At 35.8% G+C, this 141,279-nt stretch overlaps 6 protein-coding genes across 14 annotated transcripts; 3 read left to right on the top strand and 3 right to left on the bottom strand.

Moving 5' to 3' along the window:
* The first annotated feature begins 3,734 nt into the window (after positions 1 to 3,734).
* On the top strand, positions 3,735 to 6,987 carry LOC123528847 (ADP-ribosylation factor-like protein 6). Its single transcript, XM_045308873.2, has one exon. The coding sequence runs from the start codon at positions 4,013 to 4,015 to the stop codon at positions 4,586 to 4,588; it is 576 nt and encodes a 191-aa protein (XP_045164808.1). The 5' UTR covers positions 3,735 to 4,012; the 3' UTR covers positions 4,589 to 6,987.
* Positions 6,988 to 16,928: 9,941 nt separating this feature from the next.
* On the bottom strand, positions 16,929 to 62,494 carry LOC123529465 (mitogen-activated protein kinase 14-like). Of its 2 annotated transcripts, none has more exons than XM_045309805.2 (12): positions 62,211 to 62,494; positions 42,849 to 42,978; positions 39,471 to 39,529; positions 38,827 to 38,938; positions 36,198 to 36,227; positions 33,284 to 33,331; positions 31,853 to 31,967; positions 31,375 to 31,446; positions 30,182 to 30,261; positions 22,243 to 22,321; positions 21,249 to 21,422; positions 16,929 to 19,223 (listed from the first exon to the last, which is right to left on the bottom strand). In XM_045309805.2, the coding sequence occupies exons 1-12, from the start codon at positions 62,339 to 62,341 to the stop codon at positions 19,153 to 19,155; spliced, it is 1,101 nt and encodes a 366-aa protein (XP_045165740.1). In that variant the 5' UTR covers positions 62,342 to 62,494; the 3' UTR covers positions 16,929 to 19,152. The 2 variants fall into 2 exon arrangements, with proteins under 2 accessions (XP_045165740.1, XP_045165739.1); XM_045309804.2 differs by lacking the exon at positions 30,182 to 30,261 and adding an exon at positions 24,736 to 24,815 and having other exon boundaries at positions 16,930 to 19,223.
* An 18,846-nt stretch (positions 62,495 to 81,340) lies between these two features.
* On the bottom strand, positions 81,341 to 94,517 carry LOC123528929 (acid phosphatase type 7-like). Of its 2 annotated transcripts, none has more exons than XM_045309007.2 (2): positions 94,398 to 94,517; positions 81,341 to 89,674 (listed from the first exon to the last, which is right to left on the bottom strand). In XM_045309007.2, exon 2 carries the CDS (start codon positions 89,622 to 89,624, stop codon positions 87,978 to 87,980), a length of 1,647 nt encoding a protein of 548 aa, XP_045164942.1. In that variant the 5' UTR covers positions 89,625 to 89,674; positions 94,398 to 94,517; the 3' UTR covers positions 81,341 to 87,977. The 2 variants fall into 2 exon arrangements, with proteins under 2 accessions (XP_045164942.1, XP_045164941.1); XM_045309006.2 differs by having other exon boundaries at positions 94,394 to 94,502.
* A 4,061-nt stretch (positions 94,518 to 98,578) lies between these two features.
* Positions 98,579 to 109,132, top strand: LOC123530094 (uncharacterized). Of its 3 annotated transcripts, none has more exons than XM_045310793.2 (2): positions 98,579 to 99,112; positions 107,561 to 109,132. In XM_045310793.2, exon 2 carries the CDS (start codon positions 107,701 to 107,703, stop codon positions 108,337 to 108,339), a length of 639 nt encoding a protein of 212 aa, XP_045166728.2. In that variant the 5' UTR covers positions 98,579 to 99,112; positions 107,561 to 107,700; the 3' UTR covers positions 108,340 to 109,132. The 3 variants fall into 3 exon arrangements, with proteins under 3 accessions (XP_045166728.2, XP_045166729.2, XP_053378423.1); XM_045310794.2 differs by having other exon boundaries at positions 98,579 to 99,116; XM_053522448.1 differs by lacking the exon at positions 98,579 to 99,112 and adding an exon at positions 103,699 to 103,808.
* A 3,313-nt stretch (positions 109,133 to 112,445) lies between these two features.
* LOC123528571 (uncharacterized) lies at positions 112,446 to 125,831 on the top strand. Of its 5 annotated transcripts, none has more exons than XM_053522445.1 (6): positions 112,544 to 112,702; positions 121,143 to 121,292; positions 121,529 to 121,768; positions 122,695 to 122,899; positions 124,182 to 124,296; positions 124,739 to 125,831. In XM_053522445.1, the coding sequence occupies exons 2-6, from the start codon at positions 121,244 to 121,246 to the stop codon at positions 125,186 to 125,188; spliced, it is 1,059 nt and encodes a 352-aa protein (XP_053378420.1). In that variant the 5' UTR covers positions 112,544 to 112,702; positions 121,143 to 121,243; the 3' UTR covers positions 125,189 to 125,831. The 5 variants fall into 5 exon arrangements, 3 of the variants coding, with proteins under 3 accessions (XP_053378420.1, XP_053378421.1, XP_053378422.1); XM_053522446.1 differs by having other exon boundaries at positions 112,547 to 112,702; positions 121,105 to 121,292; XM_053522447.1 differs by lacking the exon at positions 112,544 to 112,702 and adding an exon at positions 113,941 to 114,302.
* Positions 125,832 to 125,842: 11 nt separating this feature from the next.
* LOC123529451 (uncharacterized) lies at positions 125,843 to 136,510 on the bottom strand. The gene is made up of 3 exons (XM_045309779.2): positions 135,967 to 136,510; positions 129,883 to 129,977; positions 125,843 to 126,487 (listed from the first exon to the last, which is right to left on the bottom strand). Exons 1-3 carry the CDS (start codon positions 135,987 to 135,989, stop codon positions 126,246 to 126,248), a joined length of 360 nt encoding a protein of 119 aa, XP_045165714.2. The 5' UTR covers positions 135,990 to 136,510; the 3' UTR covers positions 125,843 to 126,245.
* Between the last annotated feature and the right edge of the window lie 4,769 nt (positions 136,511 to 141,279).

The raw sequence follows: 141,279 nt of genomic DNA, 5'->3' as shown, positions 1-141,279 counted from the left end.
TACTTTTTAATCATAAGCCCTTACAGGTAAACACGTTGTGTAAGTGTAACATGCAGTATTTAATTAAATACTTTTCTGCACCAATTCTTAATCATAGTTCGGTTTATACTGATCTGCAGTCGTTATGCTATTTTTAACTATTCCAAATCTACTACTTGAAGAATCTAATTTGTGAAAATAAAATTGAAGGGAAAACTGCTATAACATCAGTTACTATTTAATGTTGTACAATCATAAAATGTTTACAATAAACCTGTTAAATATTCCTAAACATAAACTCTCGTTAACCCGAGTTAGATTTAACATAAACTCGGTCTCTTCTGAAAGCATTTGAGAGCACTATATAGCAAATAGCTATAAACTGTTAGTTGAAGTTTTTTAAGACTTTTGATAAAGATGTGGAATCTTATAGAAAAAAATCCTTTCATAGCCTGTATGCATGTAGTATCCATGTGACTTGAACAGTGTTGAATATTTTTATCTAAAACTGGTGGATAGCACTAGTGTTGAGTATTTATTTTTGTAAATAAAATAACTCATACTGTCTTTAATTTTTAACATATTTTTCTCGGTTTGAAACTATACAGACAAAAATAAATTTCGTACATTTTACGCAAGTTTAAGCCCAAGGGTTGATGTATCTGTATAGTTGTCAATTTGATGAAGATAGTTTAATCAACATTATGATTTTCGATTTTTTACAGGGTGCTGTTCAAAGAAGTAATAACGGAGCGCTCGGCACTCTAAGTGCACAAGGAAAAACGAAAAGATAGAAAGCTGAAACCTCAGCGAGAAAAGAAAACAATCAGACAGAATTTGGATATATAATGAGTATGTGTGTTGTTCGTTTTGTCCTGATGTGTAAGCTTTGAGTGCGTGTGTGTGTGTGTGTGGTGCACGCGTTTGCGTGCTGGGGGGTTCGTTTTGAGGAGGCTGCGCTTTTGGTGCGTGGCATTCCCTGTTTGATATTTTTCTTTGTTTTTTTAAAAATACTGACAGTAATTCATTTTAATAGGATTTAATCAGTGACTGAAAAAAAGAAAAATGGCAGATTTTTTTTCAGTTAGATTTATAAAAGGCTGGAGACAATGGTTGATATGTTGTAGTGATTAAATATTCGGTTATATTTCTTCAGGAAACTTGCAAACAAAACTTAAATAGTTACATTTCTTATTGTTAAATGTTAAACAAAATCACAATTATTTGAAAATAAAATGTGTACTAAATAATATTTTACTGAACAGCAAAAGAAACTATTCAGATATATAACTGGTATATTTTGAAATATTTTTCTTTTCTTTTCAAATTCGAATTGTTTCTTCATACCAGAATTACACTTGGAGACATTCACGTGATAATTTTTTAAAAATCAACCAGCACAGAAGTCAGTAGCTCCCACAATATCCGTTTGAAAGGCTATATCTTCTACGCTTCAGTTGCATTGTAACATCCCAGTTGGGCGCTCGTGCTAAATTTTATTCAGTCGTGCGGTGGAACAAACAATATATTTTAAACTTTATGCTGTTTTTCGAGTTAGCCAATTATCAATATTTCCAATGACAATAAAACTTCACAAAGAAAATTGTTAATTACAGGCGCACGTGCATTTCGTGCAAAAAGGCTATTGTGGGACTACTGACTTCACGGTTGATTGATTTTTTAAAATTTTACACGTGAAGTTCGTCAAGTGTAATGTGATATAAAAAACACAAGTGATTTATAAATTAAAGTTTTTAAGTAAAAAATACCCCAGTTATAAAACTGGATAGTTTCTTTTGCTGTTCAGTATAGTTTTAGTGGTTTTTTTTCAAATTCGTAATAGTTGTGATAGCTTTGACATCCTTCTTTTGACCAGCAAAGAAATGGAGTTGGCCCAACGTTGGACCATCCATGATAGACGAAAATATTCTGTTGGTCCAATGGAGTGGGGCCAACGATAAGTGTAAGATACCTTGTGGTTGAGCCAGTTCCTGTCTTTATATATATTTATTTCATTGTGGACCTATGCTCGGGATTTTGGTAGCATTTTCAAGGAGAGTTTTGCATTTATAGAAATGTAAACAAATCTTATTACTCATTTTAGCTGTCAGTTTGAAAGATATTCCATAGTGTTGACATGTCAGACAAAAATTCTCTCTTAGAAGATATACGTATGATCCCTACTTTTTTGGTGTTTTTTATGTGTGTGGTTTAGTGCTGTGTGGCGGCCGTAAAAAGTCGCCCCGACTTCATCTCAGTGTTGTTATATTTTCTGGTCCTTCGGGATCATTGATTTCAACTCATTTAGGTTTGAAGATTGAATACTGCTTAAGCCGGTGCTAGGGAGCGTGAGCAGTGTTGCATTTTCCATTACTGCTCATGAACATACTCAATCAAACCGAGTCTGCTATTTTTACTGTTTGCATTGTTCTCGCTGCTTCTGAGGGATCTACTATTCAGATTATATTTACTTCACAACAGCAGGTGTTAAGTGCTGTGTGGCGGCCGTAAAAAGTCGCCCCGACTTCATCTCAGTGTTGTTATATTTTCTGGTCCTTCGGGATCATTGATTTCAACTCATTTAGATTTGAAGATTGAATACTGCTTAAGCCGGTGCTAGGGGGCGTGAGCAGTGTTGCATTTTCAATTACTGCTCATGATCAGACTCAATCAAACCGAGTCTGCAATTTTTACTGTTTGTATTGTTCTCGGTGCTTCCGGGGGATCTACTTTTCAGATTATACGTCATTTAAGAACATAAGGCTACCACAGTAGATTATAACAAAATTAATTTCATTTTTTCCACGGACTGTTGTGCAATGGAACACACTTCAATCGTATGTAGTCAGCATTGAATCAATCTCCGGATTCAAAAAAAAACAAGGAAGAATATCCAACAGGGAAAACCAAGTCAGCACTGGCTGTATAAATGCTCAAACCATAAATGTATTACACTTGCTTTTATCCTGTTTTTTTTTAACCCTACTAACGTACATCGTCCTTTCTGCACAACATGTATGTATGTAAATTTTTATTCAGATAGGGACTTAAGGTTCTCCTTAGGTTTTGCACATTTTTTTCTAAATAACCAACTGCCCGTGAGTACTAGGTGGATTGTATGTGTGTGTTCGGGTTTAACGTCTTTTTCAACAATTTTTTAGTCATATAAACGATGATGTCTACTTGTAGCAGTGAGAACAATGCCCAACTTTATAGTGCTGCCTCACTGGAATATCACGCCGTAGACACATGGCATGATACCCCACCCTGTCACAATATACTGACATCGGGCTGACCAGTCCTAGCACTATCCCCTTAATGCTGAACGCCAAGCGAGGAAGCTGCTAGTACCTTTTTTACGCCTTTGGTATTGGTATGACGTGGCCAGGGATCGAACCCACGACCTCCCGCACTCAAAGCGGACACTCTACTACTAGGCTACCGAGGCGGTCTAGGTGGATTGAGTAGCCTGGAAAAGCTGGTGGTTCTATCACTTTTTAGGAAGTGGCTATTCTTACAGTCCCGTAGGAATAGCCTCGCAGGCTATTCTTACGGCTCTTCCGTATTGATAGTGAAAACCCATCCCGCCCCACGCATGTTTCATCACTGAACGTTTGCCATTATTATAAAAGAAAGAAGGAAAAGGCTAGTAATGTTACAGCTCCCAGAAGATTTTTATAGAGCATTATAGCAAATTTACTTACTACTGTACAGCCTGTAACAGCCTTGTGAACGGATTGTAACGGGTTTTATCAAAGATCACTGTTATGTTGCATTATGGGAAATATTTCTGTTACCGATGTAAACATAATTTGACAGAAATATTAAGACCAAAAATCGTGTGAATAACTGCACATGTTTTAACAAGTTGAACAATAAATATAAGAAATGATGTTTCCCTAACAAACTGAGCTCTCAGATATGTTTTTGTGTTTCAATTGATATTGATTAAGGGCACAACGTGGCATATTGCAGGAGTTTAAACTTGTTGAGCCAACTCCCTCTAGTTACAAGCATCTGATACAAGTTAAAGATGGGATTTTTCAAAGCTTTTGTGAAGTGGCTTGGTTTTTCACAAGCAGAAGCTAACATTATTGTGATAGGTTTAGATAACAGTGGGAAAACTTCAATATTGAATCATCTGAAAAAGGAAGAACAAAGATCAATAGATATTGTGCCAACAGTTGGATTCAATGTAGAAAAACTGAAAGCAGATTCACTGACTATAACAGCTTTTGATATGTCTGGTCAGGGAAGATACAGAAATCTATGGGAGCAGTATTATAGGGATTGCCAGGGGATTATATTTGTAGTGGATAGCAGTGATAAGCTTCGTATGGTTGTTGCACGTGACGAGCTGGAAAGTGTGCTTCAGCATCCTGACATGGCAAAGAGAAGAGTTCCAGTTTTATTCTTTGCAAACAAGATGGACCTGCGTGATGCAGTGTCTAGCGTGAAGGTATCTTCTCTCATGGGCCTTGACAATTTACGTGAAAAACCATGGCATATTTGTGCAAGCAATGGCCTGACTGGCGAGGGACTTCATGAAGGAATAGACTGGCTTACGTGTGAAATGAAAAATCAGTTAGCGGCACAGAGGAAGAAATAATGATAGCATTTGTTTAGTGACTTAAAATGGTGTGAATCTAACTGAAAAGAACAGATTTGATATTGTGGGACCAATACATATTTCTCTTTAATTTATTACTGTTGTAACTCTTTATGTTAGGGAAATCTTTCTTGGTAGTAGTTACAATACAGAGGAACAGATAAGCTGCGTATTTGCGTAAATACCCAATTAAAATTTGCAAAGTACCCAATAGATTTATTTTTAATGCATATCAAAACTCAAACAAAAAGCCAAAATACCCAATTCTCATCCCAATGCATGCGTATCTTTGAAATACTAAGTCATTTGTCAGCGTGTGTCTACTGTTCGAATAATGTTATATATGCCAGTTGTATCAGTCTCGGGTACTCGATAACAACGATATACAGTCTGAACCAATCCTACTTTTCATCTGTATCAGTAATGCGCTCACAATAAGCGTCTGTTAGCAATTTAATGGCATAAATCAGGGTAGGAAAAAATCCAGATGAATTAAAGCAGTCTAAGTGTAATATTGTAATATAACCAATTTTTTCCTGTTGGTCTCAGATTGGGAGAAGGTTGTTTTACATATATTAAATGATACTATTTCTAGTTGCATAAGTCATTCACCTGTAAATGAAGTAGTGAGTGATCTACTGGACCAACTACTGGACAATTTGATATGCACAGTAAACAAAAAATCTTATATAAGGTTTACACATTCCAGTGTTCATGTCAGTAAAAATGTTGAGAGAATGAAAAATCAAGTATCTATGGCTGCTGATTAAAGGCAAGTCAAATGGAATGAGAATGCATGGAAACCCAATAAAAGTAAACATCATGGGGTAATATGTGTTAGAATACCCTATTGATTTTAGGCAATACCCAATTAAAACCAAAATGGTGGGGTAATACCCAATTCATTCTGAAAGCTTATCTGTTGCTCTGACAATACATGGAATGTATTCAAGGCAGTAAAAACTTAGCCATTTATAAAATTAATTGTCTTTTACTGAATGATCTCACAGTTCTAGGCTTTGTTTTGGATAATCAGCATGATCAGTATAAATTAAGATTACAGTTGTGAGATCAGTTTATGTTAATACCTTTTAAGGATTTTTTTTTTTTTTTAAAGTTTCCTGTGAAGAAAGCTCTTTTTCAGATCCTTTGTGAAATTCCGAGTACAGCTCTTAGATGAATATGAAAATACTATTCAATCAGATCAAACCATAGTTTGAAGATTAAATGCCTCAGTGTTGATGACTGTGAATTTTAGACCTAGTATTTTATTCTAAAAGTTAATTACATTTTTTTATCTTTTCTTTTTTCAAACTATGGTAAGTCACTTCATCCAACATCATTTTTAACAAGTTTAAGAATTGCATTTTTAACCTGTTTAAGAATTGAAATTTTGGTAAAACTATTATGTATAAAGATAATTGATTATTGTGTCTCAGAAATCTGTATGTATAGTATCTATATTGTGAGCATTTGCCTAAAGTTATTATGAACCTGTCCGTCCACTTGTATCATTATTGTATTTGTTAGCATTTTTTTATTTATATTTGACTTAGCCACGGATTAGATATACATCACAAACCTCTGTAAAAGTTTCAAATGGATAACAGCATGGGTTTTTTCATGCATACAGGGAATTTTTGTCAGAATATGGGGATGCTAGCAATTCTGGTAATTGGAGTAAAAGGCATTGTAAACTACAGATTTGGGGGCAAAAAGAAGGAAAAATGGAAACATTTGCAGTATTGCTCATACCTGTGCTTGGGGCAGTAGTTGTGATACTCGAGGGCTTTGACAATGACATGTTGTAGGTCTGGCACGGATACTGCTGATGTTTTTTCTGAAACACTAAGAAAGTAATTTTTGTTAAAAAATCTACATTAAGACCGACAGAATCAGACAGAAACAGATCCCTCTGTCATTTTATGGGCAAGTCATTAAAATATACTGTCATAGATGAATTGTTATTTCTTTCAGTTAACATGTCAGTTTTATAATACATTATTTCAATGTAGTACAAAATAGATGCCCCATTTACCAAGTCAGTTTATGAAGGGAAAAAGTCCCAGGTATACAAGTATGCTGGATGTATTTCTGTTGTTTTTTTTTTATCAGGTTTATAGTTTTGATCTGAATTTGTTAGCTGAACTTTTCGTTGACAATATATAAATTGCTGTACTTTCTTTGTATACGCATATTGAAATCTCATTCTCTGTTAAACATTAATTGGAGTACCTACATATCAAATAAATGAATATCATATCTATACAAGAAACTGTTTTTAATTCACTTATTTAGAAAAGAAGTAAAGTATTACAGTTTACTCGTATTTAAACATTAACTTGGTGTGTCTGAAATACTATTGAAAGTTTTTTATGATAATTAATATCCTTGAACAGTCCATTTTCTTATATCAAAGTGAGTATGCACGTATTATCATTGACTAAACAATCTTCTCAAGTCTCCGAGAATGGATGACCAGTTGCCTACTTTTTGTTTCAGAACCAAGTATTCATTCTATTCACCTGGGTGTTGGCATTGTTATTGGCACCAGACTTTGGTTAAAGTTTTCCAGACTTTGGTTATTATATATAAAGTTTTTCATGCAAGTTAATAAATCAGTAACCATTGCATGCTTTGGATTGAAACTTAACACAAGGCTCCCTTAAAGTCGTAAGAATTACTGAAATTATCAAGTAAGATAACTCTTTAGTGAATTTAATTCAAATTATAGCCCTTGAACTTTAACTGATTTTTCTTAGCCTAAAACGTTTTTAGGCTAAGAAAAATCAGTTAAAGTTTTGCAAGCAACTAGCAAACTATATCTAAGTAACAGTCACCAGTATGTGTATTGGATTGAAACTTAACACATTCAAACAAATTGAAATACTCTAATATGGTAACTCTAGGTTTTTTAGCTTGACTTTTCAAAGAAAAAGTAGACCTGTTGCACTCGCCCCAGCGTCGGCATCGCCGTTGGTTGAAGTTTTTGATAAAGTCAAATATCTCTGTTACTATTAAAGCTATTGACTTGAAACTTAAAGTACTTATTTGCTATCAAATTCTATATCAGGAGAAACAATCCCCATAACTCTGATTGGAATTTTGACAGAATTAGGCCCATTTTTAACTTAGAATTTTTGGTTAAAGTTTTTGATAAAGTCAAATATCTCTATTACTATCAAAGCTTTTGACTTGAAACTTAAAATACTTATTTACCATCAAAGTCTACACCAGGAGAAACAATTTCCATAACTCTGAATTGAATTTTGACAGAATTATGCCCCTTTTTAACTTAGATTTTTTTTGTTAAAAGTCAAATATCTCTGTTACTGTTAAAGCTTTCGACTTGAAACTCAAAATAGTTATTTACTATCAAAGTCTATACCAGGAGACACAATTCCCAGAACTCTGATTTGAATTTTGACAGAGTTATGTCCCTTTTTAACTTAGATTTTTTTTTACTGGCAAAGCTCTAATTCAGAGTCAAGCACTGAGAAAAGTCGAGCGCGCTGTCTTATGGACAGCTCTTCTTACCTTGGCTATTTAAATAGTCAAAGCTATTTTACTTACAAGGGCATCCACTGGTGGAGTCACACCTTGGTAAAGGTTTTGCATATAAGGTTATATCTCAGTAACAATTACAGTCATGTATTGGATTGAAACTTCACACCATGCTTCCTAATCGTCAAACCTACTTAGGCAACACTTGGTTAAATTGAATTCAAATTATGGCCATTTTTCTACATAGTAAATTCAGTTCAAGTTTTGTGAGCAGCTAATTACTCAGCTGTTTCTAAGTAACAACTACATGTACAGTATTAGATTGAAACTTCACACAATTATTTCCAATCATCAGTAACTACGGGAATAACCAAATTAGATAACTTTTTGTTGGACTTGGTGTAATTTACAATCCTTTTTCTACTTAAAAAATTTGGTTACAGTTTTGCGTGCAGCAATCAAGCTTTATCTTAGTAATAGGTATGTACATCCACTATACTGGATAGAAACTTCGCACAAACCATCATTTTCATCAAACATACTCATTTACAAAAGTTGGAGAACTCTTGTATTGGATTAGAAATAAAATCAAATTATTGCCCTTGTCTGACTAAGAAAATTTGGTTGAATTTTTGCGTGCAAGTTACTATTATTGCTGTAACAAAATTAAATTGTAATAAATTAAGTCCTGCCAAGGTATGGCAACAGGCCCTTGTTCAACTTAGAAGCTGTCAAATAGTCAAGCGCACTGTCATACGCACAGCTCTTGTTAATTAAGGCATATAGGAGTAATATAATTTGTGCTATTTGCCAATTTTAGAATGTGTTTCTCTTAGTGGCAGTGATGCTCTGTTTAAAGGTATGCCAGGTATTCATCCCCAACAAACTTCAGAGATTTTGAGTCAGAAGGTAGACAGTACATTTACTCTGTAATTTTAGGCATACGAGTTGATTCTATCTCGTGTGTGTTGACATAAAATACCTTGTTCAACTTAGAAGCTGTCAAATAGTCAAGCGCACTGTAATTACTTGATATATTTGCTTCAAACTGAAGTTATTCCTCACCACTCAAGAGCCATAACTCTCACATCAATATTTTATGAATTATCCTCCTTTCTACTTAGAATTTCAGGTTAAAGTTTTGGTGCAATTTCACTCTATTTCATTTATTATGGAATGAATTTGATTCAAACTTAAAATAGTTGTTCCAAATCATATGACAAAAGTTCCATAACTCTGGCACCAATTTTTCATGAATTATGCCCCCTTTTTACATAAAATTTCATGTTAAAGTTTTGATGCAATTTCACTATATCTGTGGTTACCAAACGGATTTGATTCAAACTTAAAATAGTTGTAATCATCACCCACATCATATGACACAAGGGCCAAAACATTTCAGGAATCAAGCCCCCTTTTTACTATGAATTTCAGGCTTATGTTTTTGGTCTGAAGGTCATCCACTTTACTAGCTGAATTTCTTAATATGAAAAGTCAGGGTTTAAATCCAATTCCATGTTCTAAATTATCTTGTAATCCATATGTGCAGAACTTATACTTTGAATACATGATGCTGATAGAGGGTAGTCTCCAACAGAAAATATTTTACTATAGAACAATGACTTCTCAGATAGGATGTAAGTGCAGTGGTATAAGCAAAGCAAGCACATCTATCATCTGAAACCTGAAGGTAGCAAGTTTGAATCTTACAGCAGACACAATCTCTACATTTACTGGGTACAATGTTCTAAAGCTTAGTTTGGAGAAAAGGCTCAAAATGAAGCGCTGCTAACTGGCCAATTTTAAAATCACCAGTTTTGATCTCTAAGGTGGTAAAACTAATCTTAGAGACCAGTCTTGAAATGTAGCTTTGTCACTGGTCAATTTCAAGATAACACTCGACCAATCAGATGGTGGGAGTTTCAGACTGTCCTTGAAGTCCAGCTTTATAACCTGAAGTCTAGAAATTACCTACCTCAACTTGAGAATGCCATATACATCCAGAAGAAGAAAAGGGGCCACACATATAAATATGAATTAAAGATACAATTTCAACATTTATTACTGCATGATTTTCACATTAAAATGTACAAAAGAATTTGCATAACTTTGAATATTTTCTAAAATATGCTTGATTACAAATCAACTAGCACGTTTAACAAATAATAAACTTATATTCTATACAAACGTTCACACATAATTATGAACTGTAACAGAACAAAAACACCTTATTCTATTTCTGCAAAATTCCTATCAGTAAAAATACTACCTTTATACAGAGTAACATGATATATCAACATATTAAAAAACTAGAAAGTAAATAAAACACACATTTTTCTGTTATGGAGTGACCTGATTTTTACTGTAATTATCGAACTGGTTGCAGTTTTGAAACATAATTAAAAGATACTTTTTGACTGATGCAGCTTTTTATACATATGCCAGTACATGTACATAGGACAGGTAAAGTATAATCTATAGATGGTTTAATTAAGTGAGAAAAATGTGTCGTGTGCAAAATGGTGGAATTTCATGACATGTTTCCAAGAAACATTTAATAAATTTCTTCCTTTATCTTTAATAAAGACTTCCATGGCATAGCAATTTATTTATCTACCACATCTTTTAACCTGTGATATGCATGCACATACGTCTTTAGTGTATTTATTACTTTGAAAAACTATCTGAAAAGTACACAACACTGCTGTTTATTCTTTGAAAATGAAAATACAATAAGGTGTTCTATGCCTCGGCTCTATATTGCATTTATCTAACTCATTTTACACAACAAGAGATCACAGAGTGATCTTGGCGCCCACCAATGTGCCATTTTTGAGTGTTCCAAATTTCAAGACTTATTGACTAGCTCAAGGTCAAATTTCATTTCTGTACACAACACAAATCTATGCATGTGGTCCAAATTTGAAGCCTGTACCTTCAAAAATGTGAAAGTAGGTCACTAGGTCAATATCAAGGTCAAAGTTTGTTTCGGTACACAAAACTATGCATGTGGTCCTAAATTTGAAGCCTGTAGCTACAGAAATGTGAAAGTAGGTCACTAGGTCAATCTTAAGGTCAAAGTTCATTTCGGTACACAAAACTATGCAAGTGGTCCAAATTTGAAGGCTGTAGCTTGAGAAATGTAAAAGTAGGTCACTAGGTCAAAATCCAGGTCAAATTTTACTTCGGAATACAAAACTATGCATGTGGTCCAAATCTGAAGCCTGTACCTTCAAAAATGTGAAAGTAGGTCACTAGGTCAATGTAAAGGTCAAAGTTTGTTTTGGTACACAAAACTATGCATGCAGTCCAAATTTGAAGGCTGTAGCTTGAGAAATGTAAAAGTAGGTCACTAGGTCAAAATCCAGGTCATATTTTATTTCGGAATACAAAACTATGCATGTGGTCCAAATATGAAGCCTGTACCTTAAAAATGTGAAAGTAGGTCACTAGGTCAATGTAAAGGTCAAAGGTCATTTCAGTACACAAAACTATGCAAGTGGTCCAAATTTGAAGGCTGTAGCTTGAGAAATGTAAAAGTAGGTCACTAGGTCAAAATCAAGGTCAAATTTTATTTCATAATACAAAACTATGCATGTGGTCCAAATTTGAAGCCTGTACCTTCAAAAATGTGAAAGTAGGTTACTAGGTCAATGTCAAGGTCAAAGTTTTTTTTTGGTACACAAAACTATGCATGTAGTCCAAATTTGAAGGCTGTAGCTTGAGAAATGTGAAAGTAGGTCACTAGGTCAAAATCGATGTCAAATTTCATTTTGAAACACAAAACTATGCATATGGTCCAAATTTGATGCCTGTACCTTCAAAAATGTGAAAGTAGGTCACTAGGTCAAAATAAAGGTCAAAGTTTTTTCCAGTGCACAAAATTATGCATGTGGTCCAAATTTGAAGGCTGTAGCTACAGAAATGTGAAAGTAGGTCACTAGGTCAAAATCAAGGTCAACTCATGTCAAGGTTCATCTTGCCACTCAAAAATATGCATGTGGTCCAAGTTCGAATGTTGTAGTTACTGACAAGAACATTTTAAAAGCTTTTCCCTATATAAGTCTATATGAACCATGTGACCCCCGGGTGGGGCCATATTTAACCCTAGGAGGATAATTTGAACAAACTTGGTAGAGAACCACTAGATGATGCTACATTACAAGTATCAAAGCCCTAGGCTTTGTGGTTTGGACAAGAAGATTTTCAAAGTTTTTCCCTATATAAGTCTATGTAAACCATATGACCCCCTGGGCGGGGCCATATTTGACCCTAGGGGTATAATTTGAACAATCTTAGTTGAAGACCACTAGATGATGTCACATACAAAATATCAAAGCCTTAGGCCCTGTGGTTTTGGACAAGAGGTTATTCAAAGTTTTTCCCTATATAAGTCTATATAAACCATGTGACCCCCAGGGCGGGGCCATATTTGACCCCAGAGAAATAATTTGAATCATCTTGGTAGATGACCACTAGATGATGCTTCATACCAAATATCAAAGCCCTAGGCTCTGTGGTTTTGGACAAGAAGGTTTTCAAAGTTTTTCCCTATATAAATCTATATAAATTATAGAAATAAACAAAGGGCCATAACTCACTCATAAATTGTTGAACCAGTCTGATTTTCAGGGGGACACAACTAGGGTACCAATACATCATTCTGACAAAGCTTGGTCAAAATCCCCCCAGTAGTTTCTGAGGAGATGCGATAACGAGAGATTGTTAACGGACGGACGGACGGAATGACGGACAGACGGACCACGGACGCAGAGTGATTTTAATAGCCCACCATCTGATGATGGTGGGCTAATGATAAAGCTATGAACATGAACAATTTCTCCAACAACCATCTAACCAAAGGCCGGATATACCGTAGATACCCATGTATAATGCGCAGTTTTTTGACCCCCGGGACCACCCCCGAATCGTGGGTGCGCATAATACACAGGTATAGACAATTTTCCAACTTCAAGACAAGTTTGTTACCGATGTTCGCCATTTTGGTAAAGGGAAACTACTCCCCGCGCTTACTGTCTTCACTAAAATCTAAGATTGCCGTTACGTTCCGTAAAAGATCGAATTGTTTATTTTTCTTTCAAACAAAATTAATTTCATATAAATTTAAAAGTATTTTGACGAAAGAAATGTTTATAAATCACAAAAATTATGTTACTAATTAAAGATCGAGAATTATCTTTAACCGAGATCAAACTGTGAACAACATAATTGACACGAGGTGACACGTTGATTGCCAGTAATTACTGGCTTTATGATCGTGACAAAAAGACTATCACACCTTTTGTTATCAGTTTAAATTGAGAAGCTCATGTCATTTTGAAAGATACCATTCCGAAATATTGAATCAGCTGCTATTTATTTATTCAAAATAGTGAATTAAAAAAGGTAAAACAACAAATATAACAATAATTTACTGGTTTTATTTTCGAGAAAACAAAAATCGATAGTACCGTGAGACCGATGCTGCTCTCCGCCGTGGAGATAAAATTTATTACCGGTGTCGATGTAAACTCTACTTTCGTTTTCCATTCACCTCAAAATTGACCAAAAATTTTTTTTTTTTTTTTTGTTTTTTTTTTTTTTTTTTTTTTTTCCCAGGATTTTGGACTAAGATCGGGGGTGCGCATTATACACGGGTGCGCATTATACACGGGTATCTACGGTATGCATATAAATAGGCAACTGTTCTATAACCCAAACAAAAACACTATAATTCTATAGTTGTTACATGCCCACGTTAGTTAGACTTGACCCCGTATATCCTGACAGTACAAATACAGATAATAAAGGCCGGGTAAATTTCCTGATGGTTGTTTTATCACTAATACTTGTGAACAGTGTAACCCATTAACCTAAACATGTGTTTTAATTTAGTAATATGTCCATTAATGTCAAATCAAGTAAGAGTTACGAATTTTTCAAACAGTATCAAATTGTGAAAATAAAAGCATCCCAAAAATACCCAATTTACAGTAGGTATCAATTACTATACAAAGTAGATAATAACGTGTTTCTCTCAATATATCTCTGAAATATGGAAACCAATTTGGGATCATATTTCTTGTAATTTGGTCTTTACTTGTGCTGCACAAATCTTTACAAAATTGCAACATTGTTGAGAACTTGATTAGACCTGGGTAGAACCATAAACCTTCGGAAAGCCAGATAGATAGCTTACAAGAAAGAAACTGCATCCCAAATGGGGCTTTCAAACCAACAAAGGAGAGAAGAAAGTGATCTGAAGTCACCACATGGCATTAGAGGCCCTTACTTTACACAACAGAATTGGGAATTACATGCTTTTGTATAATAAAATCACTACCTGCACTGTTACCATCAGTTACCAATAAATATACATGTAACATACACAATTATATAGGTAAATGTATTCTTAAATATTAAATGTGTCTACAATAATGTGATAGAATGAAGATTTTTTTTTCAACCTATTCAACAGTCAAATACATGCAGCATGAGAAATGCATGTAGATCATGAATTATATGGATAGTTCATGAAAACAGCAGCGGTCACAATTACAGTTCAGATAATGTCATGATAGATCATTCAGTGTGTAAGATATACTGTACGAGTTATTCATGATTTTGAAGCTGGTACTGTAGGTAATGGACCTATAATGACAAATATTCTCAAGTGCAATTTCAGCTTCTCTGGCTCATCTGGAAAGCCATTTGCTCATGTGATTTATAATGCCAAATAAACTTTATAGAATACAGGAAAACAAAATTCTTAAGGTCACAAGAGGATGCTTGAGTTATCCAAGGGTTTCGAGGGGTCCAAACGTAGAAAACAAAGAAAACTGCTGGCGACTAAAGGAACCATCTGCATTGAAACAAGGGGTGTTTCACTGTATGTCATCACATAAACACTGGTGATTTTCATAAACATTATACGTCCAATACCTTAAATACCCGGATGAATACTGTTGGGATTCCTTTTATTTTTTGCCTACAATTTAAATTAATGTTTGTAAACTATAAATACAATTTGTAGTCTCTGTAATTTTTGAAATACTGATTTCTACTAGATGTATAAAATTTCTGATACATTCATGATTTCCCCCAACAACAAAATAATATTTGCGTGTCAGAAGTTCATGTAAACATGTTATTATGTACTGTCATTATGTTGAATCCCCATATTGTATAATTACTCGGGTGTAATAACGATCATGTTCTGTTCTGTTCTGTTGTAAATGCATGTACTATGCTGACGAATGATTACTTATAATTGCACATGTTCTGTAGTAAGTTAAAAGGGTTCAAAACAATGTCATAACAAGTATCTTAAATAGATGTTAAATAACAACAAACTGAACTTAGTCAATGTGTGACAAACATTTACAGAACAAATACCGCTCTTCAAAGCCAAATATCTTCTATTCCAGTTGACCAGTTTCTAAGTACTCTAACTCTCCAGAAAAACAACCTTTGCATAACAAACAAATACATGTACATTCATGTAACATTTTCCCTAAAATATTTCCTACATTTGCAGTATTTGTACAACACTGGATATAAATTTATATTCAACCTTTGAAAGTTGTGTCTCACTGTTTGCAAATAATAGTGAAAACAGAACAATCACAATATGGTCCAATCCTCAGTATTTAATTGGTCACTCCATCCCTAGAATAACTTTGTAAACTTTTAATTTGATAAAGACATTTCATTTTCAAACTTGCAAAAAAACACTCAACTACCATATAAAGCAGATAGTTATGCATTAGTAGTAAATTTTGAAAGAATAAAATCAACATATAAATATCGAAACAAAACTTATCTTACAGCGAGATGTTAAAAATAATAAATTATGTAAAAAAATGTCAGAAATAATTTATGTCAAAAACAAAATAATAACATGTCAAAAACATGATCTCTTTTGCCAAACTTATTTTTTGTATACAAACATAAGAAATTAAACCCTTTCTAATATTCAAAGCATCACCAGACATGCATAACCGATCAATTATGTTACTCTCAATTCATTCCCTTTGGCTTATTTTGTTCACATTTGCAGAACGTGTTTGATACAGGTATTCATTTAATGAAATCATGGTTAGATGTCTTAAAGGTCCATTACTAAGGGAAAGTGAGTTGGCAATTTTTTTCATAGCCAGTGCATAGACTTCTGCAAGACACTAAATAATGAAGATTGGCAGGTCAAAATTTACAGAAGGTCTTTGGAACTCAAAGAAATGTATGTGTATTATGTTGAAATTTCAATGAATCGACAGAATGACCCCCCCAGGTCTTTTTAACTTTCTTCATACTTCATAGAAAAATAATTGTACATATACTGCGATTTATTTTGAATTTCTACATACCAACTTTCATTTTCCAATAAAATGAAATAGTTTCCGTGCTTTTTAAAAGAAATTAAAATGTTCACTTTCCTTAGTATTGGACCTTTAAGCACTCTTATTCAGTAAAACGACCGAAAGCTCGCCAATTAATCCATGGTTGACAGATGCAGTGGAACGTAAGAAACCAATCTTGGGTATCTGACAATGAATACAAAATGGACTATATCTCAAATGTGTGTGAAACTACAAAATAAGCAAACAGCAAAATCTGTAAGTACATTTTCTTGTGATGTACATGTATATGAGCCGTGCCATGGGAAAACCAACATAGTGGGTGTGCGACCAGCATGGATCCAGACCAGCCTGCGCATCCGCGCAGTCTGGTCAGGATCCATGCTGTTCGCTAACAGTTTCTCCAATTCCAATAGGCTTTAAAAGCGAACAGCATGGAGCCTGACCAGACTGCGTGGATGCGCAGGCTGGTCTGGATCCATGCTGGTCGCACACCCACTATGTTGGTTTTCCCATGGCACGGCTCATATGAACATTATGTTTAGCACACACTGATCAGATAAATTAAAGAATAGCATGTCAATGAGGTAAAAAATGTCAATCATAAAATATATAAAAATAGATTTAACAGAGTTGTAATGCAAAAATGGGGAGTACAAAAAGCTGGTAAATTGAAAGTGGTATGGAAAAGCATTTGCACTGATGTCTCATATTCACCCTGTCTATGTATTGTACTACACATATCACATTCCAAATGTTATTTTGTAGTAGATGCAGACACAGAACCTCAAATAAAGCACAGGAATTGATTTCTAACTCCTTTAAATAACCAAATATTATTTTACAATTTTCAGTTTTATTAATTTTTTGTTTATATCAATAACTGAAATTTTTAGGGATTTTCTTTGCTTGTGTTCACAGAGAATGACAACACTTGTCTCAGGTACATACATGCATAGCTACCTATTAGGTTACTTCCCTTGCACTGTCATAATTGAGTAGAAAATGAAAATAACTTACGACATATCATGATATATGTTTTCACAACAAAAACAAATATGATATATTCATCTGCTTTTGATTTCCATTTGTTTCACAGCTTCATGATTTTGTCAGCTAATTTACTTGAAAAATGAACTTTTAGTAATTTAATACTGGTAAAATAGTGAAATATCACTCCGTATTTTACAGTCCAGCATAATGTCATATTATGAACCGGTATCATAATACATCAAATGCAGGATTAATAAAGTCATAATTATATGGACCTGTATTACATATGCGTAATAGATGTACATTATATTACCATATTCAAAAGATTAAAGCTTCTCATTCAATGGTAGCGTAAAAGTTTTCAAAATATTCAACAACATGAGAAATAACATAAATGATAATCTGATAACTGGAGTCAAATACTCATGAAAAATGTTGATTTTGTTTGATTACAACTGCAAGGCTTTTCAGTCTTTCAAAATACAGATTTTAAATACAAAAATAAAACATGCTTATATATAATTCAATGTTTTCTATACCTTATTCTAGAAATTTCATTTTCTATATTCATCAGTCATGCCTTTTTGACAAAAAAATTCATACAATTAAATGTTGTGCTCAGTTCTTCATTACAGGTTAAACATAAAACAAAACTGTGTATCTTTTTTTATCTAGATGAAAAAATGGGTAAGCCAGCAAAAGCAGAATGAAAAAGCTTCAAAATTACGTTTTCTATAAGAAACTAGCTTGTTTTTGATTATGATATAATGAGGGGTGAATGGAAAACTGTCATAACTCAATGAGTTCAAAGAACAACAAGTTAAAACATTTTTCTGTTCAACTTTCGATAAATGACATTATGCCTTAAAGAAATATGAAGACAAACATGTTCTGCTAAATAAAAAATGAGGTCAAACAGATAAAATGTCAGGGAGTGTGGACAGGGGGTGGGTGTATACCATTCTTAATTCTTAAGACCAGAATCTCACTTAAATGTAATCAAATTGAAATACAAATAATGCTAAAATTATGCCATATACAGATGTATTTTATATTTATGAAATAACTTGTTCGAAGCTTTGGTTTGAAGTGAGGCAAACATTAACACAACAATTTTTGATGCTGAATCAATACAAAAATTACTGTGAAAACATTTCATTTCATTAGTACAAAACTTTGTAGTTCTGCCCAAAACTGCCATTTTGTATGGATATGAATTTGCAGATTTTAAATTATCATGACAAATGAATGGGCACCTAACTTCTTTGCTGGGATTTAATTTTGTGGCTGAACACAACATAGAATCAATGAAATTTATTCCCGCATAAAGATTAATAATTTCACAGTTAACCTAAAGCTTGCATGACCATCTATATAAATTAGAGCCAAACTACAAACTTTCAACAGGAGGAAAGCTTTTCAAGCATAAAAAAGTGTATCACCTTTTACACAGACGTCAGAATAAAAAGAATACTATAACAAGGGAAACAAATAACTGCTTTACATCTGGCAAACTTTCACACTTTTTCTTATATGCTGGCATAAAAAATGTCAGTTTTATAAATGAGTATCCGTACTGCTGCGACAGTCTCCACTGCGGAATGATGATAACTACGCTGATGATAATCATGACGCTGATGGTTTGAATGACAGAAATATAAACACAGTGGGTGGGGTATGCTTTTTTTCAAAGTTTGCTACAGTTGATTATTATTCCATAACTTGCATTGCTTCAGTGTCCTGCCCTGGTTGAAATGACATGACTTCCTCATACACTAACTCTGAAAATGAAATAATTGTTGTATAGTGAAACAAATGTTTAGAAACAAATTCCTTCTTACAAAGTACAGCTGCCATTGTTCAGCATCTCAAAATGTAAATACATAAAAACCTGCTTAAGCAGTCACCTCTATTAAGCAACAAACCTGTCTTAAGCAGCAAGTGTCTCATTTCCCAAAGTGTTCATTCGTTCTATAAATTACCTGCATTAAGCAGCCACTTTTTCCCAATCCCTTGGCTGGCTACTTAAGACAGGTTTTACTGTATATCATAACACATCAATTTCGAAATTACAATTTCTATCTGAAATGTTTTAGATGTTCTGATCACACTGTAATTATGTAAATCACTAGGGTGTTCACTATCCAGTCCAGAGGTTTCAAGTTCTATCCCAGCCAGACTCCACATTTTATGTAAAGTGAGGAGTGCTATAGAGCAGTTTCATATTGTTATCCCCCTTACATGCTCTTCACTAATGAACAACAGGTAAGCAGTTCACATGCAAGTAAAAAGGGCAGGTGGCAATATCCTGTGTCTTAGCAGGTAAAGAAAATTGCTAATGATATATATGACCCGTCAAACAGACCAGTAACACTGGCCAATGAGAAAATGCCTTAGTCTTTACTTCATTATTTTGTTGCTAAGCTGCAAGCTTCTATAAATAAGTAAACTGTATAGTTTTCGATGAAACAGTATTCTTTAAGCCAATCTACACAGCCTGTGCATATGTTGGCAAATAATGGACCTATCATGGCACTCATTTGCTAGCCTGATCTTGACTATTTGATTATGAATAATATAGTAGATGCTAAAGGATTTTTCTATTTTTAACTCTAGGAAGGGTCAAGCAGAGCCACTTCAACAAAATTGAGACAGGACCTGAAAAAAGATGCCACGTTTGGTCAGATGATGCATCAAGATAAATATTTTTAAAGACTTTTTTTCTATTATTGGTAACTACTAAAAGGGGCCATGTAAACCACTACAACACTTGATATAGGCTCTTACAAGGATATGACAGACCAAGTTTCATAAAGATAAATCCTGCAGTTCATAAGAAAAAGATATTTTTTTCTAGTTTTTCTAGTTCTAGGTATGGCGGCCAGTATTAATGGGCCAAGGATTGCCACTTGAACAAATTCAAGAGAGGATTGTTTAAAGGTCCAATACTAAGATAAGTGAACATTTTAATTTCTTTTAAAAAGCATGGAAACTATTTCATTTTATTGGAAAATGAAAGCTGGTATGTAGAAATTCGAAATAAATCGCAGTATATGTACAATTATTTTTCTATGAAGTATGAAGAAAGTTAAAAAGACCTGGGGGGTCATTCTGTCAATTCATTGAAATTTCAACATAAAACACATACATTTCTTTGAGTTCCAAAGACCTTCTGTAAATTTTGACCTGCCAATCTTCATTATTTAGTGTCTTGCAGAAGTCTATGCACTGGCTATGAAAAAAATTGCCTACTCACTTTCCCTTAGTAATGGACCTTTAAGAAAGCTAAGTCTCTGAATAAAATCATAAAATCTCTGTCAAACTTCCAGTCATAACATAAAATAAATCTTACCTATTTTAAACTGTACATTGAACAGGTCCTTCAATTATATCATCATGGTATTTTTCCAGTATGATATCATTGCAATACCTTTATTGCATCAAAAGACATGTCACTACATATGGCATGCATTTATCAAATACATATAGGAAATACTTAAATGCACCTCTGAACAAAAAGGTGACTCCAGGACTAAAAACAGTTACCCGACCTATTTTTTGCTGAAATAAACAACTTTTATTCAAGGCATGCCATTGAGAATACCATGGAGTCAGTCCACTATCTACTGGGACTGGAACTGGGAACCTCCCAATTTAGGGAGTCGGACGCTCTACCTTTACACCACTGCACGATCAAATCAGTGTAACTGTTTTATAAGAAGAAAACAAGAGACCCCAAGAAGGGTAATGTTTTTCTCACAAAAAAATGAGATATGGTAGTATCAATAAAAGATAAAGCTGCATACTTCTCCATTCGGGTATACTATATTCCAAATCTTCAAAAGTTTGATCATATTTGCACGCGGTTGGCTCGTCAGTTGGATCAGCATACTGTTTGAGGTAAGGGTGTGCTAGAGCCTGCTCTGCAGTGATTCGTGTATCAGCATCTAAATCCAACATTCTCTCAAGTAAATCTATTGCTGTAAAACAAACACAATTATATAGTGCAATCTTTTTAACCGTCATCATGCTAAATTTCTATAATGAATTTGTCCATCTTTCAATTTGGACAGTACTATTAACTGTTAAAAGAAGATACTGACTGATCTTGATCATGATCTACACTACACCAGTCGCAAAGGCAGAATCAGTTGTGTCCAACATAATAAGGATTGATATAGTTATGTGGGGGGTGGGGGATTTGTTGCTTTAACTGAAACTGGTATTTCATTGGGATGTAATTTAGAATATAAAGTCTACAAAACAAATATTCATGATTTTTCTGTACTCTTAAGAACTGAATGTTTTTCCTTGTGCATTTACACAGGAACAAATCACACTGGAACTTCTTACAAATCTGTCTGTTTTCAATAAGTAACATAAAATCAAAACAAATGCAAGGATATCAATCTTTTCAACTTCTAAATAGATCAGCCAAAAAGACCCGCCCATGTTCAATTTTTAATCGCCTTCCAATAAAATTTTTAAAGATATAAGTAATCAGTAATTCCGTGAAATCCATGAAATATAGTCCCCAAGAAAAAATAATACAAAACTTTCAAGGAGTCTAGAACTTTCATGAATTTGCAACCTGTAAGGTTCAAATTAAAAAAGCTTAGAAATACAATTAAATTAAAGCTTTGTCCTACTTTGTGTGTGACTTCAGACATTTTGTTTTGTCAAATGGTCATGGAAAACATTAACCATTCTATGGATCAAACTTGTGACCTTTCATAGCAATGTGTTTTACCTGCTGAGATACCTCAATATGCCAGAAAATGAATCAACCAATAAACTTACCATGGGGATTTGCACCTTGGAAAACTGTTCTAAAATCTTTCTTCTCCCATTTTGGTAACTGCTTGATGTAGTTTCTAGCCTAAAATTAAAGCATTAAAATTCAATTACAATAAAATCATCGATGTGTTACTTTTTTGTTGGGTTCATTATCACACAGATCCAGTTATAGGTCATAATGGTGACTTCCCAGCCTCTCATGGTGGAGAAGAACCCCAGGTGCCCCTCTCTGCATTATTTCAGACATCAGCCAGGTTCTGGGTAGAACCACTGACCTTCAGTAAGCCAGCTTTATGACTTCCTCACGTGAAAGAACATACACATACCTTAATATCCACCAATCTATATTTAGACTTCAATTTATCAATGTGTAAGAATATAAGCTTGGTAGCAAATGAAATATGCAACAACTATAAAACTACTTAAAACTGAGCAGTTTGTGTAAATTTGCTAATTGATTTTGTGTACCTTTTTCATTTCAAATTGTCACCAAAATGGTAACAGTATGTCTGTTTCTACACACAAAAAAGGTACAGCGATGACAGATTTAGATCATTAGAAGGCATGTGTCAGTAATGTAACTTTTTGTGAAAAATCTTAATCTAAATACATAGCACAGCAAATAACATCTATATATGATGAAAAATATAAGATGAAAATTTTGTCAAAAATACATTAGACAAACAGAAAACTTAAGACCTACATTACAGTAGATGATAAACAGGAGCTGTTAGAGGGGACAGCATGCTGGACTATTCTAGTGCTGGACAGAGAAACAGCGCAGTAGAGCCATGCCATTAAGTAAATATTTTAGATGTGAATCAATTCCATTCAGTAATGAAGAGTGGAAGAGCATCAAAACTTTACCTAATTTGTAAGTATTAAGGGGCATAATTCATTAAATATTTCTGTCAGTGTTCTGACCCTTATTTCTTATAATGTTGGTAATGGTGTAGAACAGGTATTTCCAGTTTGAAGCAAATCCATTTAATAATAACAAAGACAGCATGAAACTTTACCCTGAATTCTTAGTAAAACAAGAGCTCTCGGAGGACTACAATGCACAACTAATCATAAAGCCTTGTCACTTAAAGTTAAAATAATGAAGATATACACATAAGCAAGAGCAAGTGGACCAAAGAGCTTTCCACTATTACCATGCTTCATAAGATTACAAATTACATGTACATACAAAACAAGAGCTGTCACTAATGGTGACAAATGCCCCCGCAGCACTTTGACCTTTGACCTGGTGACTTTGACCTTTGACCTGGTGACCACAAAGTCAGAAGGGGTGTTGCACTCAGTAAGTACTATCAGCATGTGAAGTTTGAAGGTCCTGGGTGCAGTGGTCCGCGAGTTAAGTGCCTTCATGCAAAAAGTTAATGTTGTGATGAACGAACAAACTAATGAACTAACGAACGAATGGACGGAAAGTTGAAAACTAATATGCCTCCCTTCGGGGGCATAAAAAAAACATTGCCAAGTCAAACAGAAAATATTGCATCATAACAATATAGAGTTACAGGACCTGTATATTGCATGGCATATCATCACTGTGAACAACTGTGTTAAGTTTCAATCCATTCTAACTAGTGGTCATTGAGATACAAGTCCAGAATAGGGCATAATCTCAGTAATAAAACAAAAAGGTTTTTAGAGTTATAGAACCTGGGCACGGCATGTCAGATTTTAAAAGCAATGGCAACGTAAGGTTTTTTGCATGCATCTTTTGTGAGATAACTCAATAATCTATACCACTGAGCATGAAAACAGGATGTGTCTCCTATATATCTGCAATATGTGACCTTGTGTGTCTAGTTTTCAAGTCACATCAACATAAATTTTGAACATCTGGCACTTCCCTGCTTTTTCATGGTAAAGAATTACTGAAGATGCCCCTCTGAACACTATTTTAGGCATGGGCCAGAAATTGGGTAGAACCAATTACCTTCGATCAATCAGCTGGAAGCTACCTCACCTGAAAGTATTCCACATTCCAAAGGAGGTATTGTACCCATAGAGGCGAGAAATAAGTGATTTGAAGTAGGTGACCTTATCAGCTAAGATGCTAAGTCCTCCTCTGGCCTTGACCATACTAACACCTTTAGACATAACTGCTTGTTAAGATTGTGCTTATCAAAATTTAAATCACTGTGAGCAAAACAGCATAGTATTCTGTGAGGTTTTAAATCAGACAGACAATGTTCAGGTTGTATGGTGGGTGACTTTCTAGCATTTGACAGTAGAGGATAACCCCATGTGCCCTTCAAGGCATTATATCAGGCACAGACCAGCACCTTGGTTGAACCACAAGCCTTATCCAAGCCTGCCAGATAACTCACATAACCCAAGGCTGGGCTTGAACCTACTGCGGTGAGGGGGAAATTATTTGCAGAAAGCAACCTTTATCAGTCAGCAAAAAACACCCCTTGCAAAGCAGAACAGAAGCTAAGGCTGTCCAAATAAACACACTGTGCAAATTCTATACAGTACCTCTTCACTACTGATCTTACTGAGCAGTTTCTCACTGGGCGACCCAACTAAGGACAATATTTTGGTTAGCTGATCTATATCTGTTACATGTTAAGGTGAAAACAATGGTTATCACATATAAAGTGAAGTTATAGCAATACATAGTAGACATCCACTGTAAATAATGCAATCTTTATTAGCAGACAACAGTTATGTAATAATTAAATATGGGAGTTTACAATGAAGAAGAATTGCAATATTTTTCCCATTGACCTGAGAATGGGGCCTGGACCTTTATAACCATAAAACATCAAAGTTGGGTATTGTTAAGAATGGTTGAGAATTTTACATTTAAGGAAGAAACTGGTCAGTAATATGTTCAGTCTTTGTGTTTCAAATGCTTCCTTTTTTTAATGGGACTTTTAGTTTTGAAATTGGGGACAAGGATTTACTGTTTACAAATGGGATTGGGGATGAACTTTGGTCCAAATCAATCTGAAAAAAAATAACACTGACTTGCTTACATTGAGAATATTTGTCTTGTTGATAATTATTTCTTTCACATTTAAATTTCCTGAATGAAGACACTGCTCTGTATTAAACACCCTGGGCTGAGAATATTATGAACTTGTAACAATAAGTGAAAACTAATATTTCAATAACCAGTATAGGATTGCTATTTAATAATTAAGTTGTGCATCTGCGATTTTGTTACGGACTTTATTTAGCCAGAGCACAGTTATTACCCTTGACTTACATCAATTGCTATTTTAAACTGGATGGTTTTCACACTAGCTAGTGATCATGTAAACTTACAATTTGTTTTCTTTGTCATCAGGTAAAATAATAATTAAAGCTCTATCTCAACTTTAGAAACAGAAAAACGTTTGAGAAATTTTGTGTCCTAATATTGAAGGATGAAAGAAAAGTATATTCTTACAAATTTTGAGGGTGTCCCAAAACTTAGGATGTCCTAAAACTTTTGCTTTATGTTATTAATATGCTATAATATTACTGGTGATGAAATACAATATACACATTTCATGTAGTATAAATGAATTACACAGTGTCCGACATACAAGGAATACAAATGAATTGTGCATCATACAAGATATATTACAAAGAACTAATTCACAGTGTCTACTGGGCACACTAAAATTGTGATATATCAAATCTATTTTCACAAGATAAGTTTTCATTAATCAGTGTTAGGTATGTTCCTTAAGATTCTCTCAAGTCTCACTTATCTCTATTCTGAAATACGAAATACTAGAATGTATGCCTTTTTAAACTGAAAAAAGGAACTAAGAAAGAAAGATACAACATATATTTAAAAGGTCTAAGAAATTACTGACTACCTATCGAAGAGACTACATGCTATTGTAAGGAAATACTTAGTACAAGCATATTCAAAGCAGTAGTATATTTTTGCTATCAGAAATATTTAGATCAAGACAGAGCCTAACAAGCCCATTCATCTCTGTACGTGAAAGCAGACTACACTGAATAAAACAATATTTCATTATACATGCAATCAAAATTGGTACCTCGAATTACAAGGGACCAAGCCTATTACTCTGACATTGTTGGACTTTGACTGAAAGACTGTGGATTTTAGAGAAATATTTCTTCACTGATTCTTCTTAACAGTCCAAGAAAGTCAAATTTCAAATCTCTGTTATATTTTTTTCAGGTTCTGCAATTTTCCAGTTGCACTGATGTTACAACACTTTGCTATACATGCTAGCTGCCAACTTAGTATTGTTTGATATCAAAAATATAGTTTATTACCTATCAAAAACAGTTTCAAAAACTGAGAGGACATGAGAAACAAGAGGACCATGATGGTCCTGAATCGCTCACCTGTCCCCACATGAACTGGGTATGACGTCGTTTTTTCTATTATTTGACATAGTGACCTAGTTTTAGAGCTCATGTGAACTAGTTCTGAACTTGACCTAGATATCATCAAGATAAAAATTCTGACCAATTTTCGTGAAGATCCATTGAAAAATATGGCCTCTAGAGAGGTCACAAGGTTTTTCTATTATTTGAAATAATGAACTAGTTTTTGAAGGCATATGACCCAGTTTTGTATTTGACCTAGATATCATCAAGGAGAACATTCTCACCAAAGTTCATGAAGATCCATTGAAACATATGGCCTCTATAGAGGTCACAAGGTTTTTCTATGTTTAGACCTAGTGACCTAGTTTTTGACCGCAGTTGACCCAGTTTCAAACTTGACCTAGATATCATCAAGATGAACATTCAGACCAACTTTCATAAAGATCCCATGAAAAATATGGCCTCTAGAGAGGTCACAAGTTTTTTCTATTATTTGACCTACTGACCTAGTTTTTGATAACATGTGACCCAGTTTCAATCTTGACCTAGATATTATCAAGATGAACATTCTCACCAATTTTCATGCAGATCCCATGAAAAATCTGGCCTCTACAGAGGTCACAAGGTTTTTCTATTATCTGACCTACTGACCTAGTTTTTGACTACACGTAACCCAGTTTCGAACTTGACCTAGATATCATCAAGATGAACATTCTGACCAATTTTCATGCAGATCCCATGAAAAATATAACCTCTAGAGAGGTCACAAGGTTTTTCTATTATTTGACCTACTGACCTAGTTTTTGACCGCACGTGACCCAGTTTCAAAACAGACCTAGATATCATCAAGGTGAACATTCTCACCAATTTTCATGAAGATCCATTGAAAAATATGGCCTCTAGGGAGGTCACAAGGATTTTCTATTTTTATACCTACTGACCTAGTTTTGGAACGCAGTTGACCCAGTTTCGAACTTGACCTATATATCATCAAGATGAACATTCTGACCAATTTTCATGCAGATCCCATGAAATATATGGCCTCTACAGAGGTCACAAGGTTTTTCTATTATTTGACCTAGTGACCTAGTTTTTTAAGGCACGTGACCCAGTTTCGAACTTGACCTAGATATCATCAAGATGAACATTCTGACCAATTTTCATGCAGATCCCATGAAAAATATGACCTCTAGAGAGGTAACAAGGATTTTCTATTATTTGACCTACTGACCTAGTTTTTGACCGCAGTCGACCTAGTTTCAAACTTGACCTAGATATCATGAAGATAAACATTCTGACCAATTTTCATGCAGATCCCATGAAAAATACGGCCTCCACAGAGGTCACAAGGTTTTTCTATTATTTGACCTACTGACCTAGTTTTGGACCGGACGTGACCCAGTTTCGAACTTGACCTAGATATCATCAAGATGAACATTCTGACTAATTTTCATGCAGATCCCATGAAAAATATGACCTCTAGAGAGGTCACAAGGATTTTCTATTATTTGACCTACTGACCTAGTTTTTGATCGCAGTTGACCCAGTTTCGAACTTGACCTAGATATCATCAAGATGAACATTCTGATCAATTTTCATGAAGATCCATTGAAAAATCTGGCCTCTAGAGAGGTCACAAGGTTTTTCTATTTTTAGACCTACTGACCTAGATTTTGATCGCACATAACCCAGTTTCGAACTTGACCTAGATATCATCAAGGTGAACATTCTGACCAACTTTCATAAAAATCCCATGAAAAATGTGACCTCTAGAGTGGTCACAAGCAAAAAGTTTACGGACGCACGGACGCACGGACGACGGACGCTGCGCGATCACAAAAGCTCACCTTGTCACTTTGTGACAGGTGAGCTAAAAATGAATAAATACACATTCAACTAACAGTCATACCAATGGAGGCTAACTGCTTTGCTAAATTCTCTCATGTCATATAGTATTTAAGGAATCTTCTCAAGAAACTTGCATTTACAAATCAATTGCTGAAAACAAATATTGCCGTTATGACAGATTAAATATCACAAGCTATTTAGCTGCAACTTTGATAAGGTTACTATGTTTCCAAAATCATGTTACACTAAATTCAGAACATGCATTTAGATTGAAAGGATTTGAAATTTGCTTTGTCATGATCAGAGTTGAGATAATGTCAGGCCTGTCTAGTAAGGAGGCAATTTACATATTCTAGAAGGCTTCAAAGTGTCTTTGAGAAATACAGAATTTAAAGACAAGTGAGTTTGAGATTCTGCGTTCTGATGGTACTTTCATAAACTAACTTAAGCAATATTCTAGCTAAAGAAGCGGTAAGAATATTCTTTCTAAACTACTTTTGCCCCACTAGGCAACTGACTTGACCTTAACTGACGAGAAAAATTTATCCTAAAAGTACATGTGTTCTCTGAAGAAATAAACAAAAGCATGAAAAACTTAATTTGATCTATGTACTACAGACTTATTGTCTTTTTTGTTTATATATAATGTGCTTCTACAGGATCAACATAAGTAAACTGGAAGTGATGTATAAGCAAGAGAGTCATGGTATATATCGCTCACCCAAGTTTCACAGTTCAGAGGAGAAAATGTTTGAAGTTTTCCAGAGAGCCATTTAGAGAAAAAGCGATGTGCTCCTAGCAGTGGGGGTTAATGAAGAATCGGAATAATTTGAATTTTTAACCAAAAGTTCACCAGAGGATCATTTACTTGAAAATATTTTATAACCCGGCAAGTAAATTCTGCGAAGAAAAGTTATGAGGTTTTCTCTATAAACATATGAAAAAGTGACCACACCCTTTGGCGGTCAAGCTTTTTAGACAAATCTTATCACTTTAAATTTCTCTGTACAAAGTTACCCATGGAGCAGGTGTATGATATTATCTTAAAATCGGGCCAACAGTTTCTGACAAGAAGATTTTTTAAGAGTTCCTGATGAACATGTATCGAGAAAATTGGCAGCAATTTTTTTTTTTGATGAATCAGAATAATCTGAACAATCTTAGTGGAGGGTCATCCAAGGATCATTTGAATGAAAATATTTCAAAACTGGGCTAGCATTCATTGACAAGAAGATTTTTAGTGTCAATTACATACTTACAGGAAAAAGTTACCATATCTTCTGACAGACATGTTTTTGACTAACTGGAATAATTTGATCTATCTTAGTAGACAGTCTCCTAAAAATCAATTGTGTGAAATTATTCAGCATCAGTCTAGCAGTTTAGGAACAACTGTTGTTTCAAGATTTTTCTATTTTAGGTAATGGCAGTCCCTATGTGCAACCAAGCAGAATAGTCTGAACATATTTTGGGGAAAACAGTCCCAGGAACATCCCAGCTAAATTTCATCAACATCCACCAAACGGTTTCAGAGGAAATGTTGTTTGAAGGAGTGTGAATGATGGAAGGACAGATGATGGGACAGACGGTGTGTGATCACAATAACTCACCCCAAGCACTTTCTGCTCCAGTCAGCTAGAAATATAGCTACAAGATATCAGGATAAAAAGCAGTTAGGTGGAAATATTCTAAGTTTTAGCATAGTTAGTTTCAGCACATGTTTTTGACAGATCTACAAAAATAGAAACGTGTGTTTAGTTACATGTATTACCTCATTACTACTGATCTTTTCTAAAAGCTGATCAGAGGGTGTACCCACTAGAGACAGAATCCTAGTTAACTGATCTATATCTTGCTATTATTAAGGAAAAGTGCAATTCACACTTTTTAAAATTACTATTCTTGTTATTTTGAAACATGCTTTTTATTCTCATAAAATTTTCCAGCAAGTCCATGGTTACAAAACTATTCCCAAGCATACATTATTTTACATTGCTATTTGTGTAAGGTTGATTACCTATTTTGTGTTTTTAAGTGTGAACAGTAACTTATAGTTGCAATAAAAAACTATCAAACATTTCTATACAAGCAACAGGACATAAGTCATTAACTGTATTTATACCGCATATCTATCAATGTTTATCATTAAGTCTAATCATGGTCAGAAAGTGCTTTGCAAGAGAATTACATTATTTTTTTTAATATCTGACATGGGAGTAGTGTCATTATCTACAGACTAACTTCATTCGCTCGAACTCAGACAGTATCTACAGTCCAACTTTATTCGCTTGAGCGTGAATCGCTCCAACACTACCCTTTGTTTGAACTTTTCATCCAGTCACAGCAGAGTTCCTACAAAATACTTTTAGTTTTTCTTCTGATCACTCGAACACAACTGGCTGGGAATCTTAATACCTCTGCTCATATTTAGTATAATCTAGATCACACCTTTTCACTTGAACACTGTCATAGTCAACATAAAGGAGGGTAACAACTGTCTATATATACATGTAGTATTTGCTAACCAACTTAATTGTTGTATATATTAAAGATCAAATTTGACAATACTGCTACAATCATATTCAATGGCCAATGACTACTGAAACAGTATGTGAAATTCACATCAATTTTGAATAGAAACTGGCATGAGATGCATTATAAAATCAAGAACTGTCATCATGTTTTTCATTTTTTTATAGTAAATTTACATAAAACATTAATGACTGACAATCCTCCCATGAGTTTGATCCAATTAAAAACTGATTAACTATGGACGGCTTCAATTAATGAAATGTCAAATTTCTATTGACTTGTCCAATTTGAGCGATCAGGGTTGGACTGTATGTTAATTGTAGAATATACATCTGCAAAGTCTACATTTTGACAGCAAGCAAGACAAAATTTTCAAAGTTTAAATGTTTGTTTAGGGTATTAAAGCTGAAATGACAAAGTGATAAAGGATACGATCTGTGCCTGGGAATAACGGTCTTCCAGTTAACATTTCTGCCATTATACAGCCCACTGACCATACATCCACTGAAAACATATACATCAACAAAGATGAAAGCAAAAATAATGCAACATTTTTTGTTTACATTATGCACATTAACAAATTAAATCTGATCTGTAGATAAGACTAAATACTTGCTCCACATCACTTTTGTGACTCCATCCATTATTCAATTGTTATACAGTCAAAAGTCGGTTATATTAGGGTTGTCTCAAAAAAAAATGTATCAAAGTTTCAGTTTTGATCTGAAAGTTACTGCAAATAATGAATAAATATATTTTGTTTTCTAAAATGTGGGAGATTAACTTTCAGGACTATGCAAAACATGAATTTTTTTTTTCCCTCTCACGCTCTTTTTTGACATGACAAAAACTTAATACAAATGTAATTTGCTTGATACAAAAATAGACAATTACTGATAATTTGAAATACCTGTTTGATTATAATGCATCCAGTTCAGCATGATTTCTGGAGCTCTGTACCATCTTGTCGCAACATATCCAGTCATCTGGTCATCTGTGTGACGTGCTAAACCAAAGTCCAGAATCTGTCCAAAAAAAAAAAAAATTATGAATACTTGAACTTCTAAAATAATAGCTGCTTTGAGCTACCATCAATACTGGATTTGTATGTATGTTTGTTCTTTTATGAAAATGATAGTCAGGTCAACTGTGAAAGTTTAATCCAATTCTGCTTGATAACAGAACAAGAATTTTATTAGAATAGCACACTGAGCAAAGGCTTTTAACAACATGCAGACATTTTCTGCATTTGAATCTCTTTGTCTCATGTTTCTTCTATCTGCAGTTTAACTAAGCTATACCTTATGTCTAAAACTGGAAAGAGTGTGGGTCTGGTTTCATACAGCAATACCTTATATTCTAACTGGAAATAGTATTATCCAATGCTTATAAATGTCTTAAACTGGGAACAGTGTGCACATGGTATTATACAGCAATGCGTCATGTCTAAAACTAGAAATTGTGTGTGTTTGGTATTATACAAGACTACTTTATGTCTAAAACTGGAAATATGTGTATGTCTCGTTCTATACAGCAATACCTTATGTCTAAAACAGCAATGCAATATGCCTGAAACTGTAGAGTGCCATATTGTACAATGCTGTGTTTACTTGGAAGTTTTTACCTTGTACATAATTTATAACTACGACAGCTAATAATAGTACCCTCCACTACTGTGCAATCATTTAATTTCATGGGCATGTAACGTCATGGTTTTAACCAAAAGGGCTATTTCATGAGAACACAAACTCCTGGATTTTTAGGTAAAAAGAAAGAGAATTTTATCTGTTTGTTGGGTCCCATGGGATATAATTTAGTGGATTAATGCAACTGCCAAATCAATATGACTCCCCAATAACAAACATTAATGATTTCCTAATATCTGAAACCCTTCCACATCATACTTGCTTACATATAAAAACCTTAGCATCTTTTTATAAGTTGAAAACGGGACACAATTTTATAAAGTGTATGCAAAAAAATTATGGAACCTGACTTAGAGTGGTCGCTTCATGATGCCGAAGTTCATAGCCTTATGAAGAGTATAAAAAGCATTCAGTACAAAAGTTCTTGAAAAACCTGCTTATATGCAAAACTTTCTAAATAAATTAGGAAAAATTTTGCTAAAATATAAGTAGATGTTATGAAACCTGCCATGTGAGGCCAAAGATATGTGTTGAGTTTGAAAACATTTGGTCAAGAAATTTCTGAGAAAAATATGTAAGTGCATTGATCAATGTAAGCTCTATTTGAAAAATTTGATACAATTGAGCTAAAACGATGTTCGAAACTCAAGTCAGCTGCAGAAATGCTAGAAACTGCTTAGAACTCTGCTCCTTACCTTTAATTCACAATCTTCATTCACAGCTATATTGCTTGGTTTTAAATCCTGAAAATAACAATGATTATGATTACAAACAGAACAATATGCATGCAAGGTTTATACTTCAATTTCTGAATCAACAAGTTTAAGTACTAATTTAAAAAAAGATATTCCTGTCTAAACTTTTCTAGGAAAAGTTCCAATTATGTGCCATTATTTCTAAAACAAGAGCTGTTGGAGTATAAAAGTTGAAAAAGGGGCATAATTTTGTAAAAATTGCAAAACAGGGTTATGGTTATGGAACTTGTACAATGCATATCAGCTCATGACAATAGACAATTGTGTCAAGTTTCAATCCATTCCCATTAGTAGGTACTGAGATACCAGCTTACATATATAACAACTTAACCAAAAACTGCTAAGTCAAAAAAGGGGCATAATTTTGTAACAAGAGCACCGCCTTGCGGGTGCTGACGCTCATCTGATTTTTTTTTGTGTAATAGAAATATTGTCCTACCCATGATTTTCTATGTCTAAAAAGGGCCATCATTCTTGCAAAAAGCAGGACAGAGTTATGTTTCTTGATGTTCAGTGTCCACTTATGATGGTGAAAAACTGTTGCAAGTTTTAAAGCAATAGCTTTGATAGTTTATGAGAAAAGTTGACTTAAACATAATACTCAACCAAGAAAATGATTTTCTAAGTCCAAAAGGGGCAATAATTATTGCAAAAAGCAGGATGGAGTTATGTTGCTTGCTGTACAGGGTCAGCTTATGATGGTGAACAAGTGTTGCAAGTTTCAAAGCAATAGCTTTGATAGTTTAAGAGAAAAAGTTGACCTAAACATAAAACTTAACCAAGAAATCTGATATTTTCTAAGTCCAAATAGGGCCATAAATCTTGCAAAAAGCAGGATGGAGTTATGTCTCTTGCTGTACAGGGTCAACTTATGATGGTGAACAAGTGTTGCAAGTTTTAAAGCAATAGCTTTGACAGTTTAGGAGAAAAGCTGACCTAAACATAAAACTTAACCAAGAAAACTGATTTTCTAAGTCCAAAAGGGGCAATAATTCTTGCAAAAAGCAAGATGGAGTTATGTTTCTTGATGTACAGGGTCTGCTTATGATGGTGAACAAGTATTCCAAGTTTCAAAGCAATAGCTTTGATAGTTTAGGAGAAAAGTTGACCTAAACATAAAACTTAACCAAGAAATCTGATATTTTCTAAGTACAAAAGGGGCCATAAATCTTGCAAAAATCAAGATGGAGTTATGTTTCTTGCTATACAGGGTCAGCTTATGATGGTGAACAAGTATTCCAAGTTTCAAAGCAATAGCTTAGATAGTTTAGGAGAAAAGCTGACCTAAACATAAAACTTAACCAGGCAACGCCGACGCAGACGCCGATGCCGACACCGACGCCGACGCCGACGCCGACAACCGCTCAAGTGATGACAATAACTCATCATTTTTTTTCAAAAAATCAGATGAGCTAAAAATGCAAAGTAGAGTTATGGAACCTGTGCACTGCAGGTCAGATCATGACAGTGAACAAATGTGTGAAATTTCAACTCATTCCCATTAGTGGGTACTGAGATACCAGCTTACATACAAAAACTTAACCAAAAACTGCTAAGTCAAAAAAGGGGCATAATTTTGTAAAAATGCAAAAGAGAGTTATGTAAGTCAGTTTATCACAGTGAATAAGTATATGAAGTTTCAATCCATTGCCACAAGTGGTTACTGAAATAGCAGCTTACATACAAACACTTAACCAAATTGGGATGCTGATGCTGACACGGATGCCAAAGCATTGGTGAGTCCATTAGCTCTACCTATTCTTTGAATAGTCAAGCTAAAAAGGAGCAGAACATATCTTGATGAATTCTGAAAACCATGTGATGCAAAAAGCACTTGCCAAGTCGGTCGAGTATAAAGGAAGTTTCACTCGTCCTAGCCTGATTTTAATTCCCCAATGCAAGTGAGCGATTGGAATTCTACACCCCTGTTATCTAGGTATACTTGTCATGAATTAACTTTATTATATTTCATAACACTGGTATCAAGATGGTCTTTTTTCTCACAATCACTTTTAATTTAAAGCCGACAGCTAAGGAAATAATTACAAATTACAATACTAAAACAAGAGCTGTCTCCATAGGATGACACATGCCCCCGATGGCACTTTGAATGAATAGTTATAGCCGATGTTAGAGTTTAGGACCTTTGACCTACAGACCTGGGTCTTGCGCGCGACACGTTGTCTTACTGTGGTACACATTCATGCCCAATAATTTTAAAATCCATGCTTGAATGACAAAGATATGGACTGGACACGCCCATCAATGCACTATCATGAAATATGACCTTTAACGTCTAACTGTGACCTTGACCTTTGAGCTACGGACCTGGGTCTTGTGCGCGACACGTCGTCTTACTGTGGTACACATTCATGCCAAGTTATTTGAAAATCCGTCCATGGATGACAAAGATATGGACCGGACACAAATGCACTATCATGAAAAATGACCTTTAACGTCTAAGTGTGACCTTGACCTTTGAGCTACGGACCTGGGTCTTGCGTGCGACACATCGTCTTACTGTGGTACACATTCATGCCAAGTTTTTTGAAAATCCATCCATCGATGACAAAGATATGGACCGGACACGAATGCAGTATCATGAAAAATGACCTTTAACGTCTAAGTGTGACCTTGACCTTTGAGCTACGGACCTTGGTCTTGCGCGCGACACGTCGTCTTACTGTGGTACACATTCATGCCAAGTTATTTGAAAATCCATCCATCGACGACAAAGATATGGACCGGACACGAAAATTGCGGACAGACAGACTGACAGACAGTTCAAAAACTATATGCCTCCCTTCGGGGGCATAATAATAAACATTATGTATGAGCAAATCAATTCACTTACCCTATGTATAATGCCCGCTGAGTGAATATACTGTAAAAAAGAAGAGATGTACATTAATTACAAGAGGACCATGATGGTCCTGAATCGCTCACCTGTCCCCACATGAACTGAGTGTGACGTCGTTTTTTTCTATTATTTGATATAGTGACCTAGTTTTGAGCTCATGTGACCTAGTTCTGAACTTGACCTAGATATCATCAAGATAAAAATTCTGACCAATTTTTATGAAGATCCATTGAAGAATATGGCCTCTAGAGAGGTCACAAGGTTTTGCTATTATTTTACATAATGACCTAGTTTTTAAAGGCATGTGACCCAGTTTTGTACTTGACCTAGATATCATCAAGGTGAACATTCTCACTAATTTTCATGAAGATCTCATGAAAAATATGGCCTCCAGAGAGGTCACAAGGTTTTTCTAATTTTAGACCTACTGACCTAGTTTTTGACCGCACGTGACCTAGTTTTGAAACTGACCTAGATATCATCAAGGTGAACATTCTCACCAAATTTCAAGAAGATCCATTGAAAAATATGGCCTCTAGAGAGGTCAAAAGGTTTTTCTATGTTTAGACCTAGTGACCTAGTTTTTGACAGCAGTTGACCCGGTTTTGAACTTGACCTAGATATTATCAAGATGAACATTCTGACCAATTTTCATGCAGATCCCATGAAAATTATGACCTTTAGAGAGGTCACAAGGTTTTTCTATTTGACCTACTGACCTAGTTTTGGACCGGACGTGACCCAGTTTTGTATTTGACCTAGATATCATCAAGATAAACATTCTGACCAATTTTCATGCAGATCCCATGAAAAAAATATGACTTCTAGAGAGGTCACAAGGATTTTCTTTTATTTGACCTACTGACCTAGTTTTTGACCGCAGTTGACCCAGTTTTGAACTTGACCTAGATATCATCAAGATGAACATTCTTATCAATTGTCATGCAGATCCCATGAAAAATACGGCCTCTACAGAGGTCACAAGGTTTTTCTATTATTTGACCTACTGACCTAGTTTTGGACCGGACGTGACCCAGTTTCGAACTTGACCTAGATATCATCAAGATGAACATTCTGACCAATTTTCATGCAGATCCCATGAAAAATATGACCTCTAGAGAGGTCACAAGGCTTTTCTATTATTTGACCTAGTGACCTAGTTTTGGACCAGACGTAACCCAGTTTCGAACTTGACCTAGATATCATCAAGATGAACATTCTGACCAATTTTCATGCAGATCCCATGAAAAATATGACCTCTAGAGAGGTCACAAGGATTTTCTTTTATTTGACCTACTGACCTAGTTTTTGACCGCAATTGACCCAGTTTCAAACCTGACCTAGATATCATCAAGATGAACAAGCTGATCAATTGTCATGCAGATCCCATGAAAAATACGGCCTCTACAGAGGTCACAAGGTTTTTCTATTATTTGACCTACTGACCTAGTTTTGGACCGGACGTAACTCAGTTTCGAACTTGACCTAGATATCATCAAGATGAACATTCTGACCAATTTTCATGCAGATCCCATGAAAAACATGACCTCTAGAGAGGTCACAAGGATTTTCTATTATTTGACCTACTGACCTAGTTTTTGACCGCAGTTGACCCAGTTTCGAACTTGACCTAGATATCATCAAGGTGAACATTCTCACCAATTTTCATGAAGATCCTTTGAAAAATATGGCCTCTAGAGTGGTCACAAGGTTTTTCTATTTTTAGACCTACTGACCTGGTTTTTGACCGCACGTAACCCAGTTTCAAACTTGACCTAGATATCATCAAGGTGAACAATCTGACCAACTTTCATAAAGATCCCATGAAAAATGTTACCTCTAGAGTGGTCACAAGCAAAAGTTTACGCACGCACGCACGCACTGACGCACGGACGACGGACGCTGTGCGATCACAAAAGCTCACCTTGTCACTATGTGACAGGTGAGCAAATAACCAGTCATATAAACTTCATTAATGGATGGTCTCCCTGGAAACATTTCTGTGGAATTACTTGAAAATCAGACCTGTGGTTTAGGACGAGATGTCATTTGAAGATTTACTCCTTTTTTTTTTAGCTCTAACACACGTCTTCTGGAAAAATCAGAGTAGTTTGAATACAGTCTTAGTAAAATTCTCTTTTCCCAAATAAGCAATTATCACGTATGAACTGCCCAATTTAAAAGGCCAGGGCCTCATTCCAATTTCCTGATGAAAATCCCTGCAGTAAATTACAAACCTAACAATATGAGAAAAGAATATGTTTCTCAACATAACAACATAATTATATTACAGCTAATAAATACCATTTCATATAGCATTCCTATAAAGGTTATCATTATGCAAGGAGAGGACTACATAAATTATATATTTTTTCTACAACCCAGTTCAAATTGAAAACTGTCACTACGCAAAGACGCACATGACACTGACGTCATATACAAAATATGAAATTTGAACACCAGTATTGCAAAGTCTGACCTTTAAATTTCCACTGTAACTTAATTAGTTTAAAAATGAGTATGTCATATAAACTGCTACAGTTATAGTGTTATTAAAACAGCTAAAACTGAAGTGCTATCATAAAAAGCATATGGAAAAAGTATGATTATAACTGAGAAGTACCTTCATGGCACGTAGAACTTGATATATTAGGAACTGCACGTGATCGTCGCTGAGTCTTTGTGTTTTTATAATGTTGTTCATATCTGCTCCCATTAAAGCTGTTGACATGTATCTAGAAAATTACAGTCATTTACAATATATCATATCAGCTCCCATTAACACTGTCAACGTAATTTACAAAATAAGTTCTGTTTATCACATACTGTGGAATCAATTAACTTACTGGGCACAGAATGTTGTGGTTTTGACATGAACAACTATTATGTGAGGACATGAAATTATGGAACTCAAATGTTAATGGTAAAATGAATGGATAATTTGTTTATATGTCTGGATTCATGTAAAAACAAAATTCATGAAAGTTATTGACAGAAAGTTATTCACAGTATCAGGTTATATCAATATATCTTTACTTAATACATTTGTAATATTATAAATATACATAAAAATCTGCTGTGTCTGTTCCAATAATATTTCCACACCTTCAGGTAGATACAGAGGAAGAAGGATTTTTTTTCTTGTCCCAATGCTATAGAAATAATTTCTGCCTTGACCATGTATCTAACTCACAAACTATGAACTACTATTTTCAATGCTTTCCATACTGAGCTACCAGAGAGAGCTTTAGAAAATACGGCACTTACACTTCTTCAAAGTCTTCAAATGTTTCTGTTGGTGTGAACACATCAAGAAGTCCAATAACCTGTAACAGAATAACATTTGAACATAGCTTGAGAGAAATCCAATAACCATTAACAGAATCACATTTTAACATAACTTGGGAGACATTCAATAACCATTAACAGAATAATAATTCAACACTAGAGCTGCTTTTGAGAAAAGCGAATGTCTCCCACAACTGCCTAATCATCTAAATAGCAAGTCAGTCTTTATATACTGTTTACTCACTACAATTCAAGGGCTAGAACTCCAAAATGCCTGGACCGATTTGGCTCATTATCGTATTGTCTGAGGTCTTATGGTGAAACACATTTTGTTCAAATTTGGTGAAGATCGGATGAGAAATGTTCGACTTAGAGTGCGGGCAAGCTTTTGACAGACAGACAAGTGCGGACAAGAGTAAACAGGCTGATTTTTCGGTAATTCAAGGGCCGTAACTCCAAAATGCCTGAACCGATTTGGCTAGTTATCGAACTTGGCCAAGGTCTTATGGTAAAACACATTTTGTTAAAGTTTGGTGAAGATCGGATGAGAAATGTTCAACTTAGAGTGTGGACAAGAGTAACAAGAGCTGTCGGAGGACAGCAACGCTCAACTATTCAACAGCCTTGTCAATTGAATGAATACAAAAGTTGAAAAAGGGGCATACTTTTGTAAAATGCAAAGTAGAGTAATTGAACCTCTGCACTGCATGTCATATCATGACAGTGAACAAGTGTGTAAAGTTTCAATCCTTTCCCATTAGTGGATACTGAGATACCAGCTTACATACAAAAACTTAACCAGAAACTGCTGTCGAAAAAGGGGCATAATTTTGTAAAAATGCAAAGTAGAGTTATGGGACCTTAACAGTGCATGTAAGATCATGACAGTGAACGACTGTGTGAAGTTTCAATCCATTCTTATTAGTGGATACTGAGATATTAGATTACATACAAAAACTTAACCAAAAACTGCTAAGTCGAAAAAGGGGCATAATTTTGAAAAAAAAAGAGTAGAGTTATGGGACTTGCTTAGTGCATGTCAGATCATGACAGTGAACAAGTATGTGAAGTTTCAATCCATTCCCATTAGTAAGTACTGAGATACCAGCTTACATTATAAAACCTTAACCAAAAATTTCTAAGGCAAAAAAGGGGCATAATTTTGTAAAAAAGCTAAATTGAGTTACGGAACCTGTGCAATGTATGTCAGTTTATCACAGTGAATAAATGTGTGAAGTTTCAATCCATTCCCTAAAGTGGTTACTGAGATACTAGCTTACATACAAAACCTTAACCAAAAATTTCTAAGTCGAAAAAGGTGCATAATTTTGTAAAAAAGCAAAATAGAGTTATGGAACCTGTGCAATGTAAGTCAGTTTATCGCAGTGAATAAGTGTGTGAAGTTTCAATCCATTCCCACAAGTGGTTACTGAGATACCAGCTTACATACAAAACCTTAACCAAATCGGGACACGGACGCATGGGCGAGTCCAATAGCTCGACTATTCTATGAATAGTCGAGCTAAAAAGGCTGATTTTTCAGTAATTCAAGGGCCATAACCCCAAAATGCCTGGACCGATTTGGGTAGTTATCGAACTCGGCTGAGGTCTCATAGTCAAACACATTTTGTTCAAGTTTGGTGAAGATTGGATGAGAAATGTTCGACTTAGAGTGCGGACAAGCTTTTGACAGACAGATACACGGACATTTAGACTGGAGTAAATCAATATACCTCCCACATCACTGTGTGGTGGGAGACATAATAACTTGAGAGAAATCCAATAACCTGTAACAGAATGATATTTGAACATATCCAATAACCATTAACAGAATAACAGTTCAACATAACTTGAGGGAAATCCAATAACCATTAACAGAATAAGATTTCAACATAACTTGAGAGACGTCCAATAACCTGTAACAGAATAACATTTGAACATAACTTGAGAGACGTCCAATAACCTGTAACAGAGTAACATTTGAACATAGCTTGAGAGACGTCCAATAACCTGTAACAGAATAACATCTGAACATAACTTGAGAGATGTCCAATAACCTGTAACAGAATAACATCTGAACATAACTTGAGAGACGTCCAATAACCTGTAACAGAATAACATCTGAACATAGCTTGAGAGACGTCCAATAACCTGTAACGGAATAGGATTTCAACATAACTTGAGAGACGTTCAATAACCTATAACAGAATAATATTGAACATAGCTTGAGAGACGTCCAATAACCTGTAACAGAATAACATTTGAACATAGCTTGAGAGACGTCCAATAACCTGTAACAGAATAATATCTGAACATAACTTGAGAGACGTCCAATAACCTGTCACAGAATAACATCTGAACATAGCTTGAGAGACGTCCAATATCCTGTAACAGAATAAGATTTCAACATAACTTGAGAGACATCCAATAATCTGTAACAGAATAACATCTGAACATACCGGTAACTTGAGAGATGTCCAATAACCTGTAACAGAAGAACATTTGAACATAGCTTGAGAGACATCCGTTAACCGTTAACAGATTAATACCTGAACATAGCTTGAAAGATGTCCAATAACCATTAACAGTATAACATTTCAACATGACTTGAGAGAAATCAAATAACCATTAACAGAATAATATTTCAACATAACTTGAGGGACCATTAACAGAATAACATTTCAACATAGCTTGAGGGAAATCCATTAACCTGTAACAGATAAACATTTAAGACATGACTTGAGAGATGTCCAATAACCTGTAACAGAACAACATTTGAACATAACTTAAGAGAAATCCAATAACCATATCAGAATAGCTTGAGCAGATCATAACATGCAACAGAATAATATCTGAACACAACTTGAGGGAAGCCCTTGATAACCTATAACATGAAGACATCTGAACATAGTTATTTGAACATAACTTGAGAAGTCCAATTACTTGTATAAGAATTGCATCTGAACATAACTTGAAGGTTATTGATCACATGATTATTGATACAACACTGAACCTTGAGCAAAAGAAATGGTTTAAAACAGTAGAACATAAATATCTACGAAGTAAGACTTATCTCATCTTGTCGTATATTAAAACTTCAATACCTGGAATAAACTGATTTGCCTTATTTTGCTAAATGTCACATATTCCATTCAGTAACTGTATCTCAACAATAATTTGGCGCAATTCTAATTGTTGTCTCCCTAATTGTGTTTATGTTACCTAGGCTAGCAACAATCAAATCTTGATAAAATAAAATGGTAAAAGAAAATTTACATTGTAAATAAAGTTTCTAAGAAGGCCTGTATTTTACCTTATATACAGACTGTTTAAAAGACAACTTGCAAGAATACCTACATTTTCATGCTGCATATGTTTTAACATGCGTAGTTCCCTGTAAGTTCGTTTTGCATGTATGGCTGACTGAAATGGTCTTGACAGCTTCTTTATTGCCACTTTATGGTTGGTCTTTTTGTCCACAGCAGAACTGCAAAAATGTTTTAATATTTAATAAAACTGCATTGTATATATCAAAATCATTAACCATGCGTTTGGTGTGATGAACAATGATGAAGTGATTAAGGCAATGGACCCGTAATGACAATCGGCCATTTCTGGGCAATTACGTATACTCCGTATATGACCAGCGATTCTCCAGCTTTATGAAAAATATTTTTCCGTTATTTTCCGAGGAATGCCGAAATCGTAAACGGATGATATATATTCGCACGGAAATTGGTGTCCAATATCTTAAAGGTGATTTTCATGTTTTAAAGCTAAGGTATAAAAAGAAGACTTTTAATGTTATCAATTTTTTCCGAACTTTCTGCTGCCAGTGCAAACCTTGGCTATCATGGCATGCGACCTCTTATACAGTTGTCCAAAGAAAAAATTTTGATGACTATTCCCAAGTCTACGTAATGGTTAAGTGAAACACTGACAAACTATATTTCATTTAAAAATGGAGTGGTGAACTTGTGCTAGATTCTCAGCAGATTTTCAAATCTATCTCATTTGTTCTATCTATTATTTACTGGTCACCTCCTTATCTTTAAATTCTGATTTTAACAGGCAGATATCTGGACCAGATGAGAGCATGCAAAATTTCTATATTCCAGTTCTTAAAACATTTGTCCATATTATGCTGCATTGCAAAAGGCCATACACGAACAACACCAGGTAATGCAGCTCTTTACCAGGCATACTTCTGATTTCTAAGGCACAACTGCCAGTCAAACACCACCCTCAAAATAGTTATTATACCATCTGACACATGATATCAATATGTCAAGATGATAACACTGGTGGTAACTTATTCTTAATGGTTGTTGTTGTCTAGAACGAAGCCCCTTGCTTCTGGACAGAAACACTTATCGTGGATTTTTTCGGGTCTTTGCCTGATCATCCTGTGCAATTGCAGCACTGCAATTGTCGTGTGATTGATGTACTCTTCATTTTGCATTATTATATATTATCATTAATTATTTACTGACTTCTCTGTGAATTACTACTTTCTAAGGTATGTTTTTATGGACTCTGCTGAAAAATGCTTATATTTGTAAATCAATTAAATTGATAAATTAACAAAATATTGATCTTGATATTCAAAATAAACAGGTGCTATGAACTTCACATGATGTCATCAGTTTCCCAAGAGTGTCAGTGCGCAGATGTTGCTGGTTAGGTAAACAAATGTGGTTACGCTATAACTTTATGGACATGACCATCAGAAAATAAAATAGCATTGGCTAAGCAGGGTTTTTTTCCCCTTTATAATAGGAGCTGTTTATAGGCCCCTTCCCCTCAGAAAATTTCTTTAAAATCATGCAGTTTTCCCCAAAAATTGACTTTACATCAGGTTTTTTATTCCCCTTTGCCCAAATACCGAGTTGTTTTTTTCCCCAAATCAGAGGCCTGGGCCCCTTCCCCTCCTGGTAAAAAAAAAACCCCTGCTAAGTAATGGTAGCCCAAACAAAAAACGGCTCTAACACTCGTATTTTAAATGGGAAAGCCAAAGGTTTTTCAGACTGTCTAAAGTTAATGTAAATCTAAATATGTATATGTGTGTATGTGAAAGTAAACATACATGCCATTCAAATTCAATGTGAATATTTTCTACTCAAGCACCATCTTGTTTTCAGGATGGTATTCAAAGAAATAAAACTTCTTAGGTCTACTGTTCAAAAATCAATCAAGACTGGTTACCTATAAATTGCAATGCTCATAATTATTCTCTTTAAAAAGATGTATGTTTTGAAAGAACATTCCAAGTTTGCTAAAAACGCATGAAAACTGTCATGTCTTGAAGTTGTTGACATAATTTTTGCTATTCTATTTGAGAAAAACATGTTTAATCACATGTTTAAATTTTTATGAGAACTATTTAAGGGGTATATAAAGTAGCCTTTATTATGTTTATTAGTTATGTCTTATTATAATATATTATGTATAAGACAGTGTAATATTTGACGTACGAATGACGGGACGTCATTTCTCAGACAGGGGAAGTGTGTGGCAGGCTTGATTTTAAGGCTTTGGATTAAGTAGTTGTTTAAGATAAGTTATCTCCCTTTGACCATAGTTGTAGTTTGTGTACAGTCAGGTGTATTGACCTTAGGTCAATTTGTTCCCTCTAAAAGACTGTGTTCTGATTGGTTTAGGCATCAGTGATCAATATCTCACTACCTGGAAAGCTTTGATACTGTATACATGTATTTAGTAGAAGTTATTTTAAATCATTAATATATTAGTTTTAAATGGATGGAATTATTAGTCAGAGGTTAGTTTACCAACCAATAAATTGATAAAGGTACTTAAGAGCTTGTTTCCTACACATGGCCTCCAGATGGACCTACTCCTCAACCCCCACTAGCAGTTATACTTCCTTATAAAGTACAAAGGGACTATAAGTAAAACTAGCCAAGTGACAAATGGCGCCCAACGTGATATTGTGTATACAAGCCATACACTAGTGAAGAACATCAGCCAGCAACACTAGATTAGTAGATATACACATGAACGCTCATTTAAAAACAGTGATTCACGTGAAAAATTTATATGGATTTTTATTGGTGTAAATACGGTAATCAGATTTTTCATTCTGATACTTCTACAGAACTGGATGTAAAAGTTATGTTCTACTTCAGAACATTTTTGTAATTTAAATACAAATCCGAGGACAACTAGTATTTACAGTGACGGTGAAAAGAGAGTTAAATTTGAACAGTTAATTTATGAACAGTGACAGTGGATTTATTTATAACAGTGTTGAACAGTGAATTTAATTTTTGGATTTTAAGTGAAAAGTATTTATCACTTTTCATATTGATGACGGGAAGAAAGTACAGTGGAGAACAGTGATTTAGTTCCTAACACCAGGAGCTAAGTGTTATTTTCAAAGCAAACAGTTTAAGACAGTGACAGTGTTGTGTGTATAAGTGGCATAATAGGACATTATCCATTTTTACAAGAATTTTACAGTAGAACAGTTTTAAAGTACAGAACAGTTATCAACTGTTGGTGAGTTAAATGAATTTTCTATACTTAAATTGCAGTTAGTCTGTAATTGCTAAAGTCAGTGTTGCCATTTCAACACATTTTCATATTTTACACAGCTATATTGTCTGTGGTTTTTCATGAATAACTGCAGTTTTTGTATATGTACATTATGAAGTGCTTAGTGTAAGTGAGAGAGTTGTCACATTGCGTATATAACTTAACTTTCTTGGTAGAGGTACTCTTAATTTAATAATTCTTCTCTCCTAGTCTACTATTTCTAGTATTCTTGTAACAGTCTAACTAATTATCGTAATTAATTTTAAAACTGCCATTTAGAGACATTTCTGAAAAAAATATCCAAATTCAGTAATGTAAACACTTTTGAGACCGGTTGAACTAAATTTTGACCTTAGTTGACATTGTGTAGTGGAATTTATTTGTTATTTAAATTAGTTAGGATTTTGATAGCTGACAAGGTTGTACTGTCAAGGTTGAGCAGTTTTCTATAGATAAGCTGTAGTTTAGTGATTGAGTAGAGGTCAGCAGAACCTGTTTTGCTGTGACAGGGCACTACTTGTTGTTTACAATCCATATATAGATCATGTGACCTCTTTGACCTGTCATATTTGGTTTGACCCAGATGGTTACATTTTTCATTGGTCCAGTTGTTTTACATTTGTGACATCACAGACCACATGACCCTAATCTGACATAGCAGACTACTATTATTAGATATAGTCATATATAGTAAAAGGCTACTCAATGAATATATAGGTCAGTGGGTACATAAAAATAAATAGTTGGTTATTATTTTTAGTGAAGATATTTTTTTGCTGAAAAGTAAACAGTATTGATACTTTGTGTGTTATACATGTATATTGTGTCCTAACTAGTATAACTATAAGGAAATATTGACTTAGACTGTCAATTTAATTGAATAGTTGAAAAAGTTTGAGATTAAATTTAATTTCTGCCTTTTTCAATTGAAGTATACAGTTTCTGAGATTGATTTAATAGAAATTAAATTAATAACAGAAAACTAAACTTGAGCTCAAGTATAAAATAAAGTGTACTTGTTTGGTATATAAGCATAAATTGCTACCATATAAAGTTGTCATAATATACATTGTTTATTAATCAAAGCCAGAGGCTGGTATAAAGATACACATTGAGTATTGAGTATATTTGATAGTGGTAAAAGGTTTATTGGTTTAGACACATGTTTTAGTGTGCAATAAAGTGGAAAATAGGTGATTGAAATATTTATTGTTGAAATATTGGTATTGATATTTTATATTGATGAAATGGGTTATTGATTTTTTGGTTGAATGAACAACAGGTATTGAAGGGATTACTGATTGTATAGATTACTGATATAGATAGATAAGATTGAGGTGATAAAAGATAATTGATGAGTTTACTTATACAAGGGTGTTAAGTTATTGTGTATGATATAATGATATTTTGAAAGTGAAAGTGAAAGTAGAGATTTAGTTGAAAGTGAAAGTAGACTTTGAAAGCTTACACTGAAATTCTTTATATTTAAGCAGTAGTTACTGCATAAGAGTACTAAGTGACCATTACTGTTAATGCGAAAGGAAGTTAATTGAATGAAGGGTTAGTGTTGAAAGGTTGTATAAAGCAAATAGTCTTTGAGTTGACTTTGATTATTAAGCAACACTGAATGCTATAAAGACTTAAGTGAAATTGAAGCTTAGTGCTATAAGAAGCTGTTTGATTGAGATTAGAAGTTGAATTGGAGTTTCACTGAAAGGTGTTGTAACAGAATTGAATTGAATTTAGAACTACAGTGAGTTGTTTAGTTGTATTGAGATTGAAAAAGACTTAGTATTGAAATAGATGAAGTGAATTTGAAGTGATGCGCATACTGAATTACTGAGTTGGTGTTTCAATATATTGAAGAAGAAATGTGAATTTATTGAAAAGTGAAGGTGAATTTATTGAAAAGTGAAGTAGAATTAAGTGAATTTGAAGGTGAATTTAGTGAATAGAGAAAGTGAATTGAATGAATTTGAAAGTGAATTAAAGCGATAGAAACTCTACGTAAACTTAGTTTTAAGTCATACTTAGCTAAGTAAACTGATTGATGAGAAGCATATTGAATGAAGTGAAACAATAGTAAAAAAAAAAAAAAGTGACTTAGGTGAAATTTTGCAGAGGACCACATTGAACTGAATTGAATAGAAAGTGATCCCAGTTGAGTATTACAGTATACTAAGATATAGTATAACTAAACTGCATGAAATATTGAATTAGAGCTAGAAGAAGCTAGCTTAAGTGAATAGTACAGTGCAGTACTGAATTAAGAAATACTTAAATATTAATAGAATATTAACACGAACTGAAAGACACTGATTATATAGTGCGAATAGGTGTTACATATTGAATAGTGAATGCATAACTGAATTACATAGAGAAAAGACTTATATAAGAAGGAGGCTGAGTGTTTGAAATATTATTGAAGAAAATTAGGCTTAACAGAGATTTAACAGAAGAATTGTCAAGATGAGTGATAAAGAAGAAGGTGCAACAGGTGGAACAGCAGTTACAGAGGAAGATTTAAAGATTCTTGAAGCATTTCATGCTATGAAAATGAAACCACCAAAGATTGAGAAACCAGAGGACTTGATGTCCTATATGAAACATTTAGGAGATGAACTTAGAAAGGATACAGTATCTGCAGCATCTGAAACAAAATCTGGTGAGGATCTAGGAGCCAGACCAAAGACAGGTAGTCATCACTACCCTAAACTGTCAACATTTTATGGTGAGGAGAATAAAGGAGAAGTAAGCTGGCCTACTTTTAAGTTTGAATTGGAGGCACTTTTAGAAGAAAAAGTATTTAGTAAAGAACAGATACTACTTGGACTTAGGAGAGCGTGAAAGGAAATGCGAGTGACATTATAAGACGATTAGGTACTGGCGTCAATATTCATGAAGTGATGAGGAAGCTAGAAGGGACATTGGTAATGTAGAAACACAAGAGAGCATTATGGAGAAATTTTACTCTAGTCACCAGAAAGTTAATGAATCAATAACAAGCTATGCATCTAGACTAGAAGAAACATTTACACAGGCCGTTTCACTGGGAGGTCTAAGTAAGTCAGATGAAGAAAATTGAAGAGTGTGTTATACAGAGGACTCCGGCCAGAAATCAAACAGCTATCGGGATATAAATATGACACCGTCGCAGATTACGACCGATTTAAGATAGAACTTAGGAAGATAGAGGCTAATATGAAGGAAGAACAACCTGAAAGTAAGAAATGTCATGCTGCAGTCAACATAGACAAGAACACAAATGAGGAGTTATTGAAGAAACTGAATAAGACAGAAGAGTTACTACTAAAGCTGAATGCAAGGATAGACAAATTAGAAGAAAAGAAAGAAACACCAGATAGACAGTTCAGTCAGAACTTTAACAGAGGATATAGAGGCTCATACAGAGGAAACAGTGGTGGAAGAAGGAATTACAGAGGGAGATTCTACGATGGAGCAAGAGGCAGAGGAGATTACAGGCCACAACGACCAACTGGAACAGGAACATTCCAACCTACTTGCTTTAACTGCAATGAAAAAGGTCATATTGCCAGGAACTGCCCAAAAGAATAAGTGCCTCTGTTGTTGGGTCAAACAAAGGCACCAATCAGAAACAAGACCCCAAATTAATAGGTGAAACCAATGAAGTAAATATCATCATAGGAAATTTAGAAACAACAGCACTCTTAGACAGTGGAAGCTGCATTAGTGCAATTTCACATTCATACTGGAAAGACAATTTATCTGAGATAGCTCCACTTCAACCATTACAAGATATTGTGAATTTGAGAATAGAATGTGCTGATGGACAGAAACTTCCCTACATAGGATACATTGAAACAGAATTGAAAATCACAAATGGTTTACCAAAGGCTTCACCTCAGCAGTGTTTATTTTTGATAACGCCAGATACAAACTACTCTTTTCGAACCCCAGTTATCATTGGCACCAACATACTATCAGAACTTCTACAAGAATGCAAACAGAACTTTGGTCCTCAGTTCATACAGAAAGCAGGTTTACACACTCCTTGGTTTCTAGCATTCAGATGCATTACTTTCAGAGAAAAAGAGTTGAAGAGAAATAAAAATAAGGTAGCCATAGTCAGATGTGCAGAGCAATCCAAAATCATTCTAGGTCCAAATGAGTCGAGAGATATTTTAGGAGAAACGGACAAGGAATTAGAATACGGCCAGACAACAGCCATCATCCATGAAACAGAAGATAGTGTTTTACCAGATTTCATAGACATTACACCAGGAATTGTGAACTATGACTACAAGAAAAACAGACAAATAGTGGTTACAGTTTCTAATCTCACAACAAACAGTGTAGTGATTTCACCTAGGTCCATCATATGTGAGTTACAACCTGTTAAAATAGAAGATAAATTGTTAAGTGAGGCAGATGAAGACAGTTCAAATCAAGATATCATGGATAAAGTTACCATAGATACAGATAACAACCTTACAGAAGAACAAAATAAACGCATCAAAGGCCTGCTGCAGAAACACATAGATATTTTCTCGAAAGACGACACAGATATTGGAAACTGCACAAGAATTAAACATCGCATAGATTTAATAGATGAAGTACCTTTCAAACAACGACATAGGAGAATACCACCGAATATGATAGAAGAAGTCAGAAACCACCTTGAACGCTTGTTATCTGCAGGAATTATACAAAAGTCAAAGTCACCATGGGCATCTAACATTGTTTTAGTAAGGAAGAAAAACAATTCTCTCAGAATTTGTGTTGATTACAGGCAGCTCAATATTAAATCAGTGAAAGACTCATACGCTCTGCCACGTATTGAAGAGGTTTTCGATGTTCTACATGGATCCAAGTATTTTTCAACTTTGGACATGAAATCAGGGTATCATCAGGTAGAAGTAGAAGAAACACACCGAGAACGCACTGCATTTACTGTAGGACCACTTGGTTTTTTTGAATGGGTTAAAATGCCATTTGGTCTAGCCAACTCTCCAGCCACTTATCAACGACTTATGGAGGAATGCCTTGGTGATTACAACATGACTATATGCGTTATATACTTAGATGACCTGATAATCTTCGCGAACACTTTCGAAGAACACCTAGAACGACTCGACAAAGTATTAACACGTCTTAAAGAATGCGAACTTAAACTATCTCCTGAAAAATGCTACTTCATACAAGAAAAAGTGAAATTCTTAGGACACGTCATAAGCAAACATGGTATAGAGACAGATCCTTCTAAGATAGAGAAGATAAGAACATGGCCAACTCCAAGAAATGCTGATGAATTGAAATCCTTTGTTTCCTTCGCAGGATATTATCGCAGATTTATACGTGACTTCTCCAAAATTACAAAACCTCTTACAGACCTGATACCTGGAACTTCAACAAAGAAACGCTCAAAGAAAGAACAGAAAGAATGGATATGGACCAGTACTGAACAACAAACATTTGAAGACTTGAAAAAGATACTAACATCACCACCTATATTAGCTTTTCCTGACTTCACGAAAGAATTCGAGTTACACACAGACGCGTCTGCTAAAGCCTTGGGAGCCGTCTTATATCAGGACAAACAAGTGATCGCGTATGCTAGTCGATCTCTTACAAAATCAGAGCGCAACTACTCGGCATACAAATTGGAATTTTTGGCGCTAAAGTGGGCTGTTACTGAGAAATTCGCAGACTACCTAGCATTGAACCATTTCACAGTATTGACCGATAACAATCCGCTAACTTACATATTAACAACCGCAAAGTTAGACGCAACCGGACAACGATGGGCTTCCGCATTAGGCGAATACAATTTTGATATTCTGTATAGACCAGGCTTACGCAACATAGATGCCGATGCGATGTCAAGATACCCGTACGAAAGACTGAATACTGGAGTTGAAACCATGATGAAGATAGACGACAGCACAGTGAAAACTATATGTAGCAGTATCATATCACCACCTTATATAGAAGTCATACCAACAGCCAGTATAAATATACTAGAGGCAACAGAGACACCAGGTGTACCTATGGCACAACTTGAAGTTAGAGAAATCCGACAGAGTCAACGACAAGACAGATTGATAGAAAGATGGCGAAGAGCTGTGATAGATCAGTATTTACCAGATAGAAATCAGTGCAAGACAAAAGAGGACTTATTTATGAGGAAAAATTTTCACAGTTTAAAGATAGTGAGAGGGATTTTGTATAGAGAAGTAAAAGGAGAGAATACAATCAACCAACTAGTCATGCCAGAATGCTACAGAAAAATGGTATTACAAGGCCTACACAGTGATATTGGACACCCCGGACGAGATAGAACTTTATCACTACTTCGAGAGAGATACTTTTGGCCAGGCATGACATCGGATGTAGAGAACTGGGTTTCGAACTGCGAAAGGTGCATAAGAAGAAAGTCATCAACAAACATTAAATCAGAACTAGTGAACATTGTCACAACTTATCCTCTTGAATTAGTATCAATGGACTACCTTACACTAGAACCATCAAGAGGACATGGTAACATTCTTGTGATAACTGACCACTTCACCAAATATGCTCTGGCAATACCAACCAAGAATCAGACAGCCAAAACTACTGCAGATGCTTTCTACAACCACTTCATTGTCAACTATGGAATTCCAACTAAATTACATACAGATCAAGGTGCCAACTTTGAGTCAGACTTGATCAAAGAATTATGCCATATCACAGGAATGAGAAAAACAAGAACGACATCATACCACGCAATGGGAAATGGCTGCACCGAACGCTGGAACAGAACATTACTAGATATGTTAGGCACATTAGAACCATCAAAGAAGCCTGATTGGAAGAATTACATCCCATCATTAGTATACGCTTACAATTGCACCAAACATGAAAGTACGAAAACAACACCATTCGAACTTATGTTCGGAAGAAAGCCCAAGTTACCTATTGACGCAGTGTTCGAAACTTCAGACATTGAACAGTCAACATCTAAAACAACAAAAGACTACATTCAGAACTTGAAGAAAAGAATGCAGACTACACAAGAAATAGCAAAGAAGTACACGGACAAAGCCAGAGAGAAACAAAAGAAACAATACGACAAGAAAGCTACGGCATCCAGAATTTCAGTAGGAGATAAAGTCCTCATTAAAATCCTTGCATTTGATGGAAAGCACAAGATAGCAGATAAGTTTGAAGAAGAGGTGTATGAAGTAGTAGAACAGCCTAGATTAGAAATACCAGTGTTCAGATTAAGATCTAAAATGGGAATTGAAAAAGTACTTCACAGAAATCATCTGTTACCTATACAGACTACAGAAAGTGAGGAGGAAATTAAGATAATGAGACCTGTTCCCAAACCGAGGAAATTAAAGAAACAGAAGGATGAAATTGTGGAGAAAAGTGAACCAAAGGTTACACTTCCAGAGATAAATAGAATAGAAAGAAGTGACGTCACAAGTGATTCAGAGTCAAGTGATTCAGGTGATGAATATGTGCCTAACACATACAAAAGTGGGGACGCCCACATTCCTGAAATTACAGAGAAAGTAAATAAAGTAGACAGAAAGAAAGAAAGCAGAACTGAAGAATTAGAAAGAGAAATGCATGTAAAAGAAGTGGATGAAACGAGAAAACATACAGGAGATGAAATACATGGGAGTCAAATTGACAACATGGGAATTCACACTGAAGATGATAACATGAGAATTCATACTGGAGAGGATGATATGAGAATTCATACTGAAGAGAAGAACATGAGAATCCACACTGGTGATGACAACTTGGGAACACACACTGAAGATAACATGGGCATTCATACTGAATATGAAAACCTGAGAATACATACTGAAGATCCAGTAGATATAGGAACAGATAGTGAAGTTACAGATAAGAATAGTTCAGTTAGTGAAGTTACAGATAAGAATAGTTCAGTTAGTGGAGTAACAGATAAGGATAGACAGAAAGAACATTCTGAAATTGAAATGATTAATGAGGCTGAAAATAGAAAAGGAGAGATAAATTCTACAGAAACTGTGTTAGAAAGAGAGAGAGGAATTAGAGAAGGTGCCATAAGAAAAGTACCAAATATACAGAAACGTGTAATGATATCAGAGGAACCAAAAATAGAAACACTTGAAACAAGAGAATCAAATATAGATAGAAAAAGGAAAGGACAAAAGCCTTTACCTAAAAAAACTACAACTATGGTCAAAGGGAGATAACTTATCTTAAACAACTACTTAATCCAAAGCCTTAAAATCAAGCCTGCCACACTGACATCATCAAAATGCATTGATGTCATGAGATTTAAATGTGACATTACGATGGCTTAATGTGTAAGACATGAAATAAGTTAGAGAAGCTTTGCAGCTCAGGATCAAGAAATTTTCATTAGGGATACAAATTGACAGCAAATGTGTGATCACAGAGGCATGTGACATTTAAATAAAACACAATCTGAAAGATTTGCCTTTATTTCTAATTTCACAATGTGAGCAAAAACATCACACTTACTGAAAATAGAAAAGAACAATTAATAAGACAATAATGAAAATTACTGTGTGCCTGAGTGCCTCTTTCTCATAACTCTGAGCCTTCTCATTAATCCGAACCATTGGAAAATTTATACTTGCGAGCATTTTCATGTTTCTAAATTTGTATGCACATTATCATTTGTTATGGCAACCCTGTAACAGCTGAAAATGAGTAAAAAGAAAATAGTATTATTCACATTAAAAGCAAAAAGCTCATCTGAAAATTTTGGCATAAAATATGCTTATTTAAAATCTCTGGGGGTAATATATTACCTGCTTAGAGGAAATAGTATTCACTAATTATACAATTTATTTGTTTGCTAACACATTAATGTAACTGTTCTTCATCTCAATACTTTTTCAAAAAAGGTCTTAGTTTTCGAGAGCTATAATGTCTCAAGTAGTTTAGGATCAAAACTGCGGTGGAAATCGACGCCATTTAAACTTCATAATTTATAGTTTTACATACACATCAAAAATAAACCGATCCATACACGCACAGCTTTACATGACTGAGGAAGAAATTTTAAGGTGTAAGTAGGAAAACACGCTGACATACATCAGGGCTCAAATTTAACTTTTTTCACCACTTGCAAATTTTAGCAATTAGCTTTTTTTCTTACTTGCTAAATCTGAAAATCTACTTGCGAATTTAGACTTTCAAATTAAAAATGTTACAATATCCTTAAAAATCGTGTTAGAACATTAATATTGTTGGTAGGGTTTTTCTTCTTGCAAGTTTTAGCACACTTGATTTTCAAAATGACCCTCAAAATAATTCTGAACGCGTCAACTTAACTACCGGTCAAAATTACGGCGACGCGAATTTTCGTACCCAATATTGTAAGTACCGTTTTGCGCTTGGTACGAAGTAGTAAGGTAGACTGCGTTCTAGATTTAATTATCGGTTAGACCTCTTCGTCTCATTATACAGTAAACCATTCAACAAAAATGGCTCACCAACAGAAGATGACATGTTTTCGTCACGCGAGGAAAACCCTGTCACTGCCTCGTTCTCAAATAAAACCGAAACGGAATCTGCAAACATTAACAAAGATCGCAGCAATTTTGACTGTTATTTGTACTCACCAAAAAATTCGTGTGACATTTTTATCTACTCGCATTCTGTGAAATCTACTCGCATTTAGCGAGTTAGCCAGTGCAAAATTTGAGCCCTGATACATAGAGTTTAAAAGTGTTTTGCCTACAAAATGGAAGTCTTCTTATTTGTTAGGACATATGATATAATGATTGTATTTAGAATGAGCTTTCCAGACATGTATGTAATGTTTAGTGTGAAAAATTGGGTTCAAATATGTATAAGAAGCCTCCAAAGTTAGCTACGCGATTTGCATCACTGGTTAGGTATATACACACAGAGGCAAACTTTCCGCATTGTTTTGAATGGTAAGTGTAAAGTGAGTTGTAAAACAGACTTCCGGAAAGTCGTCAGTCCCATGGACATGGACTGTTTCTTAATCCGGATGTGGTCCGACTGACCAGCATTTATCGTACCCTGAAAACTGCAACATCACAGACAACACATCAAACTGGTGTCACTAACATATTATGCCGTGGCAGAACCAGGAAAGAAACGTAAACTAGAAAATGCTTTTGTAAAAAAGCGCATGTCTCCCCCAATGCAAAGTCCTATAGGCAAGAAGTCAATAGGGGTCAGGAGCGTAAGTCAAGGAGACACTGATGGTTGGCTGCAATAGGGATCATCTACTTTGCATGTCCAATCATCCTGCTAAATTTCAACACTCTTGGCCTAGTGGTTCTCAAGTCACTGTTCAGGCTTCTGTGACCTTGACCTTTGATCAAGTGACCTCAAAATAAATAGGGGTCATCTACTCTGCATGTCCAATCATCCTATTAAGTTTCAACATTGTAGGTCAAGGGGTTCTCAAGTTATTTCCAAAAAATGATTTTACATGAACAGGCCACTGTGACCTTGACCTTTAATAGACTGACCCCAAAATCAATAGGGGTCATCTACTCTGCATGTTCAATCATCCTATGAAGTTTCAACATTCTGGGTCAAGTGGTTCTCAAGTTACTGATCGGAACTGGTTATCAATGTTCAGGCCCCTGTGACCTTGACCTTTAAGTGAGTGACCCCAAAAACAATAGGGGTCATTTACTCTGCATGAACAATCATCCTATAAAGTTTCAACATTCTGGGTAGAGAGGTTCTCAAGTTATTGACTGGAAATTGTTTTCCATGTTCAGGCCCCTGTGGCCTTGACCTTTAACAAAGTGACCCTAAAATCGTTAGGGGTCATCTACTCTGCGTGACCAATCATCCTATGAAGTTTCATCATTCTGGGTCAAGTGGTTCTCAAGTTACTGACCGGAAATGGTTTTCAATGTTCAGGCCCCTGTGACCTTGACCTTTCACAGAGTGACCCCAAAATCGTTAGGGGTCATCTACTTTGCATGTACAATCATCCTAGTATGAAGTTTCAACATTCTGGGTCAAGTGGTTCTCAAGTTACTGACCGGAAATGGTTTTCAATGTTCAGGCTCCTGTGACCTTGACCTTTAATGGAGTGACCCCAAAATCGATAGGGGTCATCTACTTTGCATGTTCAATCATCCTATGAAGTTTCAACATTCTGGGTCAAGTGGTTCTCTAGTTATTGATCGGAAATGGCTTTCCATGTTCAGGCCCCTGTGACCTTGACCTCTGATAGAGTGACCCCAAAATCAATAGGGGTCATCTACTCTTCATGACCAATCATCCTATGAAGTTTCAACATTCTGGGTCAAGTGGTTCTCTAGTTATTGATCGGAAATGGCTTTCCATGTTCAGGCCCCTGTGACCTTGACCTTTGATGGAGTGACCCCAAAATCAATAGGGGTCATCTACTCTTTATGACCAATTATCCTACGAAGTTTCAACATTCTGGGTCAAGTGGTTCTCTAGTTATTGATCGGAAATGGTTTTCAATGTTCGGGCCCCTGTGACCTTGACCTTTGACGGAGTGACCCCAAAAACAATAGGGGTCGTCTACTCCAGCAGCCCTACAACCCTATGAAGTTTGAAGGTTTTAGGTCAAATGGTTCTCCAGTTATTGCTCGGAAATGAAGTGTGACGTACGGACGGACAGGTCAAAAACAATATGTCTCCTGGGGGAGACATAATTAACGCTAGACAATTGTAATGAAAAGAAAATGTACAAAATAAAAGGGTTAACCAAACATTTAATGAGAAATGGACTAAAAATGGCACCTGGTTCGTATAATGATGGAGAAAAGCAACAAATGTGGTGCACTGACATTTTTTACGGTCAGGCAGATTTTTAGGCATCGCTGGACCTAATGTCCGGCCATTTTTTCCAACTTTCCTGAAGTCTGTATGTGGAGGATAGCCTTACTCATTCGGCTTATCGGGATGACTTATTTTATGATCTGACATTTTACAGTTGTCATCCCTCTAAGCCTTACCCGTATCTGCATTTTACTGTTTACTAACAAAGACTTTCAAAAATAAATACTTTGTACATGCTAGTACAAGAAAATGTTCCCAACAGATTTTAATTGAAGATTTCCTAACAGAAATATGCAGAATAAGTTTGGACGTGACGGACACAGCAAAAGTCAAAAAGTTAGCACGCTGTCCCGAAACATCCTATTATTTGGACTACGTGGAGGAGAAATATTGAATCTTGGACGTTTCGACCCCAAGACATTTCAACCCCAATATTTAATTTTCTTGGACAATTCGACCCCAAAGACATTTCGACCCCTCAGAAATAGTTGTATGTCTTCATTTTATATTTGTTCCATTTTGCATATTTTAGAAAATATGAATATATAGATCTACATAAATATTCTATTTTTAAATGAATCATACACAAAATACATGTCAGTGAATAAACCGCGCTGACCGGAAATTCATGGTTTGTGTTTAATTTGATAATTTAAGAAGAAAATATATTATGAAAAATCAGTTTTTTAAAAGAATTATATCATGTTTATATATGAACATAAAAACGTTTACTGCATTTATTGCCGAAGCACAATTAATGTCCTTTGAATATATTCGGCGTAACAAACACGTGCCTCTGATTAGTCCTGATAGAGTTTGATTGGATTATCACACCTATTGATTATATCAATTAATCAGTATGTTTGTAAGCACACACAAGTGACATGTGACAAATAATGTCTAACAAGGTAAGTGCAGTTAAATATGATAAGCTTTTATTTAATTTAAAAGCTAACAAAATTATGGCGAGTGCGCAAATTTCCCGTGCGCTCAACAAATTTTCAACTTCGTATAAAAACGTTTTGCGCATTTTATTTTCCTTTTGGAAATTAATTATTTATTTGAGATATGATTGAATTCTATCATAAACCCTAAAAATACGATTTATTAAAGAAATACTTGTGTACATTAGAGAATTTTAGGACATGGAAATTCCGAATACACAAATTTCAGTGCGCACGCCGATTTTCAATCATGTACAAGACGTAACGCGCAAAAGTATTTTAATTTCCTTTTGATAAACAATAATTTATGATATATATGTTTGAATTCAGTCATAAATCACTTCAAAAATACCATTTGTTGAAGAAATACGGGTGTATTTTGGTTATGGCAATTTCCTTCGTGGTCGCCGAATTTCTTATAAAATCGTTTTGCGTTAAAGATTTTATTTATCCTTCGGAAATTTCTTATTTATATTATACACGAATGATTTCTGCAATAAACCCTACAAAACTACCATTTATTAATAAAATAAGGGTGTATTTCGGTAATGAAAATTTCCCGCGCGGTCGCCGAATTTTAGTTTAGTATAAAGTCATTTTGCGTGAATGTTTTTTATTTTCCTTTCGTATTTTATTCATTTATGATATATATAACTGAATTATTTCAAAAAACCTTTCAAGAATACCTTTAACTTACAAAATACAGGTATATTCCGGTTATGGAAAATGTATTCCGGTGTATCCCGTTTTTTTTAGGTGGATTCCGGCTTAATGTGTGACCGAAATTGCTTGAAGTTGTTAAAATCATACTTTAAATCACGTGTATTTTATAAAATATTTAATATAGAAAAAAGTAATACGGCTGCCACATTTTCCTTACAGATATGAAATATGATATTTTTTCCCCGTTTTTAACAGAACAGTACTCACATATTCTTATATTTTGCAGTAACGGGGATTTTGTGTTTGATATTTTACAACTGGAAGGAATGTCGTTCATAGAAAAGAAAAGAGCAGTTTGTAAATTCTGTATTTTATAAAGCAAATACTTTATCATGTGTGTGTGTCAAAATCGCTTACGAAAATAACATTAAATGCAAAAATAAGTATATGTTGTTTAATTTCCTATTGTTTTCTTTACATTTTGGCCCAAATTAAAGATAATTTTGACACATGTTTATAAATATCTGATGTCACAACAATCGCTTAATTGATTGTTAATTGCAATGCGCACTTCAGATAAATATACATGTGCTGTATATCAACAAACAATTAATCAAGGTGTGATAATCCAATTTTCTGATTATGATTTTCAATATCAATATAATGAAGATGGTGACATCTTAAACTTCTTTGAGTTACATTATAATTATTTATATTTGGTTGAATCCCATAGAAATGAGACGCATATATCTTTCACAAAAAAAAATAAAATAAATAAATAAAGAGGTATTAAAGATGTGACTTAATTAAAGTTATTGTCATAATTAAAATCAGCGAAATCAGCCCATGATTCAAAAATCTTTTTTTTTTTAATATAGCTGTGTACTAAAATAGTCTTGAAGATGATTTAAATTGAAAATATGTTATATGATGGTTATTTAAAGATAGATAATCAGAACGATTTGTTCATAAATTATTTACGTAATTAACGCGGCTGATACATAAATCCCGTTATTTTCCCGTTAATAAAAAAATAATTTATAAATGATGATTATTTCGTTGTTGTGAGATAAAAATCACTCATTTTTATATGAAGGCATGTACTAATAAAGTCTTTAAGAAATTAAAACAAAAAAAGAATTTTAGAAAATAAAGAAATTTAGACAAATATGGCTCATTTTCGTAAAAAAAACTTATTTTTGCGAAAATAACCGTATCTTAACATTTTAATTGGTAATTAAGCGTTATTACATTTTGAAAATGCTCAATTATCTATTGATTAAAGCTTAATTATAATAATGACGGCATTCTTAGATGTTTTCAGGCATATCAATGAATGGGGGTCGAAATGTCCAAGGAGTTGGGGTTGAAATGTCTTGGGGTCGAATTGTCTCATGGGGTTGAAATGTCTTCATAGGCGTAGGAGCAGGGGGGGGCCAGGCCCCCCGAAAGCTAGGAGAGGGGGGGGGGCCAAACTATAGTTTGCCCCCCCCACCAACCCTCCCCAATATTTTGGAAAAGAGATATAACTTGCAGTCTAATATAACATTTACTTAGCATCATATAATTCTTTTCAACCTGATTTCTGATTTGCATTTGGCCTTCCCTTGTATTCTGACTTGTCTCTTTCCGTAGTGTGAGTACTGAAATCTGTACGCGCCACGCCAAGGATTATGAAGGATTGTTTGATTACATTTATAAAAATAATATCATTGAGCGCAATCACTACAGTTCCGGTTTGAGCGTCTGCAAAATCTATGTAGGCCTAACTATTAAGCCTGTAAACGTTATGTTTTTTTTTTTTTCATTGTCCATTCAAAGAGCTATAAAAATAAATAGATTGGCAACTTGACAGGCATAAAGAGCAAGTCTCGCCAACCTCCCGTGACAAAAAAACGAGATCTCGTTTACCGAAAGTGGCGCTTTCTCCACGCGCCATTTTGTATGCGAAAGCAATTATTCATCGGTAAAATAATTATCACCGTATGACCACGCTTCTTTCGATGGCAAAAAAACGTGTACTTCGTGTCTTAAGACCATTTCACATTAAACTAATTTTGTTTTAGAAGCTAACATGTATTTTAACTGTAGTTTTAAAGGTACAAATTGTAACTCAATGCTCGCCGATGTTTGTTTTTAGTAAGATAACGCCGAATCACGCTCTGACACGAGCTCACGCGAGATTACAGCCAGTTGCCATTCTGTGTATTTTATACTTCTTTGGTCCATTCAAGGGAAATGATATTTCCATAACTTTATATCACAATTAGACAAATGCAGCGCTAATTGATTGTATGTCCAGGGCTTCAACAGAAGAATGTAAAAAAAAATGGCACACTTAATTAGAACAATACATAATATGACTGATTAAGAAAGTTCAGTGCCTAGTCTTATGTGTATCATCAGAATAACTGGATGATTGCTAAAACATAGAGGCTTGAGGGGACCTATGGCCCATTTGGCCCTTGTACAAGGCTTTGAGGCTTTGTCATGAATAATGCACCGAGGATACCTTGCCGCTAACTCTCCCCCCCCTAACAAAGCGCCGGTCGAAAAGGTTTGCCCTCCCCCCCCCCCCCAAAGTTAAACTCGCTCCTACGCCCATGGTCTTGGGGTCGAAATGTCTTGCTAGCGAAATATTGACCTGTGCAAAAATTATCACAAATCGCAACTCACGTACAATTTGATGGGCTAACCTGAGAGTTGTCACACCAAAACTATAATTTTAGAATAAAAAATCGGCTATTAAACCTACCATACTTGTCCGTATGCACCTGATCCAACCGGCGTAAGAATCTGGTAACGAATTGGAACCTCCCAAACAGTTTTGTTCAGTTCTACACGGTAAAAACCGTCTTTCAAATTCAAAAGTTGCTTATTCGACATTTAGACATAAATTGTGGACGCACACTTAAATGAATAATAGAATTTCAATGCAAACAATGAAAAATTTGCTTTCTTTCTCAAAATAATTTTGTTTCGACTTTCCTAGAAACTTCCGGATTTTGTTTCAAGACTGAGCAAGACTGCACTTAGATGTTTTATTAAGAAATCACCATACGCTGGTCTAAATTATTTAACCAGTCTAAATGTGTTTTTTGATTTGCCCGAATTCACAGGCAATACACAAAAGTCAGCCAAGTGGGTACATAGATTTACCCAAAGACGCACAAATAACATAAACTGCCCATTCGCTTACTCTGCGGCAGGAATTGTTCGTCAGTATTTTTAAAAACACTATTTTAATTCGCAGCAAGTGGCCGACTTTTGACTTTAAACAAATGTAAGATGTTTTATACTTGATAAAATTTAATGTATGTATTTGTATCTGTATAATGAAATATACAGCAAATGTTGACTGTGCTGAGAAAAAGATAATCCTTTCTCAAATGTTCACACCTTAATTATAACTGGTGATTAATGGGTTTATGACACCTGGTACTAGTACATATGTTTTGTTTATGTTTATGTTATACTGCTTAACAATCGTTATCGATTATAACTAGCAGGCGCTTTGTCAGGGATAGCTGTTAAAAATATAAGAATTCAGAGATTATGCGCATCTCAAAGATAAAGTAAAAGAACTATTTTACGGGTCAGGTTAAAAAGTAAAAGCAGGAAGTTGAATTAGAACTGATAGAAGGGTGGTAGCTACCCAACAAATACTTCTAAGTTGGGACTAGCTTGCAAAGACACAGGGAGACTGTTCCACAGACGTATGCTTCTGGGAAAAAAGGAGTTTGCATGGTAATGTGTCTTTGAATACGGTATCAAGTAGTTCAAGTTTCTAGTAGGGTTAAGGTGACTGTGGTCAACAAAAACAAGGTGTTATTGGATCTTGTATAACATAGTAACTGAGCTGATCTTACGGCGTTGTTCTAGGGTTTGCCAGTTTAGTTCATTTATCATTTTGGAGACACTACTGGTGTAATTGTAGTCATTGTAGACATATCTTGCTGCGGATCTTTGAACTTGCTCAATTCAAAGAGCTATAAAAATAAAAGTATTTTATATTTCTTTGCTCAATTTTATGGGTTAGGTATTTTTGCCATGGATGCCATATGGTGGAACAGTACTCTAACTGGGGTCTTACATAGGTTTTATATGCAACCTTTTTAACTCTTTTATTTGGGGTTTTGACATTACATTTGAGGAATCTTAGGGAATTTTTTGCTTTTGATGTTACATTATTGATATGATTGGTCCATGATAGGTCTTTACTAATGGTTACGCCTAAATATTTGGCAGAATCAGCCGATTTTAACTCGATGTCATGCAGCTTATAAGGGAATATTACAGGGTTTCTTTTGCGACTGATTTATAGGACTTCGCACTTATCTGGATTGAATTCCATGGACCAATCAGACTCCCAGGTTTCGAGACTGAAAAGGTCTTGCTGTAGGGCTTGGGCATCACTGTTTGATTTAGCCGTAACATAGACTATTGTATCATCTGCGAACAGCCTCACCTTGCCTTTAACACTATCAGGCAGATCATTTATGTACGAGAGGAAGAGGCAAGGTCCGAGGACCGAGCCTTGTGGGACACCAGAGAGGACGGGGAGATTGTCTGAATTGTGACCTTCGACGACAACCTGCTGAGTGCGACCCTGAAGGAAGGACTTGACCCAAAAAGTGACCTGTGGATTAACACCTAGTCTTTGTAACTTGTGGACTAGTTTGTGATGATCTACCTTATCGAAAGCTTTGCTGAAGTCCATGGCTATGATATCTGTTTGTTGACCTTGTTCTAAGCTGTCACTGACTTCTTGGGAAAAACTTATTAGCTGGGTTTCACAGCTGTGTTTTGACCTGAAACCATTTTGGTAGGGACTGAGAATGTTAAACTGATCATAGAAGGACATGATGTTGGAAACAAGAATGTGTTCCATTAACTTTGAGGCAATACATGTGAGGGATATGGGGCGATAATTAGAGGGTTTACACTTAGGGCCTTTTTTATATGCAGGGGCAATGACTGCATGCTTCCAGTCATTGGGGACAATACCAGTATTGAGGGAGATTTGGAATATGTAGGTAAGGACAGGGGCTATTTCTAAGTACAGTTCCTTCAATAACCTAGGTGGCAGTTCATCTGGGCCAGAGGCTTTATTTGGATCCAGGCTTCGTGGCATTCCCTGATTGATATTTGTCTTTGTTTTTAAGGAGCTTTTCTACACCTTCCTGGGATATGTTGACCTTGGGCATGACTGGTTTATTTACAGGGGTTAGCAGTTGTTTACATGACTGGGCGAGGCTTAGGGGCTGAGGCCGTGAGAAAACTGACTCAAATTGCCGATTGAGAATGTTTGCTTTTGCTGTCGGATCGACAAATGTTTGACCTTCACTTTTAAGAGGGGCAACACCACTATTTTCTGTCCTATTCGATTTGACAAATGAGTAAAACAATGCTTTAATATACAGCTCAATTAATGCACATCTCTGAACATGTATAGTGTAAAGCTGTTGATAAAATCAATTTAGGTGTTAATAAATAAAATTGATTTTTGAGTAATATTTCATTGAAAAATATTTAATAGAAAAGATTTAAAAAATAGAACTGAAGTAAAAGTTAAAACATATATGAGCCGTGCCATGGGAAAACCAACATAGTGGGTGTGCGACCAGCATGGATCCAGACCAGCCTGCGCATCCGCGCAGTCTGGTCAGGATCCATGCTGTTCGCTAACAGTTTCTCCAATTCCAATAGGCTTTAAAAGTGAACAGCATGGAGCCTGAACAGACTGCGCGGATGCGCAGGCTGGTCTGGATCCATGCTGGTCACACCCCCACTATGTTGGTTTTCCCATGGCACGGTATAATTTTTATATAAAACAAAATAGGGGGTGTTTTGACCAAATTCTGAACCAAATGAGGGACGTTTTGGCCAAAATGGGGGATGTTTTAACTAGGGGACGTTTTGACTTGATACCCATAGATATGGACCCATATTTTTCCTTAAGAAAATGGTTAGCTTACTGTCCATGCAAATGTACGAGTTATAAAATCAAAATATTTTTTCATTGGCAACAAATTTACAAGTTGGCATTTTTTAGTTTGAAAATACGTCCTGAAAATATAAGGATAATACATGTGTTTTGTGTTATATAACACCTCCCGAATCCCGAGGGATTGGTTGGTACTCGATGGCACCAACATATACATTGGCGCGGACTCACTTAATAGTGACAAGAAGAAATCAAGTGACAAGAAGCGACATTAAGCATCAAGAAGGATTATCTTTATTATTTAATTACTTTTTCACTTATAAAGAAATAATATGATTTAAGACTGTTTATTTTTAAACATCATACCGTTGAAAATCAAATTTAATACGTTTACAGTTTAATTGCTATGGATCGTGCATATATAAAACAAGTTTCCAAAAATAACGTTCACTGTTCTTCTTGGCATTATCATCGCCTTCAAAATCATAAACAGTTACGAAGAACAAGATTATCTGCCAGGAACATTCTGTGCTCATTGTGTGAATCGTACCATGAGAGTGTTTCACCCGCACTAAACCTGATACTCCAACTTCAGAAGTCCAACAGTACTCACTGCAATTTTGCTCCTAGCTGGTGATATAGAACAAAACCCAGGCCCAAGTAAAAAAAAAAAATGTATGGCCCTGTGCACTATGTGATATGCCTGTTACATGGTCCCAAGAGGGTATTGCGTGTAACGATTGCAGTATCTGGTACCATCACACTTGTTTATCGATGTGTAGCAATGAATACAAAGAGCTAGAAAGATCAAGCGTTGTTTGGAAACGTTGCAAATGTGACAGTTTAAATTGTGACAGCTTCACGTTCAAAAGTTATGAGCTACAACTATCAAATACATATGAAATTCTATCCTTCGTAGACGGATCAATTGACTCACTCAGAACAGAAGAGTATTTGACCCACTGCACACAAGCAGTCCATTAGGTCCACTACAAACAGATCTTTACTGATCTCAAATTTCTCCCGGATATCAAGACCAATGTCCAGTAAATCCTCCGTGAATGAATGCCCATACCAGATTCCGAATAAACAGAATCTCAGAACACTGAACCTGAACTGTAGAAGCATTCGTGATAAGACATCTGAATTAAAAGCTGCACTTTCATACATCAAACCTGAAATAATGTGTGACACTGAATCTTGGCTACGAGGAATTAAACCAGGAAAAACTCCTCCAAATGCTATAATAAACTCTGAAATATTTCCTGAAGAATACACTGTTTATAGAAATGATAGAGACAAACATGGCGGTGGTGTATTTGTGGCAATCCTCTCAAATATCATTTCTGTTGAATGTGTGGACTTTATCACAGAATGTGAACTAGAAATAGTGAAAGTAACACTAAAAGGTGGTAAAATCTTATATGTTGGATCATTTTATATGCCAAAAAGAAACATGGAACATTTCGACAAATTACAACTTGCTCTTGAAAAACTAAACGCTAATAAACCGAAAGAACTCATTCTCTGTGGCGATTTCAACTGTCAAGATATTGACTGGGAAACATTGACAGTCAACTCAAACGATCCACAAGACAAAGCAGTGAAACAAAGGCTAATCGATATCTCCATTGACTTCAACTTAACGCAAATCCAAAGTGAACCAACACGACAAGGAAATGTTCTCGATTTAACATTCACAACAAACCATTCTGTGATAAAAGCAACGTCAAATGTTCCGGGAATCTCAGACCACGACATGATCGTTATTGACTCAGATATCAAGCTGAACTATACTAATACAAAACCACGGAAAGTACATAAATTTAATAAAGCAAACTGGGAAAATATCAAAGAGGACTGTGTTCGCATCTCTGAGCATATCCAATAAAATCTGGAAAGTAGATCCCTCGGAAGCACCGAGAACAAGACAAACAGTGAAAATTGCAGACTCGGTTTGATTGAGTCTGTTCATGAGCAGTAATGGAAAATGCAACACTGCCCACGCCCCCTAGCACCGGCTTAAGCAGTATTCAATCTTCAAATCTAAATGAGTTGAAATCAATGATCCCGAAGGACCAGAAAATATAACAACACTAAGATGAAGTCGGGGCGACTTTTTACGGCCGCCACACAGCACTTAACACCCGCTGTTGTGAAGTAAATAAAATCTGGAAAGTAGATCCCTCGGAAGCACCGAGAACAAGACAAACAGTGAAAATTGCAGACTCGGTTTGATTGAGTCTGTTCATGAGCAGTAATGGAAAATGCAACACTGCCCACAAGACAGGCTTGGTGGGTTATCGGAGAGTGAACGTGTCCACACCTCTGAGCCTCGGTTATCGGAGGGTGAACGTGTCCACACCTCTGAGCCTCGGTTATCGGAGGGTGACACAGACTCAAACTCAACAGTCATAGAAGAAATAGAAGAAATATGGTCAATCTTCAAAAAAGGCATTGAAAAAACAGTTGATCGAAATGTACCATCAAAATTGCATAAATACAAGAAAAATTTACCATGGTTGAATAGAAAACTAAAGAAAAATCTGAAAGTGAAAGCTAGACACTATAAACAGGCCAAAAAAGACAGGAAGCTGGGGGAAAATTCAGACAGTATCAGAAAGAATGTAAGAGAGACATGCGAAGGGCTGAATGGGATCATGTAAACAAAGTCAATGAAGAAGGCATGAGCAAAAAAATTCAAAACCATTCTGGAACTATATTAAATCCAAAAAGCAAGACAGTATATTGCATAGCACCACTCAAAAAGAAAGGAAATTTGTGTTCAAGTGCAAAAGAAAAAGCTAATATCCTTATAGACCAGTTTCAGTCAGTATTTACTAAAGATAAACCTTCAGAAATGCCAAAAAGCAGTAAACAAAAATACTCTTCTGTCCCTTCACTCACCATCCAGCAAGAAGGAGTCTTGAAACTATTGAAAAAATTAGACACCACCAAAGCTAAAGGACCTGATAACATCCCAAACATTATTTTGAAAAATTGTGCTAACGAACTTTCTGCCGGCTTGAGTAAAATATTCCAATTCTCAATAGATACTGGTGAACTTCCTGAAGACTGGAGAAATGCGAACGTGACACCGGTTTTTAAGAAAGGTGACAAACATCTGGCTGAAAACTACAGACCTGTCAGTCTTACAAGCGTAACATCGAAAATTCTAGAACATATTATATGCACTCACCTTATGAAACACTTCGATCAGCATAAAATATTGACAACATTAAACCACGGATTTAGATCAGGTTACTCAACAGAAACACAACTACTTGTAACAATGCATGATCTCCTATCAAAATTTGACAAAAAAGAACAAGTTGACGTAGCCATACTGGATTTTAGCCAAAAAACAAAGACAAATATCAAACAGGGAATGCCACGTACCAAACACGCAGCAATGCGTTCGATACAGTGCCACACGATCGCTTACTCCACAAAATATCGAACTATGGTATCAGAGGAAATCTTCATAAATTGATGTCTTCATTCTTGAAAACACGGTCTATGAATGTAGTTGTGGAAGGTGAAAACTCTAAGAGTGTCAGAGTAGAGTTCCTCTGCCATATAAATGATCTACCACTGAGTGTGAAGTCTTCTGTTCGCCTCTTCGCCGATGATTGTTTGCTTTATAGAGTGATAAAGAATAACAATGATCACCTTGCACTCCAAAAAGATCTGGAAGAACTTGAAAAATGGGCAAAAACGTGGGGCATGAAATTTAATGCTTAAAAGTGCTACATTCTGAGTATTAAAAGTAAATCAACCACTTTTATGAACTAGACAAAACAATTCTAAAACAAGTGGACTCAAACCATTACCTTGGAATTTTAATCTCACAAGATCTGAACTGACCTAGTCACATCTCAAACATTTGCAAAAAGGCGAACACATCACTTGGCTTCCTGCGCAGAAATCTTAAAAACTGCCCAACACAATGTCGAAAAACAGCTTTCATTGCCTTGGTTCGATCACAACTTGAATATGGATCAATAGTTTGGGACCCACACTTAAAAAAAGACATTGATAAGATCGAAAGAATTCAGAGACAAGGAGCAAGATTCATTCTAAACGACTATCGAAGCAGAGAGGAAGGGTCGGTTACAAACATGCTAAAGACTCTAAAATTGGATACACTGCAAGACCGCCGTACCTACAGCAGGCTGGTGATGCTCTACAACATAGCAGGGGGTATGGTGCCGGCAATGGATCCCGCGGAATACCTGACAATAAAACGGAAAGGAAGAGCTGTGAGAACAAAAGCTTATGAAAACTACGTAACAAACAATATATTAGAAAGAAGGTCAACATTGAACTCTAGACCATTCAAGGTCCCTTTTGCTCATTCAGATCAATATAAAAACTCATTTTTTGTGAAATCCGTGGTAGATTGGAACCATCTGGAAGACAGCGCAGTGCTAGCACATACAGCCGAAAGCTTCAAGGCAGCTCTCCCTCAGTGCTACTAAACTCTCCCCCGTAGGGTTATACCAGAATTGGTCCTCCTACGTAACTGAACAGATACAGCTAAAAAGATACGTTAATTTAGAACACGTGAGCGCGTGTATCTCTATGTTAAGACAAGTTTACTTTTCTACCACCGCCCCTGATATTCTGAAAGATAAAAAGGTTCAAACAATCTTGCACACATTATATTAAGACATTTAGAATGCCCTATAACTAACACAAGGTGCAAAGTTTTAACGGAATTAACGAAACGTTGGCCGAGTGTTTAAGGTATCTGACTTCAAATCACTTGCCCCCTCACTGATGTAGGGTCAAGCTTTAATCGGGGCGTTGAATTCTTCATGTGAGAGATCCATCTAGCTGGCTTAGGCGTAAAAATATTGTTTGTTTCCGGTATCCCGACCTACCCTAAATTTTTGGCCCGACCCTAAATGTTTTTATGGCCTTGGAGAATATTTTTTTCAACTTTTTAACAAAAAGTTGCAAAACTGCACTTTTTATGCTTTAAACATGGCCAGTGATGTTTGAAATCAACTTACTGATGCTCTAAAGGCATAACCCCCTTATTTGTATACATGTTTTTGACACTTAAATAATTCCAGAAAAGTCCCACTTAATAAAAAAAAAAATCTGACCTACCTACCCTAATATTTTTAGCATGTTACCGGAAACAATGATTTTTTAGGCCTTACGGAAGGTCGGAGGATCCACACAGGTGCCCGTCCATGATGAAATAATGCACGGAGGGGCACCTGGGGTCTTCCTCCACCATTAAAGCTGGAAAATCGCCATATGACCTAAACTGGCCAACAAAACGAAAAGTACATACAATTTTACCACATAACAAAAAACAAAAGGGTCGGGCTACGAGTTATTTCAACATCAGCATACAGCCTTTCCCATAGACAAAAATGTTATACTGTAATAAACAGATTCAATGTGAACAAATTACTTGAAAAAACCCAAAAAAAAAACAAATACGAAAAAGCATAACAAAGAATACAACTGTCTACATCTCTATACTAGTACCACTAGACCTTTATCACGGACACGGACATGGAAATGTAAATGTAAACTTACTCTGTACAGCGATCAAATTTGAGGGGTTTTCTCAAACTCAAACACATTATTGGAATCATGGTAACTTATTGTACTTATTGTACTTAGTGTGTATCGAGAATATGTATAATTATAATTACAGCGCATTGTCTTTTAAAATGTGTAGAGGTAAAGTTGAATCCTGTAAATTTGCATGCTGTACATACTTACAAAAACAGTGATCTGTGACGTATTTGTAACTGTTTGGGAAAGGATGGGGTGCTCTAAAACAACTAAAAGATACACAAGGAATTAAAAAAGAAAGGAATAAGAATAAAAATTACAAAGATAACTGACGGTCGGTGTAGGAGTGTAACTGGATGGTTTAAGGATCTGGGTGTTTGGGACAATACTTAAAAATTAGAACAACATAAAACTTATTTGTTTGTTGTCTCATGTTTTGGTAGTCAGGGTGTAAGAATCAGAGGGATGGAGGAAAATAGATATTTAGAAACAATATCAGCTATAATACAGCCTGTAAACACTGGATCCACATATTTTTGTTGGCTAGTAAAGTAAGTGGAGGAAAGGGCTAATGATACTTCCGAGGAGGCTCTAAGTAGCAAAACAAAAAGACTACTTTCTGTAACAATTTGGAACCTTATTTCAGTTAAACGCGCAATATAGTTCTAATCACAAACGACTGTAACTGACATTTATGAAGATCGATTATCAGAGATTACCTGTTTTACGTCAGCACTTTCGAGAGTCGTGATATAGAGCCTGTTCAAAACGAAAGTTAAGTTTTGCAATATATTCCGCTCCGGTTGGTAAAACATTAGTATTTCACAGAAATAGTACCTATATATATTTATTTGAGAAGCTTACTTTATTACAAAATAAATAATGTGGTTTACTGTTTGTTCTTACTTGCCTATTTGCACTTTTGAGATACGAGATGAAGCTATTGCCAGTTGTACAGGCGTAAGGAGTTGGAGCATGTGAGAAATTTATCCTTTAATAAGATCAGTCCTTAAGAAATGTTGCTTTTTTATTATAGTGATTGTAGTAAGAAGGCACTGAGAAGGTTGACTTAAACATTGAACCAACACTATTACAAAATATGAGGTTTAATGATTATAGGGGCGGTTACTAGAAATATTAAGAAGGTGGCCAACTTTGACCCGAGCGCAAAGAGCAAAACCGACACAGACGTCTGTGTAAAGTACATATTATAGAAATCCTTATTCGCTTAAATTTATTGAGCTTAATTACAGTAAATGACAACGAGATGTTATGACAAAACTTTGTTTATAGGTAGCTTTCTAATATAGAAAGGCTTGGGTATAAATGGGGTAGCTGCTTATTTGTTACTGAAAATAGAAAAATCGTTTTCGGTCAAGAGTTTATCACCATACATGAGAAAGAACATAGTTAAAAAAAAACACCAGCTTGCAATTGCATTAGAGCTGTTCGGATCAAAGTCGCTGTATCTAAGTTAATAGATAATGTTCTGCCATAAACTATACTTATTTGAGTGAAAAGACCTAGCAATGGTCTATTTGAGTTGAGGTCAGAATTGTTTTACCTAGACTGTCAAAATAATTCTCAAAAATTTCAAAAGTAAAAAATAGTATTTTATCAAATGACAATATATAAAATTACAGGTATGTGACGTTTGATTAAACTGAACATGGTATTTTTTCATCTGATGTATATGTAGATATAAAGTGTTCGTCTGTGTTCTCCTTGAGGACAAGATTTATTCGCAGCAGACGAGAGCACTGCCAAGAATTATAAAGATATATGTTGTGCCTTGATAATTATAATTACGCGAAAACCTTTATTATATTAATATCTTAAAAAAACGAAATCCTGTGGTTACAATTTTTGTGTTTTGAGAAAATCCCCAGATATTGACCATAGTACATAGTACGATTACATTGTCCGTGTCCGTTATAAAGGTCTACTAGTACTTCTACATGATCATTAATTTGGTCTGATGGTCGACCTAAGTTGTATTTTCAAAATCCCATTAAAGCTCTTTGAGCCCGGACCTAATTTATTCGAGATTGCTTTTACATTTCGGGGTTGCTTAGAAAAATTGATATAGTGTTAAAGCAATGATAAAATGAACGCAAAATTATATCTATAAACTGCATCTACATAATAAAGCTATTGTCATCGAAGAGAGAACTTCGATTCAAACCTCACGAAACAACAGATTTAGTTGTTGTCTCACAATAAGCTCTCAGCAGAAACCGAGATAAGTAACTGACTTCAAATCAATTCTAAATCTACACCTACATATATATGTTATACTGTCAAACTTCATATCCATGTGGCATTGTGCAGTATAAAGAAAAGACAGAAAATGATAATTAAAGACAGCAGAAAACACAGCCAGGTTGACGCGCAAAACAGAAGACATTCTAGCATAAATCTGTTTTCTTGTAACTTTTCGGGAGTGTTTTAACAGGAGAATAAATTTCTCGCGCTAACGCGCTGTTAACACACCCTTTTATATATGCGACTTCCATGGCAAAGCGAAAACGTATTACGGCACCACGGGGGATAATTCAAAAGCAAATGACGTCAAAGTGATAAAACAACGCTGTCATTCCCGCGCATTTCACGGAAATTTAATTACGTTGATGGACAGTGTATTCATTGTTTAAGAAATAATATATCTCATTTAGTGATTTGTCGCTGAATTTTCATAAATCATTGTTTGGAGTTCAGATGCGAAGGAATTATAACACGAGGGCGCACTGTAAAGTACATCTTTGACGGCATTCATTAAATATTTGCCCGTTTCAATCGGTTTCTTTTCCAGCGCGCCGCTATGCCGTTTGACGCCATGACGTAATGACGTAATGATTGTGACGTCAGAACAGTGAATTGTTGTATAATAATTCACTGTTTTCAGCCTTCTTTGTCAAATGTTACCTTTCTAGTCATTAGGGTAAATATAAGTATTTGTATCTATTGCAAAACTTACTTATTCCAATTATGAATTTTATAACAACCAACTATATGCATTCCACACTGATGTTTTATTTGTTATGTTATACTGTTACAGTCTCATGCATGTAATATGCCATGACTAAATGAATAAACTTAAACTTGTTTAATAGGAAAATTAATCGAATCGTGTTAGAATTATTTTTTTACACGTTTATACTAGAACAGCGCTAGGGTATGTTCACTCCGTGATAAAACATCTGCAGAATCCTTATGGATAGGTTGGTACCCTCGCCCTACCGGACTCGGGCACCAACCGCTCGTTAGGGATTCGGCAATGTTATAACACGAACAAAAACATGCGTTATAACGAAATGATCCCATTTACTTTCCAGTCATAAGAGCAAGATCAGCTCAGCTACCGTGGCGGTGCCAGAGTGCGAGTCCCCATTGACATAGCTCAGTCCCCTCAATTTGCTTTACTTGTAACTGCTGTATAGGGTTCCCGTTAGAAGGAAGTTAGATAGCCGCACTTAAAGGATGCCAAAGAATGAGCATCAACAACGGCTGCTGGTAGGTTGTTCCATAGTGGGATACATCTCAGAAAAAAAGCTATACTTGTAGATGTATGTAGATGTGGAGTACGGCAAGAATCTGGTACTCTGTGAAGACTGTGGCATGGCTTTTGCTGATTTAAGGTACGGTGAATACTCTATTTCTCCTAGGCGATAGACGATTTTGTGGAGCATCGTGACTTGAAGTTTTTGGCGGCGGACCTCTAGAGTTTCTGCATTCAGTGAGCTGAGCACACACCTCTTGCATTGTGTAGCAGTAACTGGTTATTTACGAATCTAATTTGTAGGGAATGCAGTCATCTGCGAAGTGGCGGGTCTTTGAGCAGATCCTCGATAACAATTAGGAAAAGGGGAGGTCCTAGGATAGGTTCTTAACGGACATTTCTAACAATTGGGGTGGAACTATACATTTTGTGTTATGCCGTACAAAAAGGAAGAAATCAATTATAAGCTCTGTCCTCGTATACCATAGTAGTGAGCTATTTTAAGTAATCGCCCGTGCGGGACACGATCAAAAGCCATGTCAGAGTCAAGAATGATCATGTATGTGTAGGTCCTCTTGTCAAGTGTCGATGCCTACTCATGTACCAAGGTCAGCAACGGATATTCGCAACTCTTCTTCGCCCTGAAGCCATACGACATGCTTGAGCAGTTTACAACAAAGAGTTGTGAGGAATGCATGCTTGTTGTTAGACGGATCTTGTTCTGCTTCCTTCTTGTAGATTGCTGGGACATTGGCGAACCTTCAATTTGTTTGCGCTAATCAAGTGAATGCTCAATTATTATGTTCAAGACTGGAGTCAAGTTCGCAGCGCTGTCCTTCAGTATCCTGACTAATGTGTTATCAGGACATCGAGCTTTCCTATATTGTGTAAGAGCGTAAGCATGCCCTACTCTTGACCTCTATCTTATCCATTACAGGATATGGAGTTCCTTGTGGGTTGAGGATATCGCCTCTGATTCGTGTGTGAAGACAGACATATCGTAGGTTTAGAATATCCGCCTTATCTCGTGCTGAATTAAGTCTTCCTTTGTCTTTGAGCGGTGATAAAACTTGAAGGATTTGATAGAACTCCAAAACTTTTTCTCTGCTTGGACTGTTTTTCTTGGTTCGAGTCATTAATTTCTATCAGATTATTTATGAGTTGTAAGCTTTTTAGTTTTTGTGTTTTTTATATTTGCTGATGTCGGAGTCCTTGTTTGCGCATAATACTGGGGACATAGTAACTGAAGGTTGAGGCGGAGTAAGGCGGTTATTAAGTGAAGACCCTCCATGTCATGGGATGGGGGTTCGGTAGATCGGACACAGAACATATTTGCTAAAAACAAGAGCTGTGCACAACTTTAAACAGACCCATCGCTTGTTACTTCACGGTTTTATTATGCTCAGATGCTCTAGTACTATTACATAAAATTTAAATTCTGATCTAGTTTAACAGGAGTTATGGTCCCTTGATATGGATTCTCGTGTGTCGGACTGACTTCTCATACACTATTTAAAGGATTTCTTTAAGACTTACACGACCGTTTTGATGAAAATATATGCATAAAGAATAATTTTGATCATGAAATTTTGCAGTAGTTATCTATTGCCCCTTAGTGTTTTCTTACTATTTCTTTTGTGAATAATTTACTTTTAAGAAGATCCAAAAGGCAGATACAGGAAGGGCGGACCCGAACCTCATCCCTTAACAATAAGGTAAGAGCCCATAATTGAGACCTCAGTCATATCTATGAGAAATTTTAGGACAATTTTTCTCGCAAAACATTGGAGGGACCGGATGACAGCCAAAATTTATGGAAAGCAAACAATTTGGATAAAAGTACTACTTTTATATAACATACAAATTTACAAAATAACATTGCGCCAAATATATTTGCTCAAATATTAGCCAGGCTGTACTATTAAAGGTATACTTGCCAAAACCTGTCCCAGATGGACATGAACCCTAACATTCCCCTCACCTCTAATGAGAGTCCAATCTCCCTAAACCAAATTCCTGGATCCGCAAAAGATTTCTTTCAGACTTACTCAAATGATCAATTAATGCTCTTTGACTAAGTACTGTGAATGGGTTCTTATGTAGAATTTATTTTGATTTAGACTTTTACAGACGATCCATAAATAGGATAGGGATAAACGTAGAAATATATCATTAAAAACCACAGCTGATGACAAACATGAAAACGCCGACTGTGAATAATATGAATCAAACCAGTTTGAAAAATTACAAAATTGATGTACTTGTGATATAACAGGTGTAATGTTTATATGTCTATTTATTGTTCCTGGATACACTGGTTAAATCTTAAGTATTTGAAATGTTTATTCTTTAACAATTAAAACAGAACACTTCAGTTTCAATAGACTTGCGCTGGAAAACTGATACATGTAGTACAGGATCCATACAAAAATAAAACTCTTAACTTTTTAATCTGCCACTCAGTTCCGATAAAGCCACAACTGTCACTGTTTCTTATGTATGTTTTACATGGATTGCCGGTCGATGTTCATAATAATTATAGAAATGTGAACACATGAAACAGGGTTTCTAGATCTGCCAAATTAAACATCTGCTGAACAAGAGAGCCATGAAAGTCCTGTATCGCTCATCTGACCAAGCTAGTTCTTACCCAAGATGACCTAACACAATATGACACAGATTTCATTAAAACACACATTCTGACCATGCTTAATATAAATCAAGAAAAACGTGTTAACCAAGTTTTTTCTATATTTTGATGATCTTGTGACCTAGTTTTTGACCCCAGACGACCAAGTTTCAAACTTTACTTTGCTTTTTTAAGACAAACATTGTAACAAGGTTTCGTATAGACGAAACATAAAAAGTGGCTATAACCTCAGATCCCCTTCCTAAATTCCAGTTTGTTTAGTTCTGCCCATTGTTTTCTCGTTGGGGGCAAACCCTTTACTTTATCTGGGGACCAAACGCCGCTCTTCATGGAATTACACGCCTCAACACGTGTATCATTGAAGGTTCCATGTTCACCGCCGTTTGAATACATCTGCGGATGTCTCTAAATTGCTTTTTGTACTTTAGCATGTGTAAATGTTGAGTTCTGCTCAACCCGGGGCTAGAGGGCGTGGACGGTAGCATGCATTTCCACTACCGTCCATGAACAGGCTGAATCAAACCGAGCCTACAACATTTTCGTTTTTGTCGTGTTGAGCGACCTGTGAAGTTTCCACTTTTCTCTATTCTAGTATGCAAACATTTCGCTTCGACCTGGTAACGTAGTTCACCGTACCTCAACTCCATTTCTTAAGACAAAATGTGTGACAAAACTTCAAGAAGATCATGTAGAAAATGTGGCTTCTACAGTGATAACAAATTGTTTATGGTTTGAGCTAGTGACCTAGTTTATGACCCATAATGATCGTTTTGAACTGGATTTAGATTTCACAAAGGCAAACTTTAACCAGGTTTCTTGTACATAATGTAAACTATAAGCAGGGGTTTCCTTCGATCTAACCCAGTGGCCTAGATTCCCCAGATGATCGAGTTTCAAATTTGACCTAGAATTTCAGACATTCTAAACATGTTTCATACATACCACGTACAAAATATGGCATCTAAACCTAGTTTTTTATCCAGGATGATTTTGTTGAGGCAAACATTCTGACACATTTTGACTAAGTAAACAAGAGGGCCATCATGACCCTATATCGCTCATCTGACTCAAATGGTTACCTGGTAGGGGACCACTACACATTGCTACATGCCAAATATCTAAACTCTAAGACTCTAAAGGGTTTTCTGATGTTAACTCTATGTAAAACAAATGACACCCTCGATAGGAGGTACAAATTTGACCTTGGGGATGTGTATCATTTGATCGAACTTGGCACCAGAACGCTAGGCGATGATACATACCAAATACTTACGCTCAGCCTTGCAGCTTGAGAAAAGATTAATTTTTCTTATAGAAGTCTATGTAAAACAAGTGACTTCTGAGAATGACCACTTTTAACCAAAGAAGCATGATCTTAACAAGCTTGGTAGAGGTCACTACACAATGCTCCTAGCCAAATATCAAAAGCCCAAGGACTGGAGGTTTTAGACAAGAAGTTTTTTTTTATATAAGCTAGCTTCAGACAAGATTTTTTTACAAGCTTTTCCTATAATCTTAAGTATATGTAGAATATGTGAACCCCATGCATAACTAATTTTGACCCTAGAGGTATCATTTGCAAAAACAAGAGCTGTCTCCGTAGGATGACACATGCCCCCGATGGCACTTTGAATGAATAGTTATGGCCGATGTTAGAGTTTAGGACCTTTGACCTACGGAGCTGGGTCTTGCGCGCGACACATTGTCTTACTGTGCCACAAATTCATGCATAGTTATTTTAAAATCCATGCATGAATGACAAAGATATGGACCGGACATGCCCATCAATGCACTATCATGAAAAATGATCTTTAACGTCTAAGTGTGACCTTCACCTTTGAGCTACGGACCTGGGTCTTGCGTGCGACACGTCGTCTTACTGTGGTACACATTCATGCCAAGTTATTTGAAAATCCATCCATCGATGACAAAGATATGGACCGGACATGCCCATCAATGCACTATCCTTTAACGTCTAAGTGTGACCTTGACCTTTGAGCTACGGACCTGGGTCTTGCGCACTGCACGTCGTCTTACTGTGGTACACATTCATGCCAAGTTATTTGAAAATCCATCCATCGATGACAAAGATATGGACCGGACACGCCCATCAATGCACTATCCTTTAACGTCTAAGTGTGACCTTGACCTTTGAGCTACGGACCTGGGTCTTGCGCACTGCACGTCGTCTTACTGTGGTACACATTCATGCCAAGTTATTTGAAAATCCATCCATCGATGACAAAGATATGGACCGGACACGCCCATCAATGCACTATCCTTTAACGTCTAAGTGTGACCTTGACCTTTGAGCTACGGACCTGGGTCTTGCGCACTGCACGTCATCTTACTGTGGTACACATTCATGCCAAGTTATTTGAAAATCCATCCATCGATGACAAAGATATGGACCGGACACGAAAATTGCGGACAGACCGACAGACTGACAGACCGACAGACAGACAGACGGTTCAAAAACTATATGCCTCCCTTCGGGGGCATAAAAAACACCAAAACTGATAGAGAATCAAAACAAAGCACTACATGCAAATATCTAAGCTACAAGGCTTCAGGTTGTAGACACTTCTTTTTAAAGTTCTGTAAAGCAGGTGAACCATAGGGTAGGCCCAAATATGACCCCAGGGGCATGACTTTAACAAACTTAGTGGAGAGAACCCTGTGAATCTTTGTCCATTATTGCAGTTGACAGTCATTTTGTGGCCACACATGATATAAATTTCATGATTTATAAAAAAGACAATACAATGTTCAGCTTTTATTTATTACAAGAATAGAAATATCTTGAATAAGCAAGAAAATGTAACAGACATAACAATCAACATACTGGTAATTGCAATATTAACAGACGTGTTCACTTGAAAACTGCGAACTGTGTAATTTTCTGTTTTACTTTGTTGTGTACATATCACTGCCCACTATGCTTCACCTTATTATTTCTTTTATATTGATGACCCATTGTTTACAGTAAAGACTGTTATGTATTTAATCTAAACTCTTATTTCACAGTTTGAAAAACAACAGTTTACATATATTCACAATATTTTAGTAAAGAATGTGCACTTCGTAGATACTGTAAAATCATACATATTTTTGAAACACTTACATTTTTGTTGGGTTTAACATCACAACACTACAATTATAGGTCATATGGTGACAATCCAGCTTCTGATGGTGGAAGAAGACCCCAGGTGCCCATCTGGAAATTATTTCATCACTGTATAAGGCAGACACCCTGGGTAGAACCACTGACCTTCCATATACGATGCTTAAGTTAGCAGTTCTTTAAAGAATTACTTTGCAAGATAAAAATCTTCACATAGCATTGCCAACTTGTGAAATAAATAAGTCTATTTATTTAAACAGCACTTTCAGGAATATATATTTTCGATAATAGGGACAGTTAGCAAATTCAAAGTTGTCATATAACTTTTTTGTGTTTTGAAAGTGTTTTGAACTTGTGCATCACTCTGTTATAGAAACTGATTTGGCAAGAATAAAACACAATGCTTATTACCAAATATACAACATTTTATATCCCACACATCCATAATATAACTTTAATATACATGTATGTAAGGATATCCCTTAAAATTTCCTTCCCGTTATATAAACAAGAGGGCCATGATGGCTCTATATCGCTCACCTGAATGAAAGAGAACATATTCAATACTTAATCAGATCTGTGTTAATGCTAATAATAACTGTGCTCAGTGATAATCCAGAGGGTGACTGTTCATAACCAGCAGGAAATCATTTCTATGGCAAGCAAAATTTTAAACATTGCAGACCTTTTCGACTCAAATATTACAAACTTTATCGGCAAAGGAATGAAAAAAAAATTGTCTGTGTGTGTGGGGGGTGGGGGGAGAATGGGTGGTGACCCGGTGAGGGTACAAAACTTTACATGTTGATAATAAACAAGAGGGTCATAAAGGCCCTGTAACGCTCACCTGACCTATTGACCTAAAGTTCATCAAGATCAACATTCTGACCAAGTTTCATTAAGATATGATCATAAATGTAGCCTCTAAAGTGTTAACTAGCTTTTCCTTTGATTTGAACTGGTGACCTAGTTTTTGACCCCACATGACCCAGATTCAAACTTGACCTAAAGATCATCAAGATTAACATTCTGATTAAGTTTCATGAAGATACAGTCATAAATGTGGCCTCTAGAGTGTTAACAAGCTTTTCCTTTGATTTGACCTAGTGACCTAGTTTTTGACCCCCACCTGACCCAGATTTAAACTTGACCTACAGATCATCAAGATTAACATTCTGACCAAGTTTCATTAAGATATGGTCATAAATGTGGCCACTACAGTGTTAACAAGCTTTTCCTTTGATTTGACCTGGTGACCTAGTTTTTGACCCCAGATGACCCAATATCAAATTCGTCCAAGATTTAATGAGGGTAACATTCTGACCAAGTTTCATAAAGATTGGGCAAAAATTGTGACCTCTAGAGTGTTAAGAAGCGTTTCCTTTGATTTAACCTGGTGACATAGTTTTTATCCCACCTGACCCAGATTTCAACTTTACCTATGGATCATCAAGATTAAAATTCCGACCAAGTTTCATTTAGATATGGTCATAAATGTGGCCTCTAGTGTTAACTAGCTTTTCCTTAGATTTGACCTAGTGACCTAGTTTTTGACCCTACATGACCCAGATACAAACCAGACCTTGAGATCATCATGATTAACATTCTGACCAAGTTTCATGAAGATATAGTCATAAATGTGACCTCTACAGTGTTAACAAGCTTTTCCTTTGATTTGACCTAGTGACCTAGTTTTTGATCCTACATGACCCACATACAAATCGGACCTTGAGATCATCATGATTAACATTCTGACCAAGTTTCATGAAGATATAGTCATAAATGTGACCTCTACAGTGTTAACAAGCTTTTCCTTTGATTTGACCTGGTGACCTAGTTTTTGACCCCAGATGATCCAATATCGAACTCGTCCAAGATTTTATTGAGGCAACATGCTGACCAAGTTTCATTAAGATTGGGCCAAAATTGTGACCTCTCCAGTGTTAACAAACTTTTCCTTTGATTTAACCTGGTGACCTAGTTTTTGACCCCACCTGACCCAGATTTGAACTTGACCTATGGATTATCAAGATTAACATTCTGACCAAGTTTCATTAAGATATGGTCATAAATGTGGCCTCTAGAGTGTAAACTAGCTTTTCCTTTGATCTGACCAAGTGACCTAGTTTTTGACCTACATGACCCAGATTCAAACTGGACCTTTAGATCATCAAGATTAACACTCTGACCAAGTTTCATGAAGATATAGTCGTAAATGTGACCTCTACATTGTTAACAAGCTTTTCCTTTGATCTGACCTGGTGACCTAGTTTTTGACCCCAGATTACCCAATATCGAACTCGTCCAAGGTTTTATTGAGGGTAACAATCTGACCAAGTTTCATTAAGATTGGCCTAAAATTGTGACCTCTAGAGTGTTAACAAGCTTTTCCTTTGATTTGACCTGGTGACCTAGTTTTTGACCCCAGATGACCCAATATCGAACTCGTCCAAGATTTTATTGAGGGTAACATTCTGACCAAGTTTCATTAAGATTAGGTCAAAATTTTGCCATCCAGAGTGTTAACAGTCAAATTGTTGACGACGGACGAACAGACGACGACGGACACAGGGTGACCACAAAAGCTCACCTTAGCACTTTGTGGCTAGGCGAGCTAAAAATAAAAATTGATCCAAATAATAAAAAAATTGTTGTTGGCAGTGGGGGGTGGGGGGGGGGGGGGGGAATCCCTAGAGATCCCAAGGGTGTCGGCCAAATTTGAGCCTGGGGGATAATTTTAAAAATCTTGGTAGAGGACCACTAGATGATACTACATACTAAACATCAAAGCCCTAGGCCCTGTGGTTTATGACAAGAAGATTTTCCATATATAAGTCTACATGTATATAAACCATGTGACCCCCAGTGCGGGGCCATATTTGACCCTAAGGAGATGTTTGAATATTCTTTGTAGAGGACCACTAGATGATGCTACATACCAAATATCAAAGCCCTTAGCCCTGTGGTTTTGGACAAGAAGATTTTCAAAGTTTTTCCCTATATAAGTCTATATAAACCATGTGACCCCCCCCCAGGGTGGGGCCATATTTGACCCTAAGGGGATAATTTGAACATTCTTGGTAGAAGACCACTAGATGATGCTACAAATCAAATATCAAAGCCCTAGGACCTGTGGTTTTGGACAAGAAGATCTTCAAAGTTTTTCCCTATTATAAAGTCTATATAAAGCATGTGATCCCAAGGGTGTCGGCCAAATTTGAGCCTAGGGGGATAATTTTAAAAATCTTGGTAGAGGACCGCTAGATGATACTACATACTAAACATCAAAGCCCTAGGCCCTGTGGTTTATGACAAGAAGATTTTCCGTATATAAGTCTACATGTATATAAACCATGTGACCCCCAGGGCGGGGCCATATTTGACCCTAAGGAGATGTTTGAATATTCTTTGTAGAGGACCACTAGATGATGCTACATACCAAATATCAAAGCCCTTAGCCCTGTGGTTTTGGACAAGAAGATTTTCAAAGTTTTTCCCTATATAAGTCTATATAAACCATGTGACCCCCGGAGCGGGGCCATATTTGACCTTAGGGGGATAATTTGAACAGTCTTGGTAGAGGACCACTAGAGGATGCTACATACCAAATATCAAAGCCCTATGACCTGTGGGTTTGGACAAGAAGATTTTTTAAAGATTTTCCTTTCGGTTCCCATGGCAACCAGGGTTCTGCATGGAATTAAATTCTTTGAATATTTTTTAAAGAAGACCATCCAAGGAACATCCCTGTGAAGTTTCATCAAATTTAGCCAGATGGTTAAGGAGGTGTTATTTAAAGGGAAGTATGGCCGGACGCCGGACGGTGAGCAATCACAATAGCTCACTCTGAGCCTTTGGCTCAGGTGAGCTAAAAACTAGGTACTATGTTTTGTAAATTATAAAATTGAAATTTTTGGTGTGCATATTGGTATAATGTGGTCTGACATATTTCTTTCTTCCATTTTTCACTTTTTATCAATATAATTACTTCTTTAAGATGATTTTTTCCTCAGTGTTTCCAAAATTAACAAGAGCTGTCCGTAAGACATGCTGACAACTGTTCGAACTGTTGTCCCAGAAGAAGGAATATTACCCTGAATGTTAAAATATCTATAGAGTTTCAATCCAGTATCTGCATTAATTTTAGAGAAATCAGAAGTTTTTAAGTTCAAAAGGGGACATAAATCTGCAAACTACATGCCTCAGTTGATGCTAAGACCTAGTTTTATAAACCCAAAGAAACGTGTGAATTTGCATTAGTTTTTGAGATAGTAACTTGTATGCAAAACTTTAACAGGCTTTTTTAAGTTCAAAAGGGGACATAATTTGCCCAAAATACATGTCAGAGTTATGGGACTTGATCCTGTGACCTAGAAAAAGAAAAAAAATATTTCAAAGCTATTAAAATGCCTTAAAATGATAGCTATAAAAATGTACGTGTGCATGCAAAACTTTCACCAAGGTGTGATGCCGACACCGATACCAGGGTGAGTAGAATAGCTCAGACTATTCTTTGAATAGTTGAGCTAAAAATACTTAATCACTTCCAGTTTGAGTTACTGGTCTTAAACAACTAAACACAAGCATGCCTTTATAATCTATCACATAAAAATTTCACCATTGTGAAAGGTCTAAATTTCACTTTATTTCCTAATTTGTAATAATCCTTTCAAAATTGTTTTTAACTTTTTCGTATTTTATAAAATAAATAATTTACTAGATGAATGTATCATGTTATATGTCATTTGAAGTCATAACACAAAAATATACTAAGGCATTCATTCCTGTGTAGACAAGTATGTAAACTGCCAACTAAACAATGTTACATCTTTAATAGCAAACACAATGTATCCCAGTACAAGGATATAGTTAAAGAACAAGTTAGAGAAGATACATGACTGCATACTTGTGTCATCAGAAATTCCTAAACATTGAAAACAGACTAACTGCATGTGTAAAATATTTGCGAGACTTTAATGTAATGAATAAGTTTGCTGTCATGAATAATTGAACAAATATATCCCATGAAAAAAATCACGTTTTTTATCTTTATCAAAAAGATACAACAGAATGGTTTTACACTTACTTTACATGCTCTGATTCTATACTGAACAACAAAAGAAACTATCCAGATGCATAAGTGGGATATCTTTTAATAAAAAACTTAAATCTTTAAATTTGACTTGTTCCTTTGTACCGCATTACACATGAAGAAATTCACGTGTTAAATTTAAACAAGAGGGTCATGATGACCCTGGATCGCTCACTTGAGTAATATGAGCTACATGTTTCAAATGTCAAACAGATGATAAAATATTAAGAAAGTCAGTAGGTCACATTCATGGTCAAAGAAATTCAGTTTCACGATTTGTGTGCAAACTGTGTATGTCATCAAAATTTCAAGGCTGTATGTTAAAAAACAAGAAAGTAGGTCAGTTGGTCAAGGTCACAGTCAAGTGACATCATATTACTTGGGGTCAACAGGTAATTATAATTAAACAGTCTTGGAAATAGGATCGAATGATTTTTTATGTATTTTTCCTATATAACTCACATAATAACTAAGTGACCCCAGGGTGGAGCCTCTTTTAACCCCAGGGGCATAATTTGAACAATTTTGGTAGAGGACTACTAGACAATGCATCATACCAAATATCAAAAGCCTAGGTCAGACAAGAAGATTTTTAAAGCTTTTTCCTATATAAGTCTATATAAAACTTGGGACCCCCAGGGCAGGGCCTCTTTTCATCCCAGGGGTACAATTTGAACAATTTTGGCTGAGGACCATAAGACAATGCTACAAACCAAATATCAAAGGTCTAAGTGTTGTGGTTTCAGACAAGAAGACTTTAAAACTTTTTTTCCTATGTAAGTCTATGTGAAACTTGGGACCCCCGGGCGGGTCCACATTTGACCCTAGGGGGATAATTTGAACAATCTTGGTAAAGGACCACTAGATGATGCTACATACCAAATATCAAAGCCCTAGGCCATGTGGTTTTGTACAAGAAGATTTTCAAAGTTTTCCCTATATAAGTCTATATAAACCATGTGACCCCTGGGGCAGGGCCATATTTGACCCTAGGGGGATAATTTGAACAATCTTGGTAGAGGACCACTAGATGATGCTACATACCAAATATCAAAGCCCTAGGCCATGTGGTTTTGTGCAAGAAGATTTTCAAAGTTTTCCCTATATAAGTCTATATAAACCAAGTGACCCCCGGGGCGGGGCCATATTTGACCCTAGGGGGATAATTTGAACAATTTTGGTAGAGGACCACTAGATGATGCTACACACCAGATACCAAAGCCCTAGGCCCTGTGGTTTTGGACAAGAAGATTTTTAAAGTTTTTCCTTTCGGTTCCCATGGCAACCAGAGTTCTGCATGGAATTCAATTCTTTGAACAATTTTGAAAGGGGACCACCCAAGGATTATTCCTGTGAAGTTTGATGTAATTCTGCCCAGTGGTTTTCAAAAAGAAGATTTTTTTACAAATTGTTGACGGACGCACGACGGACGACTAACGACGGACATTGAGCGGTCACAAAAGCTTCTGGCTCAGGTAAGCTAAAAATCAATCAACCGTGAAGTCAGTAGTCCAACAATAGCCATTTAAAAGGTTATTATCTTCTGCACGTCTGTTGCATTGTAATATCCCAATTGCGCGCTCGCGCTGAATTTGATTCAGTCATGCGATGCAACCAACAATATTTTTTTAACTTTATGCTGTTTTTCAAGTGAGCCAATCATCAGTGTTTCCAATGACAATAAAATTTCACAAAGAAATCATTAATTACACACGCACATGAATTTTGAGCAAAACGGCTATTGTGGGACTACTGACTTCACAGTTGATTAATTTTTTAAATTTAACACGTGATGTTCTTCAAGTGTAATGACAGTTACTAATGTGGAATGAAGAGAACAAGTGAAATTTATAGATTTAAGTTTTTTATCAAAAAATACCCCAGTTATACATCTGAATAGTTTCTTTTGCTGTTCAGTATAGTATTACTATTAGGTACACAGAATAATTCATACTCCTAGGTGATTCTGCGAGACCTGTAATCTCTTGACTGTTTTTTAATATTACAGTCCTGTTGACCTTCTGTGTAATACAAATGTGCCAGGGGATAGTGCCTGCTTTTTTCATTCACTTTTTTACATAATAGGGATTTAAGAATCCTTTAAGATATATAGCAGAACCATGTTTTAATATATCTAAACACTGAATCAGTTTTATACCACATAAAACAATTCACTCACTGGCGGAATATTTCCGCAGGTGCATTATCACTTTACCATGTTTAAATATATTAAAACACAGTTCTGATTTAGTCTATTAACTATTTCTTAATAAGAATGTCTACATATTTTCTATATACTAGAAGAAACACAATTTCTTTGGGTGAACTATTGAGTATGTCAAGGCTCAGATTACATCGCAGCACTGCATGACTTTGACTGAGCAAGTATTTCTCATTTGCAAACATTTCAATATCACAAAATTATGCACTTACACAGTAATTAATATCACACCTAACATTACACTACCATATTATAACTAGTATCATGATTATGTGTTCATACTTCAATAATCATACAGAAAATAATAATATGCCCCTACATCCAGAACATTGAATAAATTAACAGGAAACTGTAAACACAAATACTTAGTGCATACCCATAATGCTCCACACTGCATAATCTGTAACAAGAACCAGGCTGCTAGCCACTTATTACCAGTATATTTTTTCTACACATTAGCTCCTACGTTATTATGCACTACGGCCTTTAGTTTATTACAGGGTTCTTGTTTCAAACAACACAGTCGGATAAATCCCAGCACTTTTTTACGTAGCATTAAACCAAGCAAACAAATCACAAACACACAAACAAGCACTGTGAGTTTTGTTTGATAGTCATCACCATAGTGTGACCCACTTAATCCAAGGAATGATTCAAGTCCGAATGAATTTTCATTCTGCAACCACTTGTCACCCATTTCTCCCAGAGGGTTTGGAATGAACACTCTCGGTAGATTGAAAGGTCTATGATAAGGCTGGATGATCCAAATTTGATCAACAAGTTTATTATTTGCACATTCTCGCACTTCCCAGTGAAGATGTGTTGCATTGAAAACTTTTAAGCGTCCAAACGACTCCTTCCCTGTTTCTGATAAGACAAAGGCTGACCACTGTCCGCCAACATTTGTACTTTTGTCTGACTCGTATACCGAACCAAGCGTTCCTATGGTGATATGTACTGGTGCTGCAGGCTCCCTGTAATTATACTGTATAGCTCTCTTGTTATATACCGGCCAAGTTCGTTCATAGTAGTGTTCATGACCAGAGATGACCAAATCAACACCTTCAGCATAAAACAAATCTTCTAACGATGTCCTGACTAATGAGTTATCACGTTTACAATCCTCATCATTTTTATCAATAGAGCAATACATTGGTCTGTGACCCATAGCTATTATCCATGGTCTTGCTGATCGCTGGGTGTTTGCCTTATCTAAATCGGTTTTTAACCACTGAAGCATTTCCTCAATATTAACTTCATCATAAAAGAACACTTCTGTTGAATACAACACAAAATGAATAGGTCCAATATCAATGCTGTACCACAAATTGTCTGATGGCATTGGCCAAGGCAAATTTGGCATTGAAAATCTGTAACGGTAGTGCAGGAATTCATCATTTCTCTCGTGATCCCCTGGCACTGTCATGTATGGCGTTCTGGCAGCAACTTTTTCTATCTTTTGCAAAAACTTATCACCAATTTGTCCCTGTCCTTTATTCAAGTCATATGCAATATCCCCCACATGGAACACGGCCTCATATTTTTCATTTAGAGCCTCTTGTAACAGGAACTGCATATCATGAGTTTCAGTACCTAGATCACCATACACCATAAAAGAATGTGTATTTCCAGCAAGAACCGGTGGCATCGTGAAACTAAATTGATCACTTAAAGTATCCATACTCTCTCCATGAACATTGTAGAAATATTTTGTCTGCGGTTGAAGACCATGCAGACAAACTCTATGCAAGTATTTTGCTCCATCTTCATTGGTAGTGTCCAGTTTTATTGTCTCCCCTTCAACTTTAATGGCTTTCTGCCTATCACCAGTATGATACTCCACGACAGAAATGTCATGGACTCTAGTTGCCCACATTATAGTCATGTCTGTTGCAGTGTCTCCAAGACTAATATGTACCTGTTGCGGTTTAAGACTGGCCGGGGACACTTTCAAATTCTCACGATTTGCTTGCAGCACTACCTTTGGTCCTGTATCTGCAGCTGTATCTGCAGCTGAGGTATACAGACATCCAACAGATAATACGAAGGCAAGACATATGTAACCATGGCAACTATAGATGTTGCTTAAAACCATCTTTTCCAGCAGTTTCTTCGTTTTTGTCCAGTAGATTCAGTGTCTGTTCACTGAAAGAAAGAATAGTGAATATAATGTTTCCCCTATTAAGAAATACAAAACTATCATAAAGTCTTTTCAATGGGACATACATTTAAACGGCATGTCTCAAGTTTAAACCCTGCAAGGGTAATGACAAGATAAAATGCTGAGAACAAGGGTGGCAATAAAAATCAGGTTTTATCATAATGCCCTGCCCAGTAAGTAATACTGGGAAAATGCCATTTATGTTAGAACAGCACTGATATTAATGACAAAAATAACCTTATATAAGTGCGAAAATAAACCAAATGTGTTTTATTTGTTTATTTTCTTAAACTTATGAAAATAAAACTTTACGTCATATAGTGTTGAAAAAAAAAACCCATGTCATTTATGTTTTCACAGCATCAAAATTATTGCTGAAGTAAGCCATAATTATATCTTTTAAAATTATTTTTAACACCCTTCAATAACCACATGAGGAGGAAAATAAATGATTTTCCCTTTGTTAACAAGAGCTGTTTGTAAAACACATATGTCTCCCCATGATAGCTTGTCCCATTTTCAGTTCCATGATCACTACGAGCTTGACCTTTAACCTACTAACCCAAACAAGAGGACCAAATGGTCCTAAGTCGCTCACCTGAGAACAGCTTGATCAAATTTAATGAACATCCTGCTTAAAATGCGACGCCTTTTGCATAGTCAAGGTATTTCTTAGATTTGACCAGGTTACCTAGTTTTTGACCCAATATGACCCATATCTTAACCTGACCTAGATTTCATCCAGACAAACATTCTGATCAAATTTCATGAAGATCCAGTGTAAAATGCAGTCCCTATTGCATACACAAGGTTTTTCTTTGATTTGACCTAGCTACCTAGTTTTTTACCCCAGATTATCCATATTCGAACTTAACCTAGATTTCATCAAGGCAACCATTCTGACTAAAATTTTATGAATATCCAGTGTAAAATGCAGCCCCTTTTGCGTACACATGGTTTTTCTTTGATTTGACCGGGTGACCTAGAGTTTGATCCCAGATGACCCATATTAAAACTTGATATAGATTTCATCCAGACAAAGGGTTAGGGTTAGGGTTAGATTTCATGAAGATCCAGTGTAAAATGCAATCCCTACTGCATACACAAGGTTTTTCTTTTATTTGTCCTAGTGACCCAGTTTTTGACCCCAGATGACCCGTTTTCCAACTGAACTAAATTTTATCCAGACAAACATGGTGATCAAATTTCATGAAGATCCAGTGTAATATGCAGTCTCTCTTGCATACACAAGGTTTTTCTTTTATTTGACCTAACGACCTAGTTTTTGACCCCAGATGACCCATTTTTGAACTTGACCTAGATTTCATCAAGGCAATCATTCTGACCAAATTTAATGAGGATCAATTGAAAAATACAGCCTCTATTGCATACACATGCTAAATGTTGACAGACAATGGACATCGAGCTATCACAATAATTCACCTTCAGGAGCACTGCTCAGGTGAGCTAAAACACTAGGGGTCTTTAACCTCATAAGCCATATCATGAAATCAGTTTGAAGATATTGGGTCAAGTTGTTCTCAAGTTACTGGATGGAAACTATTTTCTAGGTTCAGGCACTGCTACCTTGACCTTTGACTTAATGGCCCCTAAAATAATAGGGATCTTCTATTTTGATTTTGAACATTAAACCCAATCATGCTATCAAATTTGAAGGTTCTTGATGAAATGATTCTCAAGTTACCGTGCAGAAATAGTTTTCAATGATCAGGTCCATGTGACCTTTACCTTTCACCCAAAAACAAGAGGACGCAAGAGGTCCTAGTTCGCTTAACACTGGAATAATCTTGCTGAAAGTGTGACTAAAGAAACTATTCTCAATTTTTTTCTGTATTTTTTAAAGTAAGAAACAGACAGGATGACCTACATTCAAACTTGACCTAGATTTCATCAAGACAAACAATCTGATCAAATTTCATGAATATCCAGTGAAAAATGCAACCCCTAATGCATGCACAAGGTTTTTCTTTGAATTGACTGGGTGACCTTGTTTTTTGACCCCAGATGAATACTAATCAAACCTGACCTAGACTTCATCAAAGCAATCATTCTGATTAAATTTCATAAATATCCAGTGAAAAATGCAGCCCCTGAGATGACTCTGGTCCTATATTAAAATCTGACCTAGATTTTCCTCAAGACAAACATTCTGATCAAATTTCATGAAGATCCAGTGAAAAATGCAGCCCCTATTGCATACACAAAGTTTTTCTTTGATTTGACCGAGTGACCTAGTTTTTGACCCTAGATGACCAATATTCAAACTTGACCTAGAGTTCATCAAGACAAACATTTTGATCAAATTCCATGAACATCCAGTGAAAAAGGCAGCCCCTATTGCATACACAAGATTTCATCAAGGCAATAATTCTGAGCAAATTTCATGAAAATCAAGTAAAAAATGCAGCCTCTTTTGCATACACAAGCTAAGTGTGAACAGACGACCGACATCAAGCGATCACAATAACTCACCCGAGCATTGAGAAATATTAGGATATGGCCGATGCGAATGTAGACTTTTTGTATTTCTGAAATAAAACATGTTAAAATTGACATACTGATTGAACTGAATAGCAATTTATCGGTGATTTGCCAATAAAAAATCAGAGATATCTAATTCCGTATGCCTCGGGTCAGTCTTCATGTTGCGATTTACACACCAAATTAGTCCAAATAACAGGACATTTCGGGACAGCGTGATATTAAACTTGAAGAAGTAAGGCTAACACCAAATATTTTCACTATCAGCACAAAATTTCATCCCAACCCGCTTCATTATCACACCTACTGCCCCATCCACTGCTATTAGTTACACTGCACCAATTTCTTTTTCCCTAAATCTTTAATTTACGACACATTTTCCCCATTTTACTGGAACTGGTGCCATCCCCTGGGTTTTCCCTTAGAAATTTTGACAGTGGGTCATAATGACCCCTTCATGTTTACTTTGTTTTACGAAAACACTATGTTTTTATTAGTCAACTTGCCCTGTATAGAACAAAAAGAAATACACGTACATCTACACTTTTTCGTAAATCAAACTGCAGTTTTAACACTCTGAGTGCATCTGAGTGACTGGTGGAACTTTGATGACATTTGAAGTAAGTGTAGTGTTGCGAAAATTTTCGCAGCTCGATACAAATGGATTGCTTTGGTGTGTATTAACACAAGGCGAGCATTTCATCTTGCTGTTTTCGAAAAACAACCAGTCGTATTTTGACAACTATTTTTTTCAAAACCCTCATGGTGTGCAAACTTTTGTGTTAATGTTTGCAGACTCCATTTCGGTTTTGTTTGAGGACGAGGCAGTGAAACGTGCAGAAGACAGAAAACACATCATCTTTGTTGGTGAGCCAATTTTATTGAATGGTTTACCATATAAAGCAAAGAAGAGGTTTATCCGATAATTTGGTCAAATGCATACACATGTCATAGTTATGGGACTTGATGCTATCCTCTAGTTTTATAACCCCAAAGACACATGTGAAGTTTCAATATCTGCATTAGTTTTGGAGATAGTAACTTGCATGCAAAACTTTAACAGGATTTTCTAAGTTTAACCAGGGAACAGGGAATATAATTTGGAAAAAATACATGTATGTCAGAGTTACTGGACTTGACACAGTGAAGTTGGTAATTGACGTAGAAAAAAAAAATTAAGTTTTAAAGCTATATACCTTTAAATGATAGATACACATATTTGCATGCAAATTTTTAACTAAGACTTGACGCCGACACCAGGGTGAGTAGAATAGCTCAGAATATTCTTTGAATACTTCAGCTAAAATTCGATGAAATGGACACAAGACATGATAAAAGGAGGTCAGTACCCCGAGATAGTCAAAATAAATCGACGTTCAGTTTTATATTTGTGACGGGGCAATCTAAACGTCAACACTTTGAAGGACCAAAATGATGGAGGATAAATCACAGTACATGATCGTGTAAAGTTATTGGTTTTATCACTTGCGCATATTGAAGGAGGTCAGTTCCCCGAGACAGTCAAAATAATTCGACGCTCAGATTGTTTTATACTTGTGACGGGGCAATCTAAACGTCAACACTTTGAAGGACCAAAATAATGGAGGATAAATCACAGTACACGGTCGTGTAAAGTTATTGGTTTTATCCCTTGCGCATATTGGCATACTGTACACGGTAAAGGTTAATCCTGTACAGTATATACATAGGTTTAAATCAGCAGAAAATTCGTAATTTTGGATGTCATTTGATAATTTTTACATAAATCAATGAGTAATTGAATCCCCTTTCCACACATGCAAGTTTTATCTGAATTTATGGCCAATTTATGAAATAACTGGCATTTAATTAAACCTATATCATGTAAAGCGTCAGCAGCGATGAAAATTTCATCGGAAGTTGCTTCAACTATTTTGGTCTTTCGAGTGTTTGACGCGAGTGGGGATATTGCCCATATGAAAAAATTTTCTCAATATTCCTAGGATCGCGTCAAATTAGTTGGAATATACCCTGAGACAACCCTTAACTGGTTTGTCTAGAGGTACAGATTTGTACTTCTAGAATCAGATTCTAGCGGTACGGATCCGTACCACTACTGGCACTATCCGTATTTGATGTCCGATTACTATACCACTTTCTAACATGCCCGTATTCAAATTCAGTGACACCAGAAGAATTTAAAGGAAGAATATTGAAATTACTTGCTTATATTCTGTCAAATCAATTGTGAAATGTCTTGCTTTCTGTTTTCATCTTGGAGAAAATCGTCTTTATCCACAACTACGACTGACGGAAGTATTCGCGTCAGCCATATTTATAAGGTATAAACGATTGAATTAATATGTTCGTCGCCGTCTCCAACAATTGCCAGATAGTACATCTACATCTACATCTACGGGGATACTCCCAACAATCAATTTCTGATCATAACTGGGAGGTCGGGGCAGTTATTAAAAACATGTTGCTATGTTACATGATACATGATATGCATGTGTTAAGAGAGTAAGAGCAGTAATATGTACAGCTTTGTTAAAAATAAAAACAGGATGATGACATTCGAGTACATATGCGAGTCTAGGTCAGATGTGAAGCACTGAAGGTTCACACTGTCCTTGATGTTATAAGGCAAGGCGTTCCAGTATCTGATCGTGCGGGGGAAAAAGGAGTTCATATGATATTGTGTTCTTGAAGATGGAATGATAAAGTTTAAATTTCTAGAGGCTGTCAGGTGGTTATGATCTACAGAGACGAGGTTGTGTGATATTTTATACAACATAATTAAAGATGCATGTATTCTTCTCTGTTTTAATGTCTGCCATTTAAGAATTTCAAGCATTGATGTTACGCTGCTTTGGTATGAGTAATCATTCATAACATATCTGGCTGCAGCTCTTTGCACCTTCTCTATCTCATATGCTAAGTTTTTCTGCCATGGATGCCATATGGTGTTACAGTATTCTAATTGTGGGCGGACGTATGTTTTATAGGCAGTTTCTTTGATATTACGGTTATTACATTGTACATTTCTTTTTATGAATCAGAGAGTGTTATTAGCTTTTGAAGATATAGTTTCAATATGTTTTTTCCAACTAAAGTCATCACTAATAGTAATCCCAAGATATTTAGCATTTTCTGTGGTTTTTAGTTCTTGATTATGTAGTTTATATGGAAAAATGATATTTTTTCTTTTTTGGAGATTCTTATGATTTCGCATTTATCAGGATTGAATTCCATAGACCATTTACGTTCCCATTCTTCTAATTTTGTCAAATCATCTTGAAGTTTGTTAGAGTCTACTAATGAGTAGTAGTATTTAATTATTATCCAAATTCTTGTAATGTAAACCATGCTTTTCGAATTAATGCCTTTTAATGACTTTTTCTCTGATATTCATCAAACTTGATTTATAGCATCATTAACCTTAACCAAGGAGCTGATGCTAAAAAATAATTAATCTTTAAACAATTTCTTCTCATGAACTTCTTGATGAATCTTCATCAAACTTGGTCTTGAGATCATTATAAGCTAGGTCCTCTCAGAATCTTCAATAACTTCTAGAAATTGAGGCGAATATATACCTCTCTCTGTCTCTCTGTCTCTCTCTGCCGCACTGCGAGTGTACGTGCGTGCGTACGTGCGTGTGTTTAAGCTTATACATATTTGCCACTGGTTATCCATATGGGCGACCAGTACGTAGACTGTCAATTAATTATCTATCTATCTATCTATCTATCTATCTATCTATCTATACTGCAGCGCTCCTCTCTGCGAGTATTATGTGCAGCTGCGCGCCTGTACAAGAAGTTAAAAGTAGATTGGATAGGAGGATAAAAGTAATACACGGTGTGTATTGCAGTATAAATACAGTTGATAGTGTTAAAAACAAGGATGATTTACAGATAAAAGCAGTTTAAAAACAGGTCTATCATGTTAAGCATTGTGTACAAGTTTGGTCACATCCTGTTTAAACTGAGATAATATATTTATAATTAATATAAGTTAGGATTTTATGAGATGAAGAGGGCGCTCCAATTCCAGAAGCCTCCCTGGTTGTTTAACGTGTCAGGTGGGGAAAAAACAGACACGGGACTCTGGTTTTGTAATCAAACACTATTACCACTGGACCACTGCGTCCGCTATGAAAACTCGTATACCTTTTGCAATTCATGAATTTAGGTTTAATGTTTTGCACCTTCAGGTTTTTCTGGGTTGACCGCGTAGCTTAGGAGGCCCTTGTCGCGCACTGACCATATCTTTATCGGCACAGGGGGTTCCGGCGTGGTTCTGATGATGTATTTTGGTTTAAACATATTTTATTAGCGAAATGGTTTACAAAATACATATACAATCAACAAAATTCGCAAAAACGCTTAGGATAGGATCGAAAGCCTAAGGCTTATATAGATCTTTTCCTGTATGAAACAGTTACACATTCAGGGTAGTATATGAGATTACTAATAGTCATTTTTTCATAAATGTCATAAAGTAATAATAATTATTATAACTGTAGAAAAGTGAAAATAATAAGTGTGAGACACAAAGACTTGACGAGAATGGGCAGATGGTTAATTTCAAGTATTATTCAAAACGTTTAGAAGACTCAATGAACCTATAGACTAATTTAAATATTGTAGTATTTGTATCATCTGTAATGTAAGAATTGCCATAGAGTAATAAATCAGTAGTAATATCGATATCCGAAGCAACTGAATTTACACCATCCAGTAGAAGATTTCTTTCATCAATGTAAAACGGACAAGAGAGAAAGTAATGAAAATTCGATTCCTCACTTCCGCATTGGCACTGAGGTGAATCCACAATATTCCTGGCAAATAGATGCGCATTCAATACGCTACATTCGGTACGCAAGCGGGTATGGAGAATTTGAAGTTTTCTTGGACCGAGAAAGAAGTAAGAGGGGACTTGTGGTGGCTTATTTGTATTACTTAGAAGGTTCTTGAATATATTCAAGGACGGGGCATTTCTTAATTGATCAGGTAATAAGTTCCAGGCTCTAATTGTAGACGGAAAGAAGGAGTTGTAAAACAAAGACGTTTTACTTGCTATGGAGGGGATACATTCTGGATTACGTAAGTTATATCAGGGTTCACTAATTCTCGTAGGGATAAGAGAGTTTAGGTAGCCAGGGACAAGAGAATACTGAATTTTGTAAAACAATATGAGTTTATGAATATAACGTCTATTTTCAAGCGTTTGCCAGCCTGTTTCACGATAAAGTTTTTCAAGTGATACTAATCTGGTTGTACCTGTCACGATTCTTGCCGCTTCCGTCTGAATTTTGTCGAATTCTTGTTTTTCATATAAATAACAGTTATCAAACACAACATCACTGTATTCCAAAAGAGGTCTTATAAAAGAAAAGTAAATTGTTTCTAATGACTTTCTATCAAGTTTGAATTTGAGTGACCTAATAACATTTACTCTACCCCAAGCTTTGTCCAGGATATAATTAAAATGTGCACGCCATGTACAATCATTAGAAAGAAATAGTCCTAAATGTTTATGTTCAGTTACTTCAACAATATTCTGATCTTTCATGACTATTGGTGGATGAAATGGTTTGTTATTTTTTCTAGATATTATCATAGAATTTGTCTTTTGGGCATTAAAAGTAACTAGCCATGTTTTAGCCCACAATTCTATTTTCTGTAAATCACTATTAAGGATATTTGCTGCATGAATAGGATCGTCCACTAATATCGACAGGCTGGTATCATCAGCAAAAAGTCTTATATTTGCTTGAATATCGCGCACAATGTCATTAATATAGATTAAAAATAGTAGGGGACCTAAAATAGAACCCTGGGGAACTCCTGCTTCAATTTTGACCGACCTTGACGATTTACCATTAAGTTGTATTTGCTGATATCTATTCGACAAATAATTTTCAAACCAAGAAAGAACTTTATTTGACAGTCCAATTGCCTTTAGTTTTAAAAGTAGTCCCTTGTGCCATACTTTATCAAAAGCTTTGCTGATGTCACAAAATACAACGCGCAATTCTTTACCAGAGTCCACAGCTTCACAAAATTTGTGATATAAATATGTCAACTGGTTAGTTGTAGAATCGCGAGGTAAGAATCCAGACTGGTACTCTGTAAGAATATTATTATCTACTAGATGGTTAAAAATATGTTTGTACATAGCACGCTCAAAAACTTTACTCATGGTAGAAAGAAGAGAAATTGGTTTATAATTTGAAACCAGTGATGGGTCGTCCTTTTTATATACAGGACATACATTTGCTAATTTCCACTGAGTAGGAAATATTCCTTCCTCGAGAGACTTATTAATATGAATTAAGGCACCGCCTAGCATTGGGGATTTATCTTTTATATATCCGCTTAGAAAGAAATATTAAACGCTCAAGAAAGTGAAACTTTACTCTAAACTGTAGTTTACATTTAGTGTCATCATACCTCTTACAGCGAATATCATACTTTGCAAAATTTACGGAAGCCATGCCGGTGACGTCATTCAGCGTTCTCGCACTAGCTTTTAGAATTTTGTTTTGTTTGTTTGCACTCCACGCAGAAACTTGACGGTCTTTACACTTCCTTACTGTTTTAAAAGTGTTTTTCAGTTGCATGTTCAGTTTTCATTACGAAAAAGAAGTAAAATAATCATGTTAGCGCGGTTTACGAGTTTATATGGCTGATTCGGGGTGCTCGGATGTTCATAAAGACAACCAGTCAGCGGATTTTACATAAACTGGAACCGGAAAACATCGAAAAATTGCCTCAGTATATGCAAACAGCAAAGACGAATATCTATATACGGACGTTACCGTCTCGGGGATTTTCATCCCCTAAAAATACAGCTTAAAGGAACACTCAATGATAAAGTATTTTACATAGAACGAGTGGATAGATATGCAGGATAGGTGACAAAAAATACGGGTTTGTTAGTATTTAATTTCAATGAGTTTTTACTATTTATACACAGAAGTAAATGAAACAATTAATGGATGGATCAGGAGCACAGAATAGTTTGTTTCTTTTTGATCCGGCTGAGAAAGGAAACAAGTCACTGTTCTGACGTCACAATTATTACGTCATGGCGTCAAACGGCAAAGCGGCGCGCTGGAAAAGAAACCGATTGAAAACGGGCAAATATTTAATGAATGTCGTGAAGGATGTACTTGAAAATCATTGGTAACGTGTTAGAATCGAAATAATATATCTCATTCAGTGATTTGCTCTTGAATAAATCATTTGTAGTGCTCGCGTACGGTCCGGTACGGCCTACGGGGCGGTAGCCTGAACCCGGAACACAGCAAGAGTGATTTCCCTTGGCGCGGGCAGCACGAAAAGACATTGCTGGTGTTGCTAGTCAATATTATTTGGCTATTGTCCCGAACAGCATAAAGTACAGACTGATTCCACCTGGTAAGTTTCCCACAGTTACAATATTGGTGGCAGCGGTGGGATGAAGTCAGCTGCCGGACTGGAGTTGCCTTACCCATGTATTTCCCAGGCCAAATCTCGGGACGAGATTTCTCGGAGGGGAAAGTAATGTAACGATTACTGAATGCATAAAGGGAAGTAATTCCATTAATATGCAAATTTGTAAACCTGTCAATTGTCATTGGAGTAAGATGACAGTATATATGCACATTAAATCACCTTTGGTGATGAGCTAGCTTTTCACTGACGGGATTTGTGTGGCACTGAAACGTTACAAATGGTGGCAGCGGTTCATTTTGAGCCCATATTTTGCCGACCAATAAATCGCTACCGAACTTCTATTTTTAGGCTTGGCCAACTTGCCAGTCTAAAAACAGTTGTGACTTGTGTTGGAAAAGGGACCGGGTGAGGCGTAATTGAATTTAGTCGATTACGTTCTTTGTCTAAAACACTTATTTAAGTGTTATAGGTTGAATAATTGAAAAATTATTCGACATTTCCAGACAGTTTGTTGGGACTTATACCATCGGAAATCCCTATAGTTGGCATTGTAGTTTACCTTTGTTGAAGCTTTAGGATCCTTCAAAGAATTTTTTTGGATCATTCTGGAATTGAAATAATTAAATTTATTTCTGATTTTGTTGTTGTTATTTTGATTTTTATCAAAGATGTCGCAACAAAAGAGTCCAGAAGGTAAGTCAGTTACATCTGGTATTAGTGCACAAGTGGTTTCAATTAATTTTGCTACCCTTGAGCAATTGAGAATGGTACCTGGAATTAATACAAAAATTGCCAGTGCAATTTTGTCGGTGCGTGAGGCGACGGGGAACATAACCCCGGAAGTCTTGTCCGTGTTGTGTCGTAAGAAATTTACAGAGTCTGAGCTGGGTCGAATTGATTTTACCCAGAATAAACTATGGCCACTACAAGACAGTGATAAGGAGCCTGAGGCTAGAAAAGAGCCCAGTGCTTGGTCACAAATTAAGACCGGAAATACTCTAGCTAGGCCTGGGGACTTGATCACCCCTAGACCGAGAATGCATGCTGTATCTTCTGGTATGCACAGGCCATTTTTGAAAACTCCGGCTGAATTCCTTGGGACACCAGCATCGGGCAGGAATAAGGTATCGTTACCAGAAACGAAACTGAATTCCAACCTTGGTGAAGGTAGCACTCCTTTTGGTGATGATGGTAATGCCAATGCAAGTAGACCATCATCAGATGGGGGAGTGGGAGCCGACTATAGTCAGCTGGCAAAGAAATTAAGTTCTTTGCAAAAGCATTTGGCATTTGATGGTAAGGGCAGCTGGGAAGCTTTTGATTTAAAGTTTTCCAGATATGCTGAGGCATGCGGATGGTCAGATGCTGAGAAATTTGAGGGCTTGTGCTGGTGTCTTACTGGCAAAGCTATGGACTATTATGTACTGATACATGATAGTGGTGAGGTGAACTCTTACCAGGGTTTACATAGTAAGCTTGAGGCGCGGTTTGGAGAGCACGAGTTGCCAGCTGCGGCTCAATTGCAATTTCAACAGGCTTGCCAGGAAGAGGTCGAGTCGTTAGATGATTTTGCAGACCGGCTTTTGACACTTGCGGCAAGAGCATTCAGAGGCCTGCCAGATTCGTTTGTGACTAATCAAGTCATAAGTCGTTTCTGTCAGGGCCTGTTAGATAAGGATGCAGGCCACCATGTGTTTATGCTTGATCCTACGAGTATCCAACAGGCCAAGCAGGTAATCCGTAAATACCAACAGGCACACATGGCTATATTTGGTATGTCAAAGCACCAGCCTAAGTTGTTCGAAGAGGAGGAATGGTGCGAAGAGGAGGAACATGTTTTTGCAGTTGGAGAAATGGCCGGTAGCACACAAGGGGCACCAGATAATAGGACTGTCATTGAGGCACTTAAGCAGTTAGAGCTTAAATTTGAAGAAGTCATGACAGTCAGATCCAGTAGAGGTGAATCTGGTGAACTACCATAGAGGCTTTATAAAAGCAAAATCTGTTTTTTGCTTTGACAGGCAAACTTCGGTTTGTGTGGCGGGGAGAGTGGGTCAGAGCTTTTGAAGTTTTGATAAGAGGCTCTGATGCAACCGCCTGGGTTAGCCTTGCTGATGAGGATGGATGAGTTTATGCTTTACACCAATGCATGGAATAAATAGATCAGTGCATGGGTACCATAGGTCCAGGTCGGCAAGGAGAAGGTCATTGCATATGGTAGTTATGGTAGTTATGTTCTTATTTATACTGTATTGTACGGAATGACCACTCAAGTTTAAGGTGATTCATGGGGTTCCAAGAGCCTCAAGGTCAACTGGTGAGACAGTGGCCGGAGGAGCTGTCTCGGTTGAATATTGTGCTGCAGCACGGGGTAGGTCGTGAGCATGATAAAGCTAAGGCAATGTCTTGAATGCCGGTTGGAGGCATTGCAATGAGTATCATGCTTGGACACGACTGGAGCAGTTACCTTGTGGCAGGTGTAATTACTGTTAAGAAGACAACGAAAGTTGGGGTCCTTTAACCTTGTAGACGACGCAGTGCCGTTGGTCAAAGGGGACACCGAAGCTTCCATCATAGAGCGTTTGAGGGACCTAGGACCAACAAGGGCATGGGTACGACTGTCTACGGGTTTCTTGATGTAGACGACGCAGTGCAGTTGGTAAAGGGGTTACCTGGAGGTTACATCACAGAGCATCCGGGGAACCTGAGACCAACACTGGCATGGGTACGACTGTCTACGGGTATCACGAGGGAACCACAGATGACACTGAGGGTAAGAGTGGCAAGTCAGTCCTTGCAATAGTAGTCTCAGATGCGGGATGACCCTTCTGAGAAAAGTAGCCTACCAGATGCTGGTATGGATCATACTGTTGTAAACATGAACATGGTGACCACAAGGAGGGTTGTGACTGAGGCTGTTAAGGGCCTCGGTAATCGGTAATACAGTCACGTCTGGACAGTCAGTTCAGTGCCTACTGTAGGACAACCAAGTTCACAGTCTGAGGTCCTATCCCCGGAAAGGACAAACAAAAGACTTGCCGTGCTTAAGGGTGCGACAGGTACCTCTGATTCTACAAAGGGTCTGGGGTCTAGCCTTCAGAATTCCATCTCGGTACCGGATCTAGGAGCTCTGAGGGATAAAACTGGACTGTATAGTTGGTGGTTCTCAGTGGAGCTGAGTAAAGTGTTGAAACAGGATTAGAGATTGCTGTTTGTTTTGGATTGGCAACGAAGTAGGACAGATCCGGCATGGTCCGATCTGTTTCGTGCCAGTCCAGTAGCTGAGTCAAATCGGTAAAACAGGGAACAATTTCTTCTGTTAGATTGTGTTTTATGTTAGTGTGACTAAGGTCAGGTCAAGATGGCATTCATCTTGGTATGCTGAAAAGTCTGAAGGAGGAAGCTATTGAACTCAGTCATGGCTTAACTCCTTTGGGACATCGGATTAAGAAACAGATTAGTCCGGTGAAGCCTTGTCCTAGAGACCCTTGACGAGGAACGTATGGCCTCACACAGTTTTACTAGGATAGGGCAGGCACCGCAAGGCCCTGTCACAGAGGAGACTTGAGCTCTGCTTGGACTAGCAGTAAGTTTACCTAGGCCCCCACTGTTAGGCAAAGCTCAGGTAGAGGCAGCTGTGTGAGGTTAGGGTCAGCCGTCTGTTTGACTAAAGGTTGTTTATTAGTAAGTGTTCGGCTGCTGACCATTCTTGGAGTAGGAACAGTTCTTATGATAGCATTGACTATCTATAGAAGAACTGAGTCTGTTTAAGCCATAGGGGCTGATCCCGGTGCACTATGGATGCAGAGATCCATGGTCGCCGGTAGCGATGGTATTGTGGCTAAAGTGACACAATACTAGTACTGGTTAAACCCAGGAACATCTCATATTTATGAGCAAGAGACCATGGTATACTTCCATGGTCTAAGGGACCATGGTATACCTCCATGGTCTAAGACACCATGGTCTACTTCCATGGTGTAGGGACTACCTCCTTTCAATAGGACGGGGAGGAGTGTAGTGCTCGCGTACGGTCCGGTACGGCCTACGGGGCGATAGCCTGAACCCGGAACACAGCAAGAGTGATTTCCCTTGGCGCGGGCAGCACGAAAAGACATTGCTGGTGTTGCTAGTCAATATTATTTGGCTATTGTCCCGAACAGCATAAAATACAGACTGATTCCAACTGGTAAGTTTCCCACAGTTACAATACATTGTTTGTCGTTCAGATGCGTATTATTATATCACTCGGGCTGCGCCCTCGTGATATAATTCCTTCGCATCTGAACTCCAAACAATGATTTATTCAACGACAAATCACTGGTTGAGATATATTATTTCTTAAATAATTCACTGTTTTCAGCCTTCTTTGTTTAATAGGAAAATGAATCGGACCGTGTTAGAATTTCATTTTTATAACTTCTCATGCATGATCATGCACAACAAGTTCGTTATTGTTGAAGTTGAATAATTAAAGGCCTAGATTTTGGCAGTGGGCCAAGGAATTTTTGTCTTCACCAGCACAGTTGGGGGTTAATGACCATCACAGCATGGCTTCAATAAACAAGGGTCATTGTTTATTGCAGAGTCAGTCTACCTTACAAGTGTATCTATTAGTGAGAAGGGGAAACGATGTAATTTATTTTAAATTAATGAATAATTGATAACTTTTAAAGTTATACTAGTTTTTTTGCATTTCTATGAAAAGAAAAATATTTGTTGATCAAACACAATAATAAAATAATCAAAAACTTATTTTCACAATAATGAAATAATGAGAAACTTACTTAAAGAAACATGCAAATTTTTATTTTTTTCAAATTCTGTCTAAAGAATTGTGATATTTCTGAAAAATGTGACTTTCACTCATCTAAAGCTTGCAGAATAAGTTGTATAAATAACATTTTTCTAAATTGAAAACAGAATGTGAATTTCAAAGTTACAAAGCAAAGCATGAAAAAAAAGTCCCTTTTTGCAACATACTGAAAATGAAAATTGAGTATAGATGGAACACAATAATTTTATATTCAAGTAATGTTGATTACATGAATACATGAAAATCAATTTCCAAATCGAAAAAATATTGTTTGTCCGCACAAAGAACTCAGGAAGTTTTCACTATACTTGTGTTTTATTATCATTATTATTTTCAATATTATTACTGTATCTTTTATCATCCTATATGTAATATAAAAATAATAATAATAATGATGATAATAATCATAATTATTATTATGATTATTTTTATTATTATTATTATTTTTATTATTATAACATTAAAGTAATGGTTATTATCATATCTATAATATCAAAATAATCTGGCTAAGATGGGTAATAAACTTAATATAATTATCCTATTTAGCTCTATGACTGAATTTAATGTATGAAAATTGGATTTTAAAATACCTCATATTTCTGCCAACATTCTGTCATGTACGGGTACCGGGTGAGTTTGATTAAGAAATAATATATCTCATTTAGTGATTTGTCGCTGAATAAATAATTGTTTGGAGTTCAGATGCGAAGGAATTATATCACGAGGGCAGAGCCCGAGTGATATAATAATACGCATCTGAACGACAATGATTTTATTCACTGAGACCAAATCGCTAAATGAGATAGCTCTATATTATTTCTATATTGATTCTAACACGTTACCAAGGACTTTTAAGTAGCTACAATAACATCCTTGACGGCATTCATTAAAATTTAATATTTGCCCATTTTCAATCGGTTTCTTTTCCAGCGCGCCGTTATGCCGTTTGATGCTATGACGTAATAATTGTGACGTCAGAACAGTAAATTGTTGAATGATAATTCACTGTTTTCAGATAATTCACTGTTTTCAGCCTTCTTTGTTTAATAGGAAAATGAATCGGATCGTGTTAGAATCGCAAATAAGTAGGAACACTTCTGTTTTCAGACATCTTTATTAACATATAAAAACGTTGGAGATCTGAATATATAGATCTAGTTAGGCCTATAAGAAAGATTGAACAAATACATTTTACTTAACCAGTCGTATACATATAGATCTAATAGTGTGTATGATATCATATATAATATCCTCTTATTATTTCAGTATTCATTGAAAAAGTTTACTACTGTCCGTACTTCTAGCTCAGTTGGCAATTTGATTTAAAACAATATGTCGGAGGTATCTTTTTCGTCACCAATCAACTCATATTGGGAAGTTCTGACAAGCCATTGTTACAGAATGACCTGAAATGCTGCCATGAAAATTGCGTTATTAACCCATATTAGTCAAACAAACATACTGTTTCAGACAAACTAGTTATGGACAGATGCACGTATATATTGTGAAACTCTGACTTTTGTAGTTCAGACTTAGCATCCTAGGATTTTCTCAATAGAGTGAAAAAGAGTACTGTTCTGGAAATGTTTAGGTTCTAAGTGAAAGCTGATTCAGACAGAACAGTCACTTATTAAATACTTGCGACAATGGAAAGCAGGTCCAGGTTCGTATCCACTATCAAGGGTGGTTATCAGAGCAGAACCTTGCTCTGACATAATTGGAAGACTACTCTAGAACTTTTATAGCACTGTTCCGAGTAGTCAAAGTGTTATGATCCTGTTAGCTTAAACAGCATGTCCATATCGAATAGATGACGGTAAGGGTTTGGACTAAAGGTCCGACAATTAAGGCTAGAAGTTTGCCTGATATAAAAATATGAATAATACCCATTTGAGATCGTGTAAACCATTCAATGTCCTTTGCATTAAAGGGTTCCTCTAAAGCCAGTGCTAGGGGATGTGAAGGGTGTTGAACTTTCTATTACCTATCATGAGTGGACTCAATCATACCGGGTCTGCTATTGTTTTGCTTGGTTGCCTTTCATACTACCATTTACTATGCTTCTAGATTTAAGCGTGTGTACCCAAAACAACTTGAAAGATGGCCAATCACATTTCAGCAACATATTGAGACATTTATCATTATTCATTTATTTTTATAAATGTGTTTAAAGAACAGACTGAGTTAGATCTGTATTAGAAATGTAAGTTTTATCATTTTTTTATGAAAATTTGTAATTACTCCCCTTTAATACAAATGTATTAAAAAGCTGACTTCTGATTTTAATTTCAATATAATTTTTAATTTTACACTTGCATTTGATAGATATTGGGATATTCCAACAATCTGAAACAAAAGGCAAATTTTAAATAACGTGTTGCTTCGGGACTCCTATAATTTCAATCTATTCTGCTTGCGCAATCAAGATTTGTAAAGGGAGGTAATAATATTTTTTTTTACAAACTTGCATTTCTAATGGATTTCGGCTAAATGTATATTTTTCAATATAAATATATGAAAAATATTATATAATAGTTCTTATATTCATATGATTTCTTAAATTAATACATATGTTAAAATATGAGTGACTATATTTTGGTTGAGCATTCAAGACAGAAAAATAAAATTTCGAAAATACGTTCAGTGAAGTTCTAACATGTATAAAGCAATTGACTAGTGAACCTAAATATGTGTAAATGATCATTTGCTAAACATTCTACCAATTTCATTACTTTGTCAAAATCTGAATAACCACTTTAAACAGTGGAATACGACCCACCACCCTAAGACTTCTTCGCGGATAATACTCAAGACCTAAGCTAACCAACAGCGAAGAATGCATGCAACTAATTCATCTCTATTTAAAACGCACGAAGACACCTCATCGTAAAAGCAGGGTCAATAGTTGCATTTGGCGAACATTTTAACACCTCAAATAAGTAATCGGTTTTGCCTTAAACATGGATCGTAATTACTTTCTTAGACGAATAATGTTCTATAAAAAAGACAGAGACACGCACATGCACATATTAAGTTTCACTGTGTCAAAACCTATCTTATCAGTCCGCGAGACAAAAGATTTTTGGTTTCGTTTGCACGTCATGTCTTTCAATTTTTTTTTGCAGATTCTTCAGTTTTGGAACCATATATAAGGAGTAGTAACACGTTTGTCACGGCACTGTAATTGTTTGCTTACTCGTCGAGAAGTTGGTGTTTGCCAGCGTTTTAAAAGTGTTAGAGGTTGCGAACAGAAATCAGTTTAGTTATGGATGCTAAAGTTCCACTTAACCCATTTGTTGAAACTAAGGTCCGAATGTGGTACCGCTTGCATAACAAGAAAAGGAACGGCTTTATGAACAGGGCGGACTTTATTGAAATGACTGACTCTTTTATCAAAGAGTTCAAACTCGACGCCGAGATGGCTGAAGAGATTCGCTCATGGCTTGTGAATGGATGGACAGCTTTGATTAAATTCATGAAGAATTCAGCAGACGACCCTAAGACAAGTATACCGCTTGATAAAATTCCTACGGTATCGATGGTGGCTGAAAAATTATCAAAAGATGGAACAATAACGGAGGATGAGTATGTCAAGGCATATGCAGAATCTTTGCAAATAGACCCAAGTCCATTTCCAGCTTGTTTTTCTGAAATGGTATCATTCTTTTTCAAGGTTTTTGACACCGATAAAGATGGCTATTTGATCGAGAAGGACATGGTGCGCGGATGGAGATGTTTCGGTATCGACAATGCAAAAGCAGTCAAGGCAGTCTTTGCCGATCTAGACCCTACCGGAAGCGGAAAGGTTGACCGGGATACATATGTTGGCGCGTGGATGGAATATATGACGGGAATGAACAAAAGCGCACCAATCGCCAAACATTTTACACCGGACATACTGTGAGATTACGACGTTCTGAGACCATAGAGAATACGCGCAAAGCATCTGCAGACACTTTTATGACTATTGTTGTGCACCAGTCACGTGGCTAAAACGACGACCGTATGCTTATTAGTGGACAATGTTGTGCTTTAGAATTGGTACCGACAGAACATTTGCTCATCATGTTCTATACATTATTAAACTCACGACGCAATTCTTTGTTAAACATTTTCAAAGGGGATCGATTATGGACTATATTTCAATTGTTGTCGATTTGATCTTTTAGTCTTGAGGTAATTTTTTCTCAAAGAGACAATAATGAAAACATCTTAATTTTTCTAAAATTTTAGTTATAATGGATAGGTCTTTGTGCATGCGGTGTATTTGTTGTATTGTATACTATGATAGTATTTTCCTTTTATTTGGTTGGCTTGAATAAATAAAGTCATAACAAAACTTACGTCTGAGAATTATCAATTCTACACACGCGAGGTTCCTGGTTAAAGAGGCCTGGATACATGATATATATTTTCAGATGTATTTCCATACATTTTTTAAATAACTCCTAAAGGTATTTGCTTTAGTTTGTTTCACAAACATACATTTCAACACCGTTTCTGTCATTATTTGCTGAAAGGGATATCACCTACATGAATGACCATATTGATGTTAAGAAATAATGTGTGGTGCTTTAGTTCTAAAAGGCATTGCCTTAAGTGAATGTGTACAAGCCTGTCTTTTTATGGTTTAATAATTATATATATGTATAGGATAATTTTACACGAATATCTTTTCATACGGGTTGAATAAAATAATAAAATGGAACGCACAAATTCAATTTGGAAATATTCTTTATAGTTTTTTCTGCTCCTTCTTTACCAGTGTGATACCAAAATATGGCATGTCTTTATTTTACGCCACAACATCAAACGTGTGATAAAATTTAATTGGATACACATAAACATACTTTATGTTTTGTATTCTGTAGAGATTACTGTTCCTAAAGAAACTTGCCTATTCAACTGAAAACATTCTACCTTTGCCGAGTAGTATGTAGACTCCAGAGGTGTTGCTAAAATGATATCAGATGTTTTACTGTTTACTGTCCTTCATATTCACACAAATAGTACTAAAACGGATTCGGTAGGTGAAAAATAATCCTTGGCAGACTTGCCCACACCTCCCTGAAGATCTGATTATATAGCTACATATAAGCCGGTCGATCAGTAGACCGGCAGTTTCCTATTTATATTTGGAAAACTGTAACCATATCATACTTACTAGTCCCTGTTGTTTAAGAGGTCAATTTATTCGGAAATTGCGCTGGTAAAAGATCACGGTAAAAGTTATCCATGAAAAAAAAGCAAAAATAACAGCACTGCATACATCATATATATCCCTTAGAGGAATATTGTTTAGGTATGGAGTCTACAGAATTTGAAAACTGATATATTAATGCATCGTATGATCGAAAATGTCTAAATGCACCAACAAAAAAAAAAGTCATAGAATGACGCACAACAGTTCATCCCCCATAACAACCACAATTACTCTAGACATAACATGGTGAAGGCCTCGTTGGTATAAAGAAAGATCAGTCGCCGAGGTTGTAGACCAATCTTAGATTAAAACATTTCCATATGAGAAAATGCTTGTATCGGGCGGATATCAAATTTCGTAAGGCGAGTTGATTAACGTTACACGTTGTCCGTCCGTTGGTCTGTCATTCGGTTGTTCCATCACTGCTTTGGTCTACTATCATCAGTGCTTTGGTCTACTGTATTCAAACTTCATATCCTGTTTCAAAAAGTCGCATTGCCTTTGAAATTGACATTAGTATTCGGCCAAAATCTTGAGAGTTTATTAAAATTCCTTATGAACTTTGTCTGTGTTCAGCTGTACACCACTTTTGATAAAGGCAGTTTATTGTTCAAAGTCAAGGACACATTTAGTTCACATACTTATGCCATGCATTTGGTCCTGAAACTTTCCACATAAGAATTGACAGTCGTAAAATTACCAATCGATCCGCCCTACAGATCACCTAGTCTTGAAATGCAACTCCTTCGACAAACTTCAAAATGATGAACGAGGTGAAACTGAACGATTTCTTTGATGATTCTGGAACTAGTATTTTCTTCCCTACAAAACATCAATACTGTAGCTGACTATATTATGAGCGTTACTCTTCCAGCATGGATGTGAGGAATCCATTTTTAACGAGATATTTGATTGACAAACTCAGTGAATAAATATAGTATTAATAATTTAACGTACTGAATGATACTTAAAAAATGGATAGAAGAAAAGCACTGGTTTTACTGGACGGAAAAAATAGTTTTCGATACAAACGCACTACATTTGGCATAATTCATGTTTGGCTGATATTACTGAAATAAGAAACAAATAAAAAAAAATAATTTCGTACGTCCATTGATGTCAAAGAAGAACACGACTCATGTGGATTGAGGCAAGGCTGTGTCCTTTAACCTCTATCGTTTAATTTATATATTAACATCTGAAATAGTTTAATACTGGAATATCTGTTGATGAAATTTCATTTATGCATATTCGTCCTATTAGCTGAAAATGATCTTAATGTGTGGTATAAATGATATGACTATAAATACAGATAAAAAATAATGCGATGCAATTTCTCCGAAAATCACATATCAGAACTGAATTTGTGTTTCTCTGTGGTGTAAAATCCGCTTTAGATATCGTTAATACTAAACATTTCTTGTGTTTAATGAACATCCAGACTGTAATAATTGTGCAAAAGCTGTAGACCAGAGTCAAATTCGTGACATTTGTCTTTTTACGGACAAATGTGATGAAAAGTAATTGATTTAAGAATTGCTTTCAATATGTTAAATCATGTATAGTTAGTGTAGGCAAAGGTAAAAGTATTCAAACACACATTTCTCATTTATAACAGTTAAAGAGGGGTATATGATTATTAATGCTAACGAGGGGATTTTAAACCGAACAAGATATATAGCATCAAAGGAAGTGGTGGAGTTCTAAGTTGGCATAGAACAATATTATAAAATTGTACTCCCTGTAAGTAAATTCCACTATGGTATGGTAACATTCAGTATAAAACAGGACTTTATGAAGATATAGATATTGAAAACAGAAAATTATATTTTTGTAATTGACTCTTGAAAACAGAAAATGGTATTTTTATAAATGAATCAAGATGAAAGCCACAGATGTTGAAAACAGAAAATGAATTTTTGTAATTGACTAAAGATGAAAGCCATCTACTTTTGTATTGTCACGTCTACAGTGAATATAGATTTGACTTTACCCAGTTATATTGTGACTAACAAGATCAGCTAAGCGCATTATTTCCCAACCGTTAGTCATCATTGGTTTACATTACTAGTAAGTGTTAGAACTTGTCGAAATATTTTAAATCAAAGATCTTTTAAACTATGTCGGTAATATATCATCATCTTTTTCTCTTTGTTTACTTGGTATGATATTATTGTGATAATCCTAGAATGCTACTGCTAATCAATTTCTCCATGATCTGGTCTTAAGGTGAAGATCTTCGCCGAGTGGTTAAGATCGCTTACTTCGAACCGATGCGGGTTCGGTTGGGTGAGGTGGGTTTGAAACCTGGCTGGGGGTGTAGAATTCTTCATTTGAGGAATCCATTCAGCTGATTTATGGAAATCCGTTGAAAATGAAAGAATAATTAAATATGATACGCTAAGTGGCACCTGCTTTTCCTCCACCTTCAAAAACTTGAAAGGTTGCCATTTTACCTAAAATGTCATACGCAACAAAAATTGTTGGAGGTTTTATTTGAAAATCTAATGCTACTTTTAAATTCATGTCTCATTCTAAAAAATAGTGCAGTATTTAAATATTGAATTAGCAAGAACAATCTACTTTTAGGGTGTAGGTGTGGTTGAAATAAATTGAGACTGCTGTTTACACCCAGAACGTTTTTTCCCCCGATTTTTAAGTCTCATATAGGCAATGTACTTTGGTTATACTTGTATTTCAAGAACAACACGTTTTAATATTTGAACAAGTAATAATTCTGAATGCTATATTATATATTGATAAGATTATAATAAACAATAAAGGGGTTTCCCCAACAATTTTAAAACGTAAATCTTTTGTTATATTTTACGTATCTTATTTCATTATTTTCATCGAAATCCATTTTCTTCGTGTGGCTAATTTTATCACCGTCTTTCAAATTAAATCATGCATTACGAGTACCTGCCACCCAACATAACATCATTAAAACTGACTCATTTCAGGACTTAAGAAAATATTTAGAAGTGTTTTAATACATTTTAATACGTTTAGGACTTCTAGCTAGTTAACATAACGAATTTGGGATAATAAATATTTAAAATTAGTAAGTACTTTTGTTTCTATGCGAGTATTTAGATGTATTGGGAAGAAGACTTCTTCATGTTGGCTTTTTTACATGTTACTAGCCATCGTATTTTGAAATATTATACCATATTTAGTCTTGTCAAAACTTAAACATTGCCACACAAAATAATGCGTGATAGTTTATACATATTTTTTTCCATATAGACACGTGTGGTACCTTTCACTGTCTGTTATCAGTGTATCAATTTAAATGGAACGTAACAATGTTGCAGCTGATAGTACTTTCTGGACTTAAAAATGAAATTTTGATTTGTTTGTTGTGCGGTTGTCAAAGAAAATGTTTTTTTTTTATTAAATGTGCATTGACTTGCCTGTTTTAAAATGTCAGAGTGGTTATTTTTTTTTTAATACAAATTTGTTTATGATCACTACAGTGTTACGGACTTTGCATGTTGTTTTGCGAAATGCTCCACGGAGGATACACCGCCACTATTTTCTGTGGACATAACGTACGTGCTGACTACGGATGCTCCGCGACTCAAATAACAGATGTACATGTTTAACTAAGAGTGCATATAACATGATGCGACCTCTCGACGAGAAAGTTATATTATATAGATTCCTATGTTTCCGTCCATGACAAACACAGGCTCTGAACTTAGATAACCAGCTTATAATCTTAACAACGTGTATATCTATCATGTCCACAGGGACTTGAAGGACACTGGGTTTTGGGTTTCTACTCACATTGAGTACTACCAGTCCAAACAAAGAAAACTTTTTCCCAGATTAACATAAACATAAACCTGTCACGTCGTTTTAAACTTAGAGGGAAAGAAGAAATATGATACAAATAAGATGGTTTCGATTTTCACGTAAGTGTTTACTACGTATATTGAATCAACAAATATAAACCTGGTGATGGCATCGATGATAATTAAACGAAACATATTCATACTGGTAAGCAGGTTTCTTTTACGAATGCACACGAGCAGTGCACAGGTGAACCGGTGATTCGGCGAGTTCAGATGTAGGAATAAAATAAAATCTGAGTATGCGTTATTAACGCAGTGAAAAGTATGTTATACAGTTTAGAAAATGTAGATTGATATTTACCTTTACTTTATATTTTAAAATATCAGAAAAAAATATCACTGATTTACGATTATGTTTATTTTTCATAAATTACATCTTGAAACATTCCCCCGTGCTTCCGGTATGGACCGTATTTCTCCTTCTTCTTCCGGTATAGTACAGGGTCACGCACTAGTGTAATGTCGAAATGTTCAACGTACAAACCCCTGCGACAATCTGTTTCAAAATCATGACGCAGGGTTACCCAGGTTGTCTTAATTCTGGCTCTTTTTGCATTTTCACGGTTGCTGTATAGCAAAAAAGGAATTGGATTAATTTATTAGATTTCAGTGTTCTGACACGCCCATATTTTGCGTGTGTTATATCTTTTAGTTATTAATGTCATCTGAAAAGAAAATTAATTTATCAAAATTTTGCCCATGTTGACATAAAACGGGCTTATACACGCGAACATTTTGAGTAATGGCAGCCTGAGACTTGCCTGTCATTTGATAAAAAGTAGTGGGATTTTATCCAATTAACAAGTAAGCATATCATATTTTTATTACAGTGTATAAAGTATCACAGTTAATAAATTAATATCATTAACTGCAAACATATAGTCCTTTAAGCACTGCTTAAGGTAGACCTAAGTATGTATTTTGCAGTAACAAGCTCCCTCCACCCGCTAATAAAACGGTTTCAAAATTACATGCTCTACATTAAAGGTCATTGTGGAACATATTTTTTGAAGTCTTTACAAAATGTGTTTTTCAGATTCACGAGTATACGTTGTTTATTTCAACTGGAATGGATTGAAAAAAGAATCAACAGAAATTAACAGTTGTATATATCCCATCTCAAATACGGACTTCTTTTTTAAGTGTGACCATAGATTTTACTGTTGACCTTTTTGACGAACTGTTTTGCGAGGCATCTTAAAGCAAAATATCATGTTCTTTAACATGGTTATTATGCGTGAATCGTTTTATATTAAAGCATCTTAACTAAACCAGTTGCATAGAGACTGTAGAACATGTCCATAATGGCATTATATGAAAATATTATTGCATGTATAAAAAGTCAGTAAAATCATTGTGCCGGTATAAAATAAAAAAAGTTCAATTTCCCTGAGGGGAAAACAGCAGTAGACTTCAGAGATTTTTTTTATTTGCAAGCGCTCAATGTTCAATTGTACATATCTTCAGGCAGTTACATTTTAAAATAGTGCAATGGTGCATCGTCATAACAAAAAACACGGGAAAATTGCGGCAAACTTCACGAAAAATAATGTAAAATGCACTTCAAGAATACCCCTGTGCACACGCACAAAACTTTTGAAGCAGATAGAAACAGATACCGTACCATTTAAAAAGGGAGATAATAACAGTTATTTAAACACATTTTGCATGTATATATATTTAGTCCAACCCGGCAAACTGGCATATAGGGCCAATATCGGCCAACCGATATATCTGTCCATCATATTGGCCTGACAGACATCAATTACCAACCGCTATCTGTCTGAAATAATATTGGGCCGCTAAAATGTCTGCTTTGCAAAACTGCATGATATCGAGTTAGCTAGGCTAGGGGAGGATACTCGCCCGATTACATTAAGTCTGGCTAAGGCGTAGTTAGTACTTTGACTCCTAACAGTAGAGATTTTCAACTTACTTCGACGCGGACTGCGGACAGCGGACTGCGTACTTACAGTAGGGGTTTTCTCAAAATACTTAAAGGTTCGCAAGAAAGAAGGGGGCCTCCGTGGCCGAGTGGTTAAGGTCGCCGACTTCAAATCACTTGCCTTTCATCGATGTGGGTTCGAGCCTCACTCGGGGCGTTGAGTTCTTCATGTGAGGAAGCCAACCAGCTGGCTTACAGAAGGTCGGTGGTTCTACCCATGTGCCCGCTCGTGAGGAAATAATGGACGGAGGGGCAACTGGAGTCTTCCTCCACCATCAATGCTGGAAAGTCGCCATTTATGACCTATAATTGTGTCGGTGCAACGTTAAATCCAACAAATAAAATAAATGATATTTCGAGACATTTCTGGCGTTAGTTATCGTCCGCACGACTCAAACGACACGACATGTGAAGTTTCGAACCATATGTACTACTATATACGATAATACTTTACATTAATATGTTCATACATTAAACAAATACAACTTGAAACATGGATTTGAAGATATAGGCAATTTCTGGTTTTAATTTGTGTCCCTCCATACGGATTCCTAAAATTGTTTTTTCCTAGCACAAAATAAGAAACAAACGCAGTACAGAGTACAAAATAATATTGTAAAAAAATAACTAAACATTCTGAATAAAATGAACGTTCCGTTTAATTTTTGTTGCATAGTATATGTACTGTATTCTCGTAGACTTCTATACGAAAATGGTCATTGTTTTTCATTAATTCTGATGATTGTATCTAAGTTTTCATAAAATAGACGTTTTAATGAAATATCTTAAATAATTTAGTTCAACACTGTCTGAGCATACAGGAAGTTACCTTTCATCTCCGTCGAAGCGATATCCGATAAATTACCATAATTTAGCGAAAACATCCTGAATTATTTATGTATCAGCATGTTTGAAAATAAAAAAAAGGAAATAGCCACTTCGTATTTTCATAATCTAATATCAGAATTGCATGTTAAAATTTAAGTTTTAAATTCATGCCTATTTTCTAGAGACTATTCAGTATGGACTGTCAGTCTCAGCTAGAATTTAATTTTTATGTACCATTAAAACTAGCTGTCAAAATTTCAATCTAAAACCCAGCGGAGACCGAAAATTGTTTTGTGAACATGGGGCCTGGGAAGCGTCCAAGGTCAAAATTCCAATCATATCCCAAAAATGTTTTATGGCCAGTACATGCATAGAATTGTCAACGAAATTATATTTTTGACTAAGCCAACTCCAATGACACCATTTGAGCAATAGTGTGGTCATTTGATACATCCAGCTTAGTAGTCAAGACTAGCCTTTTAACATAATTGACCGAAAGCTTTTTTTTAACACATGCATATATGGTTTGTGTAGATACTTTGCTTCAGGAAAAAACAGTAGTCGAAACATTTGAATAAATACATTAATCAAAAAAGGGTATAAAAGGTAAAAGGATATTTAAAAAAAATATACCCACGCTGTTAAGAATGCTTGTAAGGCCAAATATATCGGAATTCATACATACAATAAAACGGAAATTAATAAATCTTATCACTGTATTTTCTCAGATATTTTAAATGGAAACAGTATTACGGCATTAGAACCGGATGCTAAATATGTCACTGTTCAGTTATGCGTGAATAACTTATATACAGTTTGAGAAAACCCCTAAAGTAAGTCCGCAGTCCGTGGTCCGCAGTACGCGTCGATGTAAGCTGAAAATCTCTACTAGGATGTCGTGTGGCCGAGTCTCGGGGAGACTTAACTGTGTATTTGAGACCTAATATGGATACACTGTTGAAAGCTCAATACGTCTAAACATTTTACTTGATTCAGTTTCAGTGATATAAGAAGTTTTCTGAAGATGCTTCAGATAATAATTAGAATAAAATGCGTTTATAAAATAATCCATCGCATCGTGCAGCGAATATACGCATATTTCTTGTTTCATATAAATATTTCTCTTCATCACACGATCTCCGCATTTTGAAAAGAAAATTGTTGTCGCGTATCATCTAACCGTGGTGTTGAATTACATAATAAGCTCTAGCTTGAATAGGTTTCCTAGGTAACTGAAATACTAGTATTTCATTTACATTGACAGTTAATGAAGTCGTTTTGGGTAATGTCATGTTGAAAATTTCGATACAAAATAGCTCTAGAATGACATTATTGTGTAGTTGCATAGTCAAAAAGCATCAAGAAACCTTTTTTTAAAGAGATGCTGGATACAAATCACTTACCTGTTAAACATGCGCATGTACATGTTCTTCAGTTTTAAGGATAAGTTATGCCAGTTATTAGTAAATTTTGATAAAATGTCAGATAGCTCTAAATAGCAGTCATTACACGATCACTTTATGTTTTTGTCAGCATATTGTACTGAATACTGATCGTTGCACTCTTTACAGAGTCTGTTGTACTTGAGCTATACATTGAATACTATATGTACCTTATATTGACCACTGCACGTACAGTATAGTGACTACTTTTAGCTGTATACTGACTACAGTATACGGAGCATTAGCCAAAACGACTTTTATGAATTGTATACCGATCTCTATGTACTTAATATCGACCTCTATGTCTTGTATATTGACCATTATGTACTGTATATTGACCTCTATGTGTTGTATATTGACCATTATGTAGTGTATATTGACCATTATGTACTGTATATCGATCTCTATGTACTGTATATTAACCATTATGTACTGTATATTGACCTCTACGTGCTGTATCTTGACCATTATGTACTGTATATTGACCATTATGTACTGTATATTGACCTCTATGTACTGTTTATTGACCTCTGTGTGCTGTATATTAACCATTATATACAGTATATTGATCATTATGTACTGTATATTTACCTCTATGTACTGTATATCGATCTCTGTGTACTGTATATTAACCATTATATACTGTATATTGACCATTATGTACTGTATCTTGACCATTATCTACTGTATATTGACCATTATGTACATTGACCATTATGTACAGTATATTGACCATTATGTACTGTATATTGACCTCTATGTACTGTACATAGACCTCTATGTGCTGTATATTAACCATTATGTACTTTACCTCAATGTACTGTATATCGACCGGTATGTACTGTATATTAACCATTATGTATTGTATATTGACATCTATGTACTGTATGTTGACCTCTATATTAGCGACCATTATGTTTGTTTATTGACAATAGTGTACTGTATATCGATCCCTATGTATTGTTATTTCGACTCTATGAGCTGTATATTTACTATATACTGTATATCGATATCTGTGAACTGTTTATCTGTGTATTGCATATCGATATCTGTGTACTGTTTATCTTTGTATTGTATATCGATATATGTGTATTGTTTATCGACCACTATGTACTACATATCAATATCTATGTACGGTTTATCGACCACTATGTACTGTATATCGATATATATGTATTGTATACCAACCACTACATACTGTATATCGATATCGGTATACTATTATCGACCACGATGTACTGTATATCGATATCTGTGTACTGTTACAGACCACTATGTACTGCATCAATATTTGTGTACTGTTTACCGACCACCATGTACTGCATATCGATATCTGTGTACTGTTACAGGCCACTATGTACTGTATAGATATCTGTGTACTGTTTATCGAACACTGTGTATTGGATATCGATATCTATGTAGCGTTTATCGACCAGTATGTATTGCACATCGACATATATGTACAGTTTATTGACCAGTATGTACTGCATATCGATATCTATGTACTGTATATTGACCACTATGTTCTGTGTATTGACCTCTATGTACTATCTGTATCGCATACTTTGTATTGTATATAATGTCTGCTATATACTGTATTTCTATATTGAATGCTGTCTGCTTTGTATCATATATTGCGCAGCATGTATTTATACTCTCTACAATGTAAAACATAATGCTGTCATATAGCCTACCGTAAACTGTTTGCCATGCGCTCTTATGTCATGTACTTCATGCACTGCTTACTGTGTACCATATATTGTTCTTGTCTGCCACATACTACAAATACTGTATGTCATGTGCTATAAATCGCTTGTCAAGTAGTGTACTGCAATAGTGTACTGCAAGTGCTGTATGAACTGATGAACTATATACTTTCTGACGTAACTACATATTATACTGTCTGCCAGGTGCTATGTCATGTTCTGTATACTGACTGCAATGTACTGTTTACTGACTGCCATGTACTTTTGCTGTCTTCCGTGTACTGTTGCTGTCTGTTGTATATTGTATGCGTTGGTCTCTTTGTATTGTAAAGGCCCTACTACTCACAATTGCTGTGTATGAACCTTTACGATGCATCTTGAGTATATACATTTCATATTTTGTCGTCATTGCTGTAAACTGTTGAACTGGTCGCCATGCTAATGCCTTACGTATTGACATCCTACACAAAAAGTTTCCATTACGCTTTACGGTTGCTTTTTATTGATCAAGCCTATAATTATAAACTGCGTAATGTTGAAGCTATGTGGAATTTCACTTTCCCAACTTTTAAAGGATAGTAAGCAAATGGTAAGTCAATCGTTTAATCAGCGTGGACTAGGAAGTTGTCAAATAATGCAAATATATCAGCCAGATTTCTTGTATCGTGATCGCTATTAGTGTATTTCGTGAATAAATTAAGAGGATTATAGGCGGATGTTAATACTATTCATTTATGATATAAATGAATAAAATATGGAATAACATCCTGTCTTAAGGATGGTGCAGCAGTCAAAGTGGTGTAGTAAATGACCTGTAGATATTTCCACTGTCGTTACTGAAGTAAAACGTCAAAAATGCAGGGGTCAGTACTTAATTTCGAGACCATTCACATAACTGAAATAGCTGATAGGCTGATTCGGCTTTGAAACTGACCAATGACAATGTTGCATTCTGAAACTGGACCTCCACACTCAGTTCATCATTTCAGAGCCAGGAAATATCCAGTTGCAAGCGTAACTAACTTATAAACGATCTTTAAAAGAAAAATACTAAAAACACACGAGTGTTTAAGTTTCAAATTTGCTGCCCAACAGGACAATATTCATAGTAGGAAAATGCTTGGGTATCATGATTCATCTGGATGCCAAACCTCAAAACTGTTGTTTATGAATTTGCATTTTACCGCAGTGTTACAAGGGTCATGCATTTGTAACTGGTATCATTTCGAAATTATTTCCTTTATCTCGTAAAACTAGATAACATTCAACCTTTTTGTAGCGAAACTTGGAAACGAGACACCCTCTTGTTCATGTCATTATTATATATGATTTCATTTGAGAAACAGGGACCAGTCATTATTTGAAAAACCACAATAATTAAGTAGGCTAGCATATAGGCCCATCGGAAATAGCGGAGGCAGCAGGAGTGGGCAGAAACATAGAAACATTCACAGAAATACTGCACCTTTCTAGTTCTTAACTTAACGTGTGTAAACTTTTGCAAGTTTCTATTTTTTGACATATTTTTTATTACAAACATGGTAACGGGAAAACTATTTTGATGATTTTTGTTTATTTAGTGAAAGCGAACCATCATTCTACGAAACATGTTGTCAGTGTCTTCGAAAGGACTGTCCTCGTTTTTATTCGGCGACTTGCGTACTTATTCACCGACTTTCTTTCAGAAATGTCGAGTCATCTCCAATATGATTTAAAATTACAGAATGATGGTGTACAGATGAGACGGTTGTCTATTGACGTTATATAGAACGCTTGAAGTACCTTGTTTGTATCACAACAGATAGGCAACTGATGTCTTAGGGGATGGTGAAGTGGACGTTAAATATGGCAGACGACGAGTTACTGTTTAAGGGTAAGGATAAATAAAAATAACGAAGAAAAAATACACTTTGTTAATATAAATTCATTCACTTATTTAGCTTTTTTCACCTTACACAGATTAAGTTGCTTAGGCTCCGATGAATAGATATTTTGACTTAAAGATTGTTTTGCTTTCCAAACAAGTATCTATAAAAAGCGACGTTTGAAAAGAATCCGATTGTTCATTTTTACATTACGACTTACAAATATATGCTTGTCCTGTTCCAGGGACTTGTGAAGTTTTTGAATTGAAGAGGTGCAATGATGTGGAAGTTCTTGGGACACAGTTCATAGACCCATGTAGTTGTCGTAGTTATTATCAGTGTTCAAATTATCAAATGTTGCACCAGACATGCGCAGAAGGGACAGCATGGGATTATGAAACCAAAGGCTGCAAACATTATCAAGATGTATTATTTCAACAAAACTGTACAGAAGACAATGTATGGACAAGATGTAACGTTACAGGTAATAGTATATATATATATATATATATACTATACGCGTGTATATGTGAAAAATGAGCTATCTGAACTACTACACATTCGAAAATATATATTTGTAGACACTTTCGAATCTCTGTTATCATATTTCGCAAAGTGAGCACAGACACTTTCGTCGTTTTTTTTTCAACTTATTGGGACCAAATAAACCAAAATAAAGGAACGCAATCACATCCGTTCTGTAAAAATTACTTCCCCTTAGAAAGGGGTTTTTGAACAGAATATCGTGTATTGATGAACTTGGCTCCAATACAAAAGGAGCTTGAACCAGTTCCAATAGCTATAGCCAAATCCATTACCGACATGGCTTGAAGAGATATTTGCTTCAACGCTTGCCTATTATTACACATATTATAAAATATACCGTATACCGAAGTTGTACACACTTCTTATAAAGAAACCTGGCTTAGAACCCAAATGCTAATTAATTGTAGCAGATCTGTGTCTCCACTGGCTACCGAGAATTCTGCCCCACACCTAGTCCGCATGAACAATCCCCTGGCCTATACTGTGTCTGTATAAATAGAGGATAATTTGGCGTCTTGCGCTATGTGAAGCGCCTTTGAACGTGCTTTAATATCATGAAAAGGGTGCTAATCTAGTATAATAAACAAGGATAGTCTCTAGGTAAGTTTTCATTTTAATGCGGTAAAGATTAGTAGGTTTTAACACACTATTTAAAGAAGTCATTGTATTGGATTTTTTCTCGGCGCTTGCAGTACATACTAAATATCATCTTGCGCCTACACAAGGGATTGTCGCTCTTAAGATCATAGTCCTTCACAGTCATTTATTATGATGTGACCGTGCACATACCAGCACATTTTTCATGGAATGATGATAAAGAAATGGGACATATTATAACTAAATGTCATTTTGTTTCAATTTCAGAGTCGCGTTTAGCTGAATTAAAACTCTTCTGCACAAATGAAACATCCACCGTTCCAACAACACGGCCGACGACAGCTTCAGCTGCACCCACTTCGAGCAACATAAACCCCGGGGTAATTGTCGGTTCAATTATCGGCGGGGCAGTTATCGCTGTCATAGTACTTATTGTGGCATTCTGTCTTTACAGAAGAAATAAGAGGGACAGGTATTTTACATTTATCATCATTTACATGGCGGATTAGGAAGGCATAGTAGCGGTTCTCGATCTTTTCTCATAGGATTCGAAAGCATGTAATCAAAGGTCCATAATGCCTTATTTTTCTATCTTAAAAACAGATAAATAGATGAAACTATTTTCCAAAAGGATATTATTTGTACTTACATGGTTAGAAAAGCACAACTTTTAATATTGCACACGAACTGTTATCATGAATTAGATGCAGAGTAGCCTACTGAAATAGGCACCACCCGCCATGCCAAATTGTTAAAACAAAATGGTAATGGCCAGACCAATCTCTGCTTACGGCCAGACCGATCTTGGCTAACGGCCAGACCGATGTCCGCTAATTGCCAGATAGATCTCAACTTATGGACATTGATGCGCCCCAAACAATTACATAGACTGTTTTCAGCGATTTTATTAGTGTTTAACTTAAGGGGTAATCATACATCTATAGTATACCCATAACGTAGAATAAAGCCTGGACTTGGTATGCGGAAATGAAAATCATTTTATGAATTAATGGCAACCCAAAAGTAAACTCTTTAAAACGACAACGTTGCTATACTTTTAAGATAAAATATGATATTGTTAAAACATTCCACACGTTAAATAATTCCAAATACTATTCTAAAATCTGTTTGATATGTGCAGATCTCGTTGATAAAAGCAAATATTTCAAAAATAAGCAAAATTACCTATTCATTTTATTTCATCATATTATATATCATATGTTCATTTACAAAACTGAGATGTTTCATTAAAATCTACATTGTACAAAAAATTTCTATACGCGAAATTGTTATCAAAATTGTGATGTTTTCAGTTCCAAAATTTTCAAATCAGTCTAGCAAGAAAGCAAACACACAGCCCTGTCTTTTTTATTTGCCGAATTTCCTAAGTATATTCTGAAGTTGCGAAAAATGAAGGTTAAATAAAATTCTACATTGTTGAGTTTTTTTGAGCCGAACAGTACTTTAAGCCTTCATGTATACTACTGAAGACCATTAGTGCCAGGCATGTTTTATATACTCGAAATTTCGAGATACTAACTAGAAACTCGAAATTTTGACTTGGTAACTCGAAATTTTTTTTTTATATAACCTACCTTACCACACGTATGTGCTACGTTTGTTTGTTACTATATACATATATACACTCTAACATCAATTGTTTTTTATTTTGTGGCATTTAATTTATTTTCGTATCACTTTTAATACTTGCAATATTTATTTAAACCAATTTATTTATTTAATTTTATTTAAAGAATAAATAAGAAAAGAAGTGGAACCATTGCCCACAACCCAGAATATTTTGAAGGCGGCCAACCAGATGACCCGTATGCAGTTATTGACGATCACGTTATCCGCGACGTTGGGATGGTCAGTACATCTAGTATTTCGTTTCAGATTTAATCCACGTCAGCGCAATAACTCCCTAGTTTTAATAGTAAAGAGAGACTCCAGATACACCTAAATTATTCTAGACACAAACTTTTACTTTGACAGAAACACAGACCTTCATTATGCCAGCTGGGAATAATTTACTTTAATTTGTACCAAGAAAATGGTTCTGAAATTAAAACGTAATTACAGAAGTAAAGGTTGGAATGTGATTGAATGTAAGTTCGATCTGATGGTAAAATGGTTTGTCCAAGAATATCTTTTTTTTTTTTAAATCTAATACCTTGTATCAGTTCGTGTTTTTTTTTTCAGAATTAGATAAAATGATACGAAATTCAGCGCTTAAAACGCTTTTATCCAAATATGTTATATATTTGTTCCACAATTTATTTTATCTAGATCTAAATACATTTTTCCACAGAATGACCCCACGTACAATGGATCGACACTCGGAGGAACAATGAGTCAGCAAAACGGAACGTTTACGAACTCTGGATTTGATGACACTGGAGAAGATGCTGTGTACGACAATTCCGGGGCACTAATTGTTGGCCCTGGCTATACAAGTACAATACGCCGTTCTGTCCGCGAATATGAAACGCCCACAGGAGCGCATTCAAGTCGCGAAAATTTACAGTCTAGCGGAACCGGAAGTCACTTGGCGGCGGCAGGCCAGTCTGACGGACAAAGGGGAGGTAACTTATACGTGGATTTAAACGGAAACAATAACAAGAGTTCTGAAAATTCAGAACATGTCGGAAATGAAATTCCATCATCGGTGCTGGAGAGTGGTTCAGAATATGCAAAAGGTCATAACGATGAAAATTCTCCTGATTATTTTGTGTTAGAGAAGAGCGAAGATCACTTGTAGAACTTCGAATGTCTACAAATCTCTCTACGTAAATTGTGCAATGTTTTTGTGTGTGGATAATGTAAACAATGAAAATTCTCCTGGTTATTTTGTATTAGAGAAAACAGACGATCAGTTGTAGAACTTTGGATGACTACAAACCCCTCTGAGTAAATTGTGCAATGTTTCTGCGGATAATGTAGATATTGTGTTCTAAAGTTCACAGTATCTATATATGTACAATTGTAAGTGCTAAAGTGACTTTTCAAGACATTTCTCATTGCAAGTATGATAGGACGTATAACAAAATACAGTGATAGAAGATTTGGTGCAGTTAAACAGTTTATATGTTATGTCATAATAGTTTTGTATTTGTACAATGTATTTTAATGTAAAGGCATAAAGGGGAACGTGAGAGAACGTTGCATGAATATGCTAGGGGAGAAAGTTTGTTTAAGGCATGTGCAATCAAAAATGCTTACCTATCTAAAGTGTAAATTGGCGCATACTCCTTTGAATTGTTAAAAACAGTTGCTTCCCAATACACATAATTCCTAGCATAATGTTTTATGTCTCTGTGGAAGTTATTTTCGTTGTAACGTATTTTTGTTGTGATATCTTAGAATGAGATTAATATAAAATTGTAATAAAAATTCGCTTTTTATTTACTTTACTCTTATATATGATATAATAATGAGTTGACACTTGTAATTGTTGTAGCAAATTTGATTTTCAAGATATAAGTGTAGGTAAAGTATTTAAAAAATCGCTAAAATGGCAGTAAAATTGTGGAATCTAAGAACGAGACACGATCAAAGTTTTCAAAATTAAAAAGAGATACAGTGCCTTGTGTAAGGGAGACAATCCAGTCAGAATAAATTTCTTTAACAACCGACAATAGAGGATGAACACATCATATTTTCCCGAGTTTAAAAGCTGAACATGAGAGACTACTTAACAAGCTTTATCAAGATAATGCTCCAATGGAAGTCATCTGTGGTATTCCCGGACGAGGAAAAGACAGAACGCCGCCTTTACCGGTTTCCTTATCACAATGTCCACTTCTACTGGACGCTGGCTATATATTAGATGGTTCTGACCTCGGGGAGACAAGAATCTTTGTAACAGGTTCTGATTTCTGAGCCTGAAGGACATTTCCCCAAGACCGTTGCTTTCTTATGACCCTGTGCACGTGTTCCGTTCTACGTACAACGGTTGGTTCTTCGCAGTCACTGACAGATGTACGAGTTTCCGATGTGACAGTGTGTACCTCCTCGTGGTGAACCGTCGTTTCAAGCAGTTCTTCATTTTCTGCAGACACTGCAAAATATTTAGAAATATTGTTTACTGAAAAGTTGGAGTATTTTGAATGCTAACTCTTTGGTTATCATTATCGAGACTAGTGCACGAGTTCTACAGCGGAAATAATGCGCGACTTTTGGGCCGCAGTATTATTCTGCGAAAGAACGAATACATATTTCTCGATGCAAAACTCATAACATCTTTATAACATATACGCATCTGCTCTTGTAAATGTTATATAGATAGGGATGGGAACGAATATTCGAATATTCGAATATTCGAAAATCGGCCGAATATTCGAATATGAAAATCGGATTCGAATATTCGTAAATTAGTGTATAGTTTTTTCAAAATAGTTATCATTGACTTTAAGCAATATAAGCATGCTAATTATGCAGAATGAGACCGTTTGTTCTGTTTTGTTTGTTTATCGCGTGTCAAACATTGTCCAATTAACAAGAAAATTGCAATGCATAATTGGCAGGGGTCAGTGGTACGGATTAACAGTTTGCAACATGCGTAAATGTGATGTCTTTTAATCTTTTGTTCACTTTAATTGGCGCCCGTTTTATGTAACAAATTTTAAAAATTGTTTGTCTCACAATGTTCCAGGAGTAACGTCATGTCTTATGAAATCAAACAACCAATCACGCTTATAACTCTAATAATACAACTCTTTCGTTGTCCAATCATTCTGAATAACTCAAATGTTTTCTTCTAATAAATATGTTTGAAAATATATTTAACAACTTTATTTCAAGTTTGATCTTCGCTTAAAAATACTGACTTACGTTCTAACAATTAACATGCCTCCTTCGCGTGTTTGGACTTATTTCACGCGGTCTGCTGATAGAACACAAGCAACGTGTAATCTATGCAATCAGCAATTCGTATTCAAAGGAACAACTTCAAATTTGTTGAACCATCTAAATGGACAGCATCCATCTACTCCCAAGAAAGGTAATTAAATATAGATGATACACCTTTATTCTTTAGCCTGAGTAAAGGGAACGTTATCGCCGTTAAGTTACAAATGACGTCACACACACTGCACCCAGTATGAACTTTGGACGTCAATGTATATACCGCCACGGTAGCTTAGTGCGGGGTAGCTTCCTCGTTTGGCGCTCATCATTAAGTGGATAGTTCTAGGACTGGACATCCCGGTGTCAGTATAATGTGACTGGTTGGGTATCATGTCACGTGTCTGTAGCAAGATATTCCAATGAGGTAGCACTATAAAGTAAGGAATTATGCTAACTTCAACAAGAGAGCGGACGCAGTGGTCCAGTGGTAACACTCTCACTGCGAAATCAGGGGTCGTGAGTTCGAGTCCCAGCTCCTCCAACTAAAAAATACTAACATTGGGATAAGAGCCCCGTGTATGGATGCATTACAACTGGTACGCTAAAGAACTAGGGAAGCTCCTGGAATTGGAGCGTCTTCTGTATCTTGCAATACCCTCCCACTAACATTAGGAGGAGTGGCCCATATGGGTTACCGGTGGCGACTATAAATAAACTTATATTCAAACAAACAAACTGCAACAAGAAGATACCGTCGTATATATGATAGAAAAATTAGCGAGAAAGACTAAGCCTGGACCCACACACATTGGATGTCAATAAATATTGAAGTCTTAAATTACATTGTAAGAACGTGGAGATTGAAAATACGCATGTAAGATTTGATGAAAAATGGGGGACGCAAAAACTGTTTCGTCCGTCGTCTATAACTGTCATCCCTCAATCGGTTTTAAAATTACTTTGTAGAAATATTTCATATTATGAGACAACGTGCCGAGCACAAGACCCAAATCTCGAGTTCCAAAGTCAAGGGCACACTTGAAAGTCAATGGATTATACTGTGTGTTTGGTGTCTAGTTCATTACTCTGCTTTTCATCTAGGGATTTCAAAATTTTGCCCATAATGAGACGACGTGTCGCGCGCAAGACTCAAAGCCCTATTAGAGAGGTAAATTTCACATATAAAGTTCGAAGATTTTAGATCATGTTTATTGTCAGGTCAGTTATTTTACTTGGCACAAAGTGTCAGTATAGCTAAAACATGTCGCATGCAAGACCCATAGGACCAGCAGCTGAAAGGTTTAAAATCTATAACTTCTTTTATGCATGGATGGATATTCAAATACCTGGCCATCAATCATAACCATTACAAGTCGATATGTCGATTGCAAAACCCAGATCCCTTGCTCAAAGGTCAATTGCACGGGCACAAGTCGGTATGTGCAATGACCCCTTGGGCATGATAAGGTACAATTCTTGACTGTGTTATTTCAGTTTCCCCCACTAATTTAAGAATAAAATGATATCTAAAGCACAATTAGTAGTATCGATAAACATAAAAAACAATTAACAATTGTAGGTTTTCAGAATGCAGAATTAGGCATCAGTTATGTGTTACTGTATTGTATAGTTAAATATGACATTAAAATATGGCATAAAATACATTATTAGAGCTGTTGGAGTCACACCAATAATCTCATTGATCTCATTGTCGGACAAACCCATAACTAAATTGAAATTGAAAAGAGAGGTAGCGTTTATAATGATTATAGTACACGTACATTACTTATGCTAAAGTAAAGGTACGCAATGTAAATCTATGCACTGAATTGCGCTGGTAATAACATGATGCATCAGCACGATAACACAATGCGACAACACGACAGTACGATGCGACAGCACGACCACAGGATGCGACAGCACAGCCACAGTATGCGACAGCACGACAGTACGATGCGACACAACGACCACAGTATGCGACAGCACGACAGTACGATGCGACAGCACAGCCACAGTATGCGACAGGACGACAATACGATGCGACAGCATGACCACAGTATGCGACTGGACGACAATACAATGCGACAGCATGACAACACAATGCGACTGGACGACAATACAATGCGACAGCACAACGACAATACAATGCGACAGCATGACAACACAATGTGACAGCATGACTACAGCATGCGATTGGACGACAATACAATGCGACAGCATGACAACAAAATGCGACAGCACGTCAACACAATGCGACAGCACCATAATACGATGTGATAACGTGATATTAATTAACGTGTTGCTTTTGCATTGTGTTGGCGCATTACCGCATCGTGTTATCTATATCGTAGTATCGCACTTACCTTTGTATTGGTCGGCAGTATGGTGGCTCTATCGGAACACAGTACCTTGCTGATTTACGATTTAAAAAATTGCTATACATTTTTTTTACTTGTTATTACAACGAGAACATGTTATATTTTTGTGATTATTAAAACGTTTTAACATGTTGTGACGGAAACGCTGTATGCAGTATGTAAAGTGTTTTCTTTCAAGGATCTATAGAAAAAAAAACATACTTGCTGGCAGAGAAACGAAAATACTTACAGCAAAATTTAGGATTCCTGGAGAAACAAATGAAGTAGACAAGAAGAATAGTAACAACACAGAGCAGCGATAGTCCTCCGAGTATACCCCAAAATCTGAAAATAATCAAATAGAAAATGTACCCGACATTGTCTCATTGTAACGTAATCATATGGTCATTTAAGTTCATCTGAGCACGAAATAGGTCGTCGGATATCCGTCCTGCGTCCAAAATTTCTTTAAAGAATGTCTCTTCTAACCCGCTATAACTATGTTAACCAAATTTCACAGGACTGTTCTTGTGTGGTTTCATTTGAGATTTCTTCAAATCAAGGTCACCCTAAAGGACAAATGATAAAAATCTTCTCCTCAGTTATCGTTTGCCAGAGTTTGAAAAATAAATCACAAAAATGTTCCACCAAATTCCTTCAAATACTTGTTTGGTTAAAAATAGCAACAACAACAACAACAACAACATTTATTAGCATAATCGACATATATATGCCTTTGGCTAATGAACAGTATACAGTTCTTTCAAATCATGCGTATAAATAATTTGTAATCAAGATTTCAAACCCTTAACAAATAAATTTCCTTCAAATATTTACATATATTCCATTGGACTTTTTTCTTAGCAGATGACAACAAATTGTCAAACATTTTCAGATTTGGCCACGATGTTTTTGGCAAATATTTTGAACGTAAGTTTTTATATTTAGGACAAGTCAATAACACATGATACTCAGATTCTATAACATTTAAATTACAATTTTGACATATTCTTTGATCCCTAGCTATACCACTATACCTTCCAGTTTCAATAGCTAAGCAATGTGAAGACATTCTAAAACAACTGAGTAATTTTCTTAAGTAATCATTATCAACATTTGTGAGATATGGTTCAAACATAAACAGCGTTTTTAATCTTGAATAATATTCTAGTTTTGGCATGTTTGTAATACTACCATGCCATTCCTGTATAAACTGATCTCTTAACCGTTTTTGTAGCATTGGAAAATAGTTAATATTTGGCGCTATATGGTTCCATAAATATCCATATCCTAATTGTTCTAAAAGAGTTTTAACATATTTGGGCCAGTTTGTACATCGGGGAGAATTGACATTGTTACATTGGTCTCTAAAAATATCAGTCATGATAGAATCTGGATTATTTACAAGCTTTAACCAATATTTTAGAACTCTCTCTTTACACAGTATTTAGAGAGGATACCTTCCAAGTTCCCCCAACACTGCCATATTTGGGGTTTGCATTTCTACACCGAGTATCCTTTTACAAAATTTCATATGAATTCTATCTAAGCAACTTGTATCGTATACGCCCCATAAAAATCGCATGACCGCCAGGGATGGATCTAATAATCCCAATAATTCTTTATGGTAAATTTTGAAAACCTTAATCTCTGAAAATGCTGACCCGATTTCAAAATTACTTCACAATGGAAGATTTTGTAAACTTTCTCGAAACTACTGGCTCGATTTGAAAATAGATCCATACAAATGATTCTTGAGTGACCCTCTAGTAAATTCCTTCAGACCATTTTTTCGTTAAAAACATGGCCACCAAGTGGCGGAGCTAGATTTCCCATTATGACAATTTATCTGGAAATGAAACTCTGCTCCTTTGAAACTGCTTGTCATATTTTAAATGAATTTACAGCACTGTTCGTTGTTTTACCCTCTATCAAATTCCTTAAAGTCACTTTGATGTTGATTTGTTAAAAAGGTGGGACTATTTTCCTCTATATAGCTATATGGAAAACTTATCGTCTGAAACTGCTGGCCCAATCTAATAATAGCTTCTCAGTATTGTTCCTTAGATGACCTGTACCAAAATCCTTCGAATCATTCCGTTTACTTAAAAACATAGCTAAGGGTGAGGGGTGGTTTGTGTGTAGTTTTCCCTATAAAGCTATATGGAAAAATCTGAAAACCTTCAAAATACTTTGAAGGCAATGTTCCTTTGGTGACTCTGTAACAAAATCCTTCAGTCTGTTTTGATTTGTTAAAAAGCCATTGCTGCCCTGACATGTGGCTAGTTTTCTCTTTATGGTCATATGGAAAACACTGGAAATATTCTCCTCTAGCTTCCGATCCAAATTCAAAATATTTTCACACGTCGACAGTAAGCCCGACCTGACATTTTTTATTCATTTTTGTTAAACCTTTAGTGTATTGTCTTTCTTTGTATTGATTTCTAGTAAAATACGTTATTCATCATCCACGTCCCTAAATGTTTTACTATTTCTGATATTTCTCGTGGCATCCTAATTAAGTTACCTTTCCCCGACCACTTAACACCGCCCCCCCCCCCCCCCCCCCCCCCCCCCCCCCACTAGCCCTATCTCAAAACCATTTCGAAAGATTTTAACTTGCGTGACCACCTACTACAACTATTCAAAACTAGGTTTATGGTAAAAACAACCTGTGGATTATAATCTATACGTTATAAAGTGAACAGAAACGCACTTCGAAATAAAAACCATTGCGTTTTCAAAGAAAATTTCCGTCTTATTACAAAGAATGTTTATACAATATGTATACACGGTTATGCGATCTTATCTTTTGAAATAAGTCGATATGGAATTAAAATCCTTCCACAAGTGCATGTTGCTAACCGACGTCCAAAGAGTACCGTAAACCTAGAAACGATTTGAGCAAAATTTGCGAGGACAGTAGCCTACATTTCCCTCAAAACTTGTCGCTAGCTAAATTTAATGCTATTATTATATATAGTATTATATCATCGAGTCACTAACACTATGTTTACAGTAACAATGAAAACGTGTCTGATTCTTGAAGGGATAACGCATGTCACAGTTTTTTTCATGTTATGATATCTGCAGAGCCCCAAGAGATTAGTAGGGGCCCGAGACCGGTAGGGCTAGGTTTCCAACGTATCCTGAAGGATCCTGCGGATATTATAACAGGCGCTCACGTTATTCTAGTATAAAACGTGAACAAATCTCAAAACTGAATATACTGTCCATTCAATGCAATATGTCTATGAAATGTGCAAGAATGTCAGCGTTGTTTATCACGTTGACGTCCTTTAATTTCAAATTATCCGTTATGCGGCCGTAATATGTTTACGCTTTGCAGTGGAACACGGTGGGGAAACCAAGAATGCAACGTCATCAAAACCCTGCGCAAATGAGCTGGCCACACACAAATTTACGTCGATTCAGGTAAGAAAAGTCTTGTAACTTTTTTATTACTGCAGCTTTCGACTCGAGATAAAGAGCACCGTACCCGGCCTGGAGTATACTATTCTGCGGTAGTGTTCCATGTTGTACGTATAGCTTGGTTTTGCTTGAAAACGCGAACAGTTGGCAAAGAGGGTATGAGCTGTACCACACTTTTGTCTAAGAAAGTGAGTTTTGATCGTATTTTCGTGAAATGAGGACAGATTTGACGCTCATTTAATATCCGTGACGAGCATAATAGTCAACCACTGTTTTATTTTGCTATTTACAAGGATATCTGACGATATTTTATTCAAAACAAACAACATTATTAAAATGAGAACATCCACACTGACGACTTTGTTGGAGAAAATCCACACTCTTAATTACCATTATTGCAGTTATCATGAGTTATTCTTCCTAAAAGCTATGTCTTAGGCAGTCAAGCTACGTTGTTCAACAACCAGTGTCGTCTATACATACAATCAGCAGTTCTAACCATTTACCTCGAGTCTAGACCAGTTAAAATAGATCTGCCTTATCATATGGCAATGGCTGAGCACATGTTAGGCTAACATTAATCTCTGTGTATAGTGTGGCATAAGGACACGGTGTTCAGATTGGTTGCATCTTAGGAAAAACATATTTTAAGATAACAAGACAAATTTGCATAAAAGTCCTGCAAACAAAGTTTCAAAGCAAATAGAGGATTGGAATAGTTATTGTATTGTTATTTTGTTTATAACTATATCCACCCCAAAGTGCATAAAACACGGATAATTAGTACTTTAACTAAATATTATAACTAAGATATTTTAAATCTAATTTCAGCAAATGGAAGTCTCTTTCAAATATCAAATACAATCCAACCTTATACATAAAAAGGGCATTATAACTTAAGGTGATTATGCACATTTGATAAACCGGCAGAAAGGCATACAATGTATTATCATTGCGTAGACTAAAGCCTTGGTTCTGCATACGGAACCGAAATTCATTTATTGAATGGTAATCCCATGACAACAATATTATATTTCTAAAGATAAAACGTGATATTAAAATTGTTCGAACATTAAATAGTTCTAAATAGTGTCTTTAAATCAGCTTGAAATGCGCTGATCTCTTAAAATAAAGGCAACGTCTATAGCCTATAGTGGTAGAGGGTCCGCTTCGAGCGCGCGAGGTCGTGGGTTCGATCCCCGGCCGCGTCATACCAAAGACGTGAAAAATGGTATCAGTAGCTTCCTTACTTGGCGCTCAGCATTAAAAGGGAAACTGGCCTCTTCTCTCATACCCTCGTGGAGATTGATCCTATCAGAAATGAGGGGTCGAGAGTGAATAATATAAGTTGTAGAACTTCCTTCACAATCGACCTAAAATGAATTCTATATAAACTAAAATAAAGGCACACGTAAGACTTAATTTTAAGCTTATATTTTCGACTGAGAAGATTCATTAAAAGCTTCATTGGGGACAATTTACTTTTGAAAAGATGATTTCCTATAGGCACATATTACAAAATGTTACTTAAGGTCAAAACATTTTGTTAAGCAGAAAAAATCACATGACGCTATCAATTTACATTTGCCAAAAGTTGCAAGTTTATTCTATAGTTTGGAAAAAATCGGAGTTTAATCGAATTTTAAATCAGTGAAGAAAAACAAATGGATCAGAACTTGTAGAACTACCTTAGGCAACACACGGAAAGATTTTCATGTGACGCCTTCAACTTTCGTCAGTATTTATACACCTTTCCACACTCCTCACATCCTTGGTTTTCTCTCTCCGCTGTGACTGTCTTAAGTGATCCCGCAGAGCAGGTTTTCTGGCTGAAGCTTAACCCCTAATATCGCACTTTAATCAAATGCTGATTTATTAAAATAAATTTCCCATAATTCGAAATGTACTGCAATGCTATTGGACAAAAATAATTTCAAACATTAAATACTGTTACAACTGTATTAATAAATTTACTAGTTGCGGACACCTTTTGATATTAGCAGATCTTAATAATTTCAAACTATTTTATAGAGCTTGAGCCGTATTGTTCATTAATAGTAGTTCAGCCAGGAAAATTGTAAGGGTGTTTAAGTATAGGTTTGTGGTTTGGCGAAAGAAATTAACATATACTTTGTTATCTCGCATATGTAATTGGTGCCAAAATTATTTAAATGAAATGAGAAGATTTATTTTTCTAATTATTGGCTACCTGCTTAGTATTCAAAATTATTTTGTGAACAAATTTAAGCTCCGCATACAGTATGTGACTTACCGGGTTAATAAACGACTGGAAGTAAATGTTGAAAATTAACAAAATTAATTTCCCAACGACATTTGTTGTTGAACAACGTAGCTTGACTGCCTAAGACATAGCTTTAGGAAGCATAAATGCAATAATTGTAATTAAGAGTGTGGATGTTCTCCAACAAAGTCGTCAGTGTGGATGTTCTCATTTTAATAATGTTGTTTGTTTTGAATAAAATATCGTCAGATATCCTTGAAAATAGCAGAATAAAACAGTGGTTGACTATTATGCTCGTCACTGATATTAAATGAGCAATAACCAAGCTAAACGTACAACATGGAACACTACCGAAGAATAGTATACTCCAGGCCGGGTACGGTGCTCTTTATCTCGAGTCGAAAACTGCAGTAATAAAAAAGTTACAAGACTTTTCTGACCTGAATCGACGTAAATTTGTGTGTGGTCAGCTCATTTGCGCTGGGTTTTGATGACGTTGCATTCTTGGTTTCCCCACCGTGTGGAACGAGCTAAAAGGTGTGTTAACAGCGCATGAGCGCGAGAATCTCACTGTTAAAAGACGTTTACTTCCCTGTTAAATCAGCCCCTGAAAACGAGAAAAATAGTTTTATCTTAGAATGTGATGTTAAAACAACTTACGCTATAGAACTTGAGTCCACCATATCAGAATGTACATGTGAGTTATCTCAGAGCTCGTCTGTCATTTCTTTGCATAAAGTTGACAGTTTCGAGTTTTACAGACCGAAAAAATGTCTGTCTACACATCAAGCTGCATTCATTAATTATTTTCCTCAGACATACCCCTACACTGCTAATTTATTCCACTATTGTAACAATTATCCGGCGCAAATTTGTGCCGAAGTCACACACAGCTTTTATATATATTTTACTTATATGTTCACTTTTACGATGCCAGCGTCTAAACTTTCAAGTTTTCGGGTTCTTCGAGCAGTTCAAAATCCACCTTGAAATATCCTAGACACGACACGTTCTGTCAATAATACAAATTAAAATTCAATTAGATATTTGCGCAGAATGCGCGTTTATTCTCGCAATACTTCACGATAAATCAACAAGTCCACAGGTCTGCCAGAAACATCAATTATACAATCGAAATTCTTTATTGAACCTCTTATCACTCTAATCCAGATTAGCACTGATGCAGAAATTGTTCTTAAGATAATCTTCGAATGACAATATAGTAATAACGTAAGATCGTATGTAACAAGTGCTTGATCAGTTCACTTTCGATTTTTTATTGATGAAAACTGTGATCCTAAAACTGATCATTATTAAATAATATATCAAATTAACTATTAGTCTATCAATACCGGTTTTATAGCATTGTGTATTATATTAATTAATATACAAGAAAAAAATCTCCCTCGGATCTAGTCGGGTTTATACTCGTTTTATGGAAAAACAACATTCGTTGTATCTGATACTATTACATTCTCGCCTTCAAGATAAATAAACTAGTAAGTTAAGATCTAAAATCTATATTATTGCATGAATTCACTCAATTGATAATACTTGCTATCTGATCGTACAGATTTTAAGATCATAGATAGATTAATTGATATGAATAACATTTTTTTTGAAAGACCATAAATTAGTTTATTTTAAACTTCATCTTTTATGTCATTTGGTGCCTAGAAAGCAGAATGCTTGCTCCTAAAAACAGTTTGGTGCTTCCGTATCATTTGGAAATAAAGACTGTCCTTGCTGAACACTGTTAAACAAATGTAGATTTGCGATCATTATTTTTATTTTACATAAGAGAAATCAAGCGAATGTAGTTGAATTATAGATTGCAACCAATGTCTCGCTGCGTTTCCTAATCAACTTCTAATACAGTTCAATGATTCAAACAGTTCTATCTTCGATCTAAGTCTGTCTATATCGATATTCAAACACACCTTATTATTTCATTTATTCATACGCAAGAAAAATGTCTCTTTGAAGTGAAGTCGGTGCCGAACCACTCCCATGAGCAGACTTCCGGTTTATTTGCCATTCAGTTTATAGAAAATAATTCATTCCTTAAATCATTAGGGAAAAGAGGTTTTATTTATCGACAAAAATAATCTATATACTAGAACAGAGTATGAATAATGTTCATACACGTAATGTACACTGAGGAAACTTCTTGAAGGGTCGTTGTTTCTCTTAACCAAATTGTCAGATGGCTGTCGCTTGCAATGGCCTTTTTGCTTTTACACTTTATTTCTGCATTAATTAACTGGATATTTGTTATACCAAATATTTTAATGGAGGAAGGCCCTACAATTCAACATATGAGCCGCGCCATGAGAAAACCAACATAGTGGGTTTGCGACCAGCATAGATCCAGACCAGCCTACGCATCCGCGCAGTCTGGTCAGGATCCAAGCTGTTACCTTTGAAAGCCTATTGGAATTAGACTAACTGTTAAATCGAACAGCATGGATCCTGACCAGACTGCGCGGATGCGCAGGCTAGTCTGGATCCATGCTGGTCGCAAAGCCACTATGTTGGTTTTCTCGTGGTGCGGCTCATATATATATCAAGGTTTGCCAATATCGTAAAAAATATCAAAAGTATATTCCAAGTTTAGCTGTCAGACAAGAGTTGAATATTTGACTCATGTCATAGTTTTAGAAATATATTTAGAAAATATGTTAGAGTATGTAACGATACGTGTTTTGTCTTCGCCTACAAGTCAATACCACATTTGTGAGGTACAGCTGTTTCTTAAAAACCGTTCAATATCTTTCAAAAATTCTTTTTTATTTGTTTTTCAAAGTGTTCCCTACCTACATCTTCACAATTTTGCCATCTTCGCCAGAGCTTTTGTATTCCCTCAGCAACCCATGAAGTAGTCCTGCTGCTGAGGTACCGATTAACAACAGCTGATATCAAAGCCGCCCTGGTTTTTCCAGCAAGCCGGGTTTTTTTTTCAGTTCTGGAAACAAATAAAAGTTGCCATGGGATGGGGTGCAAGGTTTGGACTGTACAGAGGGTGGGATAACAAGCCACTTGAATGAGTTATATCTTATGAGAGGCAGTGTATGAGAGGGAGAATTGTCATGCAAAAGAGGCTAGTCTGGGACGCAACTTTTTCCGTTTTTCTTAGTTTTTTTCTTCAAAATTACTTCTGAATAGTATCTAGCAGTCACAGTTTGACCTTTTTGCATGAAATGAGCCAGCTTTATCGTGAATCCTAAATTGCAACCAGCATAACCTTGCCAGCAGAGGGAGACAGCTTAAACTTCTTGGGAGGTGGGGAACCAGCTCGGTTTTACTGCTTTTATTTCAGTTCAGCATAATGAATCTACAGTTCATCTCCAGTGACGGGATATGCAGGTTTTAGAAAAGCTTTTCTGCAACCTTTGAATACATCATAACACGAGGGATCACATCATAACACGAGGGATCACATCACAGTGCACTTTATTCACGTATCATTTTACAAAAGAACAATCAGTCTGTCTAACACCAATGATAATATCGTAGGATTCAATTCCCTAGGTAGAATAATTGTGTGTTTTTACAAGTCTCATAAGCATGCCCACAGGTCCGATACCTAAACCCACAATCCGGTTGGTCTTGCAACGGCAACGATGACCAATATTCGCACACTTCCCGGGTGGACACACCCGGTATCTGCAGCAGTTGTGATTCGATCGACCAGCAATTGCTGACATTATCTGTAAAACTGCAAGGCTTATCAGTAAGTAAGCAGTGGTTCTAGGTGTACACGTCTTCATCTGAAAGAAATAAGTTGTAAAATGTGGAGCGAAACAATATTCGTAATGAGTAAATTATACTACATGCCAGTGTATTGTTTAAGAGCCCGTTATAATATTTCAAATAGAATTCTTGTTAAATGTCAGACGAACAAAGGGACATACTTTGAATAGATCAAACAAATTCCTAAATGGACTGACAACCGTTTGCTTAGATACTCGACATTTTAGAATGGTTACACCGGAATGAAAAATAAACAAGACACTTCCTTTAGCCTACAAGCCATTTTCTGCGTTTTTTTTAAAATAAATATTATCAGTAAATATGTAGTATTTTTTGTGTTAAAAAGTAAATCCCTTCCCATTAAACAGAGCAAAAAGGTGTTCCTACCGTGCAGTGTTCTAAAATAAGCGATTTTCCATAATTACATACATTTCTATTTAAAAGAAGCTAACTATGTTCAAAGCAATATAGCTACCACACTATGAACTGAAAACCTACCCATTGCGAGGGAAAATATTTATAGAAAAAATCATGACTTAGAGAAAAAAATTACCTTTTTATCTTCTTTCAATGAGGTGTTTTCAACGTTGATTAAACAATAAATTCATAACATACGCTAGAAAGCCTTCATCATGCTTTCCATGCGGTTAGACGTTACGTTAGCTGGGAATGAGGTAAGTCTATACCTGGGAATAAGGTAGCGTCTGTGCGTTCTGATTGGTCAGTCATGTAAACAAACCCAAGAAGTGACTTTTTTTCAAAATTGAGATTTTTTACGCCATTTACAGTATTTTATTATACATTTTGACAAAATTTGCTACATTTTATGTGAATTGAAAAAAAAGTTTTATCAAACGAATTTCTCCCGCCATGCCAACGATGTAAACAGAGGGATATCTCATTCACACGAAAATTACTTAAATAAAATATCATTAATCGTATGTTTTTCGTCCGATATTTTGGTAGAACTAAGATAGTTCTCAAAAAAGATTTAATTAGATATACATGTTTCGATTTATGGAAGGCCGTACACGCTATATAATGTTATAATATAAGTCTATGGGAAAACAATTGGTGGTCTCTAACCTTTAGTTTTATCAAGCAGGGGTCTTCCCGATGAGGACTTTATGAATCCTTTTTATTCGCTCAACAATGCATTTTGTAAACACAACTGTATAAAGGTTCAGTATATTAAATTTTAAATGTTCGATCCTTGTCGAAAGAGAAATTACAAGCTCCTTAAGAGGAGGAAAGGTTGGCTAACATTTCTGATCTAACATAATACCACACCAAATCGCCAAAAAAATATCTGTAGTTAAAAATAAATGGAGATCAAATAGATATAAAAAAACAAACTTGTAGCTTTAAATAATCAAAAGGGGCAAAACATCACAAAATTCAACAAAATATGTACAAAACATGTATATTGTTTGTAAATATGGTAAATGCAGCTTTTAATATAATATGTGTTGCATGTTTAATATTGTCCAATTAGTTTAAGCATGCAAGACAAGGGAGGGACAGTTATGTTAGAAAAAACATCGGCACTATGTCATAAAATCACTAAATGTGAAGGGAGGACTCAAGCTTGGTCTCCAACCCCATGACCGGGCGTAAAATCACACAATTAAACTGTCTTATTCATGTACCATCTGGGTGTAAAAGTGACAAAAATAGTTCCTATGGAAGAAAGAAAGGCAACTAGGCTCTAAACAAGTTTGGACGTGATTACTGCTGAAGACAATGAGTTTAACCTAAATAGATACCAAACAGCAAAACACAAAGTACAAATGAAAAATGAATAATAGCGCCGCATATCAAGCTCAGCATTTGACTGGCATGCAAGACAAATCGGACACAACAGAATCTTTAACATAACAAAAAGTCCATCTTCGATCACCACGCATTCTTCTGTAGAAATAAGTCTGCCCAACACCTAAGAACTTATAAACAGAAGATCTTCATGGCAATGGCATCATCCTGTTTTCACGTAAAATACAAGTCGTTCAACACAAGGTTAAATGAGAACTGTGACCTTGACCTTTGAGACAGAGTCCGTCTCATTGAGTGAAACGTTCATACTAAATATAAACAAGACTCCTTAATGCGTATCAAAGTTATGGGCAAGACAAGAACTGACATGACCTTTGACCTCCAACTTTGACCTTGACCTTTAAAACAGGAACCTACGGTTTGTGCACGACACTCTGTCTCACTGAG

The sequence above is a fragment of the Mercenaria mercenaria genome, chromosome 13 (assembly GCF_021730395.1).
Source record: "Mercenaria mercenaria strain notata chromosome 13, MADL_Memer_1, whole genome shotgun sequence".
NCBI lineage: Eukaryota > Metazoa > Mollusca > Bivalvia > Venerida > Veneridae > Mercenaria > Mercenaria mercenaria.
Note: the sequence above shows the minus strand (reverse complement) of the source record. Positions and strands in the feature narration are given on the sequence as shown.

Coding starts and splice junctions, on each gene's coding strand:
- LOC123528847 (XM_045308873.2), top strand. CDS start 4,013: ATGGGATTTTTCAAAGCTTTTGTGAAGTGGCTTGGTTTTTCACAAGCA.
- LOC123529465 (XM_045309805.2), bottom strand. CDS start 62,341: ATGTCGAATAAGCAACTTTTGAATTTGAAAGACGGTTTTTACCGTGTA. Junction 39,530..42,848: donor AACATATGCAGCATGAAAAT/GTAGGTATTCTT, acceptor ATTCTGTTACAG/GTTATTGGACTTCTTGATGT. Junction 22,322..30,181: donor AAAAGATCAGTAGTAATGAG/GTAATACATGTA, acceptor CTTTAATTTTAG/GCTAGAAACTACATCAAGCA.
- LOC123528929 (XM_045309007.2), bottom strand. CDS start 89,624: ATGGTTTTAAGCAACATCTATAGTTGCCATGGTTACATATGTCTTGCC.
- LOC123530094 (XM_045310793.2), top strand. CDS start 107,701: ATGGATGCTAAAGTTCCACTTAACCCATTTGTTGAAACTAAGGTCCGA.
- LOC123528571 (XM_053522445.1), top strand. CDS start 121,244: ATGGTGAAGTGGACGTTAAATATGGCAGACGACGAGTTACTGTTTAAG. Junction 121,293..121,528: donor CGACGAGTTACTGTTTAAGG/GTAAGGATAAAT, acceptor GTCCTGTTCCAG/GGACTTGTGAAGTTTTTGAA. Junction 124,297..124,738: donor TTATCCGCGACGTTGGGATG/GTCAGTACATCT, acceptor ATTTTTCCACAG/AATGACCCCACGTACAATGG.
- LOC123529451 (XM_045309779.2), bottom strand. CDS start 135,989: ATGGTGGACTCAAGTTCTATAGC. Junction 129,978..135,966: donor GTGGACTCAAGTTCTATAGC/GTAAGTTGTTTT, acceptor GATTATTTTCAG/ATTTTGGGGTATACTCGGAG. Junction 126,488..129,882: donor CAGGAATCCTAAATTTTGCT/GTAAGTATTTTC, acceptor AATATTTTGCAG/TGTCTGCAGAAAATGAAGAA.